Source organism: Pleurodeles waltl, chromosome 10 (genome assembly GCF_031143425.1).
Source record: "Pleurodeles waltl isolate 20211129_DDA chromosome 10, aPleWal1.hap1.20221129, whole genome shotgun sequence".
Classification (NCBI taxonomy): domain Eukaryota; kingdom Metazoa; phylum Chordata; class Amphibia; order Caudata; family Salamandridae; genus Pleurodeles; species Pleurodeles waltl.
Genome location: NC_090449.1, coordinates 1,029,080,386 through 1,029,224,564, shown reverse-complemented (window position 1 = coordinate 1,029,224,564; position 144,179 = coordinate 1,029,080,386). Strand labels below are relative to the sequence as shown.

General features: G+C 43.1%; 1 protein-coding gene across 1 annotated transcript; it reads right to left on the bottom strand.

Moving 5' to 3' along the window:
• Window positions 1-58,937: 58,937 nt before the first annotated feature.
• Window positions 58,938-143,132, bottom strand: CMTM6 (CKLF like MARVEL transmembrane domain containing 6). The gene is made up of 4 exons (XM_069211992.1): window positions 142,796-143,132; window positions 90,460-90,636; window positions 68,497-68,595; window positions 58,938-59,485 (listed from the first exon to the last, which is right to left on the bottom strand). The coding sequence occupies exons 1-4, from the start codon at window positions 142,919-142,921 to the stop codon at window positions 59,309-59,311; spliced, it is 579 nt and encodes a 192-aa protein (XP_069068093.1). The 5' UTR covers window positions 142,922-143,132; the 3' UTR covers window positions 58,938-59,308.
• Between the last annotated feature and the right edge of the window lie 1,047 nt (window positions 143,133-144,179).

The following is a 144,179-nucleotide window of genomic DNA, read 5'->3' as shown; positions in this document are numbered from 1 at the left end:
GGACAAGTTGCAGGAGACCCTGCGCCTGCAGGAGGAACAGTATTTTGGGTTCAGGGAGGAGCTAAGGACCATCAGCTCCGCCCTGGGCACCATCGTAAGGGTGCTGAAGGACATACAGCAGACCTTGAGGGACACCGTGGCACTCCAAGGGGCCCCTGACACTAGCCAGGACGATGAACTGCCCACCACCTCTGCCGGCGCTAGTGGACAGGACGCCCCACCACAGGACCACCACACCAGCACCCCACCCCCTGCAGACGGACAACCACCATGCAAGCGGTCCCTGAGATCCAGGAACAGGACAGAGCAAGATGGCAAGACCCCCGCCAGGAAATGAGACCACCCTGATTGTCCTCCCACTGTCCCAACTTGTTACCCTGTCCATACTTAAACAGCCCCAGCTCCACTTCCTATGCCCAGATGGGCAGTGCATCTGTGAGACTAATAGACTGGAATCTGCCATGGACATTCCTCCACCATCATCTATCACCATTTTACCACCCCCTCCAATAATTAGCACTTCAATAAACACCCTTGAAACACAAAACAATCTGGAGTCAGTCTGTGATTTTGAAAATGTGTATTATCAATGACAGTGTGATAATGCATTTCCCATTGTAAAGCTAACATACCTATGTCACACATCACAAGTACTTGAAGGATGCAAGCAGATGACACGTTGGTAACCACACCTGTGAAACAGTAATCGAAAGGTACAACTCAGTTACCAAATAGTGGTTGAAACCAGCAGACAGGATAGAGGTAGACCTGTGAAAGTTAATGTAATGTCAAACATGAAAATGTTCTCACCTGAGTGTCACTGGAAATATTGCTGTATGACTGACTCCCTGTTGTCGTTGTCTTCTTCCTCAGCTTCCTCCTCATTACTGTCCACAGGCTCCACAGCTGTTACAACACCGTCATCTGGATCATCCTCCTGCAGAAAAGGCACCTGGCGTCGCAAAGCCAGATTATGAAGCATGGAGCAGGCGATGATGATGTCGCACACCTTCTTCGGTGAGTACAATAGGGATCCACCTGTCATATGGAGGCACCTGAACCTGGCCTTCAGGAGGCCGAAGGTGCGTTTGATCATCCTCCTAGTCCGCCCATGGGCCTCATTGTACCGTTCCTCTGCCCTGGTCCTGGGATTCCTCACTGGGGTCAATAGCCAGGACAGGTTGGGGTAACCAGAGTCTCCTAATAGCCATACACGGTGCCTCTGGAGTTGACCCATCATATCAGGGATGCTGCTATTCCGCAGGATGTAGGCGTCATGCACTGAGCCAGGGAACATAGCATTTACCTGCGAGATGTACTGGTCTGCCAAACATACCATCTGGACATTCATTGAATGATAACTCTTCCTGTTCCTGTACACCTGTTCACTCCTGTGGGGGGGACCAGAGCTACATGGGTCCCATCAATGGCACCTATGACGTTGGGGATATGTCCAAGGGCATAGAAGTCACCTTTCACTGTAGGCAAATCTGCCACTTCAGTGAAAATGATGTATCTCCTTACGTGTTTCAGCAGGGCAGACAGCACTCTGGACAACACGTTGGAAAACATAGGCTGGGACATCCCTGATGCCATGGCCACTGTTGTCTGAAAAGACCCACTAGCAAGGAAATGGAGCACTGACAGCACCTGCACGTCAGGGGGGATTCCAGTCGGATGGCGGATTGGTGATATCAGGACTGGCTCCAACTGGGTACATAGTTCCTGGATTGTGGCACGGTCAAACCGGTAGGTGACGATGACATGTCGCTCTTCCATTGTCAACAGGTCCACCAGCGGTCGGTACACCGGAGGATTCCGCCATCTTTTCAACTGTCCCAGCTGACGGTGCCTATGAAGGACAACAGCGACGAATCAGTCATAATTCCTCCAGGTATGTACCCACAGTTACACACAAGCCTACACCACTCACGAAACCCTTCATGTATGTGTGTTGAGTGTAGGCCTAGCTATGTGTGAAACAGAGGTAAATGAAGCCATGTGTGCCCCTGAAATGGCGGCTGCCTGACCTCTAAACTGGGACAATGGGATTGTGGGGCAACTGCGCTGGCGTTGCACACTGTCGCGGTAGGCTCAGCTGGGGATGGCCTCCCAATGTGGGAGGGGTGCCAGTCTCACCATGACCCCGCTGATGTTCCGGATCCTGGCGGTGGCCTACCCGGAGTTGGATGGGCGCTTGAGGGCATCACAGCAGACACAAGGGGGTGAGTACACTCTCATTCTGCGGACTTTGCGTGCAGTGGAGGGGTCTGGGTGGGGGAGGTGGGCTGTGAGTGTCCCTAGGCCAGGGCGAGTTCGGTAGGCAAGGCCCCTCCGTAATGTAGCCCATGTGGCACTCTACCCCACCTCAGCAGAGTGCCAAGTCGAGGTATAGTTGCCCCTGTGGCATCCATGTGCGCAGATGTCCACCATTGCCATGTAGGCCATATCCCAGGAACTGCATGTGCAGAGGGCAGGAGCATGGCGTAATGCAGGGGGCTGCTGTGTCTGTCTTGTCCGCCAACGGTAGCGGTATGCCATGCACTAAAATTCTCTTTCTACTGTCTCCCCCCCTTTTTCTGCTCTCCCTGTCCTTTTGTACATCAGCATCATCAGGCGGAGGAACAGTGGCACTGGAGCACGAGGGAGCTGCATCCCACATGGCCACGGACTCAGAATGCACCAGTGGGACGGAGGGCGAGGGGAGCTTCACGTCGGCCACCGGATCACCAAGCAGCGACACGGACTCGTCCGCCGATGGGGGCTCCCTTGTGGTGGTGGCACCATCTGTGCGCCCCACTTCTACAGGTACAGCCGCCACCTCCCCTACCAGCACCGCCCTCCCAGCAGCCCCTCAGCGTTCGCCCCGTGCCCGTTCACCCAGGAGAGTGGGCATCACCTTCGCCTCAGGCACCTCAGGCCCTGCCCCAGTCACCCCTGCTGCCCTCAGTGAGGAGGCCATTGACCTCCTCAGGTCACTCACTGTTGGGCAGTCTACCATTGTGAATGCCATCCAGGGTGTAGAACGAGAGTTGCAACACGGTAATGCATTCCTGGAGGGCATTCATTCTGGTCAGGCTGTCCTTCAGCGAACCCTGCAATCTCTGGCCTCAGCACTGATGGCAGCCATTGTCCCTGTGTCCAGCCTCCCCCCTCCAACTTCCTCCACCCAGACCCAATCCCCTGTACCCCAGCCCATCCCAAGCACACCTACAGACCAGCATGCACACAAGTCAGCACACACAGGTAGCTCAAGCAAACATAGGCACCACACAACCCACAGGCACTCACGCAAGCCTCACCCACGTACAGACACAGCAACATCCTCTGCCTCCACTGTGTCCCCCTCCTCCTCTTCTCCCTCCTCCCTCCCAGTCTCGTCTAAACACACACCTGCATGCACCACATCTACAGGCACCATGAATCGCACAAGGACACCCAGCACCACAAGCCGCTCACCTGCACTCACCACCTCCACTGCCATTTACACGTCCCCTGTGTCCTCTCTCAGTGTGTCTGTGACGCCCCCTCCCAAAGTACACAAACGCCGGCAATCACTCATCCAACATCCATCCACCTCACAACAGCCTCCAGTACCTGCACCTGCACCCAAAACACCTAAAGTGACACCTCCGACAACCACCTCCTCTTCCTCCACTCCCAGGCCCCCTCCAACTACCCATCCCAGTGTTCGTCAGAAACTGTCCCTCTGTAAAGTTGACCTTTTTGCCCCCCCCCCTCCAATTCATCAGTCCCGTCGTTGCGCCTCAGCCAAAAAGCCTCCAATACCAGTGGTGCCTGTTCAAGGTTTGTGGAGTGCACCTGCCACCAGGGTAGGCAGTGTGACACGGAGCCAAGGCACTGGCAGCCCACCCCCTGTAAAGGCTCTAAAATTGGAGAGTGGAGGACGGGACCGTGTGAAGACTCCTGGTGGGAAAACAACTCACATGGGTTCCAAGGGGATTGGAGAGTCAGCTGTGACTCCCCCAAAGGTGGTGAAGGGCCAGAGGAAGTCTGCCCAGCCTGTTGTGAGTGTCACGGTGGAGAAGTGCGCCATCATTTCCGGCAGTCGAGACACAACCGCCAGCACCATCGTCACTGGTCCAGAGACCACCGCCAGAGTCACAGCCCAGGAGGGCCCAAGTATCCTCACTGGTCCAGAGACCACCGCCAGAGTCACAGCCCAGGAGGGCCCAAGTATCGTCACTGGTCCAGAGACCACCGCCACCGCCGGAGTCATTGCCCAGGAGGGCCACGGCTGCCACAGCCCAGGTGGGCTATGATGGAACGTCATGCCACACACCAATGCCCAGTGTAGGGAACGTCATGCCACACACCAATGCCCAGTCTAGGGAACGTCATGCCACACACCAATGTCCGTACCAGAACCGCCATGTCAAAGCACCGCTGAACAGTCCAGAGACCGCCATGGCAAAGCACCGCTGAACAGTCCAGAACCGCCATGGCAAAGCACCACTGAACAGTCCAGAACCGCCATGTCAAAGCACCGCTGAACAGGGCAACGACCGCCATGGCAAAGCACCGCTGAACAGTCCAGAACCGCCATGTCAAAGCACCGCTGAACAGGGCAACGACCGCCATGGCAAAGCACTGCTGAACAGTCCAGAACTGCCATGTCAAAGCACCGCTGAACAGTCCAGAACCGCCATGTCAAAGCACCGCTGAACAGGGCAACGACCGCCATGGCAAAGCACTGCTGAACAGTCCAGAACTGCCATGTCAAAGCACCGCTGAACAGTCCAGAACCGCCATGGCAAAGCACCGCTGAACAGTCCAGAACCGCCATGTCAAAGCACCGCTGAACAGGGCAACGACCGCCATGGCAAAGCACCGCTGAACAGGGCTGCGACCGCCATGGTGAAAACCGCTGAACAGGGCAAGCACTGGGTAGGAATGAATAGACCGCCACATCAGGCATCCTTATCCCATGTGCAGCTGGGACAGTGACAGGACAGGTACTTTCACAGGGAGACTCATCCAGCCTGGGCACCAGTCCCCCTCCAGAACCAGTGGAGACCTGCATCTACTTGAGAGACTGTGGCTTTGCACTCCCCAGGATGGCACGGTGGGCACCCCACCCACTGTAGAGACTTGAAAGACTGTGGCTTTGCACTCCCCAGGATGGCACAGTGGGCAAGCCACCCACTGTAGAGACTTGAGAGACTGTGGCTTTGCACTCCCCAGGATGGCACGGTGGGCACCCCACCCACTGTAGAGGCTTGAGAGACTGTGGCTTTGCACTCCTCAGGATACATCAATGGGCATGGAGCCCCGTTGTGGATCTGGCTTTGCAGTCATCCGGCTGAGGTGCCCCCCCTTCCCTTCCCCCTGAGGTGCCTGTAGTATTTCTATCTGATGCCCCGGCAGTGTTCTCTCCGATTGTGGTCAGGTATCCTCGCCCATGCATTTTTGGACTGTTGGTACACGGACATTGTTATGTACATATCTGCACTACTTCTCGTAATGTATATATTTATGACTGATTTTCATATATATCTCTGTATATTTTTGTATGACATGTATTATGCCACATTACAATGTTTGACCGAATTTCGCTTTGTCTTTTCATTCTTCCGGGGGGGTTGTGGGTTGTTACTGTGATTTTTGTGAATGCATTGGTGTGTATGTTGTATTATGGGAGGTTGGGGGTGGGGGTGTTTGGTGGGTGTCCCCCTAACTTTTGCCTCCTCCCTCCCCCATGTCGTAGGTGCAGTACTCACCGTTGTCTTCGGCGCCTATGTAGATGTTGGTCGTAGAGGAGCAGAAACACAAGGGCAGGGAGTATTTGGAGTTCCGGGTCCATGGAGTCCTCGTTCCTCGTGGGATGTGTTCAGGTGAGCGTTTTCCCATTGCAAAAGCTGTTTCCGCCGTGTTTTTATCCACTGTGAATCCGCCCCAGAAAAGGTGGCGGATTGGCGGGTTGTAATACTATGGGCGGTACATTGGGTTCTGCCTGTCTGTTGGCAGTGACCGCCGCGCTGCTTGTCTGTACCGCCGTGGCTGGCGGTGTGTTAAAGTGGCTGTCTTTTTTGGCGGTTTCCGCCAGGGTCATAATTCAATTTTTTTATCCGCCGCACTGTTTGCGGTATTACCGCAGCTTTAACACCGTCCGCCAGGGTTGTAATGACCCCCAAAGTCTTTAACACAGTTTGACCAACTTTTGCCTGTTTCTAACCTCTATAGCCACACTAGAGTGTTTCTTGAATCTGTGAAGTGAAGGCCATGTAGCTGCTTTACAAATGTTAGCTCCAGGACTGTTGCCTAAGAAAGCCAGTGTTACTCCTTTTTGCATGTAGAATGTGCATCTTTTGTATTCGTAAGTATTCCACTTGCTCTTGCATAACAAAGCTGTATTGATCATAGATCCATCTAGCAATCCTTGCCTTAGAAACGGCCCTGTCTTGATGCAGTTGCACAGCAACCATCTGTTTTGTCCTTCTGGGGGACCTTGTCCTATAAATGTAGCACATGAATTCCCCCTTCACCTTCAATTTGTCTGGCACTTTTTGAGCATTTCTGAACAAAGTTGGTAGTTCAGTGGACTGGCTGAATTAAGAAGGTGCAAGAAATGTATGTACTAAAATGTGGATGTGTGTCCATTACTACTCTGCTCCTATGACCCTGTGAGTATGGCTTTGATTGATTTGCCCTGTAACTCACTAACTCTGCACAGCAATGTAATGCCTAGTAGAAACATCATCTTCCAGGTTATAGTCTGCAGTGTACATAAACAGATTTGTATTGCATCATTCTTCAAACAAATTCAGTGCCATCGCCACAGGCGTACATTCTAACAATATCCTATGTGGGAGTGCTTGCTTGGCAAGGGTTCTCTTTCCATGAATTGTCATCCTTGATCTGTGTGCTCCCTACCCCATCAGGTATGCGTCAATAGTAATGGTCACTTTTAGGTAAGGGTCTGATAAATATCTTCCCAGAAATACATCATGTTTCTTCCACCATTGGATTTTGTGCTGCACTCAGGGTGATAACAAGACTAGATACTCCCATGGCCAAGTTGCTTGACATCATTCACACATTAGAGATTCTTGAACAGCACACATTTGTAACTAGGCAGAGGTCACTGGCAGAATGCATGGCACCATCATTCAAATCAGCTTTCCCATTGTCAGATGTTGTGGTATCTAGTAAAGAGGAATTAACTTCTGAAATGCCAAGACTCTCTCTCTCTGGTTGGGTGGGCCTTTCCTACCAATATATTGAGAGTTGAATCCCAGAAAGGTTTACATCTGGAGTCACTGGCAAAGTTTGTGCGTCTTATGCAGGTGGGGTAGCATTTTCTGAATTACCATTTTCTTCAACAGCCACTCTTCCAAGTATGGGCACACACAAATACCTCGATAATGAAGATGCCACAGCCAAACATGTGAGAATCACTCTTGGGGCAGTCTTTAAGGCAAATGGTCCAACACTAATCTGGTAATGCTTGTCACTTAACACAAACCTCAGGTATTGGTGATGGGCTGGATGACTTGGTATAGGAAAATATGCATCTTTCAGAACCAATATAGTCATCTGAAGACTTCCTCCTGCAACAGAAGGATCTCCTGAAGCATTGTCATTTTGAAATGCAATGATCTGGCATTTTTTCAGGAGCCTAGGATTGTTCTGAGTGCACCGTCTTTCTTTGGTTGAGAAAGGTTATCAAACTCAGCTTTTTAATAAAATCTAATATTCATAGTTCCTTTATCACTTCTTTACCCTAAAGGGGTATCATTTCCTCCAACAGAAGTGGTAGGTGATCCTTGCTTGTTCTTGGCAAAGGATTTGTTGTTTTAGTGCTAAACTCTACACATTGTCAGTTCTGCACTGTGAACACGACTCACTGATCCACGTTTATCTACTTCAAATAGTCTTAGGGCCTAAAATGATGAAGGATATCCGGTCAAAATTTAAATACCATAAGGGATAATCTGATTTATATTTTCGGTGGACTGAATATCCACCACTGTTGTGAAGGAGTAACAGGTCCACTGAAATCTAAATCAGGCCCTTGGGATTTAATGGACATGTCTTCAATGATCAGTATCATGCCAGTGGGTCCTCTCCCTTGAGGCTGGTAGTTATGGATTTTGTGTTCCACAACACTGCCTCTTTTCTAATTTTGTGCTTGAGAACATGTGTCTGCTCTTGCTGTTGATATTTAGAGAGTGACTTAAATGTTGTCTTAGACTACCAGTCTGTTTGTGAAATTATGAGTTTTTTTGTAATAAGGCTTTTGTTGTTGGAAATTCCCACAAATGTGCAACCATGCAGGGTATCCAGTGCATAGAACATTTTTAGAATAAAGGTACTAGCCATTAACGTAACCTAATTGAAGTAATCTGGGTTGTGAAAAATCCATGTACTTCTTAAGGAAAGAGTGTATGTATCTCACTAAGGGCCAGATGTATCAAAGGGTTTTACCCATTCTGTGTCAATGGGAAAATGCTTTGGCACATATGGCCCTAAGTCATTTAGGAAGGGAATGGGGGGGGTTCAGAATTGCATTTTCAAATGCAAATTTACAAATAAACGTGGTGTTGGGACAGAAATGTTTGTGCATGGTGTACAGTCCGGTTTGCCTGCCCTGAGTGCCCAACCGTGAGCATCTGGTATTCTGCCTTTTATATTTCGGACCCAGCCTCACGCTAATCTAGAGGGTGTGCAGAGACCTAGATCTTTCCTTTGAGTTGAGTGTGGTCCTGAACATGTCCTGTCCCTGGAGAGGTGCACATATTGTACTCTTATTGTTTAGCCAGTGGTGTGCAGTCCCTGTCATTGGTTAATTGTGCAGCTCAGTGGTGGCAGCGTACTGTGTTTTGTGAATCGGTATTCATGACAAGACCTTTTTATCTGTGTCACAGGAGAGGAGGTCTGCTCACCCACTCATGTAAAGTTCTGCTGCTATATTCTAACCAAGGTCCTAGTACTAACATCTCTCTGCATATTTGTGTGTGTGACCTGCATGGTGCATACATCGTGCCTATAAGTGAGCCAAAATAATGGAGACCTATGTGGTCAATTTTGGAAGCCCTGGCCTGTTCATGTGCACAGTATAGAGGTGAGAGTTTTTCCCAAACAGATGAAATGCATTGCAGACATTCCTGAAGCTAGTAGGAAGAGGCCTAGAAAATGACGGGGGAAATGTGGAGACAGCCTTCCCTTTAGAAATTAGGTTAGGTCCTTTTGCTGCAGGGAACTGCTGATTAGACTTCCTGCGCACTGCCGTTACATGGATGGTGGAGTTGAAGTGTGGGACTGGAGTCTCTGTTGCTCAGAGTTTGGTAAGTCCTTTATCCTCTGAACAACAGAAGGATTACCTTTGGGTGAGGCCAGCCTTTTGTTTCACTCCTGATCACTAAGTGTGGCTGTCAGTAGCCAGGTGCAAAATGGTCACACCTCTTCGTGCCTCTCTTGTATGTGCAATAACCTGGAGACGATTGTGCTGTGAGGAGCATCACTCTACACAAAACTGAGGGTTGAACACAGCTAGTGCATGACACAAAAAAGAGAACAGACCCAAACTGGTTCTGAAATTGGAGTCCGAGAATGCACAACTCCCATATTTGCTTTAACTGTATAGACGTGAGAGTGGCTTACCCACTTGTTGTTCCAGTTCCAAGTTCTTTTTGACAAAAGAAGCAGTGCCCCAGAGACTAACCAGAGGTGGTTGTTGTTGTAAAAACCTTATTGTTTAGTTAATAAAAATCATTACAATAATAAAATCCGGAATGAATAAAATGAACAGGTAATTTTGTAGGAAGGAAAACGTGCAAGTAGTATGTAAATAAGCAACCAGGGCATTATCCGCAAGGTGGTCTTGCAAGTGCAAAGAAGCATTACAATAACGTTAAGTGACCAGTACTAAGTAGATTGACTAGCGGTACTGGCAATTATGATTGATTTGAACCGTCGGTGGGGTCCGACCCGGAAAACGAAGACTGCATGTGCTTAAGGCAAACTGTGCGTTGTCAGATGAAGCAACTAGCATGAGCAATGAAGACGTGCAAACATGAACAGGCGAACAGTACAAGTATATGTAACTTAACAGATAGTACTGGCTTTTATGGTTAACTTAGACCTTCTGTGCAGTACGGCGCAATAGACAGGGACAGAAGTTGGCTGAGAATGTTAGCAAACTTTGTGTATCTTGCCAAGGCCCAAGATGTGGAATGGGGAAAGCAGACTGCTGAAGCTTCCAAGCATGACCGCGCCCCACGTGCCAAAGCTACTGGTCTAACTAGTTGCCTCCTCTGCTGCTACAATGAGGCGCAGCAGCATAAGAGATGTTGTCAGGATTCATTTTGATAAGAACAAAACCGGCAGGAACTTTTACGACAGTAGTTCACCCAAGAAAGGTTAAAAGCTTTAATTGGCAAGGTTAGAAACCGCATATAAAAAATCTGCCTCCAGGGTTTGATGTTTATGTCAAGGCAGGGTTCTGCAAAGTCAGTCCTGGAGAGCCGGGTCCATGCCAGATTTTTAGCATATCCACATTTAGAAAAAAGATGTTTCAGAAATCTACATTTTTCTAAATGTGGATATTCTAAAAATCTGGCATGGACCCGGCTCTCCAGGACCGGAGTGAGGTAGGAAGTGTATAATGGCTGTGCCAAGAATGAATTTCCAAGCATGGATAGTTCACGGTCCATCAAGACCACCTTTAGTTGCCGTTTAATGCTCTTTTTCCAGATACTAAATGAACATCCCCTGCCTGTAGGGCAGAATCATCAATCTGAAGGGGCTTTTGTTACTTGAGTGTGCCGAGGTTTGCCTGAAGTTTCAAAAATTAATTTTAGATGGCCTTTTATTGAATGTAAATCGGCTTTCCTAGCCCTGATGTTATACTTTAACATGGCAGCTAGGCAATCCAGGGGCAGGGTCTCCAGGCCAAGTTCCAACCTTAATCTAGAACAACAAACAGTATGGTTGTTGAAAGACTTTCCCATATGCCCTACAGTGGAATTGTTCCAGGATTCCATTAAAGGATCCTGGATAAGCAAAGTGTCCATATTGCACAGCTGGGAGGAATGTCACCTTTATTACCCTTAATATTGGGGCTACCAGTGCTCTCCTTAATTGTGGGTTCAATTGACCAATCCCATATGTAATTGCTGCCCCTTTTTTTATTGAATTTATATGCACCACCGCAGTGCTATTCTCACAAAGCCATACACCAAGGTAATTATACTTCCTTGCTGTGCCAATGGTCTGACTGCCCAAGCACCAGGACAGGTTCTTTTTGTTTCTGTACTTTCTAAATATAAGGACTTTTGTTTTTTCTTGGAGCTGGTTGGTCAAATAAAAATTATTTAAGGCATTCAATAGCCGCTGTAAACCAATTTTTGTACAATCCATAATCACTATATCATCAGCGAATTGTATTATTTGGAGCTTGGTGGTTCCTAGCTTTCGCAGGGGCCAAACCGCCGGACTCCAAACATTGCCCTAAGTCAGCTGTCTTGTGATTGAACAGTAGGAGAGGACACACCCCTGCTTTAAGACCCCATTTGTTTTTATTTTTTGGGTTGCCGCGCAAGGGCCAGTTCTCACTCAGACTCACGTTTCTGAGTATAATGAAATTATGGCGTTTAGCAACGTTGCAAGTATGCCCAATGTATCCAGCTTCCTCCATAGGGTTGCCCTATCTACCCTGTCAAACGCTGCACTGTACTTGACAAAAGAACAAACGAGTGGGAGCTTGATAGAGTTAGCAGCTTGATGTCTTAAATAAGATAGGGCCAGGAGTTTGTCCACAGAGGATGCCCCAGCTCTAAAGCCGGATTGGAAAAACTGTAAAATCTGGTGCTCCTGTGCCCAAGCCTCAAGTTGCTCCTGCAGCGTGCAAGTGTGTGCTTTGGCCTCTATATATAGAAACTGAATTAATCAATAGTTTGAAGTGGTCCCCCCTTTTTATATATTGGGGAAAGGATGGAACCTCTCCATATTTCAGGGACTGTCACAGATTGTAACATGCTGTTGTAGAGTGGAGTCAACAGCCTAGCCCAGCTGTCAGGGGCACACTTCAACAGGGATGCTGGTAAGCCATTGGGACCAGGGGCCCCATCATTCCTCATCACCTTGATGATTTTTTCCACCTTCCTTGCGTCTGCCTATTCAGGTCCTGTTTAGTGAAGTTCTCCAGTTGGGGAGGGCATCTCATCCCACAGTCTGGACCTGTTCATCAGCTGGGCTACTAATTCCTCAGTGGAAGTTTCTGTTGAGGGCAGTTGAATGACCGCCGTTGCCCTCCACTGGCTGGGGGCCACCTGGGAAGATGAAGTGTCAGTGTATAAGTTTGTAACATAGCTTACCTAAGCGGCTTCCAAGACACCATTCTCCCTTGTTTCATTGCAGCATTTGTTCACATGCTCCAGTAACACGCATTTTTAGGGTCTTTCAGCAGCTGAAATAGGGTTGCCAATTCCTTTTGGTCCCTTGTCTCCTAATGTTCCCATATTATTTTCTTAAGGGATTGACTCTTACACTTCACCTCTGCCTTGGAGTTTGTTGTAGGACTTTGTTTATGTAACCCCTGCGGAAAGCCCTTCTTGCAGTGACAATGGCTTTACCATGTTCTAGAGTAGGCCTAACCAGAGGACTGCTGTGGAACTGGAGCTGGTGTCTCCCTGACATCAAGCTTCCTAGAGGTAGGAGAATTTCTCCTGGATTTTAATATGGAAGGAAGAGCTGTCTCCAGGTCTTGAAGCAACTGGAAGCTGACCTGCCTAAGAAGAAAAGCGAGATAGTAGGCCAACACTTGAGAAGGTGCTGACTCCAAGGATGATCAAGAAGCAGTTGATCCCGGTGCTGTGGGTCTGTCACAACAGAACAGATGCGGGAGAGTGACCCATGTGTCCCTGAACCAGAGCACTGTTCCTCTTGCCTGCAGTGGCCTGTGCCAGGACACTATTCTGCAGTGTGCCCAAAGTGGATTGCACTGTTGCGATTCTGAAGCAGCAGGATTGTGGCACTGCTCACATGTGCCGAAGCAGACTGTGCACTGTGGTTGTGAACATTGTTTGTTAAAGCCACTTTATCACCACAAAGTGGGGATTTTGAGCCGCCCTGCTGTCAGAGAAGCTCTTGCAATGGCCCCGTGACCTCACTCTGTGTCCAGTAAAGGGCATGAGACCATTGAGGACTATCACTGACACCGAAGCCTGCCGACGTGTAGCAACTCTGCAGCTGCTACAGCCAAGATAGAAGCTAGAGAGCAGCCACACTCCAGTGGCACTGGAAGAGGATGGAGAGAGCAGACACGTGCTGCAAGCCTGACGGTGGCCTGCAGTGGACTAAAAGTGTTGCACTAGCAAGACTGACATTGAGACTTGAAACTATAAAACTAAGCATATGAACTCTAAATGTCCAAGAGAAGCACTGCATACTATCCTTACATATAGTAAAGGCGAGGGGGACAAGGTGGACTTTACATCCTGAGACCTGTAGCCCTCACAGTTTGATTACTGCCTGCATGATGTAGTGTTTACTATCTTGTTTTTGAGTGTATTCAATTAATTGTTTTCTAAAAAGATAAGCACTGAGGTGGGCAATCTGTTATTGCACTGCTGGGTGATTGCTGAGTTCTTAACTTGTACCCCCACAATGCCTGCTGAGAAGCATTTGGCTGCCAGCATTCACTACCACTAAGTGTTAAGTTTAGAAGGGGTTGCCGTTAGCCCATTTTGCAGAGCCAAAATAAAATGGACCTCAGCACATCAGAGGTGAATGACCCTAGCCCCCATGGCTGGGGATCTGTACTACCTGCTTGCCCTGTGGCCTCCCGTACAGGGTTTGATATGTAGTGTGATTAGATATCATTTATTATAGTTGACACATATCAAAGGAAATTGTGTCTTGATACAACTGAATCACTAAAAGAACCACTGGGAATGTAAACTGCCCTCATTGTTGCCACAGACGACATACGCACAATCTTTGAACTTGGACAGACCGCTGCCGTCATCCTCCTTAACCTCAACAGCACCTCTCACCACACACTCATCGCCAAATAACATACACAGCAGGAATGCAAGGACCAGCAGTCAAAGGGGCAGCTTCCTTCCTCTCCAGAAGAATACAAGTCAGGCGCATGCCATTCACATTAGTATCCAAGAACCTCATCTGCAAAGTCCCACAGGGTTCATCACTCAGACCTGCACTTTTCAATCTGTGCAAGACTCCTCCAGCCAACATCATCAGATCCCACAAAATCAGCATCTTCTCCTACACCGACAACATCCAGCTCATTTCTCACTCTTAGATGACACTCTCACCACCAAGGCTCACTTCAAACAATGCATGACCAGCATGGCCAACTGGATGAAAGAAAACTGCCTCAAGCTCAACACTGACAAAAACTGAAGTTCTGATCTTCATTAATAGGAGCTCACCTTGGGACTACACCCGGCGTCCCGCTGAACTTGGACTCACACACACTCCAACCGACCAGTCTAGGAATCTAGGCCTAATCCTGGACACCACCCTCACCATGAAGACCCACGTCAATGCTGTCACCTCCTCATGCTTCCACATCCTATACATGTTACCAAAAATCTTCAAGCAGCTCCCATTGGACACTCAATGCACCATCACACAGGCCATAATCACAAGGAGATTGGATTACTACAACGCACTCTTCACTGACATCTCAACCAATCTTCTTCACAGACTTGAAACCATCCAAAAGGGCACCACCAGACTTGCCCCTGATCTCCTGTGCCAAATCCACACCACTCCGCAGAGAGCTCCCCTGGCTTCGTGTCCAAAAGCGATGACAGTTCAAACTTCTCACACATGCATTCAAGTCACTACACAACACGTGACCCATGTACCTCAATCAGTGGCTTCATTTCCACCAATCTACCGGACAACTTCACTCAGCACCACACTCACTTGCACACACACCCCGCATCCAGAGCAGATCATTCTCCGACCAAGCTGCTAAATCCTGGAATGACCTCCCACAACACATCAGGGAATCCCCTCACTTCTTGAATTCCGCAAGAAGCTGAACACCTAGCTTTTCAAATAGTCTTCCTGCTGGGCCACAGAGACTGCCTGTACTCAGGCCCAGCCTCACCACACACCTACACGCACCAACTCAGTGCCTAGGTACCCTCACATGTGACAAGCAGCGCTCCACAAATCCACATCACATCACGAAAGAGCAAGATCTTAATTTTCAAGGCTTATGATGATCTAAATAAATAGCGATTACACCTCCATCTTAAAAAATATCTGTTTGGATGTCTCAGATAATGTTACCGATGTTAGTATTATTTTATTTTATTTGTATCATGCTTCATTTGGGGGACTCCATCCGTGCTCTTCATCAAGATGCACTTAGTGCATCGCTGTGCCAGCCCGAAGCAGTTCAAATCCTTTTTTGCTCATATATGTATGTTATTGAAACTCCAATAAAGATATTTATGCAAAAAATATTCCCAAAATCGTCCCTGGTACTGAAATCAGTAAGGTAGTCTCAATCCAACTCTACTGGACTGCTTTGCCTACAGAGAGTTCTATGTTGTCAACAATGTTCTAATTCTTGACAGGGATGATTCTTGTTTTCGGTCTTCAAAAAATAACGTGGACATTTAAGGAAAAGTACTGAGTTTCCTCTTGTTTGAACAATGGCTCTCAAGTAAAGCACAAGGTGTCTCTCTCTCCCTTCCTTGCCCCGGTTCAACTTCCACATGTAACCACTGGGTGAACTTTTTCGGATCTCTGATTTTTATTGCCATCATTAAGCTTCAGACACATAGTTATTCTTGAAGGGGTACTTGGAAATTGATAGTCAGTGTTTGTTACAACTCCAAGAAAAAACTCTTGCTCAGATGGCACAACAGGTCTGTAAATTCAACTGCCGGAAAAAGGAGTTTTCCAATTTCCCTTCTGCGTTTTCTAGCATTCCTGTTCTGTTCTGGGTTTCTCCCACTGACTTTGGCACAAGTAATCTTCCTTCCACCCCGCCTATTGGTGATAACCACAAATCATTGGTGTTTGTTCGTGTTGAAAAACTGAATCAAGAATTACACTCAATTACTATGACCAGATAAACCAGTTTTCTTTTTTTACCGGAGGGAAGAAAGACTTGAAGCAACTTGAAATAGCTATTCCGTGTTCACTAACTTTCGGTGAAGACTTAAGCTGTCCGCCTGCTGACAGCTCCTAGCCAGGTACTGTTGCTCTGTTCACCCTCACCTCGTACCTTGAGTGAGTGCAGGGAGACCTGCAGCCTCTATTTCCTGCCACAGGAAGCCCTGTGGGCGTACTGTGGCAAGAAATTGTAGCTGCTGTTAGCCAAACAGGTTAAAATGTGCCTCGGATGAAGTAGGGAAACTGTTTTGATGTGTTATGTTGTCATGGTGCCGTGGGGATTCGGTATTGGAATGTGGGAGCGAGGGCGGCCGTTGGATTGAGGACAGTGAGATGTGACTGGCGTGGAGGAAGGAGACGTTCTTGTTCGCTACAATAAAGCTTACGGATTACCTTTAAATAATCAATATTGTGAGCCAGTCCCGTTACTTCATTTTGGCGACGAGAGTGGGATTTTGTTTCAGTCACATCTGTGGCGTGTGGACGAACAAGACGTACTCCGAGTCGCGGTCAAGTCGCGGTCAGCTGATGGGAAGAACCGGAGTTTACGAGCGACGAATTTGAATAAAGAACTCGGTTGGAGTCCCAGTGGGTGAGGCCGGAGACCGTGGCCACTTTTAGTGTAAGAGATTAGGACGGAGCGGCTCGTTGGGAGAGCGCGCAGGCGCAGTGGTTGCGCTTGTCACCAGGCAACGGATCTCGGCTGCATTTTGACGGAGCGGCTTGTTGGGAGAGCGCGCAGGCGCAGTTGTTGTGCCTGTCACCTGGATACGGATCTTGGCTGCATTGGGTTTGTTGGCGGCTCGTTTGGAGAGCGTGCAGGCGCTGTCAATACGCCTGTTACCTAGCAACAGAACTCGGCTGCATTGAGTTTTGTTTTTCTGCAATAAGAACCTCTGATTAGTGGAAAGTACTTGAGCAGCTATTCTTCTGTGTATGTGTAAGAATTAAAAGTGGATTATACAACAAGTGCATTTACAGTGGTGCAGTTGTGCTTGCTATTTGTAATATGGCTATGGCTTCCTCCATCAATCTACCTCCTACTTTGTTAGATTTGCATGGACAACTAGCCATTCAGTGGGAAGAGTGGATAGATTTATTTGATAATTATCTATTAGCCTTGGATGGTCAAAATTTTTCACCTTTGAGGAAAAAAGCTTTATTATTAAGTACTATTGGTAAAGAAGCTCATCACATATTTAAATATTTACCTGAAATTTGCGATGATGATGGTAAACCTTTGCAGAATATTTTCGATGAAGCAAAATTACGCTTGGAGAAGAGATTTTCTAAAGAGGAGAACATTGTCATGTCACGATATAAATTCTACACCAGACCTCAGAGAGAAGGAGAGTCACTAGATGATTTTATTTCAAGCGTACGAGAGCTTTCGGTGAAGTGCAAGTTTGGTGCCATGATGGATGAACTTATTCAAGACCATCTTATAGTTCATTGTCGGAGCAAGAAAACTCAAGAGCGCTTATGGGCGGTGAAAAACCCGTCTCTCAAGGATGCAATTGGCATAGCCAAAATTGTTGAAGAATCGGAACAATGCATGAAGGAAATTAGTAAAAAGGACATCATCTTGGGAGAGGGGGAGGTAGCACTTGTTTCAAAGAAAAGTTTGGCTTCTAAGAATAGTAGCGTTGTTAGTAAACAATATGTACATGAGAGTAAACCAGCCAAAACAAAAGGATGCTCTAGGTGTGGGAGTTCTGTTCACAATAATGATGCCAAGTGGTGTTATGCACTAAACAAGGAGTGCAGGAAGTGTGGTCGCAAAGGGCATTTTGCGTGAATGTGCAAGGATATATATAAAATGCGAGTGGCTACGACTGAATCTTTTGCAGAGGAGAATGTGGTAGAGGATTGTGTACTTATGGTGTGCTCAGATGAAACTGATGTACAGCGAGAAATGAGACCGAGGAGTAATTTTCTTATTTTGGGCAGAGATGTAGAGTTGATGGTAGATTCAGGCTCAATATATACCATTGTACCGAAGTCAATGTGGTTGGAGAATTGGTCTGAGGTGCCGTTGTTACCCAAAGATATCAACCCTAGAGGGTATCAGGGATCAAAGATCAACGTATTAGGATATTTTGTTTCACCTATTCTCTTTAAGTCAAGGAGCATTGAAGGGAAAGTTTATGTAGCTGATAGTGGTCCTCCCATATTAGGTTGGACTCATCAATATGATTTACATATTGTTATTGATCCCCATTCTGTGGAGAAGGTATTGATGGTGAGTGATGCTGGTCTGGATGAAATTTTAAATGATGCGAAAGATGTTTTTGGAGAAAAGTTGGGCGAGTTGAAAGGGTATGTACACAAAATAATTTTACAAAAAGGAGCTGTGCCTGTGAAACACAAGGTAAGGAGGGTGCCCATAGTAGTAAGGAGTGAAGTAAAGAAAATGCTAGATGACATGATGAGAGAGGGGATTATTGAACCTGTAGAGGCGTCTTCCTGGATTTCTCCAGTTGTTATAACCAAGAAATGTGATGGAAAACTTCGTTTCTGTGTGGATTTGAGAAGTGTGAACCAATTTGTGGTGACTGATGTGTTTTCTCTACCTAATATAAACGAACTCTTGTTATTGCTTAAGGGAGGTAAATTATTTTCTAAGTTAGATCTCAAGAGTGCATACCATCAAATTAGGTTGCATGAAGATTCCAGGCAGTTTACAGCATTTATAACTATGGAAGGCACTTTCCAATTCACTAGGATGCCTTTTGGACTGTCTTCAGCTGCCAGTGTCTTCCAACAGGCAATGTCACATGTCTTTAGAGGGGTACGAAATATAATATTTTTTCAGGATGACATCTTGATTTTTGGTCAAACTGAAACTGAGCACAATTTAGTTCTCAGAGATGTGTTGTGCTTACTCAGAGAAGCAGGGTTAACATTGAGGAAAGATAAATGGAAATTTTTGGTTGAGGAAATAGAATACTTGGGACACACAATTTCTGGTGAAGGGGTCAAGCCCAAGGAAGACTTATTAAAGGCTATTAAGTCTGTACCTATTCCATGTGACAAAGAACAATTGCGTTCTTTTATGGGGCTCATTGAATATTACAGCAAATTTGTAGAAAACTTTGCGATGAAAACAGAGTTCCTGCGGAAACTGTTACGCAAAGGTATTAGTTTTAATTGGGAGCCTGATCAACAGGTTGCGTTTGATATGGTGAAACAAGAGATTTGTAATGCAGGGATATTAACACCTTTTGACACACTTCGCAAGACGATTTTAACAGTGGATGCTAGTGCGTGTGGTGTTGGAGCAGTGTTGTCGCAAGTGAGTGGCAAGAGAGAAGTAACAGTGGCTTTTGCTTCGCGCTCCCTAACGGAGAGTGAACGTAACTATTCCGTGATTGAGCGTGAGGCGTTGGCTGCTACTTGGTCGGTGGAGCATTTTAGAACCTTTCTATGGGGTATAAAGTTTACGTTGCGTTCCGATCACAAACCCCTGCTGAAAATTTTAAGTCCAGGTGGGGCTGGTAAGGGCTCTGCCAGATTAGCTAGATTAGCCTCCAAGTTGCAGGAGTATAAATTTGTGATTGAACACATTCCTGGATGGAAGAATTCGCAAGCGGACTGTTTATCTAGGTTGCCGTTGGGGTGTGGAGATGTCAATGACAAACAAGTGGTATGTGGAGAGGAGGAAGGTGCTGTAGCTTGGCTGTCCGATGTGGTAGACTGTGGGGCTGGCACCTTTGGGGCTGAAGATTGGGAACGGTGTATGGAGAAGGATACTATATTGGGTGAAGTGGTACATATGGTTTTAAGAGGAAAAAGGAGAGAGAGTGCAGTCAGTATAGCAGTACGACCTTATGTAAAACTAGTTGATGAATTGACATTAATTAATGGGAAGTTATTAATGAGGAATGACAAATTTGTACCTCCAGAGGGTATCAGAAGAAAGATTTTTGCATTGGCCCATGAGGGTCATCTGGGACAGACCTTGACGAAAAAAAGAATTAGAGAGAATTTTTGGTGGCCTGGTATGGACGATATGATTTCGCAATGGGTGGATGAGTGTATGGTCTGCAAGGAAAATGAAAAGAGATTAAAAACTGGAGCCACGAGTGTGTCTGGGCATATAGAAGACCCAGGTTCTTCTTGGAGTACTGTTTGCTTAGACTTTATTGGTCCTATTCATGACTTGAGGAACAATGTTCAAAATGCCTTAGTCATGGTTGATGTTCATTCAAAATGGATCATAGTCAAATTCTTGCGGGACATCACAACGAGAAGTACCATTGATACTTTAAATGGAGTTTTTCTTGAAGAGGGTCTTCCACGTATTTTGATAACTGACAATGGGACCCAACTTACATCAAGGGAGATGAGGGACTTTCTGGACAGTCAGGGGATTATTCATCACCGCACGGCTTTATACAATCCTCGGGCAAATGGTATGGTCGAGACAATAAATCGTTTGGTGAAAGGTACCATTCTTATGGCCATTCAAAGTGAGAAAGAGGTGACGAAAATGGTGGAGGATATGGTTTGGGCTCATCGTACCACCATTAACAAAGCAACGGGTTGTTCTCCGTTTGAAATGATGAGAGGCAGAAAACCTGGATCGAAATTAACCCCTGCTTGGATGTTGTATGGTAATTCCAAGTCTATTGAAGTTAAAAGGGAAATGAAAAAAAAAAGTGACGTAGTCGTAGGGGATTGGGTAAAAATCAAACGAGGGAGACTATCTGGTGGTCTTTCAAAATTTATGGGTCCATTCAAAGTTAGGCAAGCGAGTAAAGGGTATGTGGTGTTAGAGAATGGTAACAAATGGAATAGACGGAGAGTAGCACTATATCAAAAAGGGAGTGATAGAGATGTGAAACTGATGCGTGATGTGTCGGATGGCAACAATTTTATGATGATGAGTGATGAAGAATTGGGCTGTACATCCAATGGTAGAGTTTGTGAGGACCATTCTGGAAGCAATCGTTCTCAAAGCGGTGATGTTAATCCCGGTGATTGCAACCCAGGTTTAAGTGGGAACTATCGAAGTCAAAGGTCTCGGAAACCACCTAGTTATTTGGAAGACTATGTTCAATTCAAATGAATGAATTGCTTTACTCAAAAGTTTTTTTTTTTTTTTGTATATACACTCTATAGAGTATAGATTCTGTACTAGTATATTTGTATTAGTTTTGTTAGTTTTTTTAGAAAGGCGGGAGATGTGTTATGATGTGTTATGTTGTCATGGCGCCGTGGGGATTCGGTATTGGAATGTGGGAGCGAGGGCGGCGGTTGGATTGAGGACAGTGAGATGTGACTGGCGTGGAGGAAGGAGACGTTCTTGTTCGCTACAATAAAGCTTACGGATTACCTTTAAATAATCAATATTGTGAGCCAGTCCCGTTACTTCAGAAACCTTGTCTACTTTTGAGAAATTCGTAGTTTTTTCACTTTGCCCAACTTTGCAGCCAAGTTTAAAATGTCACCTACCACTAGCCAAAACTAAAAGCCTTAGGCAAAAATTTGTAGATTTACTCATGTGTAAATGTACTCTTTCATCTAGGTGTAAATCTACACTTTTTTGCTGTTCAGCATTTCTGACTATATTTACTCCTAGGTGTAGATATACATTTCTCCACCCCCTGAAACCATGGAATGGAGACTTCTAAGAATGAACTTCTGAGTGTAAAGGTGCTACTACTACTAGGCAGATGTCTCTACCACCAAGGCGGAGAACTCCCTATGGTACAGTACATGAAAAACTAATAAAAGTTATTCATTTGTAAAACAAATATGAAAAATATATAATTGAAAAAAAAAGATAAATTGAATAAAGTAATCATTACTAAACTAGAACTAATAAAATAAAATGTTATAGCACATTAACTCCGATTAAATGCTAAGTAAATAATAATGCAATACATTAATCTAATTTATAAATATTACTTTTAAGCACATTTAAAAAAAATCCTACCCTCAGTATCATTTTAGAATTAAACGTACATGTGTGGAGACCCAGTAAAGATAGGAGATTTGGAGGTGGAGATTTTCACCCCTAGGTTTGTGAGTTGCATTTTGCAGCACGTAAGAAGTACTAAAGTAGTACTACTATGCGGACTACAAAATTAAGTTTGTAAACTGGATTCTTAGACTCTAAAATATTGTTTGAGAGACATAAACAACCAAAAATAGTTTTTTGGTCTTCAGTGTCTCAGATTCCTAACTCAGATTGTTAAATCTCTCGATGTTTCAGGTCAACATGATTCCAGTCCTTTCCTTTCCCACTTCATTGTTTTCCACCTGGTTCAAGTTAACACTAATGAATAATTTAACCTACAGCGAGCACTTGCTTGTTAAATGAAAACCTTGGATTAACAACATGGGATTCTACCAAATAAAGTGATCTGGCATTCCTATCCCAGGCACTCCCAAACTTGGAAAAATTAGTAGCCAGACTGCGTCCTTGTAGCCTAAAGCCTGCGCTGAGTTGAACTCTTGATCTTTTCTATTTCCTCCACTCCACGCTTTTCAGAGCGGGTATCACTCAAACTGAAGGGCATTATTATGAGCCCCATTGCGTCGTGCTTGCACCACGCAATGTAGTGCAAGCGTGACACAACTTAAAATAGAGATTAATGGAGCCAGGCAAGGCCACTCTGTGTGGCCCTGATTGGATCGATAAATCTAAAGTAAAGCAACGCAGTGCAAATCACTCCATTGCCTTACTCTGCACTGGGAAGGCATTCCATGGGGTTGCGTGGGTGTTCCCACGCCACTCTCATGGTTTTTGATGAACTCCAAGATTTACCAAAACTGGTGATCCTGGGAATGCACCAAAAAGACACACCTTCTCAGGTGAGGTGTAACAAATAGAAATACCTTTATTTCTTCTCATTACTTCCTCTTTGTATGTGTGCTGCATGCTGCAAACTGCATTCTGCAGCACACATAGAATGGGGAATATGCCTGTCAGGATTGTTTTAGTGCAGGAAGGTGCCCCGTCCTGCAGAAAATAATCCTGCATGTAACACAGGCATCCTTGCAGTGTGGTGCTAGGGTGCCTCCGTTGGTGATACGCTGCCAAAAGGGCATCAGCACATTGGAAAAAAGCAAGAAAGCACCATATTGCATTATATACAGTGCATTCCTGTCCTTTCCCTGTGAAGCAGTGCAGTGCAGTAAGGTGACCTGCTGCGTTGCACTGCGTCACATTCTCATACATAGGCCCCTGAGTATGTGGGATGGCGCTGAACTCTGCAATGGGCAAGTGAGCTGAGCACACCCTGTCAACTACCAAACTATGGAATCTCCACTTCTCCTAAATGAGTAGTAACTAATGTATATGGGTAAATTTAACTCTGATATCGTGGCATCTTGAGTTGGAAATCTAGGGTTGGAATCTTGGAGGTGGGAGGTTGTTTGGGAGACGGGGTTTTGGTGTGTGAGAAATGAAATTCGCTCAGTGAGAGAGATGGGCTGGTTTCAAGGGACTAAGCTGATCCTACCATGCTCCTTGAAAGGGTGATAAACAGTTAGGCCACCTTGGCCACTCCATTATTGTACAAACCAGAGTGGATTAGACAAAGTTTTGGTGGCCAGGTCTGGCTCTATTGGTGAAAAGACATGCGTGGGATTGTTTTGAGTGCAGTTGTAGTGACAATGTGCTGAAGACAGGCACTGCTCCATTGAAACAAGACACCTTCCTAGTGATCCATGCAAGGAGGTCACCATTGATCTGGCTGAGTAGGGAACATTCTAAACTACATCCTTTGGGGATTGTGGATTTGTTTTCAAAGTGCCCAGAGGTGAAGCGCGTTGCAGACATCAGTTCAAAAGGTATACATTTCTTCAGGGAAGGTTTCCCAAAATCACTTATGTCTGATAATGGTCTCAAAAGAAATTGAAGATTATCTGACCTCTTCAGGGACTGAGCATAAAAAATGTGCTCCCTTTCATCCTTACATCAATAAAATAGTGGAACGATTTAACAAAACTTTAGAGAAAAGCATGCAGCTTTCAAAAGCTTGTGGTTTGCCTAGTAAGGAGGAATTGAGGAAAAGACTTGTTTTCCAGACCTCTTTTACTTACATTTGCAGAATTTGCTGTTAGTTAAGTTGAGCAACTTTCTTCTTATTTAAGTTGAGCAGACAAGGGTTTATTTAATGTCAATTGAGTGAAAAAGGTTTTTCAATTGTTTTCTTGATTGATGGTGAAGTCATGCTGTGGTTGGTTAATCAGCTGGGAAGCCTCGCTGAGATTGGTGAGACATCACCACAAAGCCTGTTTTGAAAAACCCGAAAGTTTATGTTGTACTGTCTATTCAGGGTCAAAAAATACTGGCTGAGGGAATACCTGCATATAAAACGAGGATGGACATCTGGTTCTGTACCTGTACCTGAATTTACGGATGTTATGACTATACTGCTTCTGATAATCACTTACAATTTCTTTTAAAGGGTATTTTTAACATTAGAAAGTTAGATTTCTTGAAACAATGAATGAGAGAAAGCAGTTACCCCGACCTACATAGTCGAAGGCATTGAACAAATGGGATCAAATGCCTGCAGTGAAGGCAAGGAAGAAAATGATAAATCAAGTGAAGGCCTTGTTCAAATAGTTGGTGTAAAGCAAATGTGATTGACAGGAGCAATGTTGGAGAGAGGATTGATGGAGAGCGTGACAGTATTCCCAGCAATAGTTAAAAAACTAATGATAGAAAGAATACAAAGGATGAAAATAACAAAATTATGGTACAGATGAGGAGGATCATTTTTTATTAAAGATCTTTTGAACTCCAGACCTCCTCCATATACTAACAAGGCACAGAACTCAGGAAATTGACACTGGTCCTACCAGAGTACCGGATTATTAACTATTAACATTTGAGGAAATGTTACAAGGGACAATTGATTTGAATAGGCAATTCAGTAGACTATTGTCATGCAAAATTGACGAAATGAGTTATTTGATCAAAGAAGCAGCCAGATGTGCAAATGAAACACATGATAAACTGGAGAAACTTGTTGTTGAGTGTGAGGTTGACAAGAATAAGGTACAAATGTGACAAAAAGTTACAAAATGGATTTAACATACAATGAAATAAAGTAATTGGGTTTAATGACTTTGAGAGCACGTTAAATATTTAATTGAGATAACAAGGGAACGAGTGACTTGAAGAAATACAGATAAAAATGGAAGAGAGAAACAGCAAGTAAAAAGAAAGTCAGGGAGAGTAAGGCGAAGGGATCAATTAGTGATTCAGAAGCGAGCATAGGAAAGGTTATGGAATTTCCATTGAGAGAAGTACATTGGGGAAATCTAGTTCATGTACTGTGGACGAGAGCAAATCTTTATGCCTTTACTATGGATTTTCCAAAACTAAGAGAAGAACCTGAGAAATACTACAAAGAAGTTCATAAGCTGACAATTTCACTAATACTGAGGACTGATTTGAATTTAATTGTTAGAAATTGTCATACTTACTGATTTGAGGTCATAATATAAAGCAGCTGTTGCTTGGCCGACTGAAGAACTAACTATAGTTGCTCTAAATTATGCTCCTTCCCAGAAGGTAGATTGCTGACTTGGAAAAGAATGCGCCTAAAATGCATATTAATTGGGCAAAGATTCAGACAACTTACAGGAATCAAAGGAGTTGGTGCATGCTTATTATGAGAGGCTTGTGCAGAGTTTTAAAAATCACAGACAAGTTGTGGATCCCAAGAAGGATGGTGTCAGTGTTTCTGTTTCTATTTTAATTATAAATTTGCGTCCTGAATTGAGTAGTGATATACAGCAAAGTGAAATATGCTGGCAGATTAAGAGTATAGATGAAATTTGAAGTTGGCCAAATACCACAGTGATTGGTTTGATGCAAAGCAGAAGAGAATCAAGGAGAAGTTGGTGTTTGATCAGACAAAACAATTTGAGGGGGGTGCTCAAAATCAGTTGATGGGTCCAGACTTGGGTTATGTTCAATCTGGAAATGTTGGAATGAATGGGATGACACAGATGCAAGGTGTGAGAATGGGAAATGAGAAACACATGAAATCAAATGGCTACAGAGAAATGCAAATTCAAGGTGGAGGAAAAGGGATCATGAACAATGCTGGAATTATTGTGAATGTTAAAATGTTAAAATGTTAAAAAAAGAAGACTGTTTGCCACTTCTGTGGGACAATTGGGCACTGGAAACAGGAAAGCAGACAAAATCTAGATAAAATACATAAAATTATATAGCTAATTGCCCCTTCTCAGTAGCCTTCTGTGTAGAGTATGCCTGGTCAGAAAAAGTTTTGCATGATGACTGTTCCGTTTTCTTCAGGGAATAATTCACACTGACGGTGCATGAGAGAAAAGGAGAATTGCTTATTTGGAGAAGTCCTGAAGGTATACCAAAGTGACCCATATATTGCTGATGAAGTAAATGGTCACCCACTTCATTTTTGATTGATTCAAGAGATACCAATTTTACAGTTCATTCCGTGGAAGTCCCAAACCTACCCCTCTCAAGAAGAGAAGTCCAAGTTGCAGGGATCAGTAATAAATCTGTTTTTAAACAAATTACAGCAAAGGTCCCAGTTAAAATAGGACAGATCAAGAATAAAATAAGTTTGTTTGTATGTAATTCATGTCCTGCGAACCTATTGGGCGGCGAAATGCTTTGCAAAATGAATTATGTCATTTACAGCACACCGGATAGTGACTCAGTGTTTAAAATTAAATCACAAGACTCAAGAGTTCATTGTTCCAAGCTCTACCATAAGATGACCTCCTACTGGATTTAAGATGTACTGTCATCGCAAGGTATGGGGTGTTTTCTTGAAAAAAGGTAGGACTGATAAAGAGTGCTGAACCGGTTAAAATTAGAGTTAAGCCTAATGCCACATTTCTCAGAATTAAACAATACAAACTGGAAAGAGCGATGCTAAGGAAGGAATTAAACCAGTTATTGATAAAATGATTGAGCAAGGATTTCTTCAGAAGTGCTTGGTAACCCTTGCAATTCTCATGTGATGGGGATAAAGAAACCTAGTGTAAAGTGGTGCATTGTCTAAGATCTTACTAACATTAGTAAAATTGTTGTCCTACATTGTCCAGTGGTACCAAATCCAGATCCTGATACCAAACACATCACTAAAGGCATACAGGAATTCCACAGTAGATTCACGCTGCTCACAGAAAAAGAGTAAAGGTGGCAGGTGAAAAAGTGATGAAAACCACTGTTTCACAGAAAGAAGCTCAGGTTCAAAGAGTGAATCACGAGAGGTACTGACAATTTTGCTGGAAGTCTTGGTGAAAATCATGAAACAGGTGAAGAAAGTGAAGTCACAAAAGTCCAGATCAATGAAAGTGAGAGTTCTGGTGAAGTACCTAGTACCTCTACTGGTGGTGATATAGTCCAGTTTCAAAACAGGGATAAGAGGGAAGAGCTGTTGCAATGTCAAAGTCAAAGGCATGTGTGGCAACAGGAAGTAGTAATCTCTGGTCCAAAGAATGAAAGACTGCAGTTGAAAATTCAAGTTACAAGAACCCTCAGAGGAAGAAAGCAGTTCACAGTAAATCGTACAGTCAACGTTGATCAGGGTTCAAGATCATCAGTAAGCAAAGAAGCCAGTAAAAGGAATTTAAAAAAAAGTATTTGCAAACAACTTGCAAAAGAACACAGTGTCAACAATAGAATCAAGAGAGACTAAAGCCAGTTAATAAAGGTTCTGCAATAAATGAAACCGATCCTGAAAACAGTGAGAATGAATCACCTGTTGGTAAAAAAAAAACAGCTAGAAAGAGAACACCAAACAAATGTATGCATGGGCATAGCTTATGTCAGAAGAAGAATAAGCATCATAGAATTACAGTCCAATAAATCATTGGTAATACAGTGTTGAAAGTGAGTTTAAAAACCAATCAGAGGAAGAAGAAGAACCACCCTGAATTATATAAAGACTGTAAAATCTAAAGTCTTTCAGCTGAAATAAATGGAGAAAGAGAATTACTAACAGTATGAACTGAAGGAGCTTTGAAAAATAAATATTTTAAAGTTTTATTTTGATTATTGTTTTAAAGAAATAATAAGAAAAGAAGAAATCCATTATTGCTTTAAAGAAAGTTTTTGTTAATGTTGAATTTTTGAGCCCTGTAATCAACTCTAGTTTCAGTAGAAAATGGAGTTCAGAAAATGCTGTAAGTTATTGGTTTAATTATCTTATTGATAACGTTAACAGTCTTAATTGGCCTGTGCTCATGCTTTTTATCTCTGGTAGGATATGTCTCCACAAGGGTTGAATTAGCTACAGTGCATAATGAAGTGAAATATAATACATTTATTCATAGGAAAAGTTTAGTTGGTGGTTTCAAGATAACATCCATACTACAATGATAGAAGGATTATCAGATATCATGAAGGTTGCGGGTGAGGGGGTTACATACTTTCAGCTTCCGATATCATACGGATCATCATGCACAGCATTTGTAACAATAATGTTTTTCTCCTTACTTGTTAGATTCCAACATGCCACTGAAAGATTTACACATCTGGGAAAAAGCAAGCTCTAGTAATATCAAATGTGGTAAAGTTTTAAAAATGATTGCGCAAATTAAGCATGAAACCAAAACATTTACATGGGGATATGTGTGTGGTTTAAGTGAAGGAGAACATGAATTTATTAAACAATACAATGAGAGAAGAATAAAGATTGTGAAGGACTGGAGAGATGCAGAAGTTATAGATGAACAAATTAAGGAAGATTATATATGGTCCAATCTACATCTTAGATTGAGAATGGAGCAGGAAACGAGAGATGAACCGTGTATGATGCACTGAGAACCTCTTAAAAGTGGTAAGACCAAATTTGTGGGAAAAAGTGAGTGTGAATGGAATATACGTGGTGATTACTTGATTGGTCTTTGTTTATTTTAATTTGCCACAAAATTGGGTTGCATCAGTTATCTTACTTTACTATTTCCTAGAGTTTTTCATGTGAGTGAATTGGATGATGTTTCTGGTTAGCACAGAGTGAAACAAGGATTTAGACAGGTTGATTTCGATATAATAGGTGCTATTATCCCTTATATAATGTAGCAATAAACAAAGTGAAAATTAAGCATTTATTTACTTTGGTGAATAGACTTGCTCTGAGTACAGCAAGAGCACAAACTCAAATAAATTCTGAGATAATGGCTAATAATGGTATGGTTATGCGCGCAAGCCTAGCATTAATTATTAAGAATGGCAGTGTTTGTAAAGGATTAAAGATAAGAGGTGCTATACCTTAATTCCTGATAACAGCCCTATGATTAACTCATATCTCAAATCTAACTAATATTTCTCATGAGCTTCAATCTTTTGAAGGGCGTGGCTAATAGGAAGCTGTAGGATCCTGGATTACTGAAATAGAGAAGAGTTTTAATAAGGTTAGTGATTGATTCGACACTTTGTGAGGGGGGATTTTGCTCTTAGCATTAACCCCAGAAATAATTCTAATGATTTGTGCCATTATATTGTTTAATTTATTAAAAGTTTCCGAGTGTTTAATCGAACATTGAAAATATAAAAATAAAGAGAGATCATTAAAGAGGAAATGGTCCGAAACCTATGAGATGGAGGCTATCAATGGTTGGGTCTACAACCAGTTAAAGATGGTGAAGGAGATATCCAGAAAGAAGCAGACTGACTGAATGTGCTCCTGCCTAATAAATGTTGATTAGTCGTGTTTAGGTGACCATAAAATAATCAGAGGGGGGGGACTGTTAAATCGCTTTATTTTTTAGATTTCTAACTTCTGTATTAATAATGATGAGAGAAGAGACATGGTCTATGGTAGCACAGCCAGTGTATGGGTTTGTACACTACCATACTCCGGCCACCAAATCACAACACTAAGTCAGGCCTAAGGGGGGGGGGCCTGGCAGTATATATATATATATATATATATATATATATATATATATATAGCTCAGCTTAGACATCTGCATTCATTAATTACAGTCAGTTGATTCAGGCTTACAAATAATAAAGCTCACCAATTGGGCAGTAGATAAAAGAGTGCCACTACTTTTATTTAATGTTTATGCTCATCTCACTCCAGCGAGAAAGAAAAGGCTCTTGGAAACAATAACATCAAGTTTAACTGACTTGAAACAAGTTAATGTAACATGGGACATCATTTTAACAGAGCATTTCAACACAAACCTAATTAACTCTCTGGATGATGATGACATGCTGACTGGGGAGAATTCTTTCTGGCAGGTCCCGGCACAGACAAAGCATGCCACCAAATGGCAGAATCTAGTTGACGAAGAACTTGTGACAATTATGGAATACTCAGGCATGAGAGTGCTGAACGGATGGTTCAGTGATTACATTCCTCTAAACTATACCTATTTTGGACCGAACTCAAGATCATTTATTGCAATTAATTTCCGATTCAACAATATAAATTATTTTGCTCCACAGAAAGCAATCACTCATATCAAGCACTAACTTTAGGGCTCACGTCTCAATGTCACACTCTGGCGTCAGCGGACATAGGACTTCTACATTCAGTCAACTTAACACGTTTGAGACGGAACAGTGAATCTATAGCAGAACTTGCTAACCAGGCGAGAAGCCTAATGCCTAACATGAGTACTAGGTGCACCCGCTTAGATGCCTGGGTAAAGTTCTGTGAGGCACTACTATCACAAGCCACGTCCAGGAAAGCAAATTCATCCAAAGTGAGACGACAACCTAACGTTCTCTTAGCCGAGAGTATTGCTGAAAAGAGCTGAGGAAAGACACTAAACATCTAAGAACAGGAGCCAAGCAGTTCTCCTTCTGGGAAAGAGCAAAAGCCCTAAAAACACAGCACAAACAACTAATTTGGGAGGAAAAGACAGCTGTTAACCACTTCGCTGCCAGGCCTATTCCCCCTCCTGTTCCAAGCCTTTTTTTGGCAATTTGGGGTAGTTTGCGCTTAGGTCCTCTTAACCTTTTGTCCACATAAGCTATACACGCCAAATGTGTCCTTTATTTCCAACATCCTAGGGATTATAAAGGTATTCAGAGGTTGTGGGTTCCCCTGGAGGACACCAAGAAATTAGCCAAAATACAGCTAAAATTTGTTTATGGGGGGAAAATGGGAAAAAGTGCTGCAGAAGAAAGCATGTGGTTTTTTCCCTGCGAATGGCATCAACAAAGGGTTTGCGGTGCCAAAATCAGCATCTTCCCATCTTTCAGGAACAGGCAGACTTGAATCAGAAAACCACATTTTTGCCATTTTATTGGGGCATACCCCATTTGTACTATTTTTTGTGCTTTCAGCATCCTTCCAGTTAGTAACAGAAATGGGTGTGAAACCAATGGTGGATCCCGGGCAGCTAAACACTTCTGAAATGTAGACAGAATTCTGAATTCAGCAAGGGGTCATTTGTGTAGATCCTTCAAGGTTTTCCTACAGAAAGTAACAGCTGAAATAAAACAATATTGAAATTGAGTTGAAAAAAACAGCCATTTATGTCCACTTTTTTATCTGTAACTTTTTTCATCAATGGCAGATTTCTTAAAGCAATATACTGTTACGTCTGCTGGACTCATCACATTTTCCCAAATAAAACGTACATATTTTTTGCAAAGTGCCTAGCTGTGGATTTTGGCCTCTAGCTCCGTCGGCACCTAGGGAAACCTAGCAAATCTATTAAAAAAATTAAACTAGACACCTAGGAGAATCCAGAATGGGGTGACTTGTAGGGCTCTCACCAGATTCTATTACCCATAATCCTTTGCAAACATAAAAATTTGTCAAAAAAAACTCTTTTTCCTCACATTTTGGTGATGGAAAGTTCTTGAATCTGAGGGCAGCCACAACCTAGCGTTCCCTAAGTCTCCCAATAAAAATGGAACCTCACTTGTGTGGGTAGACCTAATCCCTGCAACAGGAAATGTCCCAAAACACAACGTGGACGCATCACATTTTCCCCAAAGAACACGGATATGTTTTTTGCAAAGTGCCTAGCTGTAGATTTTGGCCTGTAGCTCAACCGGCACTTAAGGAAAACTACCAAACCCAGATATTTTTGAAAACTAGACACCTAAGGTAATCCAGGATGGGGTGACTTGTGGGGCTCTCACCAGGTTCCGGCACCCAGAATCCTTTGCAAATCTCAAAATGTGGCAAAAAAAAACACTTTGTCCTCATGTTTCGGTCATGGAAAGTTCTGGAATATGAGGGGAGCCACAAACTTCCTTCCACCCAGCGTTCCCCCAAGTCTCCCGATAAAAATGGTACCTCACTTGTGTAAGTAGGCCTAGTGCCCGCGACAGGGACGTGTCCAAAACACAACATGGACAGAACAAAATTATCTATTACAAAACTACTTGTTTTTGCAAGGGTGGTACCTGCATTTTTGGTCCTGGGCTTGGCAGCCATCTAGGGAATCCTACAAAACTCAGACATTCTTTAAACCTAGACACCCGGTGGAGTCCAGGGAGGGTGTGGCTTGCGTGGATAGCCTTTACGGTTAGAGTGGCTTGTGCCACAAGCAACAGTGTCCACTCTGAACAATTCCCTGAACAATTTCACTCCAGTGTAAAAGTTATCTAGGTACAAATGGCCTGGTTTGTTTAACAGTCGCCTACTAAGTTCCCACACAATTTTCTCACTAACTCCAAAAGAGGGCGGAGAACCAGGGGGGTCAATACTGGAATCCCTACCAGTGTAGACCCGGAAATTATAAACATATCCTGAACTACTTTCAGACAGCATATACATCTTAATTCCATACCCTGCCCTCTTGCTAGGAATGTACTGTCTACAAACCAAACGTCCCTTGAACAGGACTAAAGACTCCTCCACAGCTATTTCTTTCCCTAAAACATAGACCTCTGAAAACTGATCTACAAAACGATCAAGGGCAGGCCTCATCTTAAAAAGACGGTCAGAATCAGAGTGATCTTGTGGCAAGGCTAAAGCATTATCAACAAAATGCAGCATCCGAAGAAGCAAATACCGATTATGACTCACGCTTGCAGGAAATAAAGCTGTTGCCATCAAGGGACTAGTAGACCAATATGAAGACAGTGACGGCTTCCTTATCACCCTCATCAAAAACGTTAAACCCAAGAACTTTTTCAACTCTTCCAGATGAGTGGGAATCCACTGGGTAGCTCTAGAGTGTGGCCTAAGTCTGGCACTGTTGTCCCTCAAATACTGCTCAGCATATACATTAGTCTGCTCAACAATCTCTCCCAAAAATACATCGATCATAAACAACTCAAAGAAATTGATAGGCAAAAAGTTTTCAGCATTCACTCTACACCCCGGGAGACCAGTAAAGGCAGGCAGCACTGGCTGCTCCCTGTCTGGGGCAACTCAGAGTTCAGGTCTTCCAATGGGAAGCCTTTCAGCCGCTGGCTGCTGCACTCTTGGCACATCAGTGTCCTCCTCCAAAACAGGCACTTCATCCGCAACTGATAGTGGCTTCCTAATCAGTTGAGTCCTCTCGGACAGAAAATTCACTGCCAGAATCTTGCACTTCCTCCTCTGCCTCAGATGTAGTCAGTCTCAGAATCACAGTTAGAAGATGACTCAAAAAGCACACCAACAACCTGCTGAGCGGTCACCCTGTGGCTAGCCATGATCCTTTCTTAGAAAAGTAACTTGACAAATGCTCCAACAACAACCAGCACTGTGTAAAATAAGTAATAAACAAAGTGCGGCTTTATCACAAAGAGTTATGTACTCAAAAACTATACCACTCACTTGCCTGAAAAAGCTAGACTCACCAGCAACTACCCTGCCCAGCCACGGCAACCACCAATGATATCTCACTAAAAAGTAAAAAGAAAAGAAAATTACATATAAGACAACACAAATATCATCATGCAGAAATCTAGGGACAATTTCACACACAATCCTGCATTTAGTACACCATTCACAAAAATGTCATTCTGCATGGCAACAATACTCATTAGGAGTAAATTGTTTTACCTTACCCGAAACATACGCAACTGCAGGTCAACCACTGCCAAAAGGGCAAGGAGTCACGGCAAAGGAAGCAAAAGCTTTGAACTAGAACAAAAAGGAGAAGAAAAATGTTATAATCATAAATTCAAATACTTTGCCAGTTGACAAACACCCCACCACCAAACATTTAGAAATGTTCCCTGGGGTCTAGTGGTTTCTGTGCCACTTAGGGGCAGATGGGCCTAAAAACTAGGCTGATCTATCCCAAAGGTGGGGGGGAAGGGTGCAGAAATGGCCAACAGTCATGTGCCCCCTTTGGGGGATGGGGTCAACCTATGACCAAGGGGCTGGCCCCCAAACAAAAAAACAGAAACAAAAACAATCCCTGGCGCCTTAGTGGATTCTGCCCCCCTTGAGGTCAGATGGGCATAAAAAAGAAAATAGGCTGAAATGCCCAACAGTTGTGTGCCCCCTTTGGGGAGTGACCCTTGCCCAAGGGATCGCCCCCCCACACAAAAATAATCCCTGGTGTCTTTGTGCTGCCTGCCCCCAAGGGGCAGATGGGCCTAAAAATAATAGGCTGATCTGCCCCAAAGGGGGGCAGAAATGACCAACAGCCATATGCCCCCTTTGGGGGGGTGACCCTTACCCAAGGGACTGCCCCCTCCACACTAAAAACCAGAAACAAAAATAATCCCTGGCTCCCTGGCCCTTTAGTGGATTCTGCCCCTCCCCCCCCCTTGGGGGCAGATGGGCCTAAAAATAATAGGCCGATCTGCCCCCAAGAGGGGTAGAAATGGCCAACAGTTCTGTGCCCCCTTTGGGGAGTGACCCCTGCCCCAGATAGATCAGTGTCACCTAATGAGTTTCGACCCCCCCTTCCCCTCCCCGGGAGCCAGGAGGGGGGCGAAACATAGAAAAATATATTGCCCCAAAGGCAGCGACCTTTGCCCAAGGGGTCGCTGCCCTAAAATTAAAATTGCACAAATCCCTGGTGCATAGTGGGTTTTGACCCTCGGGGGGGACAGATCAGCTGAAAAAACAGCTGATATAGCCCCCCAGGGGTGCCAAAACACGAATATTGTCCCCCAGGGAGCTACCCTAAATCACCAAAAAAACTTCCCTGGTGTCTAGTGGGTGGATTCCTGCTCCATGATTGCGGGCCTCAAAACAGACACAGGGGGAAAGGAAAACTCTTTCCTTTCCCCCGGTGTCTGTTTCCCCCACCCAACCGCCCCTCAGGAGGACTCACGAAAGGACATTCTTCTTCTTGGAAGCGCTGGAAGCAAATGCTTCCACCACGTCCCCGGCAGCATCTGATGATGTTGGCGCACTGAGAGCGTGCCGACGTCATTAGATTGCCAAGGGGGGTGTCAGGGTGGCAGGGGAAGTGCTTCCTCTGCCATCCCTGACCAGGGTGTGTGGGTGGGCCGGGTGTAGGACGAGCTGGTCTCGTCCTCGGCACACGAGCAATGTAGCTGAGGACGAGACCAGCTCATCAACGGCACCCAAAAGTGATTCTGGTCACGGCTAATATTTGATGCTAGGCAGACAACCTCTAGTCTAGGAAATTCTTGTAAACCATAAATGGGCTTAAAAGACTAGTGAATGTGATAAGCTATTCCAGTGTACCTGAGGCACAATGGGCTTCTTATCTAGTTGATATTTTCACCATCAACAAAAATCATTTCGACTTTCTCTGAAACAACGGCCATAGACGAAGGTCAAACAAATCTCTGTCCGCTGCAGGAACCCCAAATATGACCCCCAGTGAGGTAATACCACTGTCAATCCGTGAGGTTAAAATAGTCATATTTGCAGGGCGCTGCAATTGAGCGCCAGCCCACAAAGGTATACCACAGACCATTTTTAAAGAAGACCCCGAATATTGGTCAGCGGCGCTATCTGCTCTTTTTACAGAAATTCAGATAAACTCGATCACTCCAGAGAGCTGACTTGGCTCTGTCGTCAATCCAAAACTCAAAGGTGGAGACAGGGCCATCCCTGCAAATTACAGACTGATCGCGCTCCTAGGTGCGGAAGCAAAGCATTACACTTCTCTAGTACTAGCAGATCTGATGATTGCTCAACCTCGAATTACATAATTCATATGATAACCAATCAGGTATCAGGCATGGAACCGGCACAATAACATTCCGGCAACCACTTTCAAGATGGAACAAAGGACAATATCAAAGAATAAATTACATCTCTGCTTTGTGGATTTTAAAGCAGTTTTTGACTGTGACAACAGGGACTCTGGTTCAAAATAAGGGAATTCTATAAAACAGCTCTACTCAGAGACTTGGATCCAGGTGAAAATAGATGATGGAACAAGGTTATCCCGAAAAAATACCAACTAATCAAGGCTGCAAGCAGGGATGCGTGCGGGCGCCTTATCTTTTCAATTACACATTTCAGACCTTTCTCCATCATTGGATCAGGTAAATTCCCACCCGCCCAGCTTGTCTGCTATGTCTGATCCACCTCACTTAAATAGATGATATTGTGCTATCCAGACTGATGACAGTGGGCCTACCAAGACTAGTAAACACTTTGGCCATTTACGTCAAGACAAACAATCTAGAGCTAAATACAAAAATAGCAGAAACAATGTCTATCTCTAGTTGACCAGGGAGTGGGGCTATGAACTGACTAAACAACTCACCCCTGGAAGTGGTAGGCAGCTACAAGTACCTCAGCATGAATTTAGACTCAAATGGAAGTTTCCAACACCAAAAACAGCATATGGCTCAAAAAGGAAAGCCACTAACTTATGCCCTTAGTTCATTGAGGGAAAACCTGGATGGCCCTTCCTCTTATCCATTATTTACAGTACTTTCAGCAAAACTGATCCCAACAGTCACTTATGCAAGTGCAGCCTTGGGAGGACAAGACACAGTCTTATTGGACAACTTGCAGACCAGTCCTTACAGGAAAGCATTCTCCTTGCGAAAAACATTTTCACTGGCACAAACCTATCTTGAGTTAGGCCTTAAAAACCAAGATCTGCACAGAAGATCAACACCTATACAATGCAGGTTCAAAGTACGGCAAATGCAAGATGAGCCATTAAATAGTGCCCTATGGGTGGCTATGAGAAGAGATCCAGTCTGCCTACTGTGAATATTTAGAAAATTCCATCAAATACTGACCTTGTCTGAACTATGGTCCACAAATCCAACCTATGACATCTTTAAAAGGGCTGTACACAAATCAGTAAAACTACAGTCGAGCCTGGCAGATAGAAACAACTTCTCAGGCCTGGACAGTGATGTCCATAGGCTTTGGCTGCACCCGGCACTAACAAGTCGGCCAAAATAGGACTCCACTGGATCGCTAGAATGCAGACTTTGTAAAGCCAAAAAGGAGGACTTTATCCACCTAGTCTGCATTTGTCCTACTTTACCTCCACCAAACTGTTAATAGCTGTGACGGATAAATAATGCTAGACTCCTGCTAGGTAGGTTATAGGGGATTGCTCTCACTTAAAGTGCACTTTTCAGTTTTTATTTTTAAATTATTAACTATAAAAGAGTGTCGATCAGCTCTTTTGAGGTATTTTCATTTTATTTATTTGAGAATGTGATTAAATATCGGTATGATTTTAACCAACTAAAACAATAAACTCTGGTTTGATTTGTATTAATAATGATTAAAATGTCTTTTTACACTTGGGTTACATTTATAAACTGAACTAACATAATTGCAATCGGAATACAATTAATACAATGTGTAGAAATGTGTTTATTAGTGTATTCTAGTTATGTCAGATTTCCTTTGTAAAATGCCATTTTAAACAAGATGGATGCCACTCACTCCTGCTTCCTCCACATGGTTAAACTGATGACATAATGGGTAATCCCAATGACCTAATGGGTAATTCCAATGCTGTAGTCGTCTTGCTAGGGTTGAATTTGCTATGGTGAAAATGTAAGATTGCACCAAATTTACAAATGTTTTGTTTTCATACTGGATCGATTAATTGATAGGCCAGCTACAACAACAAGACAACAGACACATTTCAGAAATCTGCTGGAGAGGAGGGGGCACCGCCGCAAAGCCCATCGTCGCCCCACCACCCAGATCTATTTGGGGAGAAGAGCTGTATACTGTGGGACATGTAATGGGAGGATGGAAAGGGAATGCCTCTTCAGTTGGGCTCAATTACACAAATCACATTTGTTTTGCACAGTCCGTAGGCTTTTTGTTCAACCTGGCCATGAACATCAGTCATAAACCAATTGCTCCACTTATGGCAATCTCTAACCAGAAATGTGTCCCAGAATTGTGCTATGGGTCCAGATATGGGGATATAGGGAAATGAGTAGTCTTCAGGTAGAAAACAATGTGTTTTTGACACCTTCTAAGGCTACTCCCAAGCACCTCAAATCAGATTGTTCATGAGGAGCTAGGTGCAGGCTATGTAGGGGATCAAATTAGGTTAGCCTCTTTATTATTATGGTGTTCCATATGGTGTAATCAATAGGCTTTGTTGAACAAGAACATCATACAGAATCACCTAACCTGTGATCAAGTGCTGAAGATCTTTCCTATTTTAGATCTGGCTTTAATCATTGGGTAAGGGTTCTTTGATCAGCAATCCTCAGGAAATCTTGAGCTCTGATAAACCATGAGTAAAAGAGACCTTGAAAGTTGCAAAGATCGGGGACAGAAGCACGCTGGAGCATAAAAAGCATTTCAATGCAAAGAATAAGCAGTGTTTAAGACTACCATTGGAATGGAACCACATCTCCACCTGGTACCAAATTGTTGGTCCGATCTATTCTCACCACATTTCGAATGGACTCTATAAGCTGACAATTAAGCTTCCACTGAACTAAACTGAATCAGAATCCATTTCATATGTCCTTGTGATGAAACCTCACCACAAAGCACACTTAATTCTATGTGTTCACATAAGTTTGATGGAGTAGTAGGAAAACTTGTTTAAAAAACCTATTATTAAAGAGATGGCTTGTGTGCAGTGGGGTTTCTCTGTTTTGTTTTAAAAAGTCAGTCATTCGTTATTGCAAGTCATTAGTGTTTTAATCGACCGATGTTTGCTGGACCATTCTAATGTTTTTATACATTCATCATTTTCAATTTGTATTTATTAGCTTTATTAGTTGTGTACAATGCTGTGTTAATATTCAGAATGATTTAGACGTTTCATGGACTTTAATGTACTTTTATGAGTATTAATTATAAATTGGATAAGGTCTGAAATAAATGAAACACACCAACATGTTGGAGGGCTTCCAACCATGAGATACTATTGGTATCTCCACATTGAGAAAGACATGGGAGAACATGCAGATGAAATCCTTTGCTAAACCCGAATCCAAATTCGAGCTGAACAGAACACAATTCTTCAAGTACTTATAGCTATACCATGTCCTGGGTGCTAGCTGCACTAAGGGTTACAATGGTAGAATACAGTCCTTTAGACACATGGCTGACTGACCATGGAGAAGATTGATTAGGGCTACACCTCCAAAATGTACAGCTCCTTCACCAACTAACTTGAAGACGTTACACACTAAATGGAGGTTGATATAGGATACTTAGATGAAGCAAACAGGAGGGACGCCTTACTTGCCCCTAGAAAACGGACCATACCACCTGACCTCAGGCTGATACACCTGAATTTAGCACCACAACTTGTAGGTCCCCCCTTGCTGAAGTAACCAACTCCCCAAATCCCCTGCTTGGGGGGTATCATACATGTTTCGCAACTGAATTAAGGGTTTTCCCAGCCCATACAAATGTGTTACCTACATTGTGGAACAGGGAGATCTCCTCCCTTGTGAGTGGAAGTGGCTGGAGTACATACAATATCTTGGAAAGAGGTGCCATCGTATGTGTTGCAAGTCATCCAGCCTGGCATGGCCAGTTTAGCCTTAAACAAGATATTGTTCATAAATGCCAGACGTGTTAAGTGTCTTGGGGGGAAATTATACCTGTAATCAGTGAATACTCTGATCCTCTGCAGAAGGGGATTATAAGAGGGACTGAACTACAAAGGGGGAAGAGGACATCCCTATTAGGCTCTTCGAGATCTGCTTATTCGGATGAAGAGCCTGACGTTTCGCTGATTCGTGGCCCAGGCTGGCTCACAGATAGTCTCAGTCTATCTCATAATGCAGTCTTTGAACCAAAGGTTGTGTAAAGAGTTTCACATCATGCCCCAGTCAACCTCATCAAATGTTTTTTTCATTTCTAGGGACAAGAGTATCAGTTGCCTAGCACATGTCCTTGCTATGTTAATCAGGTGGAGCACTTTCTTGTCGTGTTGCTGGTTGTTCGACCTTGGATGCAGCCTGTCAGGCCAGCGTGAGTCATGTAGGGCATCGCCCTATCAAGTTTATCCAGATTTACTTTTTGACTTCTCATGACAGAAAGCAAGGCCTTGGCAGGGGCGAACTGCTGCAGACACTGCTTGGATGCCTTTGCTGTGTCTTTTTAAACTTGTGCCGAGAAGCAACACCTGGGCTTGGGTTGACCAAGAGACTTCAGCCAATGCAGTTGCTATGTACTCAGCTTCTGCTGATTACCTAGGTTTGTTTTATTTTTGACCTGGTAGTGGGGTGGGGAGGGCTAAAAAGGGATTGAACAAGGTAATAGGACATGATAAAATGGAGATGCTTTATGATTGAGCTTTATCTTTCTGGTTGGTAGTGTTAAGCTGGTAGTGGCGATTTGGCTTCCAAGTCTTCAGTCTCCTCGCCCCTTACTCACTCGTTGTTGCAGTTGTGTTCACTTGTTGATCTGTGACAGACTGTTACAGCTGAGTTGTTTCACAGGGTCAGCATTGTGATCCAGGGCTCAGTGCACTTGTGTTTTTTGCCTTTTTAAAGTTCAATTGTCATGAGAGGAAGGATCGAGCACAGATTGGCGAGGGACAATGCAATGATACAAGCAGATTCCAATGCTGCTACTGCTCGGATTTCTGAAACCAATTATAAAGTGGTCCTATGCCAGGAGTCAGCAAGTGTGCACGCCATAAAAATATTAAATAAATGCAATTTGTATCCATCCAGATATGTTCTAGCCATAGAAATCACCTTATTATATATATATATATATATATATATGGAACCCAGTGTACATCTGTTCGTGGCATGAGACGCGGCAGATTCACATGCTGTGCATTATCCTGCCATCTAGTGTTGGGCCCGGAGTGTTACAAGTTGTTTTTCTTCGAAGAAGTCTTTTCGAGTCACGAGACCGAGGGACTCCTCCCTTTCGGCTCCATTGCGCATCGGCGTCGACTCCATCTTAGATTGTTTTCCCCGCAGAGGGTGAGGTAGGAGTTGTGAATATAGCAAATGTGCCCATGCAATGGAGTAGGTATGTATGTACATAATGTGTATTAAAATATTATTTATTTGCAAATTTACAATTTTACAATTTCCATTCAACTTATAACAGCTACAGGCTCCCGGGGAGGGCGCATGTGAATCTGCAGCGTCTCATGCCACGAACAGATGTACACTGGGTAAGTGACATTTTCCGTTCAATGGCATGCGTAGCTGCAGATACACATGCTGTGCATAGACTAGTAAGCAGTAATCTCCCCAAAAGCGGTGGCTTATCCTGTAGGAGTTGAAGTTGTCTGAAATAATGTTCGCAATACAGCCTGTCCTACTGTGTCTTGTTGTGTTGCTAACACATCTACACAGTAATGTTTTGTGAATGTATGAGGCGTAGACCATGTGGCTGCCTTACAAATTTCTGTCATAGGTATATTCCCTAAAAAAGCCATTGTGGCGCCTTTTTTCCTAGTGGAATGCGCCTTTGGTGTAATAGGTAGATCTCTTTTTGCTTTAATATAGCAGGTTTGAATACATTTCACTATCCATCTGGCTATGCCTTGCTTGGATATAGGATTCCCTGCATGAGGTTTTTGGAAGGCTACAAACAATTGTTTTGTTTTGCGAAACTGTTTTGTTCTGTCAATGTAATACATTAGTGCTCTTTTAATATCTAATGTATGTTAGGCTCTTTCGGCTACTGAGTCCGGTTGCGAAAGAAGACTGGGAGTTCCACTGTTTGGTTTAGGTGGAATGGTGATATAACTTTTGGTAAGATTTTGGGATTTGTACGGAGAACCACTTTATGTTTATGTATTTGTATAAAGGGTTCTTGTATAGTGAATGCTTGTATCTCACTTACTCTCCTAAGAGATGTGATAGCTATTAGGAAGGCTACCTTCCAGGTTAAGTATTGTATTTCACAAGAGTGTATGGGTTCAAATGGTGGTCCCATGAGTCGTGTTAATACAATATTAAGGTTCCACGAAGGTACTGGTGGTGTTCTCGGGGGTATAATTCTTTTTAGTCCCTCCATAAATGCTTTGATGACTCGGATTCTAAAAAGTGATTTTGAATGTGTAATCTGCAGATAGGCAGATATCGCTGTGAGATGTATTTTAATAGAAGAAAATGCTAGTTTAGACTTTTGTAAGTGTAGTAAGTAACTTACAATGTCCTTTGCGGAAGCATGTAGTGGTTGAATTTGATTACTATGGCAGTAGTAAACAAATCTTTTCCATTTGTTTGCATAACAATGTCTTGTTGTAGGTTTCCTAGCTTGTTTAATGACCTCCATACAATCTTGTGTAAGGTCTAAGTGTCCAAATTCTAAGACTTCAGGAGCCAGATTGCTAGATTGAGCGATGCTGGATTCGGGTGTCTGATCTGTTGTTTGTGTTGAGTTAACAGATCTGGCTTGTTTGGTAATTTGACGTGAGGTACTACTGATAGGTCCAGCAGTGTTGTGTACCACGGTTGGCGAGCCCCGGTTGGTGCTATGAGTATTAGTTTGAGTCTGTTTTGACTCAGTTTGTTTAACAGATAAGGAATAAGTGGGAGAGGGGGAAAAGCGTAAGCAAATATCCCTGACCAACTGATCCATAACGCATTGCCCTTGGACTGAGGGTGTGGGTACCTGGACGTGAAGTTTTGGCATTTTGCGTTTTCTTTTATTGCGAACAGGTCTATTCTTGGTGTTCCCCAGCGTTGAAAGTAATCTTGTAGGATCTGGGGATGAATTTCCCATTTGTGTGTTTGTTGATGATCTCGACTGAGATTGTCGGCTAACTGGTTTTGAATGCCTGGGATGTATTGTGCTATTAGGCGAATGTGATTGTGAATCGCCCAATGCCAAATTTTTTGTGCTAAGAGACTCAGTTGTGACGAATGTGTCCCTCCTTGTTTGTTGAGGTAATACATTGTTGTCATGTGGTCTGTTTTGACAAGAATGTGTTTGTGGGCTATCAGTGGTTGAAATGCTTTCAATGCTAGAAACACTGCCAATAGTTCTAGATGATTTATGTGCAGTTGTTTTTGTTGAATGTCCCATTGTCCCTGTATACTGTGCTGGTTGAGGTGTGCTCCCCACCCCATCATGGAAGCATCTGTTGTGATCACGTATTGAGGCACGGGGTTTTGGAATGGCCGCCCTTGGTTTAAACTTATAGTGTTCCACCATTGAAGCGATAAGTGTGTCTGGCGGTCTATCAACACTAGATCTTGGAGTTGACCCTGTGCTTGTGTCCATTGTTTTGCTAGGCACTTTTGTAAGGGCCGCATGTGTAGTCTTGCGTTTGGGACAATGGCTATGCATGAAGACATCATGCCTAGAAGTTTCATTACAAACTTCACCTGGTAGTGTTGGTTTGGCTGCATGTTTATAATTATATTCTGGAACGCTTGTACCCTTTGCGGACTTGGAGTGGCAATCACCTTTTGTGTATTGAGTATTGCTCCCAAGTATTGTTGTATTTGGGATGGTTGTAGATGTGATTTGTGGTAGTTTATGGAAAACCCTAGTTTGTGTAGAGTTTCTATAAAGTATTGTGTGTGAAGAATACACTGTTGCTGAGTGCTGGTTTTTATTAACCAATCGTCTAAGTATGGGAATACGTGCATTTGCTGTCTCCTTATATGAGCGGCTACTACTGCAAGGCATTTTGTGAATACCCTTGGGGCTGTTGTTATCCCGAATGGTAACACCTTGAATTGGTAATGCACACCCTGGATTACAAACCTTAAGTATTTCCTGTGAGAAGGATGTATGGGTATGTGGAAATATGCATCCTTGAGATCTAACGTTTACATGTAGTCCTGTTTTTTGAGCAAGGGTATCACGTCTTGAAGTGTTACCATGTAGAAGTGATCTGATTTGATGTAGCGATTCAGCGTTCTGAGGTCTAATATGGGTCTCAACGTTTTGTCTTTCTTTGGAATTAGGAAATACAGGGTGTAGACACCTGTTCCTTTTTGATGGTTGGGTACTAGTTCTATTGCTTGTTTTTGTAACAATGCTTGGACTTCTAGCTGTAACAGGTCTAAGTGGTTTGGACATATTGTGTGGTTTTGGGGGCACATCTGGTGGGTAATTTATGAATTCTATGCAATAACCATGTTGGATAACGGCTAGGACCCATGCGTCCGTAGTTATGTTTGTCCAGTTTTTGTAGTATGCAGTAAGTCTCCCCCCCACTGGTGTTGAGTGTTGGGGGTTTGTGAAAATGAAGTCACTGTTTGGCTTGAGTTGTCTTAGGGCTTTGGAATTTCCCCCTTGCTTTTGGGAATTGACTACCCCTGTATGATCCTCAAAACCCTCCTCTCTGGAACTGCCCCTGATAGGTGGGTCTGGCTTGTGAGGTGGAAGGCTCTGGGGCTTGGGTACGAAACCCCCCTCTAAATTGTGGTCTTCTAAAAGTGCCTCTGCTTTGTGGGGAGTAGAGTGCGCCCATGGCCTTGGCTGTGTCTGTGTCCTTCTCTAGTTTTTCTATTGCCGTGTCCACCTCTGGCCAAAACAATTGTTCCTGGTTAAACGGCAGGTTTAACACAGCTTGCTGGATTTCCGGTTTAAAACCTGAGCTCCGTAACCATGAATGCCTGCGAATGGATACCGCAGTGTTCACTGTCCGTGCTGCTGTGTCTGCCGAGTCCAGTGCCGACCTTATTTGGTTGTTGGAAATTGCTTGTCCTTCCTCAACAACCTGTTGGGCACGTTTTTGATGTTCCTTGGGCAAGTGCTGTATTATATGCTGCATCTCGTCCGTGTGCCCTGTCGTAGCGAGCCAATAGAGCCTGTGAATTGGCAATCCGCCATTGATTGGCTGCTTGTGCTGCCACCCGTTTGCCTGCAGCATCGAACTTCCGACTTTCCTTGTCAGGCGGTGGTGCGTCTTTTGATAATTGGGAGTTCGCCCTCTTTCTGGCCGCACCCACGACCCCCGAATCTGGTGTCAGTTGCTGTGTTATAAACACAGGGTCCGTTGGGGGAGGTTTATATTTTTTCTCCACCCTAGGCGTGATAGCTCTGCCTTTCACTGGGTCCTGGAACACCTGTTTGGCGTGCTTAAGCATGCCTGGGAGCATTGGCAAACTTTGATAAGAGCTGTGGGAGGATGCCAAGGTGTTAAATAAGAAGTCATCTTCTATTGGCTCCGCATGCATTGCTACATTGTGGAAAGTAGCTGCCCTTGATAACACCTGCATATATGCAGTGCTGTCCTCTGGAGGTGACGGCCTTGCCGGGTAACAATCGGGACTGTTGTCGGAGACCGGTGCATCATATAAGTCCCATGCATCCGGGTCATCCTGAGTCATCCCCGTGTGTGTTGGTGACTGCACTGCATTGGGGGTGTTGTTACCGGGGACAGCTGTGGTGAATGCAGTGGAGAAGGATGTGGCGAAAACCTTGGTGCTGGTGTTTTGTCCCTTGCCACCTTTGCCTTTGGCTACATTTCCGTCTCCTGAAATGCTAGCTTTCTTTTTATTTTAATAGGAGGAAGAGTTTGTATTTTACCAGTCTCTTTCTGGATGTGCAGCCTCCTTTGAGTATGGTCTGGTTCTCCCATACTTAATTCCTGCTCAAATCTGTGCCCTTGGATTTGGCTGGAAAGTCTGTGTTCTTCTGTGTAGCAGCCTATTTTCGGCTCCGAGGCTGCCTTTTTTGACACCGAAAGTTTCAGAACAGTCTTTTTCGGCTCCGAGGAAACCTTTTTCACCTTGGGTGTGTCGAACTTTCGGTGCCGAGATGGTTCGGAGCCGGTATCTCGACCGGAGTTGGATGTCTTCGGCTGTTGTGAGGCCTTTTTCGGTGCTGATGGTTGGTCACCCTGTTTTCGGGTTAAGCCATGGCCTGTTGGCGGTGGCATCCCCTTGGCCTTTATGATTTTGGAGTGAGTTTTTGCCGGGCTGTTTTACTCACAGTTTTTTGTTGTGCCGTTGGAAGCTCACTTTCGGAGTCGTCCGAGTCCGATTCTTGAATGGAGATTCTTTCCTCCTCCTCGACGTCAATCTGTTCGGCCAGTGTCGACGCCATTTGAAATCTTCTGGCTCTTCGACCGCGTAGGGTCTTTTTCGATCGAAATGCCCGACAGGCCTTGCAAGTATCCTCCCTGTGTTCTGGTGATAGACACAGATTACAGACCAAGTGTTGGTCTGTATAAGGATACTTGGCGTGGCAATTCAGGCAGAAGCGGAAGGGGGTCCGGTCCATGAGTTTCGACAATGGACGCGGACGGGCCGACCAGCCCCCGCTGAGGAGTGGAAGCCCCGAAGGGCCGCCGGAGCGCTTCTTTGTATCGGTGTCGATATCCTAACACTAAACCGGTACCGAGCACAAACAATACCGTCGATTTTTCGATGAATAGCTAACTGTCCCAATTCGAAAACGGAGCGAAGAGGAACACGATCAAACGCGATGGCGGAAAGAAAACAATCTAAGATGGAGTCGACGCCCATACGCAATGGAACCGAAAGGGAGGAGTCCCTCGGTCTTGTGACTCGAAAAGACTTCTTAGAAGAAAAACAACTTGTAACACTCCGGGCCCAACACTAGATGGCAGGATAATGCACAGCATGTGTATCTGCAGCTACACATGCCATCAAACATATATATATATATATACACACACACACACACATATATGGTTGTGGTAGCACACAAATAAATCTGAAGCAACTGTGAAGTGACGTGAATTGCTGTGACTTCAAGTAGCGCCGGCTCCTCTGTTGTATTGAGAAGAGGATTGGATAATTGTTAGTGGAGTGTGCTGTTTCCACCATAAGTCGACGTGCCCATTGGCCAGGTGCCCGACGGAAGCCAGCAAGTTTTCCACGAGTGAGATATATACACATAGACTAGGAGCAACAAGCCCTCTTTTCTTGCTGCTCGCAGTCAGAATTTTTTTTTACATTTATTATTTACCATTATTTAGTTACAATGATTATAGCTGCAATTTTTGTTCTATTGTTCCTCATTCAATATGTATAACCATTTATGGGAATAAGTGCATGTTTGTTAGGGTTTTTTGATGCCCCATTAGCGGCGTGTTTTTTTCTTGACACCAAGTTGTGCTCATTCTCAACCAAATAGAACCGTTGCAAGTTTGAGATGAGGGAGGAGCCCTTCTTCCATCTGCTCCCAGGTCAGGCGGAGCATTCTGCGGTCAACTCTGTCAAAGTCCAGGAGGCGTGCCCTTTATTTTAACGGTTACTGTCTGAGGTAGATAATTTCCTGCTTTTTCGGCAAGTGAGACCGCCATCCAACTAGCAGTGCTTCATTCTTCTCAGACAGGCAGCAACTTCAGGAAAGGTTCTGCCCAGTAACACCTTTGTTTATTTCATTAGTACATTTGTTACTGAAGCAAGGCTTGCTTATTGTGTGGCAACTTTCTGGGACAGGGGTTCAAGTTTCCTAAATAAGATTTCCATAAAACTCAATTTAAATTTATTTTTAATTGCCATTTTTAAAATAATTTAATGACAGTTTCCAAACAAACGTCAAAAAATTCACAGGTAAGCATTGAGCAAACACTCAGGGCAATATACAGTAGCATTATACACAGTGCAGCAGTGTATCACGCAGCTATTCAGGTACTTATAAATCCACAATCAAAATATAACAGGTAGTTATTAAAATAGGGTTAGCTGTAGAACAAACGAGTGCACATGGCAGTAATACTTTGTTTGAATGTCCATGGTACTGAACAAATCGTCTTCAACCAACATATCACATTACTGTGCTGGCCGTCCAGGTGTGGCTAGGGAGTCGTGTTTTCCAGGTTTCTTAACCGGGTCTCGGAGACCCCAGGTCAGTCTTGAGTACCAAATAAACTGTGAGCAGACCCTATATACATTTAGGGAGAGATCTGGTGGACATCAGCTCCCAGTGTCCCTCAAGCTGCTCCTGGCAATAGGCGGCGTACAAAAGCCAATTTTAATTGGCAATTTAAATTCCTTTGACCTTCTAGTCTGCCTCTTGGTTTAATGTGTGTTGAAATATATTTTAAGTGCTGAAGTCACTTACCTTCATTCTGTTTGACAATTCTTTATGTAATGAGGAAGAGGTGCAGATTTTTTGGGATAATTTGAAATCTATTGTCAAAGACTTAGCTCAATAAGCAGTATCTGAATCTGATATTTCAAAGAATTTGGAAGTTTCCATACAAAAATATTATTACAAAACAAAATGTAGATTTAAAAAGACGAAAATTTGACTTTTACTGCAGTATAAGTCTGCCAAAATAAGGAATAAAATAAAAATATGAACACTTTTGAGTTTGTTCCTCGCCTCCAAGAGGATTATAATTTGGAAGAAAAATTTGATCTTCCCATTCAAGCAACCCGTTTGTGTGACACTGATGATATGGACCAAGATGATTCTGACACTGGCAATAATAAAGATGATCATGATCCAGATCTTTTCATCTGGCATGTACCTCTGGAGAAGAGGCGCAAACATTCTATAATCAAAACTAAAGAGTCCTCTCGGCTAATGAAACAGTTCTAGAGTATACAATTAAGCAATGTTTGACCCATCATTGATACGTCACCCGAACTCCACGTAGTGGTGTCCTTTAGGACAGGCAGAAAATGATGTATCAACCTTTAGATAAAGTATCCCGAAGCAGACTTTGCTCAGAATGTCCTCGACCAGCATTGTTTAATACTAATATGACCACCCTGGCAATTGATCCAAACATGCTGCTGCTTTTCTTCAGAAAATTTAGGAAGGACCCCAAAAAAAGTGGATAGGACCTAGACAGTTTTCAAGGTCAGAATTTTAAATTTAACAGGCCTTTTAAAGAGAAGGGATTTAACTCAAGAACAAGATTGGAAGGTACTCAGATCTTTTGACATTTTTTAATTAGACACAGTGATTTGCACTTTATGAAATGCAAATTCCGCTATTACTCAAGAACGCAGCAATAGCCTACTTTTGAAGATACACCAAAATTGAAAATTTTGGCCTTAAATAAAGACGGTCAACATGCGAATTGCCTCCTTTTTTGGTGGTTCTTTCATTAAAGCAATGAGTAAATATGTGGCAAGATTTGCTTCTATAGACAAAGCTCAGTTTTCAGTAAATTTTGTTTTGGGATCTAGAGTTTTTGGAAGGGCTGGCAAAGTATGGGGTCACTTTGCCAGCCAGTACCTCTCATGAGTTACTTTGGATGCTCCTATGGATTCCAATAACACTATAAACTTCAGCTTTATCCCCAAGGGAACAGGTGTTTCAGGAACAGAGGCTGTAGCCACGGTGGAAGCCAAACCTCAGGTAGGTAAGAACTTTCAATTCTGGCTCTCATTCTGCAGGAGGTCAATTGGCTTTTTTTTATTTCAGCTCGGCACAGTGTTTCTTCAGGTCCATGGATTCTGCAAACTGTTCCCGGGTATTGCACAGATCCATATCAACAGTCTCGCCAACATTTTCTTCCTCATCTGCTAATATTCACCAAAGGAACAAGAACAGCTGGTGAATGCAGATGTATAGTATTTTCTCCAATAAAAGGCTATCAGATAAAAAACTTTCAATCCCTCAGGTTTTCTGAGCACAATATCCCTAGTTAAAAAAAATGCTTAGTCCAGTAATAAATCTCAAAACATTTAACAGTTGTAGAACATCTCATCATTTAAAAATTGAGAGAACTTTTTCATCTCAAGGATTCACTTTTAGGAGGCAACTGGATGGTTCATGACCCCGAAGATGCTTATTGTAAAATTACAGTTCACTCTGTTACACACAGATTTTTAAGGTTCAATCTGAAATCTCAGTCTTCCATTTCAAAAGTGTTCCATTCGGTCTCTTATCTGCACCATTGTATTTCACGAAGATTGCAGAGACCAGTGGTGCCTCAGTTAAGTGCTCAGGGAATATGGCTGATCGTGTATTTAGACAAGTGTCTCCGTCTGGCACAGGAAAAAGATAAGTTGCATTCTTAGGTGTTGATCTGTCTCCAACTATTTCAAAATCTGGGATACTTGATAAATGTAGGAAAATCCTCTTTGACATCCTCCAATCAGATAGAGTTCTTGGGTGTCCTTATTGGTCCAGAGAAGTTTACTTTACAAGTTCCTCAAGGAAAGTTGCAATAATAAAATAGGGAGATTCAACAGACTCTGAAAATCAATCTTATCGCTCAGATCTCTGGTGCAGCTAGCAGGCCTGCTGGTTTCATCTATACAAGCACTTTTTCCAGGACCCTTTCATTTGCAAGCCCTTGGGAGACCCAAGATTCAACCTCCATGCAAGGGTCTTTCTTTTACAGCCATAAAAGAATTAGATCAAGAATGCCATTCGAACTACAACGGTGTTTGGACCTCTAGAGGTTTGGAACGGAAAATGTATTATTTCTTCCGACACAGATCTTGTATTAGAGTCTGTTGCAAGGAGAACAAGTTGAGGTATAAGAGGTGGTTAGTACTCAACCGAGGGTACATGGTCAGAACAGGAGTCATCTCTCTTCATAAATTGTTTAGAGATACTTGCTTGTTCGTTTGCAATTCAGACATTCGAAAAATACAAAATAGTTGTTACATCCTTCTACATATGGTCAATCTTTCAGCAGTCAGATATAGCAATCACTTCGTGGGGACAAAGTCCAAACCATTGTTTGTGCTAACCAAAGGTTTTTGAGAGTTTTGTTTACAAGTAAAAAGTTCAGTCCAATAGACAAAGCAAACTCAACATGATTGTGGATTGGTGCTCCACACATCTTTGAGATTTCAGCATTTGGCATCTACATCATTCAATCTTTAAAAACATTTTTCAAAGCTCGTTCCTTTTGCAACACATCTCTTTGTCTCCTATTTAAATTCTCAGCTTACCTCTTTCTTCAGCTGTAGCTTCCCTCTATCTTCAGCTGTAGGCCGGATCTAAAAGCCCTGGTAGATGTGCTTCTCCAAAATTGTTTCCAACATCACAACTATGCCTTTCCTCGGTTCATCATATCATCTCAACTCCTTGCTTAATTACAACATTAAAAGCCTTTTCTTATAACAATAAGCTCAACCTTGGTTCCCTACATTCTTGGAACTCTCCATAGATTATTCAGCTTTCTTGTCAACCTTACCCAATCTACTTCTTGACCCAGGAGGTCAATGACATTAACAGATAATCAATCCATATTTGCTTGGAAGGTTTTGGGTCAGCTTCGACAGCCCCAGGAATTTCATCAGAGGCTGCCCAAACCTGGGCATCAGGAATAACTAAACTGTACAAATCTGCTGGCACAGTGTGGAATAGCTGGTGTCTGGATAGGGATTCAGATTCCCTTTTCAGCACGTGACCTCAATAGTAATCTTTTTGGCTTCTCTAGTATCACAAGGGAAAGCGTATGGAACTTTAAACGTCTACAGATCAGCTATTTCTTCAGAGCATGAAAGAGTGGATGGCAGACCAGAAGGGGAACATCCTTTAATATGGTGACTGTTAAAGGGAGTAAGATGTTCTAATTCTTTGTTACCAAAATATAATTAAATATGGGATGTTCATTTAATTTGTTTGTGGAGTGTCCTGATACTAACGACTTGTCTCTGAAGTATTTATCTGCACAACTTACTATGCTTAGTTTCTCTGAAACGTCTATCTGAAGTTAAGGCTTTGGATGTTACTTTAGATCAATACACTCCTTAAGGTGTTTGCTTCCTATTCCGGAGGAGGGTGAAAACTAATCTAATGACTTTCTATTATCCTTATTTTCCTTCACAGCCTAAACTCTGTGTGGGAAATCGTTTAAAGATATCGATCAGGAAGACAGAAAAATTGAGGACATCAAGTTTAGCCCCATTCATTGTTTCAGTCATAAGTCCACAGGAGCCAGTGTCATCTCCCACCTTAGCTCATAGGCTAGATGAGTCATGCCTTTGGCAGGCATCAATACCAGTGTATTTGGAGTCACTCCATTAGAGGGGTTATTGTTTCAAAAGCATTTAGAGCTGGAGCTGGTTTAGAGGATTTACTCAGATCAACTGATTGGTCTAATGTTTCAACTCTGAAACCTTTCTAATGTAAAGATATTACTCATGTAGATAATTCTGTTGTTGTTATGCTTTGCACAAGCATAATAAGAGTCTCGGGTCTTGGAATTAAAGTGAAGATTTTCCTAGCTTTAGTGAAGGAAAGTCTTGATTTTATCAAAGACACGAGAGGCGAGCATTATTTCACCACTTTTTCTGGTTATTAAATCAGTCCCCTTTTCTCTGTAGTGTCAACTGGATCTACAACTCTTGTCCACCTAGATGGGGAGTTCAACGAAATAAAAAGTTAAACCGCAATGGAGATGATGCTCAGAGGTGCTCTAGAATAGAGAATACTTCTACTTCTGATTCTCATCATTCTATTGAACATTGTCACCAAAACCAGTTCTCTGTTTAAAAATGTATTCAATTTACTCATGGTCTTAACAATTGGTCTGTTTACTGTTCCTATGTTTCATTATTCTGGATCACCTCTCGCAAGAAAAGGTGGCTTGTACTCCCAGTCAAGAGTGTTCATGTTTTAGCTAATAGTTCATTTTTGTGACACTGTGAAATCGCCTTGTAGTTCTCTCTCAGAGGGTTTATGAGAAATGAGTTTTTATTTTATCTTGGCTGCAGTTTGATTTAAGCAAGAAGGTAATTTAGTATACTCACCTTTGTGCCTTTCATAAAATCAAGACCTTCCTTCACTAAAGTTATGAAAATCTTTGTGTGAGGGCATCAGGCCTGCTTCAGCATCCCACAGATGGCTTCCCCTTCAACTCTACTGAGCCTACGAAACAGTGTATATCACATCATAAGTTAGTCCAGCAGTTCTTAACCCTTTGATTTCAGTGGATCCCCATGGAATAACTACTGGAAGCAGAGGACTCCGGCCTAAAACGTCTATGATTTGAACCTCAAAAAATATATAAACTACAGCAACACGTGTACATCAAACAAATGTGCACACAATATCAGAGGCACCATCCGATCACTGATCACCGTACGAGGAACACAACTGTTCATGATCTCACTGTAACGGGAAGCAGTGCTCCACTATGCCTGCCATGTAACATACAAATTATCCCATGTAACTGTTTTTTTTAACGTTATATATTGTCTTGTTGTACATTGTGTTAAATATGTTTTGGCCACTGCAATAAAATATATACAGTAGTAGAGCGTTTAAAATGTGTTCATACTCCGAGCCACTGGGATTATGTGATTTTGCAGCTGCTGCATTTTCAGCATAATAATGAATGTGCCTAATTTCACACATAATCCACCATCTGCTGCATAATCTGTAGATTGCAACAGAAAAAAACTGTTTCTAGCTCAAAGAGATCAAAAGCGTGATGACCCAGTCACTGTTCTGTTGCTTATTTCTGTACTTGGGTGTCAAGTGGTACTAATGAGGGGAAACCTTTGCTCAGATAGAGTTAACATGTCTAAAAAGTCCAAAATAATGAGGTACTACTGACGCTAAATATGCCACATTACGCCTCATAATTTGCATTTTGTTGCTGCATAATTTAGTCAACCCTTCCACATAACTTGGCCCTCCCTTGCTGCATTATTACAGTGGTCCTATTGATACTTGATGAAGCTTTCATGTACATACCATAGGTGCAACACCAGTAAAGGACCGTGAAGGTGTTGGTGTTGAGTTTGCAGGGTAGTTCTGCTGTTTGCTGTCGATGGCCAAGATGTTAGGGGTGGAATCCGAGATACACAAACTAATGCATTCGGCTCCAAGGCAATCAACATACACCTCAATGGGAAACTATATCAAAAATAACTATTACGTCAAACTTTAAACATCATATTGGAGCCATCATAAATGTAATACGGTAAATGGCTGATGCTTCTTAGGTCATTAGTGCGTAAAAATGATTTGGCAAAAATACTAATTCTTCCAAAACCTTTTAACAATGTGCCTCTCACCTCACCAGATTTCTGTATCAACAGTTTATCTAAGATGAGATACTATGTAGTGCCCAGTGTGCATGCCATGTACTAATTAAATTATATTTGTTCATGAAACAGCCACATTACAAGCCAACACCACTTTCTTAGAGTCACCCTTCACCCAAGTAATAACCTCCCTATTGGAAACAAATGTTACAGGTCCTCACTTGTTTAAGGACTACCATTTATTTATGACATAAGAATAATTATACATACACTACAACTTCAATCAGGCACAAAAATACAGCGTGGAGTGATTATACTTTAGAAAATATTTATGCAAGAAAATAATTCCATAAAAAGGCACATAGTTTGTATAAAAATATGACAATTGTACCTATAGAAATGCACTGATGAACGTATTGACAAAGTTAATGCAGTTGATAATTAAAATGTAATTTAATTCTATTTAGATTTAGGTTTTAACACATCATAAGCCATATGCATGAGAAAAACCCACATTTCTATGGGGTATCGAGTGATACATTAAGTATAGAGCAGAGTAGCACAATGACTGGAGCTGTCCTGCAGGATGTAAGCCACTTGTGTGCGCCATCCCAGAAGTAAGAGGGATCTTGTGAATTACTCCTGGATCCAGAGAGAATTGAGAATAAAGCATCAACTTCACAGCACAAAATTAAATAGCAGCCCTTATCAGGCTTGTCCCCCGCAAGTATTCCTAAATCCTTTGGAAGCACATGTATCTAACTGACTGTTTGAACACAGAACTGACATATCAACAAAATCAAGAATGATAATATAGAGTTATTGAAGTACTGACTGAACCCATTTATTAGGGGCCAAATGAATATTTGTTTTTATTACGGTACAATAAAAAAAACAGCAATGTTCAAGCCACAGCAAAACCTGGTCAAAGGACCTCTAGGTGATACTGCCTTATTAGCACCGACTACAGCTCCTAAAATGTTATTACCATTTTTGAAGCAGCATTTTACAAAAACAATAAAATATTTGTTATTGATAAAAAACATTTTTAAATGTTTTAATGTTGTCTGCCTAAAAAAACACAATGCACTCATTACAATTTTCCTTCTATTTCTCAGAATTATATATCAGTTTATGAACAAAACAATAATGCTGGCTTTTCAATGTCTTTTAGCCATGTTGTACATCAGCGCATGTGGCTCTCTGCTTACCAATACCGATACCTCCTCTCACCCCAACTTTCTAGACAATATCTGGCATTTCACAGCTAATGCGCATGAGCCAACCAGCACATTCACACAGGTTTTTTTGTAGTTTTTGTGTGGCTGTCTAATTCTGACACTCAGGGAATAAAACCCATGCCTGTGTGCCTAACAAGTGGGAGCTGTCCATGGCCACAGCATTGTATGCCTGTGGATTCAGTATGTAAGGAGGAAAGCATAGTCAAGTGCATATACGGTGTGGACCCATGCTTCTCGTTGACCCCATGCCTTGTATACAGCATCATTATCAATTAATTTTAACAGTACAATCCTGGGATGCTTTATTGACCCTTTAAACCACCAAACAATATGACTGTGTTATTGTGCTGCAGAAAGACCAAATTATTCAAGGTAAATAGACTTGTTATCTTGCACCACTTTGTAAGTGTGAAATAATGTTGCACTCTGGTAAACTACGGTAAATAAAAGAGCTGCACCAGCAAAGTGCAGCACCCTAACATCAATAAAAAAATTGTGGCGCGTAGTGTAAGACACCCTACGGTTCCCTCTGCAAAGCGGTCTTCAATCACATAGGTCTTTCCACATATTCTAACTATAAGCTCAACCACAGTTGTGTTATATTAGAGAAGTATACATAATATAATTGGGTCAGCTGGCACATCAGGGGACTTCAGGGTGAAAAAACACCCACTAACTTTATCCTGCAGACTGTGCATTTCTTGTGAAAGCATCTACAGCCTGGCATTCTTTACTACTAAATATTCACCTAGAGCAGACGTTTTCTGTAATAAAAGGTACTTATGCGCAATGAAAATCATCACAGGCTACTAAAATTGTTCCGTGACCACACCAGACAAGATTACATTAGTGGCCACCATATGCAAGATTATTATCTGTTATCACCTCAGGGCATCAGGCATGGTTGGCAAAAGTGAAATATGCTTTGCCAACGTGGCATGCCCCTGCTTAGAATACATAAATGCCATAGCTGTAATGCCCTTTGGCACCAAGTTAATAATATCATTAATAATGTCTCACCAAAACTGCATGATTTATCACTCAAGAATCAGCTTTGAATATATTTTGGAAATTCAACCATTTTATTTAGAACATCAGTTTATAAGTTCTGCAAATACACAGATTTTCATCTAAAATGCACAATTTTCAAATTAGTTATATTTATTCAACTAAGCAAAAACATCTAATTTAGTAGGCTTAGCTTCACATAGGAGAGGCACTTATAGATAGGTTGTGAGCTACACATAGGTCACGAGCTACTCGCTGGAGAAGCCTGACCTAAAGTCTAGTACATTGCAACTTCGAAAGACCTTAAATACCTGGTGTTCCATCAATAAAGGGATTGTGTTGCTTTCCGACTAAATCCTATGTATACATTGCAAAGAGATGCCTTGGGACAAAAAGGCACTTTACAAAAGCCCACAAGAATAACATAACAAGACATATATCAATTCCTTAGTAAATTATGCTATTATATAAGGATTACACTTTAAGGATATACCAATTGACAAGTTAGGCTTCTCAAAGAATACTGCCATCAATGAAGAAAGCAATCTCGTACAACTTTATTTTAGCTTTTTAAGCTGAACGTACTGAAATCCGTAAGTGTGTGTCGTTGCGGATTTTGTCAACGGTTACCAATTTCGTGTCTGTCTTTCCTCACAATATTCACGTTTCTCTGCCCCTTATCACTACTACTTTTCCTGTTATCCATTGATCCTTTAGTACAACTGAAACAGTTCACCAGAAGTAAAAGGGTTTGCTTTGGTACAACCTCACACAAAACTGCAGCATATGCAGGTGATATCCTGATATTCTCCGATGAAATTGAGGAAGCCATACCAGTGATTACTAACATAACACATACAATTCTCAGATACCTTTGTATCTGGTTACACCTTAAACAAAGACAAAAATCCAGGGTCTAACTTTTAACCCGCTTTGTCTACCAACCCAACTTGGTAACTCCAGGCTTAAATTGCAACACCAATTTCATCAATATTTAGGCATATGGTTTACCAACGATGCATCTGAATCACTCAGAAACAATGAATCCCAAACCAGAAAAAAATGAAAGATCTTCTTTACTCCTGAAATCTGATGCACATCTCATGGTGGGGTCGGACAGAAACTCTTACAACAATGATTACACCTGTCATAAACGTGTTACATCCATGATTCCTATGCGTCTCACATCTGCTTTTTTTAACACCATAGACAAATCGAAGTCCGGTTTTCTATGGAATGACAGAAGAACTAGGATTACCTACAGAACCCGCGGACTAGATTTTGCACAAGGTGATTGTAAACTACCAAACTGCCTTTCTGGCAGCCCAAGGTGCACACTGTCTGTTATAAGACTCAATTACTCATTGGTGGCCAGATATAGAGCATGCAATATGTGCACCTTATCATTGCACCTCCATTCTCACCATGTCTGGCTACCCGATAACACACTCCGGACACATATTTATGGCCACAATCAAGGCTTTGAAAATTATAGATAAACACATGTCAAACCTAATGACTAAATCAGAGTTCATCTCACTATGGAATAACCCTATCAATTGGACCAAACAACTTATAAAGATGTAAACCCCTTTGTTTGCGAAGTGCATGCATACACTATATGTACGACGTATACCGATTTTCTGTTGCATATGATTTGTTACTTCTTGTGGCAATAAACCTTCATTAAAAATGTATTAGAAAAAAAGTATTCATGTTTCTTTTGTGAGTTATACCATTTACGATGGGGTCAATATCGACAAAAACATTTATGCCTGACTTTTTAATCAATCGCACACAGGCTTTGTTTGAGACAACACCTCTTTCCCTAAACTTCATGTTATCTGTAACTGTCAATTATATTATCTCATTTGTTCACTGTGATTTTAGGAACTGCATGCAGTAAGACGGCCTACCAAACTCAAATCTTTCAAGGCCAGATCACAGTGACCTATATTTACAATAGCTATCTTTGTATTAACTGTCCTTCCAAGCAGATAATATTTCACACAATATAGGGGCAGATCAGACTAAGCAAGCATGCACATTGGTGAAAGTAATCATCTTTTTTTATATATATATATATATATATATATATATAGAGAGAGAGAGAGAGAGAGAGAGAGAGAGAGAGAGAGAGAGAGAGAGAGAGAGAGAGAGAGAGAGAGAGAGAGAGAAATAATACATTTGAAATCAAAGGTCATGCGCGTATATCTAGGTATGTCAGGATTACAAATATTTCACAGGCTTACATCTAGACTGGCATTATTAATAAATGAATACCTTAAAATTCTGATTCTTCTACTTTTTACAATAGGTCTGGTCTGGTAGAACTTGATTAGTGCCCACAACAAACATCACAATTAAGACATAGCAATTATGTTATGAATTACATTTAAAAGTGCACACATCAACTAAAATACATATTTCAGAATGACAGCATTTTCAGCACTAAAAGTAGGAAACAACAATTAGTTTAGAACTTTCTCCGCATTTATTGTGAAATAAAAATTGTTTCTTAAATCTTGACAGAAATATAAAGTGTACTTATAGAGGCACTACACCCATAACCTTTTCAAAAATTATCTGTAAAAAATAGATTACTAACATAAAGACGAAGGTAGCCCAACGCAAGGGTATGAATCTTTTTTTTACTTGTGAATTCGATTTTTTCATCTTCAACCTTAAATTGGCATCATTATTTACAGTTGTTTTCCCCAGGGACTCTGCTTCCCTTTATTCCCCCAGTCCCAGCAACCCCTTTCACATCTAAACTTCAGTTTCTTTAATCTTATATCTTGCCAGTCAATTGGTCAAAAGGGGATATACTTAAATAAACACATCAATTTGTTGTGCTTTCGGTCTGCACCACTTCCTGGAGTGGTCGGGTCTCTCCTGGAAGGCCACTTGGTCTTGCCTTGCCTTTCTCAGTATTCTTCCTCCACAGTAAGACATTATCTTTCTTCCAGAGGAGAAAGCAATCAATCAGAAATGCCAAACTAGCCAAGAAACCAAATGCCTGCAAGAAATTGAAAGAAGACACTTGTAAGAATGGCTAATACCTATTTTATCTGTAGAACATCAAAGAACTATGCAGGTTAAATGTTTTGCTGACGGAATCGCTTACCAGAATTCCCTGCAATACAACGAGAGCGGTCATGCATTTCTCACATTTAAAAATACTAGTAGGTTTCAAATAAATGGGAGCAATGAAGTCAAAGCAACAGAATCCATTTTTAACCTTTTAGCACAATATATTAGCTTGCTAGCAGCTATTATGGAGACCGGAATACTGTAATCACAATGCGCTTCAAATCTCTTGTGTGAGAATATTGAAGCAGATGAGCAGGAGTATAATGGAACAACCTGCAAAGATACAACAACCTGATGAACACAGCAGAATGCCTTGAACATAAACCTCTTGGCAACCAGTAGCCAGGACAATTGTTTTGCAAGTTTTTCTGCAGGCCCAGAAGATGACATGCTGTTGTGTTCTGCATGGCTTGAATCAGTGCCTACAGCAGCGGTTTTCAAACATTTTAATGCCGCGACCCTCCAGCAGTGAGGGGGGGGAGGATCATCAGGCCCCCCATATGTCTAGACTGATTTAAACATTGCAATTACCTTCTATTACCATTCAAAAAATTCTGCTTAAAAAAGCACTGTTATATGCATAATGCCTCTTTTGACCAGTGCCTGGTGCCCCCCAGGGATCACTTGAGACCCCCCAGTTTGAAGACCCCTGGCCTATATCTTCAAAATCAGGAAAACATGGTTATTTCAGGTAAAATGATTACCAGAAGTATTAATTCCATAGTACGACATGATTATCTTTTCCAAAATTGGGGAAGGGATCAAGGGCTAGATGTACGAACATCTAATAGAGATTACCAAATAGTGATTTTTTGCAAATCGCTATTTGGTAATCGCTATTACTAATGTACACAGGTTTTTTCCAGCCCTGATTTCCAAAACAGCGATTCTTAGTGGGACGAAACAGATCAACCTCACAAATATTAATGAGGCTGGTCTCAATTTGTGATCTACTAGGATTTGCTACCATAACATGGTTAGTGACCTGGTGGGGTCAGCAGACCACTGTGTCTGTGATTGCTTTTAAATAAAGCATGTTTTTTTTAATGTAGCCTGTTTTTAGGTTGCGCGTACAACCGCTTATATACTTCTAAGTATTCTTCTGTGGGCTTCCAGATAGTTCATTTGTTAGTTTCAGTGTAATTTAAAAATCCTTGCTTGCTAGTGGTCAGTCATGCCTCTTTGTCCCTCCTTCTTCTGTGTGGGAGCAGGGACCAACTACTGTATAATTACGCTTTGTCCTGTTTATGTAGTCTCCAGGGGACTTTTTTGTTATACTTAATAAAACAAGGAGCAATTTTGAGGGTCATTGAATTGTGCAGATTTTGAGCCTGCAGTATTTACCTCATAACTGTGGATTTACTGAATTTGCCACATAATCTACAAATTTGCAGACTTCACCAAAAATCTCAAATGGACAAAATACATTTAACAGAGAATGTGCTGCATAGTTTACATTTTTTGCTGTATGATTTAGATAACTTGCCACGTAATTGGGTCCTCCATGCCACAAAACGCCAGTGAACTACTTACCTTCTGTAAGGCTTTTCCTGCTGGATACTCTATCTAACCGCAGGTTCTTCAACTTGTGAATATTGCCCTGGCATCAGACTAGATCTGGAAACTTAAAAGTTATACTTCTGCATGCTGTTAGGTGGCACTGTGCGGCTCTGCACCAATGTCATTCCGGTCTGAAAGCGACAAACAGGGACGCATATAAGAGCCATCCAGGCACGCTGACTTCAGTTCATTTTCAGGACTTGTCAGTGCCCTCAAATGCAAAGCGCATTGGCAAACTGGCTTGACAAGCTCACAGATCTCTAGTTTTTGACATTTGTAAATGGTAAAAGATTCCATTCCAGAAAACGGGAAGGTGAGCGAGTCAGTGAGAAATGTGCTGTTACATAGAGTAGCCACCAGAAAGACCGTAACTAACTTTCTCTTCTGATTTATACTTCTAAATACAGATTCCTCACCTTGTGACTCAAAACCATAGTACCTCCCCAGGTGGTGGGCTGTGCAATGGCCTCAACCATAAAGTCCTACAGGACTAAAAGAGAAAAAAGGCACCTTTCGATGGACCTGATTGCCAAGACACTAGTGCTTTATGCCCATGTACTAGCCTGACAGATATCCAGGGCAAGCACTCCATATGATAGCGCAGCAGTAGCAGCCTCGGCTCAAGTGAAACGAGCCCTTGATCCTTCAGGTTGTTGCTTCTTAGCTACTGCATAGCAGATTTTCCTGCAGAGTACTATCCACCTAGAGTTGGTTCTTATCTACACTGCCTTGCCCTCCGTTGCTCCCAAGAAGCCCAAAAAAGTTGATTGTCCACATGATTGTCCATGGTACGATTAATGTAGATCAATTAAAAACTGAGGGCTCTTTGAAGCAATACTGTTGATATTCTGATTAGGCTTAGAGGAGGACTGCGATCCTTAACATTCGATGTACCACTTGCAATGAGCCCTGAAGAAGCGGCATGAATCGCTGCGAAACACATGTTGGCTGAAAAATGTTATTCAACAAAAAGTCGACTAAATAGAATGGTTAAAAATGTTTGTTTTGGTTAAAATAAAGTGGGCTGAATAGAACTGCACATTTGTACTGATTTTGAGTGGTTTAGAATTTCTGAGAGAAATTACTGTAACATTTCTATGTACGTCAGATATCAATAGTCTTAACATTTTAAGAATAAATGTTCATGGAATACAATTTGGAACACAGGTGGTTTATCTTTAGTTTCGAAACCTTTTGAACCAGTCCCCTACGAACAGGTTTAGGTTTTATAGGCCCATGTCACGCAACGTCAGTGCAACAAACCAAAAATAACAATTATGGTAATGGGTTGAGTTGGCTGAAAGCCCTGCATTACTGTAAATCCGTATTATGATTTATAATATTGAGCAAAGGAAATTTTAGAGTTATGATACATTGTTACTATAACTTTGAATATAACCTGTGTGGGATTGGTTATTAAAGTAAAAGTTAAGATGCCGTCCTTGTATATGAACAAAGCTACGCAATAGCTGAAACGCATCATACTTCGTTGCAGTTTTGGGACTTCAGGCACTGCAAGCAACTCATAGTGTGTCACCAGTTTCTTTGGGTTATAGTGGAGGATCGCAAAATATATAATATTTTTTTGAAACACGAGGTCAGTGAGACGGCTAAAGCAGTCTGTAGGCCATTCCAGAAACAATGCTCCTTGGTTCCCCAGCAGTGGAATAATTTAGACTCAACACAAATGAATCAAGTGAAACATTGCCTCTTCAGAGATGTTTTGGACACTGATCATTATTGATATGAACCCTGTTTGATCTGGAGCTAAAATTACAGTTTTTCAGAGCAACCACTTTACATGTCCTAATTTCCTTTTAGCTTTTTGTCCTTCCCTACTTGTCCTAAGTGCTCAGAAGTGGAATCAGTTGTACAGTCCTTCACGAACAAAGGTACCTAGACTCAACACAGTGTTTGGAAATTACACCAGACTACTGGACCATAATAAAGCCACTAAACAAGAGTCACAGAAGGTAGGCTCTGGGTTAAAACTGTGCAATCACAATTCTACTTGGTACTGAGAAACCAGGATTTCCTCTGGCCCTGAGGTGTGGAAAGTATTTTTAAAATTTTTATTAGAAGCCGCAAAGCATCGAAATATAGCTTCTTGGGTTTTTACTAGAGAAATAACATGCATGACCAATCACAGTTAATGGGATACCATCTGACGTGACAATTCTTCAAAAGGGTCCAGTGTTTCTTTGGGAGATTGCCTGCCCTAAATTCACTTATATTTTAGCACTTGAATCTTCAATTTTCTCAGCTAACAAAACTTGTGAAGGCCTTTCTGCATGTGTATTTGTTCAGAGTGTGCTAGCACAAATGTCTTGTGTGAGTGCAATTGCACACGATTCAGCCAGATATGGAAGCAAAAGTCATGACATCATCCAATCTGCAAGTGAATAATACACCTTCTTTGGTGAAGGCCAAGTAAGGCCTCAGCTGTTTGCTTCTGCACTTTGCTCTGGGGGAGGACTTTCTGGCAGCAGACAGGCTTCTTAGGTGGTATCACGTCTTCTCACAGACTGAGAAATCATAGAGTCTCATATTCATTGTGTTTTATTTATTGACTCGTCCTGGCGTATTATATTTTAACCTAGTTTTTTAGCAATGAAAATGCTACACTGAGGAGCACATTAGAAAAAGGATTATTTTTCACTAAAAACATACTTTTTCTTATCTGTGGCTAATGGAATAATGGGAAATGCATGATTAGAATTAACTGATGTATAAAATGTTGTATGTTTGCATTATTTGGAAAAATTAGAACCATGGAAAACGTGATACTTATTACAAGCTGTGATATTAAAAGTAAAGGAAGTATTAATAATAGCGGCAGTACCAGGACCATGGTACTCATGGTACTGGTACTTGAAGGTGTAGTATGAATCTTTATGCTGCATAAAATGCTATATTTTATTGCTCATATTTGTTTTTAAATAGAAGAAATGGGATTCTCTGAAACTGAAGACATATGTATCTGCAAAGGTTAATTTTCCTTTTCGATGAGAAGGGAGTAGATGAGACTAAGTCCATGAGTTCCGCAGTAGAGGAATCTGGACACTAACAGGTAACAGATCTGCTCAGGTTCTGTACAGTTTAGGTGGGTGAATGCTAACTCCTCAGGTAGGAGGTGCTTAGGGTGATGATAGAAAGGAGGGGTGCAGAATTTTCCCTCTCGCCAAGTACACGCGGCCACTCCTGTAAGTGTAGCAGATGCTTCTACAGCAGCAGTACCTAGTGTAGCAGATCCCTCTACAACTGTACCAACTTAGTAAAAAATATGAATGTTTAGGACTGCATTATTTCTCTGGAGGGCACGATGGTTGCCACCGCCCACTTTCCATACCAACCATGCCAAATATGAACCATCTCACAATACAGGAGTGACAGTTTAGACTAATCAAGGTCACCGCAAACTATACGGAAGGCCTAGACTGGCTTGTTTTATTATATTTTTTAAAGTATACTAAACCCTAACAACGACCTCTACTCAAAATTAGACTGACTGTGCCACCATGTGGTGGACTGTCATAATATGTTCTGGTGCCAGCACTGGCAAACACCACCACAAATTAAGAACTACTCAACAGTAAATGGTGTTGATATGAGAACCAAACCTAGCGGTCACACGTTGCACTCACAAGGATGAGAAAGTACCAAAGGTTGCCCCTGATCTTCTGCAGGGTGTTTTCCATCAATGTGTATATCATGCCACTGACTACAGAGTGTTGCAAAAGGTTCTAGGCTATTTGGTTAGAGTCTTGGAGTAAGTGGCCCTGATTGCTTGGGTGCCCCATGGAAATTTGCAAGAAAGACAAATTGGCCGCAATTGGGTTTCAGGCAAGTGGCAAAGGCGTGAATTGTCCCAATGCTGCAAAGTTAAGAACTTCTTGGTGAATCTCCCAAACGTGAAGAGAAAAGTGACATCTGTTCAGGTTGTCTGCTCTTGTGCTATCAATACCTGTAATGTTGGAGACCAGAAGGAACCCTGATTGACAATCCACTCCCATACCTGTACTGCCAGTCAGCAAAGTAGTAGGGAGGGGCTTACTTATGGATTTCAGCCATGAACAAAGACTGCCAAGCCTTTCATGTATACCATCACCACTTTTGATATCGCTAATAGAAGGTATACCTTCAGTATTGCATTTAGAAAGACATCCAGAATGGAGTGAGGCTTCTCCCCGGAGTTCCACTGAGCCTGCTTAGGTACCTGGAGCTAGATTTAGAGGTGAGGTGAAAGCGTAAGACATTGCACTGATGCTCTCTTCCTCTGGGTAGGATGTCAATATCACAATGGACAAACCTTGCCAAACAATAAGTAGTACTGCTTGGATCGGTGCAGGTTCATGTTCTCCAGTATTACCATCAGGATTTGGTTCTGGATTCCTAAGTGAGGCCTCCTGCAGCAGGGAGGTATGTGGGGCAGATTAATAGGAGCCTTATCCAGTTATAATGAAGTAAGCTGAAGCAGTACCAAGGCAGCAGCTGAGACAGGACCAATGATGCCAGAAGAACTGAGAGGCCTGTGGTTGGTCCGCAGATGCTAAGATCTATGCAGTGGGTACTGAAATCTGATAGGGAAGGAATGGAGAATCCCAGGCAAAGCCTGCACATGGATCAGAGGGAAGCGAGGACACCTGAGGCAGTTCCAGATGCCGCAGCTTATCCCACGAATCAGATAAGATAGATGTGCCAGCAAGGAACCTACTTCCCTGTGCGAGAAGAGAATTCAGAAGCGACTTCAGAACACTTGTTACTAGTAAAAGGAGCAGACCCTAGTGGGACCCCGAGATTCCACTGAGTATTCCTATACGAGGTATTGCCCTTGTAACATCTGGAAAAGCTGAGAAAACAACAGGGTGACACCCAGCACACCTTTAGAGTTGAAAATATTCCAACAAAGTTAATGCTGATGTCTGAAATGAGAGATGGACTTAGCGGGAAGCCCGTTCCTCCCAAAGTCTCTGCTTCTTTCTGCAACACTTTTCTATTAAGGAAGACTGAGGAGAGAGTCCTTTACACATTTTTCCTGTTCCCTGTAGGCTTCCTCTTCTCAGGTGCCCCTCCATTAAGTAGGAGCAGGGCTCAACTGAAGACCTGTAGGAGGAGTCCGAGGATGAAAGAGTCTTGTAAGATGGGAACTGCCGTAGAGAAACAGATGGCAGGTACTAGGCTCTATACCCCATTACACGCTCCAGACTCACTTGAGCGAACTATGGGCTTGATTTATATTTTGGTGAACAGGCTACTCTGTCACAAATGTGATGGATATCCCATCGGCCGTATTACAAGTGTCATATAATATAATGGACTTGTAATACGGCGAACAGGATATCGGTCACGTTTGTGACAAAGTATCCTGTTAGCTGAATATAAATAAGGCCATGTGTCCCCTAAATTGCAGCCAAACAGCAAGGCTTGCTCAACTTCTTGGTTTATTGCACTGCACTCTGAAATTTGCAAAGCCCTTCTGACCACTGGTGCAGACCCTAACAATTATTTTGATGAGTTGAGTAGTGCAAGAGCTGGAGGTGCACTGTAACTGTGCCTCTGCAGTCTTGGTGCTGCACCTAATATGCATTACTGATGCAGTAGAGTGAAAAACATATAGAGCTGTGCGTGATCATACAAACCATCATCAGCAGGACTTCGTGGTTGGGTGGCTTGAGGACAGCGCACAGGACGAGCACATGCTGACAAGTGATCTTGGTTGGGGTGCAGGATCACATGCTTAGGCCAGTTCTTTTCAGCTCTACAGAAATCCTGGCAGGTAGGAAGGTTTCATATTCTGGTTGGAAGAATGTCTCTTAGCTTTGCTGCCTATACCACTAATGGGGTCTCATCAATGCAGGCCTTTCTGAACCTTTGAAAATTCAGACGTAGGGCCAGTCAAACTCCTTAAGGCTCTTTACTGTGTGGTAGATTCAAAGTTCATGTTGCAGAAAGGTCAGTCCCATACCATGGAAGGGTCAGTGAGAAAAGCAGACTACAATGAAGGAGACTTGTATTGAAGCGGACGCCAGTAAAGAGCGTGATGTTTTGGGTTCAGATGATCTTAGATGTAGACGCTGCCTGGTCTCCATGTTCTGTAGGCACTGCAGACTGCTGAGTACAAAGACGCTGACGTAATTGAAGCAGAAGAGGACAGAGGCAATGGAGGCCTGTACTCTGAGGGGAAATCTCAGGTGAAGTCAAATTTGGCCACAAGTCCCTAAGGTGAAGGAGGAAGAGGATATGGTCACTACATGTATCGCGGGCACAAGGGAATGGGTGTAGTCTATGCTTTCCCTCAAGCTCACTACTTTGATGGTAGCAGTGGGCAGATATCCTAGTTCACTGGGCCAGATGATGGTCGAGTTGATGCCAGAACCAGCTTCCATAACTGTGCACTTCTATTTTGGAACAGAGCTCAAGGTGACTGCATGGCATCCAACTGAGTATTGAAAAGTGGCATGGCACAAGTGTACAGGACTCCAAGTCCAAGGGACTTTTCATTTTCAAGATGATCTGAGTGTCATTACCATACCTGTTCCTGTATAAGTTTGATGAACTGCATCACAATAGCATTAAAGAGGAAATATACTCACATCTCCCCTAACGTATGGGAAGAAAACTCTAAACACAGGGCCCACAAAAAATGGTGAGGCCAGGAGCGTACTGAGTGAGTCACATCAAATTGGGACTGAGACAGTATCTTCCTTCTCTTGCCAAGATGTTGCTTCAGGAATCTTTGGAAGAAAGGAGCATTAAGGGAGATGGTGGATCTGATGTTTTTTGGCCAGATAATACCCAGTGATATGGGACAGAGGCTTGGTGGGGCACTGAGAACCATTCATACTGGAAGCTGACAGAGATGTTTGAGAAATGTCTGGTCATTGGTCATAGGAGAAGTCTAACTGCATTCCTCTGGACACACTGAAATATTGATTTGGATATGTGTGGGTGGAAGCCAAAATAGGGTAAGTCTAAGTTTGTGGCGAGAAAGGGGATGCTGTTGAGAGCTAAGATTAGGTGGCGAATGCAAGCTTTCATAAGTTGGGTGATCACAAATTTTAAAAGAGACCTATAATCAAAGTAAAAATACTGTTTTGTTCCATAATGAACACTAACTTATTTCATCACTCACTCAATGACTAACTCATTCTTCTGGGGAACTCTCACCATCCTGCCATCCAAATAATTCACACGGGCAATCCCCCCTACATGTGCGTAAAAACATCATGCATAGTGTTTGCTATATGACCTTTAATGCAGTGCCTTCAACTCTAGCGCCTGGATAGAGGGCAACTTTATCTCAAAATAAGAAGCAAATACCTTAGGAATCCAAAGGACGGGTTTGTTTGGTGCATGCAAACACTGTTCAATACTTACAATAGAAATGCTTTCAAGCGTAGATCCGTAGTTCGTAGCAGCAAATATAACAGAAGCTAGTATGAAGAGAACCCCAACAATCAGAGTGAAACAGGAGTCCTGGTAGGGAACAAGGGAAAAACAAAATGAAGATACATTCAAGTACAGAACTAAGCCAAGCAACAGAGCAAAATCACAACAATTTTAAGTGCTCGGGATGTACAATTACAGTGGGGCACGAGCCAAAATGTTCAAAGTCTTTCATTGTTGAAACTCCATGTTTTCTCAGTGCTTAAGTAGATAGTTTCACGTGCTAGATTCCAAGACACAAATGGCAAACGTCACTTGTGTTGGGAAATTGAAATCCACTCGGGCTCACAGCTCCACAAAGCCACCTCGATTTCTGTTCTGACAAACATGTTATTTCTGATGCTTACAGCAGGCCACTAACAGGTCAGTCAGGATTAAGGCAGTCAGTTTTATGTTTTTAGCGATTTTCACACTCAGTTGCAGACGGAAAAGTTTGTTTGCCAGTCTGTGCGTAATTTCTAAAGACGGAAAATACAGACATTCCATCTTCTTAGAGGTAAATCATGGCTCGCTTGTGTGCATACTGACAGCAGAGGGAGTTTAAAATAGACCACTTCTGCCACGAAGATTGAATAATTGCAGACGTGCTCAGGTGCTGGTCCTATGATGCTAATATTTTCCGTAGAACACTGTCCTACTGTTTAGGGCTGCTCTGGGAACTAAACCTTGCAGACATCATTTAATTTAAATTAAAAAAAATAACATAATTTTTTTGACTGAGCAAAACATTAATATTGACATGTACCAAAATGATAGCTCATATATAAGTAACAATACCAAAGAAATGAATACCAGAAGCTCTAATCATGTTTAATGGAGAAACAGCTGTTTACATGCAGGTAATACAATGTAATACCTATACCACAGATGTTTTTATCATGCATATGCCTTTATCAGCAATACCTTTACAACAAAATAGTAAGTAAATATGAGGTAAGTCTATTAACTTACTGGGTAAGTGAGGATCACGTTTCCATAGGAAAAGCATTTTTTTCTAATAACTTTGGCAACATTTGACAAATCTTCATGAAACTTTTTAAAAAAGTTCTTCCACCTCAGCTCTTATCTGGAAAGATTGCACGGGATTTGTCAAGCAGAGGCCGAGAAAAAAAAGAGGGGGTCCCAAAACGTATTTTCCCCATTCATTTTTCCATAATAACTTTAGACACAGCTACAGCAAATGCTGAACGGGTTTAATCGAAATTTGGCAGAAAAGCTAGATCTTGGTCCAGAAAGAGTGCTTTTTGTGATTTGGTGTGAATTCACACAGTAGTTTTTGAGCAATTAATGGCTAAAAAAATGTAAATATGTAGGAAAGTGTGGGATCTCAAGCTGAGATCTAATTGGCCATGACCACATCAACCAGAAAGTTGTGGCAGCGAACTTAAGACTTTGGACTTAGTCCAACAAGCATTGGCAAAGCCCATAGGTCTCGCCTATGCAAGAGCTACTGGCTTTGGCAATGTGTTTTATCCATGTGGAACACCAGTATGGTTGCTGTTCTGCATGGCTAAACGTTAGTGGGGTAGGTTGGCGTACATTCAGGTAGAGTGGAATGGGGTAGACTGCAGAAAGTGGTTTGGGGAGACAGAATAGAGTGGGATGGATTGGGGGAGATTGTAGCGGGTGGAGTGGGTTACACTGGAGTGGGGGAGTTCAGTAGATTAGTGTGGCAGATTGGAGTGGGGTAGATTGCGGTAGAGTGGGAGTAGATCGGAGTTGAGTAAAGTGGAGTAGGTTAGAGTGGGGTAGATTGGAGTGGGGTAGATAGGCATATACTAGATTGGGGTACACTGGGGTAGAGGGGAGTGGGATATATTAGGGTAGAGTGGAATGAGGTAGATTGGGGAAGAGTGGGGTTGACTGACGGAGAATGAACTGGATTGGAGTAGAAAGGTGTGGAGTCGGGAAGACTGTAGCAGAGTCGAGTGGAGTGGGGCGGGGTAGATTGGAGTGGGGTAGATTCAGTAGATTATGGTATGGTAGAATGTAATGGAGTAAGGGTAGCTTGGAATGGAGTAGATTGGATTGGCGTGGAGTGGGGTAAATTAGGGAAGTAGGGTAGATTGTAGTGGTGGGGGTAGATTGGGATGGGTGGGATAGATTGCAGTGGGGTGCAGCGGGATAGATGGGGTAGAGTGGAGCAGATTAGAGTGGACTATATAGGGGTAAATTGGATTGGGTAGATTGGAGTTGGAAAGTGGGATAGATTGGGGTGGAGTGGAATATATTGGGTAGACTGGAGTAAAATGTGGTAGATTCCAGTGGAGAAGATTGGAGTGGGGTAGATTGTGGTGGAATGGGGTACACTGGTGTGGGGTAGATTGGAGTGGAGAGGAGTTTGATAGACTGCATTGGAGTTTTGGAGTGCAGTGGGGTAAATCGGAATGGAGTGGGGTACATTGGACTTGAGTGTAGGGGAGTCAAGTGGAGTGGGGTAGATTGGTGTGGAGTAGGGTAGACTGAGTGCAGAGGGGGTTGGAGTGGGGTGGTGTGGGGTAGACTGAAGCAGAGTGGGATAGATTTGAGTGGTAGAAATTGAAATCATCATTACATTTGCACTGAAATACAGTTTTTTGCACACAAACGATAATGTGTGCAAATGTCGTCACTTCGTGTATTGATGTGTTTTGATCGTATTCAAATATTTGTTTCCACCACACTTCAGAATTACAAAAAATTTGCTTAGTTTATACTAATTTTGATATATTCTGAAACATCAGCACAGTTCATTTTTTTTGTTGTGTTCTAAAAAAAAACACTCCATTCCTCTTCAATGGGTACTCAGCAGAACTGTCACATACATTCTCTCACTCAAAGAAAGAAAAATAAACACCAAGCTCCCTAGAGAGAGCCCAACATTTAGGGGTGGGCATGGCTCACCTCCCCGAGCCTCAGAGGCCACGTGGACCCTAACCCACTGGGCCTAGGTAAAAAAAAAAAAAAAAAAAAAAGCAGAGAAGGCCCCCTCACCCTGGAGCCATGACCCCATCTCTCAAGAGCGAAATGAATAATAAAAGGGGAAGGGGGCCATGTGCCTCCCTCCTTCCAACGCCAGAGCTTAAAAAGGCCCTGGAGACCCCATCCCCCGAAGCCAATAACCTAAATGAAGGTAGGGATGCGTCCCCCCTCCCGGAGCCTAACTAGGGTTAGAGGACCCCACCTCCTGGGGCTGAAATGTATAATTAAATGGGAGGGAGCCGCACAACTCCCCTCCCAAGCCTTAAAAAGGCCTTTGGGACCCAATCGCCTGGGCTGTAACAGTAAGTAAAAGGGAGGGGGCTGCATGGCCCTAAACCCTGAGGCTTTAAAGGCCCCGGGAACACCATCCTCTGGGGTCCCGGGGAGCCCACACCCAGGACACAAGAGTTTCCCGGGAAACATATCTTTGATTCCACCTGGTGGGAGCATTTTAAAATCTCCCTTAAGAAGGAGCAAACAAATAAGTCCGCTCCAAGCCAGTGGGAGATTTAAAAATGCTTCCTCTGGCTGGGAGCAGACGTCTGATCTGTTTCCCTGCCTGCACTCCTGTGGGCAGGGAAAAAGGCGAGATATGCAGGGAGCTAGCTGCGGGTGTCCCCTGTGGCCCCCAACATAGATATGCAGGGAGCTAGCTGCGGGTGTCCCCTGTGGCCCCCAACATGGTGGTTGGTGGGTGTCAGGGCACCCACCTATAATTTAGAAATGCCCTGGAAGATGGGGTCCCCATGGCTATGATAGCCTCGGGGAGGGGGATCGCGTGGCCCTCTTCCCCTTTATATTAACATGCAGCATCAGGGAATGGGGTCACTGGGGCCCGGTGAAGGATCATAGAGGAGGGTGTTTAGATAACACATGGCCTTGGGGGGTTGGGGAATCCCAGGGAGTATGAAGGCTCTCTGGGGGTGTGGCCCCCTTCCCTTTCTAGTTCGATTTGGCCCCAGGGTATGGGGTCTCCCGGGCCTAATAAAACTTGGTGAGGGGGGCCCTCTGCCTCCTCTCCTTCTTTACTGAATCCAGTCCAAAGGTTTAACGAGCCCCCTCCCCTTTTTATTGGACTGTAGTCACAGGGTATGGGTTCTCCAGGGCCAATTAAGACTCTGGAGGGGGTGGTTAGGGCGGCATGCCCAATCCCCTATATATATTTTGACCCTGGGGGATGGGGCTGTGCATGGAGTGGGGTTGGCAGCCTGAGAGGGTGGGGGGTTGGCTGCCTTGAGGTGGGATGGGGCCAGACCCTTTGCCCAAACACGCGCTGCGCATGGCCAGAGGCAGTGTGCAGTTGGCTGCCTGTGGCAGGGACAGTGTTGTGGAGGGGGAGAGGGTTGCAGGGGGGAAGAGGTTGGGGAGGAGGGTTACCTGCAGGGAGGAGGAGGTTTGCCACAGGGCCTGACCCAGCGGCCAAACTCTTGCCGGCCGTGGGCGGTGAGGTGGTTGGCTTTACATATGGTAACAAAATATTACTTTATGTTAAAAAAAAAAAAACATAGAAATTCACTGAACAAACAAAAGGTTAAAGTAACATTATAGTCTCAGTGACAATGTAACCCTTTAAACATACAAATCCATTGAAATTCACTAGTTATAGTTACCACTGGTAACTATAACTCGTGCCCTAAGCTAACCATAACTCGCACCCGCCATGCATTGTTAAGTAACCCACATATAACATCCCTCATGACATCTTCCATGACACCGTTAATATCACTGCAACATTAGCAATTAAATTACTGGTGAGAAAACTAAACAGGGTTTAGGGGTGGCTATGAGAATTTAGTGGTAAGTCTGCAATAGGCTTTAGGGGTGAGTAAGAGAACTGGGTGGTAAGGTCACACAAAAAGGGGGATTGGGGAGATTCCCCCACCATTTAAAAAATAAGTCATATATTTATGTACACATACATAATATTTACACACACACACACATATATATATATGGAAAATGTCACTTACCCAGTGTACATCTGTTTGTGGCATGAGACGCTGCAGATTCACATGCTGTGCATTATCCTGCCATCTAGTGTTGGGCTCGGAGTGTTATAAGTTGTTTTTCTTCAAAGAAGTCTTTTCAAGTCACGAGACCGAGGGACTCCTCCTTTTCGGCTCCATTGTGCATGGGCGTCGACTCCATCTTAGATTGTTTTCCCCGCAGAGGGTGAAGTAGGAGTTGTGTATATAGTAAAGGTGCCCATGCAATGGAGTAAGTATGTATGTACATAATGTGTATAAAAAATTGTATATATTTACAAATTTACAAGTTTCATCCAACTTATAACGGCTACAGGCTCCCGTGGAAGCGGGAGGGCGCATGTGAATCTGCAGCGTCTCATGCCACGAACAGAAGTACACTGGGTAAGTTAAATTTTCCGTTCAATGGCATGTGTAGCTGCAGATACACATGCTGTGCATAGACTAGTAAGCAGTAATCTCCCCAAAAAGCGGTGGCTTAGCCTGTAGGAGTTGAAGTTGTCTGAAATAATGTTCGTAATACAGCCTGTCCTACTGTGGCTTGTTGTGTTGTTAACACATCTACACAGTAATGTTTTGTGAATGTATGAGGTGTAGACCATGTCACTGCCTTACAGATTTCTGTCATATGTATATTCCCTAGAAAAGCCACTGTGGCACTTTTTTTCCTAGTGGAGTGCGCCTTTGGTGTAATAGGTAGGTCTCTTTTTGCTTTGATATAGCAGGTTTGAATACATTTCACTATCCATCTGGCTAAGCCTTGTTTGGATATTGGATTTCCTGCATGAGGTTTTTGGAAGGCTACAAACAATTGTTTTGTTTTGCGAAACTGTTTTGTTCTATCAATGTAATACATTAGTGCTCTTTTAATGTCTAATGTATGTAAGGCTCTTTCGGCTACTGAGTCTGGTTGTGGAAAAAAGACTGGGAGTTCCACTGTTTGGTTTAGGTGGAACGGTGATATAACTTTTGGTAAGAATTTGGGATTTGTACAGAGAACCACTTTATGTTTATGTATTTGTATAAAGGGTTCTTGTATAGTAAATGCTTGTATTTCACTTACTCTTCTAAGAGATGTGATAGCTATCAGGAAGGCTACCCATGCATCTCACAAGAGTGCATGGGTTCAAATGGTGGTCCCATGAGTCGTGTTAACACAATATTGAGGTTCCACGAGGGGACTGGTGGTGTTCTCAGGGGTATGATTCTTTTTAATCCCTCCATAAATGCTTTGATGACTGGGATTCTAAAAAGTGATGTTGAATGTGTAATTTGCAGATAGGCAGATATGGCTGTGAGATGTATTTTAATAGAAGAAAATGCTAGTTTAGATTTTTGTAAGTGTAATAAGTAGCTTACAATGTTTTTTGCAGAAGCATGTAGTGGTTGAATTTGATTATTATGGCAGTAATAAACAAATATTTTCCATTTGTTTGCGTAACAATGTCTTGTAGTAGGTTTTCTAGCTTGTTTAATGACCTCCATACATTCTTGTGTAAGGTCTAAATGTCCAAATTCTAAGACTTCAGGAGCCAGATTGCTAGATTGAGCGATGCTGGTTTCGGGTGTCTGATCTGTTGTTTGTGTTGAGTTAACAGATCTGGTCTGTTTGGTAGTTTGATATGAGGTACTACTGACAGGTCCAGTAGTGTTGTGTACCACGGTTGGCGAGCCCAGGTTGGTGCTATTAGTATTAGTTTGAGTTTGTTTTGACTCAATTTGTTTACCAGATAAGGAAGGAGCAGGAGAGAGGGAAAAGCGTAAGCAAATATCCCTGACCAACTCATCGATAACGCATTGCCCTTGGACTGAGGGTGTGGATACCTGGACGCGAAGTCTTGGCATTTTGCGTTTTCTCTTGTTGCGAATAGGTCTATTTCTGGTGTTCCCCAGCGTAGAAAGTAAGTTTGTAGTATCTGGGGATGAATTTCCCATTTGTGTGTTTGTTGGTGATCTCGACTGAGATTGTCGGCCAACTGGTTTTGAATCCCTGGGATGTACTGTGCTATTAGGCGAATGTGATTGTGAATCGCCCAATGCCAAATCTTTTGTGCTAAGAGACACAGTTGTGATGAGTGTGTCCCTCCTTGTTTGTTTAGGTAATACATTGTTGTCATGTTGTCTGTTTTGACAAGAATGTGTTTGTGGGCTATTAGTGGTTGAAATGCTTTCAATGCTAGAAACACTACTAACAGTTCTAAATGATTTATATGCAGTTGTTTTTGTTGAATGTTCCATTGTCCCTGTATGCTGTGCTGGTTGAGGTGTGCTCCCCACCCCATCATGGAAGCATCTGTTGTGATCACGTATGGAGGCACTGGGTACTGGAATGGCCGCCCTTGGTTTAAATTTATAGGATTCCACCATTGAAGCGAGAAGTGTGTCTGGCGGTCTATCAACACTAGATCTTGGAGTTGACCCTGTGCTTGTGTCCATTGTTTTGCTAGGCACTGTTGTAGTCTTGCGTTTGGGACAATGGCTATGCATGAAGACATCATGCCTAGAAGTTTCATTACAAACCTCGGGGCTATTGTTATCCTGAATGGTAACACTTTGAATTGGTAATGCACACCTTGGATTACAAACCTTAAGTATTTCCTGTGGGAAGGATGAATGGGTATGTGGAAATAAGCATCCTTGAGATCTAATGCTGACATGTAATACTGTTTTTTGAGCAAGGGAATCACGTCTTGAAGCGTTACCATGTGAAAGTGATCTGATTTGATGTAAAGATTCAGTGTTCTGAGGTCTAATATGGGTCTCAGCGTTTTGTCCTTCTTTGGAATTAGGAAATACAGGGAGTAGACACCTGTTCCTTTTTGATGGTTGGGTACTAGTTCTATTGCTTGTTTTTGTAACAATGCTTGGACTTCTAGTTGTAACAGGTCTAAGTGTTGTTTGGACATATTGTGTGCTCTTGGAGGCACATCTGGTGGCAATTGTAGGAATTCTATGCAATAACCATGTTGGATAATGGCTAGGACCCATGCGTCCGTAGTTATGTTTTCCCAGTTGTGGTAATATGCGGTAAGTCTCCCCCCCACTGGTGTTGAATGGTGGGGGTTTGTGACATTGAAGACACTGTTTAGTTTGCAGGGTTTTTGGGCTCAGGAATTTCCCTCTTGTCTTTGGGAATTGTCCACCCCTATATGTTCCTCGAAAACTCCCTCTCTGATACTGGCCCTGATATGTGGGTCTGACTTGTGAGGTGGAAGGCTCTGTGGTTTGGGAACGAAACCCCCCTCTAAAGGGCGGCTTTATAAAAGTGCCTCTGCTCTGTGGGGAGTAGAGCGCGCCCATGGCTTTGGCCGTGTCTGTATCCTTTTTTAGTTTTTCTATTGCCGTATCCACCTCTGGCCCAAACAATTGTTCTTGATTGAATGGCATATTCAGCACAGCCTGCTGGATTTCTGGTTTAGAACCCGAGCTCCGTAACCATGGGTGCCTACGAATGGTTACTGCAGTGTTCACTGTCCTCGCTGCTGTGTCTGCAGAGTCCATAGCCGACCTTACTTGGTTGTTTGAAATTGTTTGTCCTTCCTCAACAATCTGTTGGGCACGTTTTTGGTACTCCTTGGGTAAGTGCTGAATGATATGTTGTATCTCATCCCAATGTGCCCTGTCGTATCGAGCCAGTAGAGCCTGAGAATTGGCAATCCGCCATTGATTGGCTGCCTGTGCTGCCACCCTCTTGCCTGCTGCATCGAATTTCCGACTTTCCTTGTCGGGCGGTGGTGTGTCTCCTGAGGATTGGGAGTTTGCCCTCTTTCGGGCTGCTACTACCACCGAATCCGGAGTTAATTGCTGTGTTATAAACACAGGGTCCGTTGGGGGAGGTTTATATTTCTTCTCCACTCTAGGCGTGATGGCTCCGCCTTTTACTGGGTCCTGGAACACCTGTTTGGTGTGTTTTAACATGCCTGGTAGCACTGGTAGACTTTGGTATGAGCTGTGAGTGGATGCCAAGGTGTTAAACAAAAAGTCGTCTTCTATGTAGCTGCCCTTGAAACCACCTGCATATATGCAGTGCTGTCCTCAGGTGGTGACGGCCTTGCCGGGTAGCAATCGGGACTATTGTCTGAGACCGGTGCATCATATAGGTCCCATGCATCCGGGTCATCTTGTGTCATCCCCGTGTCTGTCGGCGACTGCATTGGGGGTTCTGCTACCGGGGACAGGTGTGGCGAATGCAATGGAGACTGCTGTGGCGAGAACCTTGGTGGTGTTTTGTCTTTTGCCACTTTTGCTTTTGGCTGCATTTCCGTCTCCTGGAATGCTAGCTTTCGCTTGATTTTTATTGGATGAAGAGTTTGGATTTTCCCCGTGTCCTTCTGTATGTGCAGCCTCCTCTGGGTATGGTCTGGCTCTCCCATGCCCAGTTCTTGTTCAAATCTGTGCCCTTGCAACTGACTTGAAAGGCCTTGCTCTTCTGTATAGGAGCCTGGTTTCGGCTCCGAGGCTGCATGTTTCGGCACCGAAGGTTTTTGTACAGTCTTTTTTGGCTCCGAGGAAACCTTCTTGACTTTAGGGGTGCCGAACTCTCGGTGGCAAGATGGTTCGGAGTCAGATGTCTTCGGCTGCTGGGAGGCCTTTTTCGGTGCCGATGTTTGGTCACCGTGTTTTCGGGTTAAGCCATGGCCTGTTGGCGGTGGCATCCCCTTGGCCTTTATTACTTTCGAGTGAGTCTTTGCCGGGGCTGGTTTACTCACAGTTTGTTGCTGCGTCTTCGGCTGCTCACTTTCAGACTCGTCCAAGTCCGAATGGAGAATGGAGAATCTCTCCTCTTCCTCGACGTCGATCTGCTCGGGCGGTGTCGACGCCATCTGGAGTCTTCAAGCTCTTCGATCGCGTAGTGTTTTCTTGGATCGAAATGCCAGACAGGGCTCGCAAGTATCCCCCCTGTGTTCCGGAGATAAACACAGATTACAGACCAAGTGTTGGTCTGTATAAGGACACTTTGCGTGGCAATTGGGGCAGAAGCGGAAGGGGGTCCGGTCCATGAGGTTTGAAGATGGACGTGGTCGGGCCGACGAGGCCCCGCTGAAGAGTGGAAGCCCCGAAGGGCCGCCGGAGCGCTTCTTCTTTTCAGTGTCGATGTGCTAACACTAAACCGGTACCGAGCGCGAACAATACCGTCGAATTTTCCGATAACTAGCTAACTTTCCCGATTCGAAATACGGAGTGAAGAGGAACACGTCCGAACCCGATGGCGGAAAGAAAACAATCTAAGATGGAGTTGACGCCCATGCGCAATGGAGCCGAAAGGGAGGAGTCCCTCGGTCTCGTGACTCGAAAAGACTTCTTTGAAGAAAAACAACTTGTAACACTCCAAGCCCAACACTAGATGGCAGGATTATGCACAGCATGTGTATCTGCAGCTACACATGCCATCGAACATATATATATATATATATATATATATATATATATATATATATATATATATATATATGGGTTTCACTTACTCTAGATATACTTACCTTGTAAAGGCATATGTGGTAAAGGTTTGTGTGGTAAAGGCATGTGTTATAAATGCATGCGTGCTAATATCATACAACGTTTTATTGTGATGGGATATGTTGACTGACTGACATACAGTTTTACAGTCATATTCCTCTGACATATCTCACTACATACAGGCAGCTAATCAAAAATGTGGTTACTTTAGTGAGTGAGTGCAGCAGTAATGTGCATTTATTATAGGTGCATGCAGCCTCCCGTTGAATTAAAACAAGATTAACAACTATGGCTTTGGGACTCCTGAAGAATGAGCTGAGAGGCTTCTAATCTCGGGTAGAGATCAGCTTTTGAAATAGGGAGAGGAGAGTGACCTTGGATTGGAATATTTGACAGGTAAGGCAGGAGGCAATGTGGAAGGAGTAACACCCACTACTCACAAAGCCTTGGGCGTCTGTCATGAAAGAATGGGAAAAGGAATTTAAGACATCTGTGTGATCTGCTTCACCGCAGTGTCCAACCCTGGTACATTTGGATACAATTGATCTGAAAGTGATAAAAGTCTGTGATTATCCTGAAAGTCTGAAGTGACTCTGGCCCTACTCGACAAATGCTGGACAAACTGAATATTTTATGAGGGGTGGCGCCACTTTCAGTGATGGTGTTCCAAGATGGCCGCCAGGTACCTTTAGCAGAAACCATACAGATAAACCTTCAGTTCCTACTCTAATAACATTCCTGCACTTTCAGGATTAACAGCACAAGTAATGTGCAGGTTATGCTCATCAGCTGGAACCCATAGGACAGGAGTAAACCTATAAAAAGTAGAAGGGTACTGTAGTGTCTAGAGGGGACGGAGGACACCATTTTAGTGGTCCCAGAAACTTCTCTTCTTCAGCTGGCCCAGAGATTGTCTGCCTGTGTGGGGATACTACTCCTACTTTGAATCTTGCGGCTGAAATTCCAGCTGTCATGTTCAATAGCTTAATATTTGATAAGGGAGGAAAAATTCTGACTGTCACAGTTGGCACATCGATTATAATACACCAAGCTTCTGTCAATTAATCAATCAATCAGGATTTATAAAGTGCAGCTAATCACCCAATAGGGTATCCACATGCTTGTATGACAAGATTCAGAATAAACGTCTTATGTTACAGGGCTCCTATATGAGTCCTGTAACATAGGGCATTTACTCTATCGGAATGGTGATTTTATCAGTACCCTGGACATACAAGTGGATAGATCTGTGTTCATATCATCGCAGATACACAGACGTCTCTTATTTTTTGTGTGTACAACTCACCAGTACACAGATGTGGATGGATTACTTAATGTATGATGATGTGGGCATGGTGCCACTACACAGAACTATTCTTCCGTTCATGGTGACTACACCTACATTGATTACTGGTTGATATTACGATCGGTGGCATGGTGGACTATACTGGTTGCGATTCTCCCCAGACACACTGAGACCATCAGACAATTTCTCTCATGCTTAAGATTTCAAATATTGTGTGCTATCAGTTTCTAGAGAATTAAAAGTGAGGACTTTCCAAACAGACAGCGTTTAGAGCAGATAAGAGTGCAGTAACTGCTAATATTAATGAGACCTGGATTCACCCACTTATGTTGGCCTCTGAGGCCTTCAAGATTGATGTAGGGGTGCATTTTTTTAAGGGATCAGTGGTCTTGATGACTTTGAGTTGAAAGAAAAGATACTTAGAAGAAACATGCTTAAAGGGTCTATCCGGTGAATGACATCACAATAGGTCTCAAAACATCAGCTGATGTCATCAAACAAAGGATCACTCTGGAATGCATGTTGGTCACCGTTATAAATCCAGAACTGGGAGACGAGAATAGTTATTTTATTTACACTGGATGGCCCCTTTAAAAAACAGAGGAACAATATTAAAACACTAATGATCCCAGAGTTGGGGAAGGGACCCAACAAGAGCTGGCAGATTTTTGCATAACTGAAGGTGCAGAGGATTGATTCTTGGATCAAGTTACTAGGACACTATGGTATCAAAGAGGGAAAAGGCCTATAAGGCACTGGCATGACTGGATAGGTGCAAAAGACATCAAAACAATGTTCCTAACTTCGGGATGTGGCAAAACGTTTTTGCTCTTTGTTTATTAATTTCCCATATGTGCAAGAATACTTAATTATGACTACGGTAGTTTTAAACATTTAGAGAACAGAGTGTTCAAGATGGCCCTATCTCCTGAACACAGAAGCAAGATCGAAACCTGGGTAAAGGGGTGAATTGGGGAGGGATTAACATTTACATGTGCATTTAAGCTCTTCAAATATTATATATGAGAATCTTTTATGACCTTCAGTGCTCAGTAATATTTCTCATGATTGTAAAAAAGCTCAGAAATATCTGGATTACACTGAAGTAGCATGGATTGATGATGTCGCAGCGGGGCTCTTTTGAAATTGATATCAGTACGGGATAATATTGCCGTAGTAAGGTTCCAGGTACAGATGGCCTTACCGAAGAATTCCTTAAAGATTACTCACCGATTTTAGCTCCATCCTTTGTTTGAAGATGCCCTGGAGACTAGGTTACTGCCTTTCTCATGCAGAGAAACATTAATATGGTTCTTTTTAAGCCACAAAAGAAAAGTTTGAATAGTTTTGCTTATAGCTACTATTGTTTAATTCTGAGAAAGTGAGTTTTGTCAGACGGATTACAAATGTCTTACAACCTGCTTGGTCCCAAAAGATAAACACGAGTCTATTCAATCAGCACACCACTATCTTGAATAACTGTATCAAATGTACCCCACACCACAAAAAGTAGTATACTGGGGCCAAAACACATAAGTTTGCTTTTGTTTACATTTCTCCTGATCCATCAGCTTTGCAGTAAGACTCTATCTCGTTGAGGTAGCATTCATGTACCTGAGACTGATGTCGGGACATAGAAAAATTGAATGACAGTAATCACATTATCAACCGAAGGGCAGGCCATCACATAAGCATTACAATCACCACTTATGAGAGTTAAATGAATCTCTTTCATTATCATGGAGGCTCATCATACCCTCCGGTCTCTTTAGGATACTTCTGTTGTCCATAGATGGTAAGAAGTAGATATCAACTTGAAATAGGTAATAAGGTCCAACCATGGAGGTGGAATTGGCAATTTTCTAAGTAGTCAACGTATACTGCTATGATCCTAGCTCCTGTGGTGTACCATTCTCCAGAGATCACTGTTATAAATCATTATTATTACACAAAGGTTCAAAGTATTGGCCTGGCTCATGGTCTTATTTCTTTTTACCAACATCTGAGCAAAGTGTCACAAATGTGTACAACCAACACTGTCGCTTTATTTTATATTAAGCAAAGGAGCACATTTCTCGTAATGCTTGGCTTTTCCCTGTCAAGGCAGAGCTTTGATTGCTTGAGAATGCATTCTTCTTGGTTTACTAATTAACCGGGCCTTACACATGCTCGATCGTCATTCAGCATGTTGTATGTGGGTGAGGTGGCAATCTGGTTAGTCATTAACTACTTCTGGACACGTAAGCCCATAATCAGTCCTCTGTCATTGCGCACATATGCATGGTGGCTGCTGGTAGGAGTGAGGGGACAATTCAAGACATTTCAGCAAAGCAGTGATAGAACACACACGGCGGTGATGTGTGCCACAGGGGGCTTCTACCTGGTGCAAACTGTAGCATCTAAGTGTGCATTCCACTCTGTGCAGGGACAAAGAGCTTCACCATGAAATCATCACTGCGCATGTGCAGAAGAGACTGTGATGTATATAGCTGGGACTGGAGACACAGATTGAAAAAGAATAAATAAAAGCGAACACAAGTGGAAGATGCTTGATTATGTCACCTACTGAATTTCATAAAAGAAAAAAGTGTTTTCCCATTAAATACCCCAATTAACCATCAATCAAAAATTATTTTTAACATTATGAAACTTTTACAGGCCTTTTGTAACAGTGTTATTTATTTTTAATCATATTCATTGTTGCTTCAAAACACTTCATCATACCTTCATTATACGTAAACTCTGGGAAATCATTCCTAATCAACCGCATTCAATGCCTTATTTTCAACACTGACACCCATATAGTATTATGTGTGGCAGTTACATTATAAGCGTACCACAAACAAACGTGAAGTGTTAAAATAAGGATCATTCATGACAGGTTCATTGCCCTTTGTTGAAGTGGAATTTAATGTCAATCAGTCGTTTAATTCCCTCCCAGGGTGCTGTTTTCCATCATTACTATTATTAATCCATTATTCAGGGGGTGCCTCAGATTTAGCTCCATCAAAATCCATGTGCACTCCTCACTTAACTTTGATAATGTGTGCCTTGACCTCCAAAACATAAAGAAAACAAAGTGGTGAGGTCTTCTTGGGGACAGGTATCCTCTTAAAAACATCACCCTACTGCACACAAAAGTGGTAAATAATCAATAGGGGCATTCTACTTTGATTTTAGATGTGTACGTGTGATAGCTACACTGGTGTCGCCTTTAAGGAGGGATATTCTATGAAAAGAGTGCATACATTATTTGAAGTTACTACTGAGTGGCATACAGGTTACCAGCCACCACTCCTTACTCCTCCCTTTTCCCCTCCCCTTTAGTATTAAGTGGTCCCATTCTCCAGCCACTCCCCCGTCCCTCCCACATTTACTATTTCAATGTAGGTGTATGTGTGCAGAGATCTCAGCACATAGAAGATGGGAGAGGTGGAGTTGTAAACTTCTGCAGGAAGGTTTGTGAATAGGAACTAATATAGCACTACTAAACGTACTACAAAATGCAGGTTGTGGCTAGGCCCCACGATGTTCAGCATCCTTACGCCAGTATTCGAGTTCTGATCTCACAGAACCCACTTCATGTTATTGTTTTGTAACACACCAAAAGTACCAAACTGCATGGAAACCTTTCATGTAGTACTGAGTGAAACCTTGATGTGCATAAGGTAAGGTAATTAAGGAGGGGGTATGGAGGGCTAGGGATGGGTTTAGGGAGCTCATGCACATATCTACAGACGATTAAGCCCCCTTCCTATTCATAAACTGCACTTCTATAGTGACCACAGCCAACAAGCATTTGTAATGCCAATAGGTCTGGCTTAAAGGTGAAAGTGCCTTTTGTGTCATTGATGGGGTTAGGCACTCAATAAGTCTTCATACACACACTGTCACTCATCTTTGCACTTGTGCATCTATTCATCCATTCACTGACTCATTTTTACATCCTTTACACAATCTCAGTAAAGCACACACATGCAATAACACATGCAGGATAAACTAAAAGAATGCAAGTAGAATAATAAAAACAGGCTGTTGTCTAAACACAGTGGGCATATGCTTGCCATAGCAAAACTGAATATACCGGCTGGTGTTGTGTTGTACATAGTCTATTGTTGTTTTAAAGTTCCAGGCGGGCGCTACGTTAGGAACCAGCGTGCTGGCCATGTTGGAATGGTAACGCAATGATACAGTGTGGGCAACAGCATTCACATAATGGTCGCCTGGTTTAGAGGAAGTGGCCGTGTGTATGCAGCACACTGCAGATTAAATGAGTGGCAAGCAAGCAACCCCCTACCGTGGCTTAAAGGGCTGTAGTCGCCTCATAAGAAGAAATACAATTTAAAAAAATACAAATAACCACCCTACTATTATTCACAGATAAAATGGCAGACAACACATAACTATCACCAAAACAGCCCAGCATTAGACCATACAAATACAGAGTACAACACAAACATTGAACACCAACTTCATACAAAAGGTCCACCGCATACATTCCACACTACCAGAAATACGCCAGCAAAGAAGAGAAAACTGAAAGCACAAATCTCTTTCCAGGCGAACACTCTCCATTGATCTCTTGCACCAAGCTCATGGTGTCAGACTTGTACATGGTCCTCACAATCACCTTTTCCAAGCAGTCAGGGTTGCTACTTGTTCAAACAAGTATAGGCACTCTCATGTTTCATTAACAAACCAATTACAATTAGTGCATAAAATTACCCCACACGGGGACCTTTGACATCACTACCAACACCCTCCAAATGACTCAGAGACCTGCTCCCTGCCAACCACCTTCGGTCAGTGTTATGTAATACTATGAAACTACTTCCACCAGCTCAGGCACGTCAATCACTCTGCTACTCAACATACTGACATGGAGTCTGATCACCTCCAGCCACATATCAACAAGCCATGGGCGCAAAACCTTACCCCCTCTTAAAACACATTATTATTTCCATTCGCCAACGAGGTAACACCATACCCAAACATTAAACCAAGTATGTGATATACACACACTAAATACGACAACGTACTATGGGGGTCATTCTGACTCCCGCCGGCCGCGGTAACCGCGTTGCCGGCGGGAGCCGCCAGAATACCGCTGCACGGTCAGAAGACCGCCGCGGTTATTCTGTGTTTCCCGCTGGGCTGGCGGGCGACCGCCAGAAGGCCGCCCGCCAGCCCAGCGGGAAACCCCTTCCCACGAGGAAGCCGGCTCCGAATGGAGCTGGCGGAGTGGGAAGGGTGCGACGGGTGCAGTAGCACCCGTCGCGATTTTCAGTGTCTGCATGGCAGACACTGAAAATCTTTTAGGGGCCCTCTTACGGGGGCCCCTGCAGTGGCCATGCCACTGGCATGGGCAATCCAGGGGCCCCCATGGGCCCCACGACACCCCTCACCGCCATCCTGTTCCTGGCGGTCCAAACCGCCAGGAACAGGATGGCGGTGAGGGGGTCGGAATCCCCATGGCGGCGCAGCAAGCTGCGCCGCCATGGAGGATTCCACAGGGCAGCGGAAAACCGGCGGTAGACCGCCGGTTTTCCGTCTCTGACCGCGGCCATACCGCCGCGGTCAGAATGCCCTTGGGAGCACCGCCAGCCTGTTGGCGGTGCTCCCGCGGTCCCCGGCCCTGGCGGTCCATGACCGCCAGGGTCAGAATGACCGCCTATGTGTCTTAATTTCTGACCCAGGATAAGAAATCAAAAGCAACACAGAACATCCAGGACAAACCTGAAGACAAGAAGAATATGTCAGAACTAAACTACAAACTTGCACTAAATACTTGACAGTGAAAGACACTAAGTGCTCGCTGTAAAGCAAATTATTGAGATGAAAAATATTATCCAGGACAAATGTTGACTCCACAACATCGATTACCACTACATTGTCAAGGGCGGTATATATAGGAAAGGTAGATTTATATTCTTTTTTCCACACTTATTTACCTTGACAATTTATATATTACACTATACTCCAAATTTGGTATATATGTTTCTCCTTAAATTTACAAATGTACACCGCCCTCAAACTGCAGTACACTTAGAGAAAATGCCAAGTGTAATAAAAGTAGACTGCACCGGGTAAAAAATCCCAACTTGCCACTAATTACTTTCAAGAATTGCTCGAAAGATGCTTTATTCGGAAATGTCTTAAGAAACTTCCTTTGCTTTATTAACACCAACATTAAGTTGCTTTGGTCAGGGTATGTGCTATGTGTGACCTTTCCTGAAACTGGCATTTTTTGAACCTCAGCTGTCACCAATGCAGTGTTCCACTACACGGCCCATCTTCAGCCCTTATGAGGCACCGGGCACCTTCTCCAGAATGCTGGTTGGCCTGCTAGCTATCCTGGGCAGATCCCTCAAGCACCGTCCAGCTGACACCACACCATGGCTGAAGACTGGAGCAACAACTTCTTCAGACAGTCCCACTCTTTTTCCAGACTACTGGCAGCAAGCTCTTGTCTTCATTAAAGGGGGTATCTTCATGTCCTTTTTAGATGCTACTTTTTTATCTTCCTGATCTTCCTAGCTACTTCTAGCTGTCCTCATGCATCTGACAGTACAAGGTGTTGGAGAGACGTGTAATCTTTTTGATGCATATACTATGAGACCTACCCTAAAGTTCTTTCACTTAGTTTTACTTAGTTGCAGGTGTAATAAAGTCTAAATACGCAAATACCAATTATTCCTTCATTCTATGTTACATGCAGGTTTTAAGTGGCTCCTACGCATGCACCATCAGAAGCAATGACGTCCCCTCTGCTCGGACTGTCTCATCAGTCGCCCTCATAGGACCATACGAGTCTGTGGAAGCCCATCTCATTATACAATCCTGCCTGAGAAGAGCCCACTACATACATACGCCCAGCACAAGGAGACACCAGTTACCTATACTTCTTGTAGAACAATGTAATGAGGTATTTGCATGTCTTAAGTTTAACCTACTGCTGCCATGTTTTCCTGGTCATGCCAACCTAGCCTACGGGATACAGCGGCCTACGAGCTGTGTATGTGCTGCTTCGTGGCATCCAAGGCTTAAAACCAGCTTGCTCAACCGAAGCTGTTTTCATCGATGCTACTCTTGATGGCCATGTAGCAATCCTCATGAGCTCAGCTAGGCACCAGCTTGCTTTCTTGGTGGGAATGCAGTCATGTGATCAACACTGAAACCGAGTGAGTAGCAGGCCATATATCTGAGTTTTGCCTTCTGTAACAGAGTCTGGCTTCAGAGCAAATATATCAAAGTTCCCACTTGCAGTTATCGATGCGATTCCCAGATTACTCATTTTTTTAGAAGACCGGCCTTGGAGCTTTCTTCGACCTCTGTAAAGAAATGTGATAGGAACAAAACTTTTAAATTATCATGCTTTCAAAGACTCTTGATACTACCCTTATATATCTAAAGGACTTGGGGCCATATGTACGAACACTTTTTCCCATAGACACAGAATGGATAAAAACCTTTGCTACATCTGGCCCTAAGTGAGGTTGATGGACTAAGTGAGGTTGATGGACTAAGTGAGGTCTATTCTACTAGCAGTACTGACCCTGTTCAGCGAGGTGACCTGAATACGCATTAACTGTGCCCATTCCAAATTGTTCCCATTGGAAATACCACGACATTAGAGGTATGTAACCAGATACGGGGCCTCAGTTGGCGACGGGGCATCAGTCGGCGACTGTTCACTTCAGGTATTTGGGCGTACAGGTGACTCCTGACAGTGTGTCATATTTGATTAGTGAGGGCAGTCATGGAAGGTCTGAAATGCTCTGCTGCATTTTAGAATGCATTATACCCAGGGATAATGATGAGGGTACCCACCACCAAAATGTTTCTGCCATGGTTTGTATGTGCTCCAGGGTTCTCCAGATCTTGTTCCGCAACAGGTTTTAAAGAACTGAATTGTCTGCTGATATCATTGTAATAGAGATGCTGTAGGTTGAAACTAGAAGCTTTGAGACTGCCTTGGAACAGTGGAGGCCTGGTCCTCCCTTAAGTGGGATTGTTCTACATAACATTGCAGCTGCACCCTGCGGTCAGGTGGTTAGAAGAAGCAGTGAACTGGGTGAAGAGTGCTGGAGGGAAGCGCCCTTGATTGTCAGCTCCCAGACTCCCCATGCAGGGAGTGTTTGTTCCGGTGGGTGTCCCATTTTTCGTTCTACAAGTGGGCAAAATCTGGTTAAGGGTAGTAGAAGCGGTGCTGTATTGTCCTCCTTTTGGGCAGATATGCACATTTGTCCTAGAGTCCCTTGGAGGGATTACAGAAGAAAAGTCCCTTCCAGGTGGATGGAGGTGAGCAGCGAGTCATTAGGACATCTATACTCAAGGGGTAGGTTAGTTACTTTTGATGAAGTGTGAGTCACATTTGGAGATGGAACAAGACACGTTTCTGCAGCAAATGTGCTTGGCAAGGACTGCCAGGGAAATATGGAATACCTTTAATAGGCAGCAATTCTTAAGTTATATTGAGCACTTGGACTTAGGCCCAACACAAAAACAGTGCCTGCTGGGCTTAATGCCGATTAGGTAGGATGGCAAGATGAAACATAAGTTTGCAGTGCAGGGGGCATTCCTAGCTAAGTAGAGAACAGCAAAATAGTGGTTGAGCCCTGCGACTCAAGGCGGCATGCGTAAAGGATGTGACCGAATGGACAACAGTGAAGAAGGATGCTGATGAAACTGATCCGGAGGGCCAAAAGTGGACTGGATGTCCATGTTGAGAGAAGTGACTGAACCTCCACAAGACACCGGTCCTCGAGGAGCCTTGCTGTGTTGACAGATCGATGGGTGAAGCAGTCCTATGTAATAAACAGCACTAGCAACTGTGGGGAGATTGGACTTGTATCTCGTGGCAAATAAAGTGATAACAGTGGTGCCAGATGGATACCATTAAGGTGGCCATAGAAGGATCAGAACAAACTAGGGTAGGAGGCAGCTCTGGAATAATGTGTTGAGGGCCGCAGGGTGCCCAAGGCTGGGTGTTCCATGGTATTGTGATACAGATGTACTTCTGGCTCCTTAATTTGGTGTAATTGCTTGGTGGTCTTAGGAAGAAAAAAAAACATACAATGAAAACAGGCATGGAAGAAGTGAAGAGATCTGTCTCACACTGCTGGACAATTTGGAAGACATCAATTGAGTCCACCACTGCAGGTTCCAAAAATCTACACAGTCTGACCAATTATTTACATCTCAAAACGGATAAGGGATGATACTATCAATGACCATCTCAGCAGACCTCTCCAATTCTTTATCTCTCCAGCCATGCCAGCTCAGGACCACAACTATACGCAAAATCTCAGACTAGACAACCCAGTGCAGCAACCAGACTATAATCATAAGAAGTACCATACAGAGACCTGTAGAGCTGATCAAAGGCACAAGCGCGCTGGAAACCATAAACTGTGCACCTGTCACTCACACCTCAACATCCACCACACTGCTGCGCTCTGCATCCCATAGAACGATAACCGCACCTCGGAGATCATCTCGTACGGCATGGACACACTCTCCTATGTAGGACTGAAAACAAAGGCAACATCTTTCCAGCCTCACACCATACACAGTATAGCGAGGTCTACATGTAGGCAGGTGCTTCAGCGTCCCACATAGGGGTAGTAAGCACTACATACATGCTGTATACAATACAGTGTATGTATTATGCTTATGTATCAGGCCTAGATTCTTTATGCCTTGCCATTCCTTGATGCATTAACTTTTGTTACGGATAAGGTAGATACATTTAGCATTATAAAATAAACAACAAACATATTTTTGAAAAACAACCTTTCAAAGACTCAACATTTTTGAAGCAGTTTGATTAATGGTAAAACAAAACTTCTATACAACACAGCACCAGAGCAGATGAATATTACAAAATAATTCTTCATATGGACATAAACCCCTTGACTCCTCTGGATTAGGATAATTCCATCCTCATCTCATAACTAGAGGAAGAAAACATGGGGAAATGCCACCGCTGGGTTTGCCCATCAAAACAACTCTGAAAATCAAACTCATTCCAAAAGACTGCGGAGGTCATGCTCGTTTGAACCCTGATCTCAGAGCAGTGATGATCAAAGTCACCAACATTGAGACAGTGTGTACAATTACATCATTAGCTGAATTGGAAAAACTTTTTCTTTATTAAAAGACGTGTAAAATAAAAGTTCTCACCCAAATCTGTAATCTCGAAAGTATAACCTTTTCTGCAATTTTTGTGGAATAGACGACAATCACGACCACGCTCATAAGGAAAGCTGTGCAGCTCATGAACTCAAAAAAGTACAGAGCACCACAGTTCGTACAATGCTCCACGAGCTCCTCGCAGATGAAGGCGACGAAAGACAGCACCTATGGGAGACGAAAGAGGAGAGTAAGACGAGTGCTTTATTTGTAAAAGAATAAGTGCTGGGGTCCAAAGTTTTGCTCAGAAACCTGCGGCCTGCGCTAGTGAATGTCTACGTGCAAAATACCAATGCCACGCAGAGTGGTACCACCTCACGGCTCTTTCATCCACCACCAGAAACTCCCTGCCCGTTTCCACCAGAAACTCCCTGCCCGTTTGTCTCTTTTGCAAGTTCTTTTTCATTCCTGTTTTCTCTCATTGTCAAGTTTTTCCCCATCTTTCTCGTTTTTTCCCCTTTGTGTGTTTTTCTCTCTTTTGCTCCGGATCAAAGGATAATGAGACAAGCATTGGCAAAGCTGATAGGTGACACCTATGTCAACTACCTGCCAATGTCTTTTAGCCATGTTGTACAGCAGTGTGGCTGTGCAGCATGGCTAAAACAAAAGCTAGAAAAAAGAGCAGTGGTGCTGGCTGTGCCATGGTGCTTTTTTAGGGTCGAGCCTGCGTCGCATGCGCTTGCGCATGCGTTTCGCTAGCGAGACGCTTTAGTAATTAAAAAGGGCTCGGAGCCCTGTCCAAGTCACGTCAGTGTTTGTCAGTGGCTTGTGGGCTTGCCTGTTAGAATCAGTTTGATTCCATTAGTGGAAGGCATGCATACGTCATGCCTTTTCCGATGGACAGCCCTCCTCGAGCGCATCGACCAAGTGCAGAAAACATGCGAGGCTCGCTGTTTTCTGTCCGGCTCGTGGACTACTTTTTCTCTATTTTCTCAGCGCGATCTCGCTTGGCAGAAGTCGAGCGCTTTACATAATATCGACCCTGTTACACAGTTAATTGCACTTTTTTCAACTAGGACATAAATGCACTTTTGCCGATAGGTTTCATTACCAGTGAAAAGTCAGGTTAGGAGTTTACAACGCTATCAGCTCTAACACGAGCAAACGTGAGACCCGTTGCATTGCAAATGCTTGTTTCTTATGGCAGGTGGGGGTGGACAACACGGACAAATAGAGAAAGGATGGGAACAGATAACACAAACAACTAACGGCAATGGGGTGGTAAAAAAAAAAAAAAAAAAGTCTCACAACACGCTCAGGGCTGGCCGAATCATAGCGCTTTTTAGGGTCAAGCGCCCAAGCGCTCTAGCCTCGCTGTAATCTCTCTGTGGGCTTTTAACCATCCCCACCGCACACCCATCAGTTTTGTTGGTTCGTGGGCTTGCCTTTTAAAAATCGCTTGATTTTATTTGTCAAAGGCATGCATACGTCAATGCCTATTCCGGTGTTTAGCCGTCCTCGAGCACACCGGTCAACTACCGAAACATACGAGGCTCCATGTTTTCAGCAGGATTTCTGGACTACTTTTAAATTTTCCTATGCAGTGTGATCTTGCTGCAGATTTGCTGATACATTTGACTGTGACTGAGCTTTTGTTCAATTTTGTGAGCTCCTTCACGCTCATGGTGTGGCGCTTTAAATCGGCTCGCTTATGTAATACTGTATTACTTTTCAATTTCATTTTATGTGGCAATAAAAGTCCGGTTAGGTCTTTACAACACTAAGGGCCTGATTCAACTTTGGCAGAGGGGGTTGATCCGTCCCAAATATGACAGATATCCCGCCCACTGTATTACGAGTTCCATAGGATATAATGGACTCGTAATACGGCGGGCGGGATATCCGTCACATTTGGGACGGATTAACCCCATTCGCCAAAGTTGCAATCAGGCCCTAATAGCTCTAAGTCGAGCAAATGCGAGACCCATTGCATTGCAAGTGCTTGTTTTTCTTATGATGGGTAGGAGTGGAATAGAGTGGAGTAGAGTCAAGTGGAATAGAGTGGAGTAGTGTAGAGTAGCATAGAGTGGTGCTGAGGAGAGTAGGATAGAGAGGTGCAGAGTGGAGTAAAGTGCCGAAGAGTGCAGTGGCTTAGAGTGGAGTAGCATAGGGTAGTGCAGAGTAAAGAGACTGTGACAAAGTGCAGTGTTGCAGAGTAGAGTGTCAGAGTGCAGTAGTATAAAGTGGCATGGAGTACAGTGATGTAGAGTAGAGTGCAGTGGCGTAGAATGCAGTGACAGAGTGCAGTTGTGCAGACTGCATTGGCTAGAGTGCCGTGGTTAAGAGTAGAGTGGTGTAGAGTGGAGTAGCATAGAGTGGAGTGGCATGGGGTAGATTGTTTCAGAAGAGTGTAGTGGCACAGAGCAGAGTGGTGCAGGGTAGGGTGCAGTTGCCTAGAGTGGCATAGAGTGTAACAGCATAAAGTGGAGTAGAGTGCAATGGTACAGAGTGCAGTTGTGCAGAGTAGATTAGAGTGGCGTATAGTGGATTGGCGTGCAGGAGCATAGAGTTGAGGGTTACAGAGTAAAGTGCACTGGCATAGAGTGTATTGGCCTAGAGTGCAGTATTGCAGAGTGGCGTAGAGTACGGTGGTGTAGCGTGGAGTTGTGAAGAGTAGATTGATGTGGCCTAGACTGGAGTGGTGTAGAGTACCATGGCGAAGAGTGCAGTGTGTAAAGTAGAGTGGCGAAGAGTGCATTGGCACAGGGTAGATTAGAGCAGCATAGCGTGAACTGGCACAGAGTGCAGTGGTGCAGAGTGGTGTGAAGTGAAGTGTTTCAGAGTAGAGGTCAGTGGTGTGGAGTGGCATATTGTGGAGTATTCATGGTGTGGTAGTACACTGCTATTACCGGCAACACATTTTCAATTGAAATGACCATTACATTTGCACAGACACACAATTTATTAATAAAACTATGCAGTGCACTGACGAAAATGTGTGGAAATTGCATCATCTAGTGTCATAATTTTTTTGATCTTATTAAAGTATTTGATTCAAACACATTTCAGAAATAACAAAAATGTGCTTCATTGTATTCCTAATTCGGATATATTCCGAAATACTTCAGTTTACTTTAATGTTATCATGTTCTAGAAAAACTACTCTTTCCTTCCCCCAGTTTCCATCAAGATTGCCACATAAATCTTTTCACTTTGGAGTCAAAGAAAATAAAGTAAGTAAGCGCCCTCATCAGACAGCCCCTAACATTTGTCCTCGGTCTTTGAATGCACAGCAAATGTGATGAGTTAAGAAGAAGATTTGCAAGCCTGTTTACTGAAAGGGAGCAATCTGAAGGATACTGTAAATAAGGTTTTGGCAAGGAAAGGTACAAACTCAACGTTGATAGCCTAAAACAAATAAAGCCAGCAAACGGAAAGCAAGAAAATGTGAGTTACAAACCACAAAGCCAGGAAACCAGACAGCTGTGCTGCCTGGTTGGTAGGCTGTGACCTTAAACTAAGCACTGGTGGGCCCCACCTGCAACCACTGGCTCAAATTAAGCACTGAATGAGACACATAACTAAGTACTGATAAACGTATACAAACTACTATTGTATTGCTGGTAAACTCGGGTCTCCCACATCTACACAGCTGGTTATATTGCCAATTTACACTTTCCATTGATCTGTTTATGTCTCCATGCTAATGTGCACAATTTTAAGCCAAGCTGCTAAAATGAGTGTGGTTCAGTGTGCATCAGGCAGACTAGCATGCCAGACATGGCTAAATTTACATATGCAAAGTTATATTTTTAAACCGCCAAATGCGGTATGTGTAAAAAAACATAGCATGGTACTGGGCTTACAGAAAATAGTAAATGTGTAGTGTTTAGAAGCATTTGGGTTGAAACACTTGGTAGGCCGAGACCTCAACTGAGAAGACAAAGTGCCCTATGTATTGCCTAATTGTTTTACTGCTGCCAAAACCACATTGTATTGTATTATAGTATATGTATAGTGCTTACTACAATTATGTTGCATGTTGGGGTGCTGTCCACCATGTCGGTGTGTAGTTGGAAACCATTTTCTTTGAGTCCATGGCATGCATGTTGACCATCGAAGTCTGGTTATTGTGTTATGACTATTGTAGCATGCATGAATGTGTGCTCAACAAAAGTTCACGCTGTCCTTTCATATTGCTTACATTCGGTTGATAGTGAAAATGTAAATAATATAATTATATTTTTTTATAATAACAGAAACACTGAAAAAAACAATGTTTTATCATTCAAAGTTCTTTTATTAGCACAGAGGTAGGGAGCACAAAAAAATAAAATGTTCCTAATGCAGGGATAATTAAAAAAAAATGATTGGCAGGGAAAAAGTAACTGTGCGTCTATAGTGTAAAAACAATTAAACACTGGCAAAGGCAATATGTTTTGCTTACAGGGAGTGCAGAATTATTAGGCAAGTTGTATTTTTGAGGATTAATTTTATTATTGAACAACAACCATGTTCTCAATGAACCCAAAAAACTCATTAATATCAAAGCTGAATATTTTTTGAAGTAGTTTTTAGTTTGTTTTTAGTTTTAGCTATGTTAGGGGGATATCTGTGTGTGCAGGTGACTATTACTGTGCATAATTATTAGGCAACTTAACAAAAAAAAAATATATACCCATTTCAATTATTTATTATTACCAGTGAAACCAATATAACATCTCAACATTCACAAATATACATTTCTGACATTCAAAAACAAAACAAAAACAAATCAGTGACCAATATAGCCACCTTTCTTTGCAAGGACACTCAAAAGCCTGCCATCCATGGATTCTGTCAGTGTTTTGATCTGTTCACCATCAACATTGCGTGCAGCAGCAACCACAGCCTCCCAGACACTGTTCAGAGAGGTGTACTGTTTTCCCTCCTTGTAAATCTCACATTTGATGATGGACCACAGGTTCTCAATGGGGTTCAGATCAGGTGAACAAGGAGGCCATGTCATTAGATTTCCTTCTTTTATACCCTTTCTTGCCAGCCACGCTGTGGAGTACTTGGACGCGTGTGATGGAGCATTGTCCTGCATGGAAATCATGTTTTTCTTGAAGGATGCAGACTTCTTCCTGTACCACTGCTTGAAGAAGGTGTCTTCCAGGAACTGGCAGTAGGACTGGGAGTTGAGCTTGACTCCATCCTCAACCCGAAAAGGCCCCACAAGCTCATCTTTGATGATACCAGCCCAAACCAGTACTCCACCTCCACCTTGCTGGCGTCTGAGTCGGACTGGAGCTCTCTGCCCTTTACCAATCCAGCCACGGGCCCATCCATCTGGCCCATCAAGACTCACTCTCATTTCATCAGTCCATAAAACCTTAGAAAAATCAGTCTTGAGATATTTATTGGCCCAGTCTTGACGTTTCAGCTTGTGTGTCTTGTTCAGTGGTGGTCGTCTTTCAGCCTTTCTTACCTTGGCCATGTCTCTGAGTATTGCACACCTTGTGCTTTTGGGCACTCCAGTGATGTTGCAGCTCTGAAATATGGCCAAACTGGTGGCAAGTGGCATCGTGGCAGCTGCACGCTTGACTTTTCTGAGTTCATGGGCAGTTATTTTGCGCCTTGGTTTTTCCACACGCTTCTTGCGACCCTGTTGACTATTTTGAATGAAACGCTTGATTGTTCGATGATCACGCTTCAGAAGCTTTGCAATTTTAAGAGTGCTGCATCCCTCTGCAAGATATCTCACTATTTTTGACTTTTCGGAGCCTGTCAAGTCCTTCTTTTGACCCATTTTGCCAAAGGAAAGGAAGTTGCCTAATAATTATGCACACCTGATATAGGGTGTTGATGTCATTAGACCACACCCCTTCTCATTACAGAGATGCACATCACCTAATATGCTTAATTGGTAGTAGGCTTTCGAGCCTATACAGCTTGGAGTAAGACAACATGCATAAAGAGGATGATGTGGTCAAAATACTCATTTGCCTAATAATTCTGCACTCCCTGTACATTGGGATAGGGTCTGCTTCAGTAATGTTGAAATAGTTAACTGCTATGAAATTAATGTTTCCTGCCATTTACACAACAAATACACCTATAATCAGGGCCACTGGAATTATGCGAATGTGGGGCTGTGGCGAATTTCGCATAGTTACAGATTTGCCACGTTTTCCACATATTGCATAATCTGCCGCTTAATCTGCAGATTTTAACAAAAAAATTGTTTCTGGCTCAAATGGTTCAAAAGTTACTAAAAGTGCAGCGACACGTTGCGCAGTGAAAGGCCTTATGCAAAACCAGACTAGTCACCTTTTTGTTGCTTATTGCTACGTCTGGGTGTTAAAATTGTACTAACGAAGTGAAACCAATGCTCAGACGGTGTTATCAAGTTTAAAAATGTTGAAATAATTAAGTATTATTACATATGTGCTGCATTATGCTGCATAATTTGCCTTTTCCTGCTACATAATTTATTAAACCCTGCCGCATAATGTAGCCCTCTGATGCGCATAATTCCAGTGGCCCTGCCTATAACAGAAGTATAATACTTAGTCCATCCCTCACAAACCAACCCACTGAATGACACTAAACATTTCACTAAAAAGCAGCACTGCATTAGTTGTACGTTTATCTTCCCAGGATCATGTCCTGAATCTTTGGCTTTATTTACATCAACCTTCCGCTCCATTATAACTGAATTAAGATGCACTGTTCCAAAAGAACAGACTTCATTTCACCAATTAGGGTAGGGGTCTTTCCAGTTACCACAGGCATTAGTCTTACAGGAACAGTAGCCCTCACTCACCGCTGGGTGACATACTTCATCACAGGGCCATGCTCCTCGTCAGGCCAGCAATGCCTGACGGGCCCTACTAGAGGGCTCTTTGACGGAGATCTTTTTAAGAAAGAATTTCGTAGTGAGTGGATGCAAGAGGGGCTGGGAAAACTGCTAAAACTGGCTAAAGGTGCCAAAGAAAAATATATTTAAAATAACATGGCACCCCTGCCAAGGTCAAAAACAAAAAAAAGGGGAAAGTACAGAAAACAATGATCTGGTTCCCTAACAACAAATAAATGTATGTCCACCACTCTAATTAAAGATTATGGAACTGTGTGTGGGTATTCCATGTACAACAGAACTATTAGTCATGGGCGATATGTTTCTCGCCTAATACAGACTCACGAATCAGGTGGCGATTCTTTAGGACCTGTTGTTGTGCCTTACCCTCAGTAAGAGACTATAAAAACTCTACTCCTGTTGCCTATGTAAGAAATCCTTGAAACCTTACATTAGAGTCAAACTTTTGAATGTGGAGACCCGCCTAGGTCAGGTACATGGGCCCCTTGGGGATTGCATGGATGCTGGCAGCTCTTCTATCAAGACAATTTAACTGACGAGCGCTGTGGTAAGTCTGACCAACCCCATCGTCCAAGCCCGCCGGCTTGCATGAGCATTTACACATATTTAAAAATATGATGGATTTAGAATAAGTTGGTAGGAGAACGTATTTGCTACGCCATAGTAAAGCTGCTGTGTTTAATAAGACGGGCGTTGCACTGGCCCACATTTGTGTGTATTAAATTTGTGATTTAGAGCATATTAAATTAGTAAACTTGCTACAGTCTAAATTAATACATGATTTACTGAAATCTGAAATATATTTTCTTTGGAGATATTGTTCTAGCTCTGCAAACGTCTAGTTCTCGAAGGCTTAGGGCTGTTTTCCCATGCAGTTTGGACAAGGCACAAGTCAGGGGTACACATGGGTGGACGGCGTCCACCCACTATTATCACAGGGTGAATGCCGTCCACCCTTCCAAGAAGAAGCTGGGCTTTACTGCAAAATGCTGAACTTGTTACAGTGTAATTTGCAGACACCGGGACACATTCTGCAGTGCCTGCACGTTGTCTGCTTTTGATCCAAGCAACAACATGCAGGCAGCGAGGGGGCTTTCACGATTCAAGCTTCAGCTGGGCCTACAACAAAGACCAGATTTAAAGGGCCATCAGGACTCCTTTTTTTGGAATATCCTGTCTTGCACCTATCTGGAGCCTAACATCTAGATGTAAATGCGATGGAGGGGAAAACAAAGACTCACAGTTTGTTAGCACTTCACAAGTACTTCAGAGGCACACTTTGACTTTGTGCAGTCCCTCTAAATGAGCGATATGCATGCACCGTAAGAATCTCAGACGTGTTGGTCTGTCCCAATAGTTACACAAAATAACTATTTAAATTCAGCTATTTTTTACATTTCTGTTACAGCACTACTCATCAAAATGCAGGGTGACAGAGCGCTTTAAATCAAACATACTCATTACATTGACATTCAATGTTCAGGATATATTACATAAAACAGTGCGGGTTACAAGGTGTAGGAGTCATATATCCTTCATAGCGCACTGCACCACGCTAAAAAGCAAACAATTTATGAACTACAAGTAACAAAAGTATCTCTGTGTTAAAAGCAGTAACCCACTTACCTATCTACATAAAAAAGAAATCTGCCCTCTGCATGTTCCATGATGTGCTTTGCAGGCAACATATTAACCCTCTATGCTACTTTGAGTCAAAAAGGGGCACTAGAAAAAAACCCACCTTTCCTGCAATTGCATTAACCACTAAAGATATATTACCATTATTATTACCTCTGATTTACTATGAACCCAAAGATGTCTGCAGCAGATCCCTTAACCCCATAAGATATTTTACAATCCAGACTTTACATCCACCTAAGCAGAACAGATTTACTCCTGGGTGCCCATTTCTATGTGGCAGAGCTTTATAAAACAAATGCATACGTTCAGGCGCAGACTTTGCGTTAGCTTGCATCACTTTTTTCTGGTGCAACCCTGATGCAAAATCTATTTTGGGATTTATAGTGCCACACAAATCACAGATGAGTTGATTTGTTAAAAAAATTAAAAAAAAAAACGCACAGCAGCACATCGCCCTGTGTTCCGTTACCTTGCGTCAGGTAGGCGTTACATGTGAGAAGTGTTTGTAGGTATACTCTTAATGTGCTCAAACATACTCATGATAGACCTACAAAACATACGTGAGGGCTTTAGATATGATGTCACTTCTTATGATGTCACATCCTATAAAGTTATGGGTTGTGAAGTAACTTCCTGTAATGCCACGTGCGATGTCACGCGCCATCATGTCACTTGCATACTGCCTAAGTTGGTAGTTCCGCGACTTCTGTTTTTTAGGAACTGTGCCTCGAGTTTCGAGTTCTGACAGAAACATTTCTATTTGTAGCTTACGCACATTCTCAGACCTGAGCGATTCACAAGGCTGTGTGAAGAGGCGGGGGGTGGGGGGTTCCAAAGAGGATGCCGTTAACTAATCAGCCACAAGTAAAGTGCGCTGAGAAACGAAGTCTGCTAAATGTAAGCGCTTTTTCATGGACCCTGCTAATCTGGAGGCAAAGGGCATATCCCTCGGCAGAGATGGTGCGAGTTGATCAAAAAAGCACTTTTTGTAGGGATTGTATTCTTATTACGCTCGACCTTGAAACCCGGATATGGAACTTAAATAAGTAATGGGCGAGGGGGTTAACGCACCAAAAAAAAAAAGAATCCCTTTGTGTCCCTTTCCATAAAAATATAGTTCAGGCAAGAAAGCGCCTTTCCTTGCAGCTGCTAAACGTATTTCACGGTTCTTTTGCGACGTTTCACTTACAGATGTTTTGATGGTTTTGCAGTGATGCTTGGGTTCCACTTTGGAAGTCTTGCACTGTTTGCAGCATTTTAAGTAACACTGTATAATACATGTCAGTAGGGTGACTTTAATCACCTGTTCGACATTTATCATACGGCCAGGGGAATTATTTAGGTTTTTTTTTTAGCCCAAAGAAACTTCAATTAAAAAAAGTTTTTTTGCAATGTTGTACATCAGCGTACGGAGGGTAGGGGTAGCAACACGGACAATGGGGTGTGGTAACACAATGCGAGGGAGGGTGGGACGCAGGGGGCACACGGACAATGGGGGTAGAAAGGAATGGGAAACAGGACAGAACAAGCATTTGCAATGCAATGGGTGTCGCATTTGCTCCAGTTAGAGCTATTGGCTTTGTAAATTCCAAACTGGACTTTTCTTGCCACATAAACTGAAAATGAAAAGTAAAACATTCGTTGACATAAGCAAGCTGATTCAAAGCTCCACGACAGCCATGAGCGCGAAGGAGAGACACAAAATGAAAAAGAAGTTTGCTCGCAGTCAAACGTATCAGCAATCATGCAATTATCGATTAACATGGGCAGTCTGCAAGGTAGTAACAAAACCTCCCCAAGAAGGGACAAACGTAAAGCATTTACCAATGATAAAACTTTTGAAAGGCAAGCCCAGGAACGAGTGATAGTGATGGGCGTGCGGTGATTAAAAGCCCACATTACTTACAATAGGTCAAAGCGCTTGCACGCTCAACCTAAAAAGTCGCTATGATGTGGCCAGCACAGGTGACATCATATTGTTTTTTTTATACAGCAGGTGGGGTAGGGTAACAACACACGCGTACAGGCGTCTTGGGATGCCGACCGTCATTATATTTTCTTGAGGCACCGATTACAGAACGAATCGAATAATGGGAACCTACTTCGAGGAACGCTTACAATAACTTGACACAAGGACATAATTATTTATCGGAGGATTATGAAGACATTGTAAAATAGTATGGGAATATAATTTCTATGATTTCCTAAAAGCCTTGATGAAGTCAAAGCGAGTACTGTTCGCATGACGAAACACGTGTTGGCTGGACAGTTTGGAATTGAAGAATACTTGGCTGGATTGATTGGAATTGAAGAATACATCAAATAAACAACAATTGTTTGGCTGAACACAGAGATATAGACAATGATCATATATACTTGACATGAGTGCCTTGGATTGTGTATGGGGTAACAACACAGACAAAGGTGGGTGGGTCATTGGGAGGAAATAAGCAACACGGACAATGGTTGGGAGGAAATGAGCAAGGTTGTTGGGGGGTAGAAGCAAGGCAGACAAGGGGGGAGGTAGGAGTAAATAAGCAGCACAGACAACAGAAGAGGAGGAGGTAAGAACCAGCTTTGACAAGAGGGTGGAAGGGAAGAAGCAACACAACAGTAAGAAGACAAATGAACAACAGCACCTCAATTACAGTGGCAGCAGCGGAGGGACCCTTATCAAGATGAGCAAATCAGTACTTGATCCATGCTCCACACCACAGAAGAGGGAGTCAAGCAAGCACTCTCTGGCCAATTGCAAGGCACCAAATAGTAGTGGCAATGAAGCCAACAAATGATAAGCAGAAAGCAGGCTTAAAGCCCCTTGTATAGCACAATATCGCTTGTAAGCAGGAATGCACTGTCGAGACCTAAACACAACATCTGCCAAAAGCAAAAATATTTTTATATCTGAAAAAGCACACGTAGCTCCTGGCACTGAAGGAACTCCGGGCACTTAAGGAACTACTTTGAATGTGGATGTGCTCCTTGTGAAAGGGAAGAATGCTGTCACTAATGCACTCACTCATAGTGAAGTTAGGAACTGGCTGAAGCGGCCTGACCTATTGCCATATGCTGTGGTGGGAAGAAGAGGAATAAGAATTACACAACAACAGACTAATGGATGAAGAGGGTTGACTGAACGCCTCTGTAAGTAAGTGTATCACAGATATGATTTTAATAAAATCAAAAGGACTTGGCTAACATCAGACCTAAAAAGTAGCTTTCTATGAATAATACTTTAGTGACTAAGAAATATTATTCCGAGATTAGCACATTCATTTCATATGGTGTGGGAATCCACACACACCAGGAACCATTTTAAACCCTAGATATGTGGAACATGAAACTAAAACATAGAACACTGTGAGACAACGTTATAAGCAAATACAATGAAAATAACTATTTATACTCGGGACAGTACTACTGCTCTCATGTCAAGCGAGAACTTGAGTACCATCTACACTGTCACTCCTCTCTACAGACCTCAGAGATATATTTTTTTCGGACTATATAGTTTATCTAGATTTTCCAAGACAGAAGGTTTTCTGTGGAAAGAAAGTGCCAAAGTGCTGCTTCTTCAATTTAGAAGTTATATTTTTTACTCACAAAAACTTCAACTACAAAGCTACGTTTCCTGAACCTCACCCTCCAATGATCAAAATGAACCTGCATGGATGCTGAGATATGGTCTAATTGTGTAGACTCTCAGCACCAATCCTGGAGACCCCAGTTAGATTATAATCTCTATTTAGGCACTTGAACAAAACCATGTTGTGTTTCTGGGATATCATAACCCCCAGATGTCTCAGACCACACGTCTACATGACGTAGGACAGTGGTTCCCAACCTGTGGTCCGTGGACCCCTGGGGGTCCATGAAGCCTCCTCAGGGGGTCCACGACTGCTTAGAAAATTACAAAATATTAACAGATTAGGTCCCCCATCGTTCAGTAATGATTCGCGGGGGGGTCCCTGGGTTCCAGTAATGATAAAGTGGGGGTCTAGAGAAGTCAAAAAGTTGGGAATTACTGATGTAGGATACAAAAATTAACTGCAGTCTACTCTTGTCCTAAGCACATGTTCCAGCCCACCCTGCTCAGCATGTCCTTACTTCAACAATCTCATTCCAATTCCTCCCCCCCCATCACAGCACATCTCACCGTGAGACGCTCCTGCTGCAATGCGAATGTTCACTAGAATGTATTCTGAAGCCCCTACGTCTAAAATGGAATAAGTAAAATACACACAAAGAGCATTATATGTACAAAAGAACTCAAGGAATGCAGGGTGATATATTTATCCTAGAAAATTGATTTGATATCAGACAGATTTTCAAACAAACGAGGAAAAAGGTGTGTTTTTATGGCGTGAGGACACCACGGAAACACCAGGGAAACCATATAAAAAGAAAGTTTTCTGTCTCCAGGAATGCCACTCTTCATAAATGTAGTATTTTTAAACAGTTGCCTTGGTTCTGGGCAAGTTAATTGTAGAAGAAATTGCAGGGTTGATATTCGGTTTTATGAAGCAGACAAGGTTGCGGCCTTTCCTTGGCACACAAATAATACTGAAATTAGTGCCATCGTGAGCAGTGTGGCAATATATGCTTGCACCCCGTATCCGAATCAGGAGTTTTGTAGGTGTCAGGAAACATTTGGTGCAACAGCCCTGTATTGCAGCTGGTAGGAAGACATTTAGAAGAGGGCCAGTTTCCAAGCAACCTTTTGGTAGTTTGGCACGCAGTCATATTGGTAAACTAACTTGGCTTTTTCTAAGTACCGCTATGTAGTCCTGTAGACTAAACCACCACCTTTGGAGTGAAGGAAATAGCCCCTGACATTCTTGTGAGAGAAGTGAGCAGAGCAGCTCTTGGTAGGTACCTTATAGTTGCATCCATCCTCGCATGAAGACCCCTGTATCCAGGGTACTCGGTATGAGCATCTCTCATTGGGTGAAAGCGGTTCTAGAGGATGTGCCCCTTACCTGGAGGAAGTTCTTGTACAAGAAATTCTCCTGCCTGGCTGCACCAAGTGAATGTCCCATTTATTTTTCTATTTCTCAAGCACCAAAGTGCCTCTGTATTATGTGAGGCACTGAAGCTGGTCAGAAACAAAAGCATAATCAAAAAAGATTAAAAGGAAAACTTAAAAGATGCAGAAAAAAATTGGCTGAGAAGACGTGCAATGTAAGATACCTGGGAACTTCAGATGTACATTGGGAAAGAAAGAGTGAAATCAGGACACCAAAAAGAAGCCCATGTCTATGCAAGAGGCTTGATGGTCTTGTTGATGGTCTGCAGCAGTTTAGCACAAGCACTGTGGTAACTTGACCATATTTATTCTTCATTTAGAATAGAAATATGCCATAAAAGTAGTGATTGTAATGCTAAGGTAATATGGGCGTCCGATTTCAAGGATAACAAGAGTGTTAGCACCCCTTTTTGGGGCTTGGAAGTGGTTGGCCATTATGTCTAATGCGCATCAATAATGAGCTGAGAGCTAATTTGTACTATTCATTCGTTTTAAGGCAAATTAAGGGACGTAGGTATGTTGCAGAAAAGGCAACTGGAATATTCAGTGCCTTAATAGTTCAGCGGCAATAAGGACCAGTAAGAACCACAACATGCCCATCCGTAGGGCTGATGGTGGCGCAGGACAGAAAGGTTGGTATTATCCAAAGAGTGACTCAGTCTTGCATCGTTGTTTAGTTTAATGCACTGAATTCATGGACAGTGTTTTGCATCTCATGCATGTCGGTTATGCTAATGGCACAGACCGCAAATGTATTAATGCGCGTGGTGGCGTAGAGCTGATGACTTATGCATTCCTACGAATGTGACCATCTGAAGAGATGGATTATCGACACAGCCGGAAGATCCAGCAGAAGTATCAACAGTGAATCAATCTTTCTAAAGGTATTCAAAGGATCGTCAATAAAGAGGCAACTGTGAGATAAAATATAAAAATGGAACTTGGAGCAAGGCAGAGACACTGCTCTATATGAATGTGCAGCAGATGGGAACAGTGATGGGAGCTCCAAGTTCATTCGGACCAACAGTGACCATTAACGCAAAGTCAAAGCTGACACCGAAGAAGAGCGGGACAAGAAAACACATGTCGGAGAGACAGGCTGCAGGCAACAGGAGACCTACCTTCGCCTTGTATGACGTGGCTAAAGAAGGAGCTTGCAGATCAAATAAAATTACTCAGAGAGCACATCTGTGAAGGCTTCAGAGCTCCATCTCTGGATCTCTTTGCAACCAAGAAAGCCCACAGCAAGGAATACTGGAGAATCCTGTACTGAGAGCACAGCTGTGGGATGTTCACCTTCACTTTTCACTGACAACACTGCTTCAGAGCACAATCCAGCCACCCACAGAGTGCAGCATCATAGCAGCAATCCTAGAAGCACCAGCCAGGAGCCAGTGGATGGACACGTGATTCTACAGAAAGCCTTAAAAACGAGGCAGAAGGTCCTTGAGAGATCATAGCTTAGGGCATCATTCACCGAACTTCAAAAACACTCACTCAGAGAAGCAGAGAGAAAGACAGGAGAGAATAGGAACAGAGTGATGGAGGCAAATAGTCAAATAGGAGAATGACAGAGTGGGCGAGAAAAGACACAGGAATCACAAATTTAATAAAGGCACAGAGTAAAGGATCAATAAAGAAAGGGGTTAGGGGAATAAACTGAGTGAAAGAGACAGAGGAGAGAATAACAAAAGAAAATAAGACAGAAAGACAATGAGAAAGAAAAAGGAAGCAAGAAGCACAAAAGTTGTGGCTTGAAGATACGAAAACGAACAAAGCGAGGAAGAGGAAAGAAAATGGTTCGAAAAAGGAAAGAAAATGAAAGGTTGCAAAAAAAAAAAAATCACAAAAGAACAAAGTAAAAGAAAATCGAACCTTAGGGAATACAAGGATGTGGATAGTGAAATAAGAAAGAAAAGAAATATGAAAGAACGAGGTGGGGTAAAGATGAAAGAGACAGTAAAAAACAGAGACACTTGAGTCTGGGAGAGTGGGGCAAGGAGGGACAAGGTACAGATGTAACTGAGCAGGAGAATTGTAAGAAAGAGAATTAAACGTGATCGGCAACATTGAGTTTGATGCATCAAAAACATCGTATCACCGCAAAGCCAGAGCCCTTGACTAGTTCGGACATTAAAGCCCACCTGACCCTATGCTTTGGCCCTATGTGTTCTAGCTACCATCACCTGCCGGCACCAGTAAAGGGTATGTGCTCCAAGGCCGCTACTCCTGAATAGTACGGCTGGTTCCCCCTCTTTCTCCCATGCCACCTAGGCGTGGGCCAGCAGGGCACAGGTGTCCGGGCTACCAGTCTATCGGCGTTCGAGGCTCACACCCGGGCTCAACCAACTCAGGTCTCCCTGAAGAGGGTGTGGAGACCCCACACTGCACCTCTGCGCCCACCTGCTACAACTCAGCCAACCACACGTGAACCTTATTTTAAAAATGGAAAAAAATGTCACACAGAGACAGCTGGACTCTTCGAAAACATAAAGAGGGTGGACACCCGAATGCTACAAAGTAACTCGAAACTAAAGCCCTCAAAAAATTAGACTGCTTCTGGTCAGCTATTAAAAACCTACACCCCAATTCCCAAAATTGGGCCGATGGGTTACCTCCCGCACCGATATCGGGGCTGGGAATTGGGCATAGAACAGTGCAAGTTACTGAAGAAAGAGATATACAAGGGCAGGTGATGCATGAAAAACATTTGAAAAAGTTTGGGGTACATGGTGCGCGACTTGCACATAACAGAATTGTTGCATGTAGGTACGGTCTGGGCGGTTCAGCAGGCAACTTCTGCACCGGACACCATACTTTACAGGAGAACCCAAGGGCAACAGTATAACTACACGACGGCAAGAGCCATCCTGGATGCACATGATGAGCATCACCGCACAACTGAGCTATGTCACAGAGGGTGGGATAGGAGGTGGAAGGGTACGCAGGTGATCAGATGATTGGGGCAGTGTTAGAGATGTGTAAAAGTCATGAGTGTTGAAATGCCGATTATCTAGGGATACTCTGTAAATGATGCACAGTTAGAATTAAAAATAAAAATACAAATTGTTTTACCAAAAAACAAAGAAAAAAAACGACCTATGACTCCGTCATGTCCTGGCCTAAGGAACTTAGATCTTCCCCAACATACTGAAAGACATACGGAACTGGGGGGCGATTATGCTCTGTCAATTTAGGACAGAGCTGAAGACACACCTCTTTAAAGAACACTAATCAGGGCCACTGGAATTGTGTGTTTCTGCGGCCGCTGTGTTTTCCACATAATTAAGGATTTGCCACATAAGCCACATAATCCATTTTCTGCTACATAAACTGCAGATCTTACCAAAAAGCTGCTCATAGCTCAAATGAGTCAAAAATTAGTAAAATAGCGGTGACCCGCCTTGCCGCACAGTGGAAGTCCCTGTGCAAAGCATAACTGGTCATTTTTCACTTACATATGAAGGTACTTAGATGTTAAACCGGTACTAAAGAAGTGAAACTCTTGCAGAGACAGTGTTAGCATGTACAAAAAAAATTGTACATCATTATAAAGTAATACTATTACACAATGTGCTGATTTAGGTCACATAGTTTGTCTTTTCTTGCAGAATAATTTGGTACTCACTTGTCGCACAAGTCCAGTGGTCCGGACTACAACACAGGAAGTGATCCAACACTCAAACCACTGGTTGACTGTGCCTTTTGGCAAAATATACTCTACACAAGGACCACAATAAGTACATATACATAGAAAGTGATGTAGCGTGGCTTGAACTCCATGTGTGCTGGACCAGGGAGCCAGTGGGGTTTTCTTGGGGCTGCTGTAATATTGGTCAGATTTTGCTCCACCTGAAGTCAGGCTGGTGGCCTCCTGTAGGACAGTCTTTGGTGGGACAGACAACGAGGAGGGCATGAACTCACTGCATCGATGTAGTGTCAGCTAAAGGAAGTGATGACATTGGCATGCTATTTAATGAAAGAATTCAGGTGGACATCCTTTAAGAAGTCAGGTGGACATCCTTTAAGAAGTCAGGTGGGCATCCTTTAAGAAGTCAAGAAGTCAGGTGGACATCCTTTAAGAGGTCAGGTAAACATCCTTTAAGAGGTCAGGTGGACATCCTTTAAGAGGTCAGGTGGACATCCTTTAAGAGGTCAGGTAGATATCCTTTAAGAAGTCAGGTGGACATCCTTTAAAAAGTCAGGTGGGCATCCTTTAAGAAGTCAAGAAGTCAGGTGGACATCCTTTAAGAGGTCAGGTAAACATCCTTTAAGAGGTCAGGTGGACATCCTTTAAGAGGTCAGGTGGACATCCTTTAAGAGGTCAGGTGGACATCCTTTAAGAAGTCAGGTGGACATCCTTTAAAAAGTCAGGCGGACATCCTTTAAAAAGTCAGGCGGACATCCTTTAAAAAGTCAGGCGGACATCCTTTAAAAAGTCAGGCGGACATCCTTTAAGAAGTCAGGCGGACATCCTTTAATAAGTCAGGCGGACATCCTTTAAGAAGTCAGGCGGACATCCTTTAAGAGGTCAGGTGGACATCCTTTAAGAAGTCAGGTGGACATCCTTTAAGAAGTCAGGTGGACATCCTTTAAGAAGTGAGGTGGACATTCTTTAAGAAGTCAGGTGGGCATCCTTTAAGAAGTCAAGAAGTCAGGTGGACATCCTTTAAGAGGTCAGGTAGACATCCTTTAAGAGGTCAGGTGGACATCCTTTAAGAGGTCAGGTGGACATCCTTTAAGAGGTCAGGTGGACATCCTTTAAGAGGTCAGGTGGACATCCTTTAAGAGGTCAGGTAGACATCCTTTAAGAAGTCAGGTGGACATCCTTTAAGAAGTCAGGTGGACATCCTTTAAAAAGTCAGGCGGACATCCTTTAAAAAGTCAGGCGGACATCCTTTAAGAAGTCAGGCGGACATCCTTTAAGAAGTCAGGCGGACATCCTTTAAGAGGTCAGGTGGACATCCTTTAAGAAGTCAGGTGGACATCCTTTAAGAAGTCAGGTGAACATCCTTTGATAAGTCAGGTGGACATCCTTTAAGAAGTGAGGTGGACATTCTTTAAGAGGTCAGGTGGACATCCTTTAAGAAGTCAGGTGGGCATCCTTTAAGATGTCAGGTGGGCATCCTTTAAGATGTCAGGTGGGCATCCTTTAAGAAGTCAGGTGGACATCCTTTAAGTAAAGAGCTTGATATTCTGGTCAAGGTAGCCTCGCAGGCTCACGTCACATAGAAGACATGTATGTGGCGAAGCAAGTTTCTGGGAAGCCGGCCATCACGCGCCCCACCCACTTCTGTCTTTTGTGTACATTTCAGAAGATGCTAAATGCAGAACAGGTCAAAACCTAGGAGAAAGGTACTTTTCTACCTGAACTTTTTCAAATGCAGGAAACGCAAGCAAAGGTCAGGCTGCAGCTGACCCCAATGCGCCATTCAACAAGAGAACAACATTTTTTAGATCTGCTTGTCCCTTCTGTTTTGATAATGTACATGATAGGCTTCACTGAGGTAGGCAGCATCACCTGAAACGCACCGTGTGTTAAGCCGGGAGGAGTCATTGACACCAACATTAAATAAAGAGTCCTGCATCCCTTACACGTTACTTTGCCTTTTTTCTATAAAGTCTCAGGATTCGGCGTCAGGCTTATGTAATATGTGACAGTTCTTATTTGCTGAACACTGGACTAACACGGCCCCTGAAAGCTTTCAACACAAAGCACCGGCCCTTGATCCTAAACGGGATGCAGAAGGGGCTCTGGGCTCAGTAGGAGAAATGCACAGGGTGTAAACAGGAAACCTGGGCACAGAAGCAGCTTCCTGACTTCACCACGCAAGGAAGGCGAATCACTTTACTTCACGGGGCCTGGTCTTCCTCGACCGTAAAATCCCAGAGCATTTACAGATGTGAACTATGCAAAGATTTCACTCAAGCAAGGCTTGAAAGACAGCGATGCTCCTCTTGGATAACATCACTATTGCCAGTGCTTAATTTGTGCTTGTTGTTTCCGGTGCTGAGCACCGGCACATATTCTTCTGCCTCAAGCATTTGCTGCGAGCAAAAGACACATTTGTGAAAGACGGAGGAAGAGAAAAACGAAAAAGCGTCACAATGGGAGAAAGCAGAAAGCTGCAAGAGTGAGCTGAAGGGACAACGGCTTTAAATGGATTATAGAGGCTCGAGATGGTTTCAGGATTACGCTGCCTCGGTATTCCGTGTTCCCACATTTAATTGCAGCAGCCGCGTGTTTAAGAGGAGGGCTTTGGGCACCGGCACATTTTTCTTTACAAATTAAGCACTGCTATTGACAACATATGCACTACAAATGAGTAACTGGTGCCTCCAGATTCGACAACTTCGTAAAGCCCCCGGGGGTGGGGTTCTTGGATGTTTCCAAGCTAATGTTGGAAAATAATCTTTTAAACAAATGTCATAAAAGCAACGATAACATCGAATATACCCAATTAAAACACTTACAGTAATATAAAAAATAGATTTGTTTCAAAGTTTGATCCTATTTTTGCAGGACATCTATGTTGTGATTTCCATTTCAGACCCTTCCGTGGCTGGGCTGCTGCTGTGGATCTGGTTAAGCTGTGGGTACCAAGGACATGGCAGACCCATGGCTCAGACATAGCAAAAACAACAAGTGATGGACGGAATGCTGAACATTGTCAAACACTCACCCCCAGTCATAGATCTGGGTTTAATCCTTCGTTCTTTTGCTCACCATGCCACCCCAGTTTGGACCCAGCCATATGCCAATCAGTCTTGACCCTGTTCCTCATAAGAACAGTCCAGACCGAACTGCCAAGCCAGGTCCTCACTGGACCGGAAACAAGCATCCTGGGACCAGTTTCGGGGTTTCATCCCTCATCAGCCAGGTTAGCTTGAATCCAGTGGCATGGGAAGCACGGGACCCACGTCTGGGCATACCCTTCCCACTTAGGGCGACAAAGCAAAAACAACAAGTGATGGACGGAATGCTGAACATTGTCAAACACTCACCCCCAGTCATAGATCTGGGTTTAATCCATCGTTCTTTTGCTCACCATGCCACCCCAGTTTGGACCCAGCCATATGCAAATCAGTCTTGACCCTGTTCCTCATGGGAACAGTCCAGACCGAACTGCCAAGCCAGGTCCTCACTGGACCGGAAACAAGCATCCTGGGACCAGTTTCAGGGTTTCACCCCTCATCAGCCAGGCTAGCTTGAATCCAGTGGCATGGGAAGCATGGGACCCACGTCTGGGCATACCCTTCCCACTTAGGGCGACAAAGCAAAAACAACAAGTGATGGACGGAATGCTGAACATTGTCAAACACTCACCCCCAGTCCAGACCGACTGGGCAGCAAAAAAACGATGGATTTAGGCCCAGATCACTGTACTGGGGGTGAATGTTTGACAATGTTCAGCATTCCGTCCATCACTTCTTGTTTTTGCTTTGTCGCCCTAAGTGGGAAGGGTATGCCCAGACATGGGTCCCGTGCTTCCCATGCCACTGGATTCAAGCTAGCCTGGCTGATGAGGGGTGAAACCCCGAAACCGGTCCCAGGATGCTTGTTTCCAGTCCAGGGAAGACCTGGCCTAGCAGTTCGGGCTGGACTGTTCCCATGGGGAACAGGGTCAAGACTGATTTGCATATGGCTGGGTCCAAACTGGAATGGCATGGGCAGCAAAAAAACGATGGATTTAGGCCCAGATCACTGTACTGGGGGTGAATGTTTGACAATGTTCAGCATTCCGTCCATCACTTCTTGTTTTTGCCATGGCTCAGACATGGCAGACCCATGGCTCAGGTCGCTCTATGGACCTGTCCCCTGCCTATCTTTATTAGAAGAGAGCTAAGGAGCAAGGCACCATTAAAGGTACCATCCCGACTGCACGAAATCACAATCTTTAGGGGGTGAGGTGCGAACGGGCAAATAATTCTTCTATCAACCTTCTTGCAATTCAGAGGAACATTCTCACTTTTATCTGTGGTCTGTGAACCTTTCGGCATCTGGGTTTTCATGTTAAAATTAGAACTTTCTAACCACTTTTATTTTAGAGTGACAAAATGCCCACATTCATTCAGTCGAAAAGTCATGACGAAAACTGATTTATGTTAAAGGGCAAGAAAACAGAACATCAATTTTCAGTACCAAACAGCACGTAATAAAAAACAGGGTCAATCTGCAATAAGGAACAATTCTAGGGCATTAATGTAAGGAGTCAACAAAACTCTCTCTAATTCAGGTGTGCCAATAATAGGGTTATTCAGAAGCCTGCGTTAATGTAAAATTTAGCATACCACCAGCTGAGACCCAAAGGTAACCTATTTCCAGGCTGAAGTGATCCTGCACGAATCAAAAAATTTCAGAACTGACGTCAGCTGCCGTTTGGATGGGGAGAGCTAATCTGTCCACTTCGGTGCAAGTTACACATCACTCACCACCATCCTATACTATCAGGCTGCCACAGCACCTAAGCACTTCGGGGCTGTCTGCAGCTTTCAGGCAGAAAGAGACAACCGATATATCTGGTAATGTGATAAACAGAGAAACATCTCAAAATGTAAGTTTTTATTTTAACTGAAAAACTTTGCGAATTGTAAGTTTTGGTCTCTTCATAAGATATTAACAGGTGTTAAAAAAAAAAAAGAAATTCCCTTAATAAACAGGCAAGTTAAGTCAAGTTATGGTTACTACAAAAGAAAACCCTGAAAAAAACGCTGAATTTGGCCATTTATATTTAGCTCCGCAGAGCATAGCTCGTGCCTCTCCCGCGCAAACGATAACCCGCACCTCAAATGCAACTGCAGAGGTTTTTTAAACATGCATTAAAAATGCATATTATGTGCAAAAGAAACCATAAGACACTATTAACAGCTTTGAATATTTCAATCAATTTTGGGCGATTTAGTTTCTTATTCTCAAGTGGGCACTTTCTCACAAATGCGGTAGAGAATGGCACTTCTGCGCACATGCGCACCTCCATTTTTAGTCCGATCTCAGAAAGCAGTAGATGCCGGCTATAACAAGGATGTGCTGGGTTCAGTGAAGTGTTAATGTATCATTTTTTAGCTTAAACTGCTGTTAATCCTGGCCCCTTATATAACTCCGTAAAAGAAATTTGGTCCAGAGATTTTCATTTTTATTTTGAGCTGTTGGATCATTCGAAAAGTAATTTAGCTTGGGTAGACATTACTGAACCGGACCCAATTTTTCTGGACGACATTTTTAAAAATGGCGAATGCGTTGCAAAGATGATGTAATATTTCAGGAACCATGAGACCTATATGCTTCATTTTGGTGTCAAACCATAGGTTTTGGGTTTAAGTAGTTTTAAAAGGAGACAGAAAATGACTCCTCAGAGCAACCCTTCTGCCATTTTCCAAAATAGCAGCTATAATGGAGGAAGAAGATACATATATAGAAATTAAACAAATAATAATGGTTTTTAATCCTTTTATGTATACACCAAATAATGTTTATGATCTGAATATGAAAAAAAATAGGTTTATCACTCCTGTTTTAAAAGCATTTTCATAGTTCACTTTATTTGTTCCGCCAATTGCTCGTGGTACATTAGCAGAATGCTGAACATTTGAGAAGAGCATATTGACAAGGACATCTTTTTGTAGCACAGGTTTTGCAAGTACGTGTAAGTACTGTGGGTAGAGGCTTTAGCAATTTTGTAGGTTTTAGCACCCCATCAATATCTTCCCAACCAAATTGACATGGATCTTTCTCTACATATGAATGATCCAAAACATTTACACATCTTCTGATCAAGCAGAATGTTCTTTTAATGTGTCAACACACAGAATATGACGTTGGTGGAAGGTCACTTTGCGGGACTTATCTCTTGAACTCATTGTACTGAAGATTGTCAAATGTGTGACAGTCGGAACTCATTTTCAAACACGCACAAGGTATTTTTCTATGTTTTTAAAGTCAAATTCTTCTTCTGTCTCAGCAAATCCTTTTAGAAACTTCACATGTTCAGCAGTTAAATCACCAAGCTTTGTTCCAATTTTGCTCATTGTGTCATTATCTGTAAGGATATGCACCTACATAAGAACACTGGGCATATCTAGGTCAAGTTCCTTGTAAAGAATATGAAGCAGAATGAAGTGTCTTTTCTCGCCTATTACATTTCGTATCCATAACACTGACAATCATTGACTTATGAACACTGCAGTAAATCCAAGTAGCACAATAATAACATCTGTGTCTTTTGAAAGTACAATGACTTGATTGGAACAGTTTCGAATAGCCACTCAACATGTGGCACAACAGGAAGGTCAGCTTCCTCCAATTTGCTATTAAGTTCTTGAACAATATGGCCGTACCTTTTGAATATATTTCTGCAGGCACCAACTCCTCATTGACAATCATTCCACTTGCAATAATTGGAAATTCAGTGTTCATTGAAGCATCAGCAATGTTTTGGCAAATTAATATCTGCAGGTTCATCTTGTTCGATGTTGACCAGAATTTATCAAGTTGCACAGGTATAGGTGTTCAATTTTTGGTGCGGGCAAGGTCAACTGTTCCACTTGCAGACATTCATCTGATTCTCTCAGATTCTTTGATAGATAGTTCAAGATAACTGTCAAAGACAATGTGCAGTTCTTGCAAGGTGCACACAGACTTTTATATCTGTAGAACAGTCTCAACGACCTCTGTGTAATTGTATGAAATCTTGACCAGTCGCAATTTTGACATATAGTCCACAACAACAGCAGTTTTCAATGAGGACACCTTTTCGAATTGAAATTCTTCAGGTGAAACTTTTTTCGAGCTCTTGTACGTGTTTGTGCTCCACTGGTTTAGTTACAGCATCTCCAGAAAAGAATGAGTTTGTTGGAAGATCATGCAACAGAATGTCCTTGATAAATTCAACCCTTTCTTTTGTTATATCCATCTCTCTATGTGCTTGAGAAAGATGTTTTTGTAACCTGTTTTGTAGTGGCTGGTTGGACAACACTCTTACATGGAAATTAAAGTGTGGAAGTTTAGCTTTAGTGATTATATTTAACAGTTTTTTTATCTTTCAATACAATTCTCTCCGCTTCAGTTCTGCGTATAGTTTTGATCCATGTTCCAGGACATCTTGTAGACGTGTCTTTATACCATTATCCACATATTGTTTGGTTACAAAGTTGTGTAGTCACACAGGCCCAGTCATCTCAGTCATTTCAAAGGCTGTCAACATATATATTAAAACAGTCCCATCTCTTTCTCACAAGCTCTTGGTAAGGAACAGTTTCACAATGGTCCATTAATTTTGAATTTGTCATCTCTGAAAACATTGCAAATAGAAAGGACTTCATGGTAAACTAGCTGCCATTGAGCAACATACTCACTTTTACGTGTCTGACCAACAATTTCCTTGGAGATTTTCTGTGATCTCTGGATTGTCTGTTCCAGTTTCATATCTGGATCCACAGCATTGAACCTTCCCTCCCTGTCTTTGTCTTCGGATGACTTTTCCGTAGAGGTATGGTTTTTCCACCCATAGCTTCTTCACTCTTTCCAAATACCAGGACCCATATCTCAGTGAGTTTATGCAATCAAATTTGCGAAACACAGTAATCAGTGACTCCACAGCTTTCATGTGCAGCTCCCAATCACCTTCCCAATCGGCATGTGCCAGATTTTTCACTAGAGCTATCATGTGTAAAACATTTCCCCAGTACTCGCAAAGTTCTGATTTTTATTCTTATTCTTTGACAAACTCTACAAACTTGGTTTTCAGGTTTTCTGATTTTGAACTGAGCGTATTGAACATTGCCTGGCTTTGCGTTATGTCTTTTGAATGAAGTGCACCCGATGCCTTGTTCACTTCTGAGATAAGATATGCAAAACCTAATTTGTAATTCTTGTTTCAGAAAGCATTCCAATGCAATCTTTCTATAGTTTCAGATATGATGAGCATACCTTGTAACAAAGGAACATGAGTTCTGCTCAGTACTGACTGGAAAAATTTGCTTCCAAAGAGTTCAGCCTCAAGTGCATTATCTGTGCTACATCCACTGAGTTAACTTCCTGCACACTGCGACACAACTTTTGTCATGTGGAAAATGCCAACCATTGGAAAAAGATTATCAAATTCAACTGGATTGGTCATAGAAATGTCAGTGAAAATACAGAAAACACCTTCATTGCAGAAAATTGGCAGGATAGGCTGGTCTTCAGGTTGAGCACGTACATTTTGGAATTTTTTTAGAGCTGTGGATACTGTTGCATAGTTTGTGACTGGAGATGTTATAATGATAAAATATTTGATCCTCTTCACCCATCAGTTTCAATCTTTTGTGAACTTCATCTTGCTGTGTTTCTTCACCATCTCAAACTCTCTTTTGTCCAGCTCAATTAATGTTAGCTTTTCTTTCAGATTACTTTGGCATATGACACATTTTTCTTTGTTGAAGGGAGTCTTCAGATTTTGTCGTTAAAAACACACTGTTAGGAGGTACAGATCCTCTGCTACTATCTGCTTTGCTCATGTTTACGAATTTGATTCAAAGGAAAACCTATAACAAAAACAATATTAAAATAAATTATCAATATGATGGCTAAAACACATCATTATAGAGCCAAAAGGGTTGCTCTGAAGAGTTATTTTCTGTCTCTATAAGACTACTCGACTCCCAAAACCTATGTTTTGACACCAAAATGAAGTATATAGGCCTCATAGTTCCTGAAATATTATATCATCACTGCAACACATCAGCCATTTTAAAAAATATCGTCCAGAAAAAAAATCGGCCCGGAAATGAATCCCTGGACAACAACTTTTTACGGAGGTATATCTAGGGACCACGACTGTATTTTTTCATTGTTGGTCGAGTTCTCTTGCTAAAAGCTTATAGTCTGTGCTATCATAGGCAAGCACATGTCTAACAGGCATTATTGTGATGCCTCCCCATCTTTAAGGGGCCCCTCATCTGCAAGGAAAAAGACCAGGGGTAACTCTTTTGGAAAAGATTAGAGTCAAAAGAATTACAATGGAGGCCTTGTCATTTTTGGCTAAAGAAACTAAAGCACAAAATAGCCCCAAATATAAATCTAAAGTACGTGACACAGTCTCTTCTAGTGACAGTGAGAAGGTGAAACATTGCTAAACATAAAAGAGAGAAGTATATTGGGAAGGAGTTATACACAGCTCTGCATTGACTTTGTTTGCCCTAAAGTGACAGAGTGGAGCTGCATACAAGCATCACCCCTGAGTGGTGACATCAGTTTCTGTTTAGACTATATCCACAGCTACATACGTGGATCTGAAGCTCTGCTCCCTTTCGTTAATTCTTTCGAGAATTAGATTCCAATGTGCAATGGAACAAAGTCACCAACAACGACTACAGGGTCCAAACCGTGTTGCGATTGTCTGAAACAGATTTCAGTGATGGATTGCACAAGGTCTGTCTCTGGTGCTTGGGTGCAGGGCACAACTCCAAGATGTATGAAGAATGTGCTTTTATGCACTTGAAGGTGATCTGGGACTGTGAAGCAAAGCTGTAGGTCTCTAAGCACCAATCAAGTAGCCTCGAACCACGCATAAGTCCAGCTGCTGCGGAAATCCAGGGCACAGACTTGTCCCTGCTCTCAAAGCCGCTGAAGTGAAAGGTCCTCGTCATGATCGAGGTTGTCCGGTAAGACAAAATCTAAGAAGAAAAGCAATAGAAGCAGGGCTCGACCCCCATCCAGCCACTCTCTTTCCAAAAGCAAGTCATGAAGGCATCAAGTTGCCAACAGATCTTGTTACTGATTTCTAGTTATGGACCCAATTCTTCATCTACTCCTGATGCACTCTGAATTTCCTAGGCCACTGACGACACTACAGCAGATCATGGCCTAAAAAGAGGCAGAGCTGCATACTTCTGCCACTCTTACTTCAGTGACTGGTGTGCCTTCAGGCCCCAAAGATTCCTAGGGGCCTCCAGACAAATTATTGCCGGCATATCTGTTTTCTGCGTAGTCTGAGGTCCTTGAACCTGCTTCAGGTTCTACACCGACACCATTGTTAGCTTCCACCCCGGCTCCAATATTCATGAGTCCTCTCTCCACACACGCAGGTGCAGACATCGCAGACACCAGGAGTTTAGAACCTGCCAACTCTGGTGTTCGGCCTTGAGCTAAATCTGCTTCAACTCCAACCGAAGTCGTGCCTTGGTTCAACTCTAGCACACCAGGTCCCACTATGCTCTGATTATGACAAAACTCTCCATTTTCTGTGAGGACTCATTTATTAAAGGCACCTTTTTGGTTCTGAATCCGATCAGTCTGACAATGATGACAATATGGATGGTTTACCCACACACTATGATGAGGATAAGTATTACTTGGACTTGCAAGAGGCCAGTGGGCTGGATGCCGTCCTGGAAACAGGGTCGGTGTCACCCACTGGACCCCCTACAGAGGAGTGTGCATCTTTTGCTGTGGTGATTAGATGTGCAACTGAAGTCCTAGACTTATAGCTACCGTCAGTAGATTCAAAACCAATGCACTGCCTGAAGTCCGGTGCCTGGGGAATATTCTAAAGGTGAGGAGTCTGCGGTAAAGAAGTATCCATCAGAATTGAATACTCGAACGCAGCGGATTGTGTCAATATTGTTCAAGATAGAGATGGTGCAGAGCAAAATTCCGCTTATACAAGCAGAAGATTACATGATCACAACTTATCTGTAAGATGCTTAACTTCATGTTCTCATAGGTAGGAAGGATCAAATGTATCTTTAGATTTTGCATCAAGGACCAGTACTATTAAATTCAAGTACTGCTATTAGTGATAAGATACCTGGACAGTAGGATACTCCATGCTCCAATATTACAGGACGTAGAGAATAGTTTAGAGATCATAAAAATGTGTTTAGAAAAAAATGGGTTTCTTTTGAATATCAAAAAATATCAACTGACTCCATTACAGGATCTAACATTAATTGGAGTCCGGTCCAGAACAGATGTTCACAAGGTGTTTCTTTTCTAGGAAAGAGTGTCAATGATATGATCACTGATTCAGGATCTTTGTGCGTTGAAGTTAGATCCCGACAGATTTTGTCTGAAGATCCAGGGTAATATGGCAACATGTATTTTTATAGTACCCTGGACTCGCCTTCATCTGAATGCTGTTGTAAATTATATACAGAAGTACTGGAACACTGGAATCACAGGACTTCAACGAATTGATTCCAGTGATGGAAGAACTAATGAAACTGAAGCAGCGGCTGCATCCATCTTCCCTGGAGGAGGGGCTATCTCTTCAACCAGTAAGCCAGAACGTTAACACAACGGATGACACTGTGGTGGGGTGGGGTGCATGGTTAAACGAGGTGCTGACTTAGGCATAATGGTCAAAGAAGAACAGTTGCCAATCTTCCAAATGGACGAAGAAGAAAATCGATTCTCAAAGCATTACTTTTTTTTCTTCCCCAGATAAAAGGTTGTCAAATATTGGTCAAGATCTTTGGAACTAAGATTTTTGGCATCACATATCAGACAGCTAGCAGTTAATTGTCAACTTTCTCAAAGAGCATCGGATATGAAGGGAAAGGAGAATACTCGTGAAGCCTCAGTGAAATCAATTTTTTTGTCTTCTCAATCCCAGTCTCTAAATCATCACAAGGTTTTACGGGAGGTTTGTCAGAGATTCGGAGCCCCTTCCTGTTTGCAGATCAATCATCAAGTCCAAAGATTTTGCTTGAGGACTTGGATTCAGGGTGCCTGGGGAGTGGGTGGAATGACAGGAGTTAATGTATGTATTCCCTCCAATCCCATTAATACAAATAAGGTTCTAGCCTGGTTGAAAGGATCCAACAGGGCGCTGATTCTTGCAGTTCCTCCTGTAGTTACTTGAAAGATGGCTGCTGTATAGGGCTTACTGCAGGTTCTTCAAGCTTTACAATTACATACTTGTGAAACATTGGGTTTAATTGAATAAAAATTTCTGACAATTAAGGTTACCTTTTCAACAGTAATCACTTCAGCTGGAAGGGCTGAAGTATTGGGATCATTAATGTCTAGACCACCTTTTTATCCATGGTATTGTGCTATGAACTGATCGTTCAGTTATCCAAATGGCTCCTCCTGTTAATAATGCATGTCTGTACATTTTCTTCCCTGTTTTTTCCACAACCACGAACAATGGAAGATGAAATGTGGCATACAGTATATGTCAAGAGAGCAATCTGGATCTTTCAGAAAAGAACTGTTAATTTTCGTTTCACAGATCATTTGATGGTAACTTCTGGCCCCTCAAAGGCCATAAAGTACCATATTTTACCCAGAACAGGTGGATTAGATATACAATTGCCCTGGCTTACTCTTTGTTAGGAATAGATCCTCCAGAGGGCATCCAAGGAATAAGCAATAGAGGGTTAGAAACTTATTGGTCTGAGGTACCAGGAGTTTCCATGACAGAGAATTGCTGAGCAGGAACCTGGTCCACTATGAATGCTGTGGTTGGACATCTGACTCAATATGTGGGATTCATCAAACTGACACTTGGCCACTAGCTCTCTTCTAATAAAGATAGGCAGGGGACAGGTCCATAGAGCGACCTGAGCCATGGGTCTGCCATGTCTGAGCCATGGCAAAAACAACAAGTGATGGACGGAATGCTGAACATTGTCAAACACTCACCCCCAGTCATAGATCTGGGTTTAATCCTTCGTTCTTTTGCTCACCATGCCACCCCAGTTTGGACCCAGCCATATGCCAATCAGTCTTGACCCTGTTCCTCATAAGAACAGTCCAGACCGAACTGCCAAGCCAGGTCCTCACTGGACCGGAAACAAGCATCCTGGGACCAGTTTCGGGGTTTCATCCCTCATCAGCCAGGTTAGCTTGAATCCAGTGGCATGGGAAGCACGGGACCCACGTCTGGGCATACCCTTCCCACTTAGGGCGACAAAGCAAAAACAACAAGTGATGGACGGAATGCTGAACATTGTCAAACACTCACCCCCAGTCATAGATCTGGGTTTAATCCATCGTTCTTTTGCTCACCATGCCACCCCAGTTTGGACCCAGCCATATGCAAATCAGTCTTGACCCTGTTCCTCATGGGAACAGTCCAGACCGAACTGCCAAGCCAGGTCCTCACTGGACCGGAAACAAGCATCCTGGGACCAGTTTCAGGGTTTCACCCCTCATCAGCCAGGCTAGCTTGAATCCAGTGGCATGGGAAGCATGGGACCCACGTCTGGGCATACCCTTCCCACTTAGGGCGACAAAGCAAAAACAACAAGTGATGGACGGAATGCTGAACATTGTCAAACACTCACCCCCAGTCCAGACCGACTGGGCAGCAAAAAAACGATGGATTTAGGCCCAGATCACTGTACTGGGGGTGAATGTTTGACAATGTTCAGCATTCCGTCCATCACTTCTTGTTTTTGCTTTGTCGCCCTAAGTGGGAAGGGTATGCCCAGACATGGGTCCCGTGCTTCCCATGCCACTGGATTCAAGCTAGCCTGGCTGATGAGGGGTGAAACCCCGAAACCGGTCCCAGGATGCTTGTTTCCAGTCCAGGGAAGACCTGGCCTAGCAGTTCGGGCTGGACTGTTCCCATGGGGAACAGGGTCAAGACTGATTTGCATATGGCTGGGTCCAAACTGGAATGGCATGGGCAGCAAAAAAACGATGGATTTAGGCCCAGATCACTGTACTGGGGGTGAATGTTTGACAATGTTCAGCATTCCGTCCATCACTTCTTGTTTTTGCCATGGCTCAGACATGGCAGACCCATGGCTCAGGTCGCTCTATGGACCTGTCCCCTGCCTATCTTTATTAGAAGAGAGCTAAGGAGCAAGGCACCATTAAAGGTACCATCCCGACTGCACGAAATCACAATCTTTAGGGGGTGAGGTGCGAACGGGCAAATAATTCTTCTATCAACCTTCTTGCAATTCAGAGGAACATTCTCACTTTTATCTGTGGTCTGTGAACCTTTCGGCATCTGGGTTTTCATGTTAAAATTAGAACTTTCTAACCACTTTTATTTTAGAGTGACAAAATGCCCACATTCATTCAGTCGAAAAGTCATGACGAAAACTGATTTATGTTAAAGGGCAAGAAAACAGAACATCAATTTTCAGTACCAAACAGCACGTAATAAAAAACAGGGTCAATCTGCAATAAGGAACAATTCTAGGGCATTAATGTAAGGAGTCAACAAAACTCTCTCTAATTCAGGTGTGCCAATAATAGGGTTATTCAGAAGCCTGCGTTAATGTAAAATTTAGCATACCACCAGCTGAGACCCAAAGGTAACCTATTTCCAGGCTGAAGTGATCCTGCACGAATCAAAAAATTTCAGAACTGACGTCAGCTGCCGTTTGGATGGGGAGAGCTAATCTGTCCACTTCGGTGCAAGTTACACATCACTCACCACCATCCTATACTATCAGGCTGCCACAGCACCTAAGCACTTCGGGGCTGTCTGCAGCTTTCAGGCAGAAAGAGACAACCGATATATCTGGTAATGTGATAAACAGAGAAACATCTCAAAATGTAAGTTTTTATTTTAACTGAAAAACTTTGCGAATTGTAAGTTTTGGTCTCTTCATAAGATATTAACAGGTGTTAAAAAAAAAAAAGAAATTCCCTTAATAAACAGGCAAGTTAAGTCAAGTTATGGTTACTACAAAAGAAAACCCTGAAAAAAACGCTGAATTTGGCCATTTATATTTAGCTCCGCAGAGCATAGCTCGTGCCTCTCCCGCGCAAACGATAACCCGCACCTCAAATGCAACTGCAGAGGTTTTTTAAACATGCATTAAAAATGCATATTATGTGCAAAAGAAACCATAAGACACTATTAACAGCTTTGAATATTTCAATCAATTTTGGGCGATTTAGTTTCTTATTCTCAAGTGGGCACTTTCTCACAAATGCGGTAGAGAATGGCACTTCTGCGCACATGCGCACCTCCATTTTTAGTCCGATCTCAGAAAGCAGTAGATGCCGGCTATAACAAGGATGTGCTGGGTTCAGTGAAGTGTTAATGTATCATTTTTTAGCTTAAACTGCTGTTAATCCTGGCCCCTTATATAACTCCGTAAAAGAAATTTGGTCCAGAGATTTTCATTTTTATTTTGAGCTGTTGGATCATTCGAAAAGTAATTTAGCTTGGGTAGACATTACTGAACCGGACCCAATTTTTCTGGACGACATTTTTAAAAATGGCGAATGCGTTGCAAAGATGATGTAATATTTCAGGAACCATGAGACCTATATGCTTCATTTTGGTGTCAAACCATAGGTTTTGGGTTTAAGTAGTTTTAAAAGGAGACAGAAAATGACTCCTCAGAGCAACCCTTCTGCCATTTTCCAAAATAGCAGCTATAATGGAGGAAGAAGATACATATATAGAAATTAAACAAATAATAATGGTTTTTAATCCTTTTATGTATACACCAAATAATGTTTATGATCTGAATATGAAAAAAAATAGGTTTATCACTCCTGTTTTAAAAGCATTTTCATAGTTCACTTTATTTGTTCCGCCAATTGCTCGTGGTACATTAGCAGAATGCTGAACATTTGAGAAGAGCATATTGACAAGGACATCTTTTTGTAGCACAGGTTTTGCAAGTACGTGTAAGTACTGTGGGTAGAGGCTTTAGCAATTTTGTAGGTTTTAGCACCCCATCAATATCTTCCCAACCAAATTGACATGGATCTTTCTCTACATATGAATGATCCAAAACATTTACACATCTTCTGATCAAGCAGAATGTTCTTTTAATGTGTCAACACACAGAATATGACGTTGGTGGAAGGTCACTTTGCGGGACTTATCTCTTGAACTCATTGTACTGAAGATTGTCAAATGTGTGACAGTCGGAACTCATTTTCAAACACGCACAAGGTATTTTTCTATGTTTTTAAAGTCAAATTCTTCTTCTGTCTCAGCAAATCCTTTTAGAAACTTCACATGTTCAGCAGTTAAATCACCAAGCTTTGTTCCAATTTTGCTCATTGTGTCATTATCTGTAAGGATATGCACCTACATAAGAACACTGGGCATATCTAGGTCAAGTTCCTTGTAAAGAATATGAAGCAGAATGAAGTGTCTTTTCTCGCCTATTACATTTCGTATCCATAACACTGACAATCATTGACTTATGAACACTGCAGTAAATCCAAGTAGCACAATAATAACATCTGTGTCTTTTGAAAGTACAATGACTTGATTGGAACAGTTTCGAATAGCCACTCAACATGTGGCACAACAGGAAGGTCAGCTTCCTCCAATTTGCTATTAAGTTCTTGAACAATATGGCCGTACCTTTTGAATATATTTCTGCAGGCACCAACTCCTCATTGACAATCATTCCACTTGCAATAATTGGAAATTCAGTGTTCATTGAAGCATCAGCAATGTTTTGGCAAATTAATATCTGCAGGTTCATCTTGTTCGATGTTGACCAGAATTTATCAAGTTGCACAGGTATAGGTGTTCAATTTTTGGTGCGGGCAAGGTCAACTGTTCCACTTGCAGACATTCATCTGATTCTCTCAGATTCTTTGATAGATAGTTCAAGATAACTGTCAAAGACAATGTGCAGTTCTTGCAAGGTGCACACAGACTTTTATATCTGTAGAACAGTCTCAACGACCTCTGTGTAATTGTATGAAATCTTGACCAGTCGCAATTTTGACATATAGTCCACAACAACAGCAGTTTTCAATGAGGACACCTTTTCGAATTGAAATTCTTCAGGTGAAACTTTTTTCGAGCTCTTGTACGTGTTTGTGCTCCACTGGTTTAGTTACAGCATCTCCAGAAAAGAATGAGTTTGTTGGAAGATCATGCAACAGAATGTCCTTGATAAATTCAACCCTTTCTTTTGTTATATCCATCTCTCTATGTGCTTGAGAAAGATGTTTTTGTAACCTGTTTTGTAGTGGCTGGTTGGACAACACTCTTACATGGAAATTAAAGTGTGGAAGTTTAGCTTTAGTGATTATATTTAACAGTTTTTTTATCTTTCAATACAATTCTCTCCGCTTCAGTTCTGCGTATAGTTTTGATCCATGTTCCAGGACATCTTGTAGACGTGTCTTTATACCATTATCCACATACTGTTTGGTTACAAAGTTGTGTAGTCACACAGGCCCAGTCATCTCAGTCATTTCAAAGGCTGTCAACATATATATTAAAACAGTCCCATCTCTTTCTCACAAGCTCTTGGTAAGGAACAGTTTCACAATGGTCCATTAATTTTGAATTTGTCATCTCTGAAAACATTGCAAATAGAAAGGACTTCATGGTAAACTAGCTGCCATTGAGCAACATACTCACTTTTACGTGTCTGACCAACAATTTCCTTGGAGATTTTCTGTGATCTCTGGATTGTCTGTTCCAGTTTCATATCTGGATCCACAGCATTGAACCTTCCCTCCCTGTCTTTGTCTTCGGATGACTTTTCCGTAGAGGTATGGTTTTTCCACCCATAGCTTCTTCACTCTTTCCAAATACCAGGACCCATATCTCAGTGAGTTTATGCAATCAAATTTGCGAAACACAGTAATCAGTGACTCCACAGCTTTCATGTGCAGCTCCCAATCACCTTCCCAATCGGCATGTGCCAGATTTTTCACTAGAGCTATCATGTGTAAAACATTTCCCCAGTACTCGCAAAGTTCTGATTTTTATTCTTATTCTTTGACAAACTCTACAAACTTGGTTTTCAGGTTTTCTGATTTTGAACTGAGCGTATTGAACATTGCCTGGCTTTGCGTTATGTCTTTTGAATGAAGTGCACCCGATGCCTTGTTCACTTCTGAGATAAGATATGCAAAACCTAATTTGTAATTCTTGTTTCAGAAAGCATTCCAACGCAATCTTTCTATAGTTTCAGATATGATGAGCATACCTTGTAACAAAGGAACATGAGTTCTGCTCAGTACTGACTGGAAAAATTTGCTTCCAAAGAGTTCAGCCTCAAGTGCATTATCTGTGCTACATCCACTGAGTTAACTTCCTGCACACTGCGACACAACTTTTGTCATGTGGAAAATGCCAACCATTGGAAAAAGATTCTCAAATTCAACTGGATTGGTCATAGAAATGTCAGTGAAAATACAGAAAACACCTTCATTGCAGAAAATTGGCAGGATAGGCTGGTCTTCAGGTTGAGCACGTACATTTTGGAATTTTTTTAGAGCTGTGGATACTGTTGCATAGTTTGTGACTGGAGATGTTATAATGATAAAATATTTGATCCTCTTCACCCATCAGTTTCAATCTTTTGTGAACTTCATCTTGCTGTGTTTCTTCAGCATCTCAAACTCTCTTTTGTCCAGCTCAATTAATGTTAGCTTTTCTTTCAGATTACTTTGGCATATGACACATTTTTCTTTGTTGAAGGGAGTCTTCAGATTTTGTAGTTAAAAACACACTGTTTGGAGGTACAGATCCTCTGCTACTATCTGCTTTGCTCATGTTTACGAATTTGATTCAAAGGAAAACCTATAACAAAAACAATATTAAAATAAATTATCAATATGATGGCTAAAACACATCACTATAGAGCCAAAAGGGTTGCTCTGAAGAGTTATTTTCTGTCTCTATAAGACTACTCGACTCCCAAAACCTATGTTTTGACACCAAAATGAAGTATATAGGCCTCATAGTTCCTGAAATATTATATCATCACTGCAACACATCAGCCATTTTTAAAAATATCGTCCAGAAAAAAAATCGGCCCGGAAATGAATCCCTGGACAACAACTTTTTACGGAGGTATATCTAGGGACCACGACTGTATTTTTTCATTGTTGGTCGAGTTCTCTTGCTAAAAGCTTATAGTCTGTGCTATCATAGGCAAGCACATGTCTAACAGGCATTATTGTGATGCCTCCCCATCTTTAAGGGGCCCCTCATCTGCAAGGAAAAAGACCAGGGGTAACTCTTTTGGAAAAGATTAGAGTCAAAAGAATTACAATGAAGGCCTTGTCATTTTTGGCTAAAGAAACTAAAGCACAAAATAACCCCAAATATAAATCTAAAGTACGTGACACAGTCTCTTCTAGTGACAGTGAGAAGGTGAAACATTGCTAAACATAAAAGAGAGAAGTATATTGGGAAGGAGTTATACACAGCTCTGCATTGACTTTGTTTGCCCTAAAGTGACAGAGTGGAGCTGCATACAAGCATCACCCCTGAGTGGTGACATCAGTTTCTGTTTAGACTATATCCACAGCTACATACGTGGATCTGAAGCTCTGCTCCCTTTCGTTAATTCTTTCGAGAATTAGATTCCAATGTGCAATGGAACAAAGTCACCAACAACGACTACAGGGTCCAAACCGTGTTGTGATTGTCTGAAACAGATGTCAGTGATGGATTGCACAAGGTCTGTCTCTGGTGCTTGGGTGCGGGGCACAACTCCAAGATGTATGAAGAATGTGCTTTTATGCACTTGAAGGTGATCTGGGACTGTGAAGCAAAGCTGTAGGTCTCTAAGCACCAATCAAGTAGCCTCGAACCACGCATAAGTCCCGCTGCTGCGGAAATCCAGGGCACAGACTTGTCCCTGCTCTCAAAGCCGCTGAAGTGAAAGGTCCTCGTCATGATCGAGGTTGTCCGGTAAGACAAAATCTAAGAAGAAAAGCAATAGAAGCAGGGCTCGATCCCCATCCAGCCACTCTCTTTCCAAAAGCAAGTCATGAAGGCATCAAGTTGCCAACAGATCTTGTTACTGATTTCTAGTTATGGACCCAATTCTTCATCTACTCCTGATGCACTCTGAATTTCCTAGGCCACTGACGACACTACAGCAGATCATGGCCTAAAAAGAGGCAGAGCTGCATACTTCTGCCACTCTTACTTCAGTGACTGGTGTGCCTTCAGGCCCCAAAGATTCCTAGGGGCCTCCAGACAAATTATTGCCGGCATATCTGTTTTCTGCATAGTCTGAGGTCCTTGAACCTGCTTCAGGTTCTGCACCGACACCATTGTTAGCTTCCACCCCGGCTCCAATATTCATGAGTCCTCTCTCCACACACGCAGGTGCAGACATCGCAGACACCAGGAGTTTAGAACCTGCCAACTCTGGTGTTCGGCCTTGAGCTAAATCTGCTTCAACTCCAACCGAAGTCGTGCCTTGGTTCAACTCTAGCACACCAGGTCCCACTATGCTCTGATTATGACAAAACTCTCCACTTTCTGTGAGGACTCATTTATTAAAGGCACCTTTTTGGTTCTGAATCCGATCAGTCTGACAATGATGACAATATGGATGGTTTACCCACACACTATGATGAGGATAAGTATTACTTGGACTTGCAAGAGGCCAGTGGGCTGGATGCCGTCCTGGAAACAGGGTCGGTGTCACCCACTGGACCCCCTACAGAGGAGTGTGCATCTTTTGCTGTGGTGATTAGATGTGCAACGGAAGTCCTAGACTTATAGCTACCGTCAGTAGATTCAAAACCAATGCACTGCCTGAAGTCCGGTGCCTGGGGAATATTCTAAAGGTGAGGAGTCTGCAGTAAAGAAGTATCCATCAGAATTGAATACTCTAACGCAGCGGATTGTGTCAATATCGTTCAAGATAGAGATGGTGCAGAGCAAAATTCCGCTTATACAAGCAGAAGATTACATGATCACAACTTATCTGTAAGATGCTTAACTTCATGTTCTCATAGGTAGGAAGGATCAAATGTATCTTTAGATTTTGCATCAAGGACCAGTACTATTAAATTCAAGTACTGCTATTTGTGATAAGATACCTAGACAGTAGGATACTCCATGCTCCAATATTACAGGACGTAGAGAATAGTTTAGAGATCATAAAAATGTGTTTAGAAAAAAATGGGTTTCTTTTGAATATCAAAAAATATCAACTGACTCCATCACAGGATCTAACATTAATTGGAGTCCGGTCCAGAACAGATGTTCACAAGGTGTTTCTTTTCTAGGAAAGAGTGTCAACGATATGATCACTGATTCAGGATCTTTGTGCGTTGAAGTTAGATCCCGACAGATTTTGTCTGAAGATCCAGGGTAATATGGCAACATGTATTTTTATAGTACCCTGGACTCGCCTTCATCTGAATGCTGTTGTAAATTATATACAGAAGTACTGGAACACTGGAATCACAGGACTTCAACGAATTGATTCCAGTGATGGAAGAACTAATGAAACTGAAGCAGCGGCTGCATCCATCTTCCCTGGAGGAGGGGCTATCTCTTTAACCAGTAAGCCAGAACGTTAACACAACGGATGACACTGTGGTGGGGTGGGGTGCATGGTTAAACGAGGTGCTGACTTAGGCATAATGGTCAAAGAAGAACAGTTGCCAATCTTCCAAATGGACGAAGAAGAAAATCGATTCTCAAAGCATTACTTTTTTTTCTTCCCCAGATAAAAGGTTGTCAAATATTGGTCAAGATCTTTGGAACTAAGATTTTTGGCATCACATATCAGACAGCTAGCAGTTAATTGTCAACTTTCTCCAAGAGCATCGGATATGAAGGGAAAGGAGAATACTCGTGAAGCCTCAGTGAAATCAATTTTTTTGTCTTCTCAATCCCAGTCTCTAAATCATCACAAGGTTTTTCGGGAGGTTTGTCAGAGATTCGGAGCCCCTTCCTGTTTGCAGATCAATCATCAAGTCCAAAGATTTTGCTTGAGGACTTGGATTCAGGGTGCCTGGGGAGTGGGTGGAATGACAGGAGTTAATGTATGTGTTCCCTCCAATCCCATTAATACAAATAAGGTTCTAGCCTGGTTGAAAGGATCCAACAGGGCGCTGATTCTTGCAGTTCCTCCTGTAGTTACTTGAAAGATGGCTGCTGTATAGGGCTTACTGCAGGTTCTTCAAGCTTTACAATTACATACTTGTGAAACATTGGGTTTAATTGAATAAAAATTTCTGACAATTAAGGTTACCTTTTCAACAATAATCACTTCAGCTGGAAGGGCTGAAGTATTGGGATCATTAATGTCTAGACCACCTTTTTATCCATGGTATTGTGCTATGAACTGATCGTTCAGTTATCCAAATGGCTCCTCCTGTTAATAATGCATGTCTGTACATTTTCTTCCCTGTTTTTTCCACAACCACGAACAATAGAAGATGAAATGTGGCATACAGTATATGTCAAGAGAGCAATCTGAATCTTTCAGAAAAGAACTGTTAATTTTCGTTTCACAGATCATTTGATGGTAACTTCTGGCCCCTCAAAGGCCATAAAGTACCATATTTTACCCAGAACAGGTGGATTAGATATACAATTGCCCTGGCTTACTCTTTGTTAGGAATAGATCCTCCAGAGGGCATCCAAGGAATAAGCAATAGAGGGTTAGAAACTTATTGGTCTGAGGTACCAGGAGTTTCCATGACAGAGAATTGCTGAGCAGGAACCTGGTCCACTATGAATGCTGTGGTTGGACATCTGACTGAATATGTGGGAGTCATCAAACTGACACTTGGTGTGGGGGGTCAACAATCTTGTCATGCCTTAAGACACTTGTATGCTTAATATTATATAAGCAGGGTCTTTGCATCTACTGGCTTAATATGTTTTTGTCTTATAAACCAATGGGAAAAACTCTGGTATTCCTCATAATCATTGACTGGTACGAGTACAGGGAACGTAGCGGTAACAATGAGATTACTTATCAGTAATCTTCATTACTCTTAGTCTTCCTCGTACTCATACCAGTCATTGCGCCCGCCCACCCAGTGTTTGACCTTTACCCTTTATACTTGGTATCTCCAGGAAGCCGCTAAGAAGTCAGCCCCTTCCCATACCTGATAAGTGAGGGGGGCGGGGCGAGAGTTACTAGCATTCATACTGTGTTATTTTCCTATCCAATGAGAGGTGGGACTTCACCTCTTAATGAATGACTGGTATGATTACAGGAAGTACTTAGGCATTTAATGGAGAGTACCAGTAAGTAATCAGGACATTTCCAACCTCCCACCGACCCACCCTTAGCTGCACATAGTCGTCTTTATACATAGTGTAGGTTGGACAACCTCCAGCGCCCCACTTCCTTGTGCACCGCCTTTGGTAAAATTCAGTTTAATTGTGGTCAAAATGGTAAGGATTAAGTACTTTTTTTTTTTCTAAACCGCTCTTCTCTGCCTCCACCCCCAATGAATCTGCCACAAGCCTGACATGCCGAAACTGAAGTCTTTTACGCTATATGACTGGAGTGTTTGTGGCGGTCTGTCAAAATTGAGCTAAAGCTATATAGTCAAACGAAAGAAACACCTCTTCCATGGAAACTCAGTCTCAACCATAAATAGAAAGTATACATGACTGACAATCCATATATACATTATATACATACATATGTGTGTGTGTGTGTGTATGTATATATATATGTATATATATATATATACACACACACACACACACACACACACACACACACACACAGAGGTAAGCAGCATAATTCTAGCTACACATAACAGAATAAATGGAAAAGGGAAACCTCATTCACTAAAGAAGCTGTGACCCTCAGGCAGTCGGATGACTGGTGTAATATCTGCTACACATCCGCTTTCTACTGAAGCCCGGCCACTCTCCTCGTTATCACAGCCTGCTGGTGCCAGTGCGCGTGGCTGCAGTCAGACTGCAGGAAAATGAACGCAAATGCTGAAGGAATTTCCATTACATGACCTCAGGGGACTTTCCACCAACTTTTTCACAAGTGCTGCCCATAAAATGCCCCCCTCGATCTCAGCCCAGATTTTGTGAGAAAGTATTGTTCATTTTGTGTGCGCCTGGTATATTTCTTCCTCGTTCAAGTCTATTACGTCAAATGAACTTCCACCGGAAGTTTTAAGCCTGCTACATTTAAATGCAGGTATTTAGGTATTTCCCTCTTCGGAAGGTAACACCCACCAGGGGAGTAAAACTTGCAAAGATCAAAGCACAGTGATACTGGGAAAAGCTGTCGGTAGAAAGAGAATCATAACTTTTCTTGACCTTACCTACAAAGAAAGCTACTTAACCCCCTTCCCTTTACACTTTCCGATTTGTAATACATACATGCTGCTATCTGCGGCCGGTTTTAGCGCTGGTGGCGCCCTGTGCGACAGTATATCTTGGCACCCCCCACCCCATGACCATCTCCTCGGATTCACCCACTATCACCCTGCAAATGTGCCTCATCTCTCCATAGGCCCTCTTTCACATACATTCATTTGTTTTAAAGCGTTTGTAAAGGCTTCTTTACTAATCCACTCAGCTAACCACATAAAATATAGTTCTGTTCTCTGCAGCAGGCACTTTAACCCTGTACACCAGTGGTTACCAACCAATGGTCCAGGGATCCCTGGAGGCCCGCAAAGCCTCCTCAGGGTGTCCGCGACTGCTTAAAATTTTTTTTAATCTTCATCAGACTAGGTCCCAAGCTTTAAGTAATGACTCAGTGAGGGGGTCCCTGGATTCCACTAATGATTCAGTGTCGGGTCCCCGGGTTCCAGTAATGATAAAGTGGGGGTCCACAGAAGTCAAAAGGTTGGGAACCACTGCTCTACGCTCCATTATGGCGATTCAAAGCTGCTGCTATACAAAACTCCCATCTTTCTCTCTACCAGGAACATTAATCATGAGAGGTACCTTGACATGTTAATTGCTTCCTGAAGGCTGGACACACAAGGAACTTTTCAGCAGGTGCTTTTTAAATAGCAAGTTTCGTAAGTCATTGCTAAACACAGTGCATTCCCCCCCCCCCAGGTCAGCACCCGGTGCGGCTGCACCGCCCTAAAGCCAGCCCTGCTGCTATTCAATAATATATTGGGACTATCTAAGGATGCTTTGAGGCGACCATTAGATGGCGTGTTGGCACTACATACAACAAAAGCAGACGGGCACAGGCCACAACTCTATGAAAAAACCCTCCACATTTCGTCTTCAACTTTCTCTAGTGAGTTATCACCCTAGAGAGGGCAGAGCTGAAAAGGAGTTGAGAGAACAACAAGATGGTGGGTAAGGAGAGGGTGGGCCGGAGAGTGAACACTTGGTCATGGGACAAAAGAGTGTGTGATGGAAGGTGGGCAATACGTGGAGATGTAACTGTGTGGAGTGAGACATTCGCTGAGTTGGTGCTGGTCGGTGGGTTAAGAGAGGACATCAAGTCGGGGAGGAATTGAGGCTCAATGAGTTATAGCAGTGGTTCCCAACCTGTGGTCGGGGGACCCCTGGGGGTCCGCGAAGCCTCCTCTGTGGGTCCGGGACTACTTAGAAAAGTAAATAGATTAATAAAGTATATATATAAAGAAGCTAAATGTACAACTGAAAATTTTTAAAAGTACTGTAAATGTGAAGGAATTGGAAATTGGAAGCTAAAATTAAATTAGCACCCTCAGATTAATTCATGTGAGCAGTGCAAGTGCATCAAACAGAATAGTATGGACGATGAGTGGCCTCAATTACATTTAGAAAAGCTCCAACCTTTATATTAATGTTAAATTTTTTATATTTTTTATGTGTTTGAGAATTAAATAAATGTGTAACCATTTGTGTAATTGTTTGATGAATGTATTTTTCTGTATTTTGTGTGTGTTGTTTTGCGGTTTAAGTAATCAAAGGTATAAGCAGGGATCCCCGGCTTCCAATAATGACTCAGTGGGGGTCCCTGAGTTCCAGTCATGATTAAGTGGGGGACCCCAGAAGTCAAAAGGTTGGGGACCACTGAGTCAGAGGGTGTTGGTTTGTGGTTACATATTTCAAGGTTGGTGGGTTATGCTGGTGAATGGGGTCAGATTTGGTGGATAGGGATGATAGAGCAGTTACATTTACCAGATCCAATGGGGAGAAGGTAGGTGGGCAGGCAGCTGGGGCAGCAGTCAAACAGTTGCTTGGCAGTGCCAGGGGGCGTTCGTAGGGTGTGCAATCCAGGAGGATGGGTGAACTGCCAGCAGTGGGCTTTCAGTGGATATGGCAACAGCTGAGAAACTGGTGGGCAGCGGAAGTGGTGGACAGTGCACTGTGAAGCAATATGGACAATCAACAGTGGGTGGGTAAATAGATTGTAGAACAGCTGATCAGTAGTGGGCGTGGTGGACAGTGGGCGATGGGCATGCATGGTGAACAGTCAGGGATTGTCAAAAGTTAGCAAAGTACACAGCAGACCTTATGTGGTGCGGAAAGTTATTGAGGAATGGTAGGTGTTCAGTTTCTAGGTATGGATCCTATATCTACAAACTCCTCTACACCACAACAGTACAGTATTAAATATGGTGTCGTTGGTATTTAAAGAGGCTCTTAATTGTCATACTGCGTTTCCTTTTTTACTGTGAGAAGTACCTATGAAAGTGTTTCTTTCAACATGTTTACATCCACAATTAAAATGGAAAATTTCTCAACCTGCTATAACCCTTACAATCCTGCATGAAAAGTTGACCTTCCCTCGCTTATGTTTTTTAAAGTCGCCTTGTGCTTCTTTATACCTTCTGTCTCCCTCGTCTGTGAACAAGTTACTCTAAACATCTCATACCTGCTTTAAAGCTCTTTGGAAAACGTAACAATATCTGTTAATTCCAGCTAGGAATTGTGTCTCTCTTAGCCCCCTCCAATGATCACATCTATGTTGACAATTGCCACAAAGAAACTGACGTGAATGCATGGGGTGAGCGTGCAAAACTAACCCCAATAACCAGTTGAGTGACCACTAATTTGGCTCCCGAGTAGCGTCCTACTTGCCGCACAGCGCTCCAACGCCTCATCGGGGTAGTAAGCGCTATACAAATATAATTTATTACATTTAACACTATTAATCCTAAACGTTTCATTTTGACACAAATGGCTGATTTATGATTAAAAGCTTTTGAAACCTCAAATTGGGGGTTAATCAGTGAGTTCCTACCTTCCACATAGGCATATGTATTTAAAGTTTTTTGTGTAGTGCCACATGGAAGTCTTGGTGCGTTTAGGGAGGGATGGTAAAAGGAGGGTGACAATTACACACTAGGGTAATGGCCTTCAAACGCTTTTAATGTTTGGTCTCACACCCACACAATATTATTTCATCAGCAGTCAACATCCCTCAATGCAAACCTATTTGTCATAATTATTGTATAAGATGTGCAACGTTGCAATAAAGTAAGGTAATGTTGGTCGGGCTTAAGGACTCACTTTCTAACAAATGGGGACAAAAATAGGAAGGGGTAAGACTTTTTCATTTATATGCCGCATGAAACATAGAAACCAAGCCAAATATTTCAAGTGAGAATGCAGGCTCGACGACCACTTCTCAAAAAATTAATCAAAACGTTCAGTGTCATTTGTTTCTTCCCTGCTCCACGATTATTTTGTGAAATAAAAAGAATATGTATCGCATGCAAAGAAGTCAAAGTATTTGATGGACTTTAAAAAGCGCCCAAGGAATGTTGATAGAATTCATTATTTATTCCTGCTTTTTATTTTTTCATATCACCGTACAGAGCTGGCAATTAGTCCCATGTCATGTATAACACCAACTACATCTAATGCTGACTTTGTAGCCAAAAAGCACTTTGTGCTGGGATATTTATGCCCATGCTTAGAAGGTAAAGAGTGGAACTACAAGTCCCAACATGCAACGTGCTAAAATGCAAAGACTGGCTGGGTGTCCTGCACAGGACAAGCACCACTTTGAAGCTATGAACATGTTCAACCTCTCAAGCACAGCAGTTCTGTTCATTCATCCTTATAAAAGGCAGACTCGGTACATGGCTGCCAACAAGCCATCAGCAGAATGTCACCCTAAACTATGTCATCACTTCATTTACCGGAAGAGAGGCGGCTGCATTATTTCGAGGCCTTCGGCACTGCCCTCAGCCAGGACAAGAGTGACAGGAGATGCCACGGGTGCCCGGTTATGGGGCGCGTTAAGACTGCTCGGCTTTCTTTCACTCGACCATAGAGTACTGGCCTTCGGCCTGGGGCGTCTCTATGCGCCTCGGGTACAGGATGTGTGCCCCTCTTGCCCTCCACACCACAGTTGGAAGACCACTGGCCCTGGAAACTAAATGTCACACTCAAGACTAATCTATGCAACATTCACAGAGCAAACTCCTGTTGTGTTGGAAGGAGGTTACTCGGTGGGGCTGGAAGAATTTTCGGAGTGGGGGGCGGGGGGTGCTGCCATCAGTAAGGTCGTAGGGAACCTGAAAAACCCAAGTCTTACACAAAAAAGCAAGCGTAGTAAACGACAGTGGTGCATTTTGGAACACAATGTCGCAAATATTTTACTAAAAGAAGGTGTGCGAGAGCACTGTCGTTCACAGAGGCACATTTTCCACTGAAATGGCCTTAAAATTCTCACTGACATGCCGCGTTAACTGATGACACTGCTCAGTGCACGAATGATGTGTGAGAAAGGGGTTCTGAGGATATTTATCATTTGTGCATAACCAAGGGAAGTGCCTTAATTTGTGTAAATCCTAACAAACTATTTGTACCTATCACACTTCAGAAAGTGCTTCATTTGTACTTTCCTAACTGCTGATATACTTTGAAACATTTGTGGATTTCAGATTTTGTTGTGTTAGGAAAAAAAGTCAATATCCAACCTAGAGCCTTTCGCTCACTCAGCAAGATTGTCACGCAGTTCACATTACAACAACCTCTCAGTTTGCAGTGCAGAGAAATAAAAGTAAACACCAATGTCCATGTTACAAGAATAAGCTACAGTAATCCAGGGACATTTGACTTGTGTCTTCGAACGCACAGCAAATGTGACGAGATAAAAACAAACTTTAAAGGGGTCATTATTGTTCGTTCACCGCCTGAACTCCAAAAGGGATGTTTTGGGGTATGCTTCACCCCCCGCCCCCCCAATACACACACGCTTCCAGCCCCCCAGGGTTAACCAGCAAAAAAGCCCTTGCATAAGATTGTTCACTTAATGAAAAAAAATGCAAATATCTTTTGGGATCTGGATTGATAACACAACATATATAATATATATAAAGTGGGCCCTAGTTCAGCATCCTACAACCAAAAGCTTCTTTGGATCGGTGTCTTACAGCCAATGGCTAGGTACAAAGTATATCACATATTAACTCAACCCAGAGACATATTTCTGACATACATACACACCTTTTGAGGGACTGTGGTCAGCCCTCTTCATTCATTGCTCTTTTCAACTTTTACAATTTGTGTCCACCCGCAGTGTGGGGCAAGGTCTCAGCCCCCTTCAGCCATTGCCTCCCTTGCACTGCAAATGAAATACCAGTTTGCCTTACTACATGTCCACACCCTGCTCAGAAGAAAGCACCCTTCAATGCCAGGGATTTTATTTGTTTTAGTAATTCTTGTCTGTTTGAAATATGTCTTCAATTTAGTTCAAAGCAAATAATAACTTGTTTGCACCAGTAAGCATCATCTAAATACATCTGTCTGCTATGGATCACTTACATTCCACAATTAAAATTACATGTGACGATTAATTTGTTTAAATTAAAAAACGTATTGCAAATATGTCTCCCACTATTAGACAACCATAAAAAAAAATTAAGTTGGCAGCATGTTTGAAATTAACACAATAATCAAATAACCACTGAGACAGCTTGTCAAGACCAGTGTTTGACTTCACCATCACCAACAGCATCTCCACCACCAATAATATCACCACCAGCAATAACACACCGTCACCAATACCATCATCCTCAATACCACCATCATCAATACTAATGGAGCCAACTCCACCACCAATATCACCACCAGCAATAACACACCACCACCAATACCATCATCCTCAATACCACCATCATCAATACTAATGGAGCCAACTCCACCACCAATATCACCACTACCAATAACACACCGTCACCAATACCATCATCCTCAATACCACCATCATCAATACTAAAGGAGCCAACTCCACCACCAATATCACCACTACCAATAACACACCACCACCAATACCATCATCCTCAATAACACCAACATCAATACTAAAGGAGCCAACTCCACAACCAATATCACCACTACCAATAACATAGCACCAATACCATCATCCTCAATACCACCAACATTAATACTAAAGGAACCAACACCATCACTAATAATATCACCACTACCAATTACACACAACACCATTACCATCATCATCAATACTAATGGAGCCAACTCCACCACCAATATCACCACTACCAATAACACACCACCCCCAATACCATCATCCTCAATACCACCAACATCAATACTAAAGAAACCAACACCATCACCAATAATATCACCACGACCAATAACCCACCACCACCAATACGATCATCCTCAATACCACCAACATCAATACTAAAGGAACCAACACCACCACCAATATCATCACTGCCAATAACGCACCACCACCAGTACCATCCTGCTCAATACCACCAACATCAATACTAAAGGAACCAACACCACCACTACCAATAATATACCACCAATACCATCATCCTCAATACCACCAACATTAATACTAAAGGAACCAACACCATCACTACAGGGAAGTGGAATTCCTATCGCCCGACGCCCAGGACATCTTGTTTGGGGTCAAGGGCAACAAGTTTTTATGTTTACTTTGTCCTTGGGACAAGTAGGCCCAACCCTCTGCAGCACAAACCCTTTGGCTGCTTGTTTACAGAGAGTGGAACTCTCTGCAGTTGAGGTAATGTGTTTCCATAAGATAAGGCTGTTCGAAGTTGTATTTATGGTTCATTATTTCAAAGCCTTCATTATTAGGGTGAGTGCTGTAAATAAATTTTTTAAGGTCACACTTCACTACTGACGTTGGTTCCAGTACAAAAAATAAATAAATGTGTATACACATGTTTGAAAAGTTTAGGCTATGAGGCTAAGTATAATGCTCCCTGAATGCTCTCTGATTAGATGCAAATGAAGTGTCATTTAGTAAAATGTGTTGATGCATGCTAGTATTTCCCAAAAATATTTCTAATGGGAAATCAGTGTAACCATTTTCAACACGAATATGGGAAGCATGAAAATAAACAAACACTGACAAAGCCAACTGATCTGACATATTTTTATAAGTCTTTTAGTTTCATCAATGCGTGTCTTGTTTTGACATGGCTTTTGTAACACTTTATTGTTGTGGGAGCTACCAGGCCCTCAACATTGTAACAAACACTGGCAAACCCCCCCCAAAAAGTTTTTGAACTCTAAAAGCACACGTTTCCACCAGTGGCATAACAAAGGCCCCGCAGCCGCCCTCCAGGGGGCCCCTTCAGCACAGCACCTGCCCTGAGTGAGTCTAGAGAGGGGGCTCCTCCATGTTCTTTGCAAAGGGGCACCCTCCAATTTCGTTACGTCACTGATTGCCACTGTAGTTCCTGACACTGAACAAAACTACTTTGTGTGCCAATATGCTCCTTGTGGAAGAGCAGAATGCGATCACTCACAGTAAAGCCAGCCGAAAGAGAGAGAAATAGAAGTTTAATAAAAACAAAATGTCTTTGTTAACATCAGACCTAATTAGGGACCAAGACCCACATGTAGGTAGCTTTTTGCATGTCGCAAACAACGACTTTCGCTGTTTGCGAGGTGCAAAAAGCACATTGCGATGCACAAACCCAGTTTTGCGATTCGGTAACCTGGTTACTGAATCGCAAAACGGGTTGTCGCAATTAGGAAGGGGTGTTCCCTTCCTAACTGCGACTTGAAGTGCAATGTAGGATTGTTTTGTGACCGCGAAAGTGGGCGCAAACCATTTGCAGTTTGCACCCATTTCAAATGGGTGCTAACACTTTCGCAAAAGGGAAGGGGTCCCCATGGGACCCCTTCCCCATTGTGAATGTCACTGTAAACATTTTTTCAGAGCAGGCAGTGGTCCAGCTGAAAAAATTTAACGAAGAAGTTTCATTTTTCGTTTTTGTAATGCATCTCGTTTTCCTTTAAGGAAAACGGGCTGCATTACAAAAAAAAAAAAGAAACTGCTTTATTGAAAAGCAGTAACAGACATGGTGGTCTGCTGTCTCCAGCAAGCCACCATCCCTGTGAGGTCCGCTATTCGCAAGGGGGTTGCAAATTGCGACCCACTTCATGATTATTCATTAGGTGGGCATTTGCGAAGCCCTTGCGAATCACAGATGGCGTCAGGGACACCATCCTACATTCGGATTTGCGACTCGCAATTTGCGAGTCGCAAATCTGAACCTACCTACATGTGGCCCCAAATTCTTAAAGAAAGTCACAAAAGTGCACCCATGGTATATGTCGTACCCCTATAAAATATTTGTGAACTGTATTTTAGCATGGGTAAATACGCATGTGTAGATTTGCTCATGTGAAAATCTATTGAGCATTTGCAAGTTCATTTTCCCTTCCTCCACTTTCTTCCCAACCCTGGAAGAAGTTCTAATTCTGCCATTGTCAGGAGTAAATGTCCAACCTTTCTTATTATGGGAAAATATTAGAGAGAAGCTGGTGAAAATCTTTAAAACATACAGGTTAGTAGGTTTGCAGACTCAAAGGCATTCCAGCCCTGGAACTATTGCTTACTGCTTCCTCCAGCCCCAGTATGGAGATCTGCAGAAAGGTGGCAAAATAAGGAAATTGCTACAGTAGGGATTGAAATTGCAAGTATTCAAGCCCTACTATGGTAGTAGCCCTGGCATAATCAGAGAGGCTATTATCAGAGTTCTTACATAATGAGATTGCTGCCATAATTTGTCGCCACACTACATGGCACCAAAGGGACAAGTAGATCTTTTTACAGGACAAGTAGATTTGAGAAGCAACCTGTCCCCTGGACAAGTAGATATTTTAATAAATTCCACACCCCTGCACTAATAATATCACCACTACCAATAACACACATCGCCATCATCCTCAATACCACCAACATCAATACTAAAGGAACCAACTCCACCACCAGTAAAATCACCCTCAGTACCACCAACATCAATACTAAAGGAACCATCCCCACCAACAATAACACACCACCACCCATACCATCATCCACAATATCTCCAACACCAATACTAAAAGAACCATCCCTACCACCAATAATATCACCACTGTCAATAACAAACCACCACCCATACCATCATCCACAATACCTCCAACATCAATACTAAAGGAACCAACTTCACAACCAATAATATCACAACTGCCAATAACACACTAATACCATCATGCTCAATACCACCAACATGAATACTAAAGGAACCAACTCCACTGCCAATATCACCACTACCAACAACATACCATCATTCTCAATACCACCAACATTCATACTAAAGGAACCAACACCATCACTAATAATATCACCACTACCAATAACACACAGCACCATTACCATCATCCTCAATACCTCCAACACTAATACTAAAGAAACCAACTCCATCAACAATAACATCACCACTGCCAATAACACACCACCACCAATGCTATCATGCTCAATACCACCAACATCAATGCTAAAGGAACCAACTCCACCCTAATAATATTACCTCTACCAATAACACACCACCAACAATGCATCAATCTCAGTACCATCAATATCAATAATAATAATAAAAGACCCACAGTACCACAACACCACGACCAAACATCGGCAAAGCCAAGACGCCTAGCTTTAACTTCCCATCGCCTGGAAACATCCTTGCTGCGTGCCTTTGCTTACACGCCTTGTGCGCAGCGTTTGCTCGTTTATACTTCCCTTGCGAGTTTAGTGTCGCACCCCCAAATCCCCTTGTTTTACTCCCGCCTGTGGGTAGAGTGGACCGGGTGAGGCCACGAGGGCTACCTGACCGGTAGGGGATGGGTGAGATGGGGCAGTTCGCGGAGGGCGGCACAGCCCCTGGATGGCTGCAGTCGGTGGAAGGGTAGAGGGCAGAGGACACACGTAAAAGTACAGACGCGGAGGGGTAAGAAAGGATGCTGTCAGGGGTGCTCCCGGTGGGTACAGGGGTACCTGGGGTGGGTATCTGCACTCCAGTTGGCTAAGGGGCCTCTTGGTGGGTCTCTGTGCCAATGGTGGGTAGGGCAGACCCGGTGAGTAGGGGTGGTCTTGTTTGGACACTGTCAGGGGTGCTGCTGCTGGGTACAGGGGTACTTGGGAGGGGGGGGGGGGGGGGGTAGCTGCACTCCAGCTGGCTAAGGGCTCTCTTGGTGGGTATCTGTGCCGATGGTGGGTATGGCAAACCAGGTGAGTAGGTTTGGTCTTGTTTGGGAACTGTCAGGAGTGCTGCCGGTGGGTACAGGGGTACCTGGGGTGGGCAGCTGCACTCCAGCTGGCTCTTTGTGGGTATATGTGCCGATGGTGAGTAGGGCAAACCAGGTGAGTAGGTTTGGTCTTGTTTGGGAACTGTCAGGGGTGCTGCCGGTGGGTACAGGGGTATCTGTGCCGATGGTGAGTAGGGCAGACCAGGTGAGCAGGTGTGGTCTTGTTTGGGCACTGTCAGGCGTGCTGCCGGTGGGTACAGGGGTATCTGTGCCGATGGTGAGTAGGGCAGACCAGGTGAGCAGGTGTGGTCTTGTTTGGGCACTGTCAGGGGTGCTGCCGGTGGGTACAGGGGTATCTGTGCCGATGGTGAGTAGGGCAGACCAGGTGAGCAGGTGTGGTCTTGTTTGGGCACTGTCAGGCGTGCTGCCGGTGGGTACAGGGGTACCTGGGGTGGGTAGCTGCACACCAGCTGGCTAAGGGTCCCCTTGGCCGCTAGGGGCTCTCTTGGTGGGTATCTGTGCCGATGGTGAGTAGGACAGACCAGGTGAGCAGGGCTGTTTTTCTGGGTGCAGTTATGCGCGGACCCGGTGAGGGGCCGTGGCCAGTAGCTTGTGGGTGGGTGCATGTGCCCTGCGGGTGACAGGGGCAGGCGTTGGCGGACAGCTGGTAAATAAGAGTGGTGGGGACGCCTCCGCGGTTCAGAAGGGGGGGGTCCAGGTGACTATCGAGGGCCCCATACTCACCACCTCCGAGAGTTTGAGGAAGAAGCGCAGTTGCTTGAGATGCAGCCATCCCACACAGGTGCGCCCCTCTTTGTCCGTATTCGGGGTGACGGTGTTGTTGTAGACAGGAGCACCATCTTCCGTCATGGCTGCTCCGGTAACACGAACAGACCAACGACAAACAACTCTAAGCAAAATCCCAAGGACCGCCCCGGGCCACCTCCCCTGCCTCGAAGCACAGACGGCCCGGCTCCTAAGCGCCTAGACGCCAGCTGCAGCCCCCCGCAGCGCTGTACCACCAGGTCAAGGCGCACGGAAGCAGGAGCCCGACGAAAGGGACAAACTCCAAACCGAAAGTGAAAGCTGTAGCTCCCGGAGGTGCCCAGCCCAGGAGGGAGGAGCTGTCGCTGCCTCGGCTGAGGGGCGACGGTAGTGTACACAGAGCTTCAGTGTGGCGCCCCCCTCTGTCAAAACAAGAAACACATGACCAGATCCGAGAAACTTTCAACCACAAGTCTTGATTTCTGCAGAGGCTGGCACTCTATGGTTGCCAGGAAATAAGTCGAAGTTTTATTTGCCTCGGGTTATTATTCATTTTTCTTCCTTTCTTTTTAAACAGCTCCCCCCACCCCCCCTGTTTTGCGTTGCGCGGCCCCAGCGTGCAAATGTAGTGGTTGTGAAAGAACAAATCGTCCCGGTGATAACACACTTCGGAAAAGCCTGCCGGGAGGAAGCGGGCGTCTCCTCCTCGTGAACCGCGCGTTGTGCTCGCTGCTCCCTCCTGCAACAACCCGCAGCGGCATCTCGGGCAGACCTGCACAATGCAGGGAGGGGCAGCTTCTCTCAGATCCTAACACCGGTTACACACAACAAAGTGTTAGCCTTTTTGAACGTTTGCACCAGTAAAAGACGAAGTAACTTTTAAAAAGAGATGTAGCAAAGAAAACTTGAAAGTTTGGCTAGTGTTTATCTACGCCTGGAGGATTTTTTTTCTTCTTTTCCAAGGTGTATTGCTTTTCACACGAACTGTGTTTGAATTTCCAAATTGTAAAATTCTAAATTGTAGGCATTTCCCCAAACTATACCCACGTTTCAAGTAGGATATTCTTAATGTTTCTGCGTATCTTTTTACATACCAAATGTTAAAATTATGCATTGGCAAAGCCCACAGGTCTGCTGTTAATGTGCACATGCCAGTGTTTAATTTGTGCTTGTTGTTTCCGGTGCTGGCACCAGTACTTCATTTTGAGGGCCGGTGTTTAGTCTTCTGCCTCAAGCATTTGCTGCGAGCAAAACACACATATGGGAAAGACGGAGGAAGAGAAAAAACGAAAAAGCGTCACAAAGGTACAAAGCAGAAAGTTGCTAGAGTGAGCTGAAGGCGCAGGGAGTGGCTGCAAATTGA

Coding starts and splice junctions, on each gene's coding strand:
- CMTM6 (XM_069211992.1), bottom strand. CDS start 142,921: ATGACGGAAGATGGTGCTCCTGTCTACAACAACACCGTCACCCCGAAT. Junction 90,637..142,795: donor TCCTCAAACTCTCGGAGGTG/GTGAGTATGGGG, acceptor CGTCTCCCATAG/GTGCTGTCTTTCGTCGCCTT. Junction 59,486..68,496: donor CGCTTGAAAGCATTTCTATT/GTAAGTATTGAA, acceptor AATTTCTTGCAG/GCATTTGGTTTCTTGGCTAG.